At 39.1% G+C, this 144179-nt stretch overlaps 3 protein-coding genes, 1 non-coding gene and 6 pseudogenes across 4 annotated transcripts; 5 read left to right on the top strand and 5 right to left on the bottom strand.

The window, feature by feature from the left end:
• Positions 1 to 3117: 3117 nt before the first annotated feature.
• On the bottom strand, positions 3118 to 60717 carry LOC133046204 (olfactory receptor 4C45-like; annotated as a pseudogene).
• Positions 21509 to 22449, top strand: LOC133046040 (olfactory receptor 4C13-like; annotated as a pseudogene).
• Positions 36762 to 37759, top strand: LOC133046159 (olfactory receptor 4C5-like). Its single transcript, XM_061129099.1, has one exon. It carries the CDS (start codon positions 36812 to 36814, stop codon positions 37757 to 37759), a length of 948 nt encoding a protein of 315 aa, XP_060985082.1. The 5' UTR covers positions 36762 to 36811.
• LOC133045746 (olfactory receptor 4C45-like) lies at positions 47879 to 48834 on the top strand (annotated as a pseudogene).
• LOC133046134 (olfactory receptor 4C3) lies at positions 54880 to 55788 on the top strand. The gene has a single exon (XM_061129078.1). The coding sequence runs from the start codon at positions 54880 to 54882 to the stop codon at positions 55786 to 55788; it is 909 nt and encodes a 302-aa protein (XP_060985061.1).
• A 5439-nt stretch (positions 60718 to 66156) lies between the features above and the next one.
• Positions 66157 to 67135, bottom strand: LOC133046205 (olfactory receptor 4C3D-like; annotated as a pseudogene).
• Positions 67136 to 72879: 5744 nt separating this feature from the next.
• Positions 72880 to 72986, top strand: LOC133046363 (U6 spliceosomal RNA). The gene has a single exon (XR_009690493.1). It is a non-coding gene; the product is annotated as a U6 spliceosomal RNA (small nuclear RNA).
• A 13716-nt stretch (positions 72987 to 86702) lies between these two features.
• Positions 86703 to 87632, bottom strand: LOC133046135 (olfactory receptor 4X2-like). Its single transcript, XM_061129079.1, has one exon. It carries the CDS (start codon positions 87630 to 87632, stop codon positions 86703 to 86705), a length of 930 nt encoding a protein of 309 aa, XP_060985062.1.
• A 6384-nt stretch (positions 87633 to 94016) lies between these two features.
• LOC133046136 (olfactory receptor 4X2-like) lies at positions 94017 to 94926 on the bottom strand (annotated as a pseudogene).
• A 14105-nt stretch (positions 94927 to 109031) lies between these two features.
• On the bottom strand, positions 109032 to 115325 carry LOC133046206 (olfactory receptor 4B1-like; annotated as a pseudogene).
• Between the last annotated feature and the right edge of the window lie 28854 nt (positions 115326 to 144179).

The raw sequence follows: 144179 nt of genomic DNA on the forward strand, positions 1-144179 counted from the left end.
AGTTCAAAGAGATGCATATTAAAAAGCAGAGACATTATTTTGCCAATAAAGGTCCATCTACTCAAGGCTATGGTTTTTTCCAGTAGTCATGAACAGATGTGAGAGTTGGACTACAAGGAAGGCTAAGAGCAGAAGAATTGATGTTTTTGAATTATGGTGTTGGATAAGACTCTTGAGAGTCCATTGGACTGCAAGGAGATCCAGCTAGTCCCATTCTAAAGGAAATCTGTCCTGAATATTCACTGGAAGGACAGATGCTGAAGTTGAAACTCCAGTACTTTGGCCACCTAATGCAAAGAAGTGACTCACTGGAAAAGATCCTGATGCTGGGAAAGATTGAAGGCAGGAGGAGAAGGGTACGACAGAAGATGAGATGGCTGGACGGCATCACCGACTCTATGGACATGAGTTTGAGTTAAGCCCTGGGAGTTGGTGATAGACAGGGAAGCCTAGTGTGCTGCAGTCCATGGGATCGCAGAGTCGGACATGACTGAGCGACTGAACAGAACTGAACTGAAACAGATGCATGTATGAGGGGAGTGGAGGCGTTGATATTGGGCAGAGCCTGATAGAACAAGACCAATTACTTATAGTGTAAATTTGATTAAACGGAAAACTTTCTTTCTACCGAGCAGTTTAGCTCAGCTCTTCTAAACGAATGCTTCTACATGGCAGAAATTGCAGAAATTAAAAGAAGCCTCAAAGAGGCAATGTGGAAATCTATGCGGCCGACTACACTAAAGAGTCCATCAAAGAGAACCCCTGCCGAGACATGAACACAAGTTCTGGGGAAGGAGGTTGCTTGAGTACATATGTTTTGTTTCACTTCCTCCTGATTTGAGTAGAATTTAATTAATCATAACATTAAGACTGCTTGGTGATCTTTGAGTTAGAAAGAAGTTAATGATACTCATCTAGGTCAGATAAAACTTTCCTTCCCATATGAACAAATTCCTCTCGGGTGGTTTTAATCATGACCTTCACCTCAGTGTCTCTCATCCTGGACGTTGTTAGACAAGTGCTATAAATTTTTGCTCTTGGGTCTTCCTTGAACACACAATCTAAGGTGGTCCCTGCCATCTGAGTCACTATCACATCAGTTATTTCAATTTTTTATGCACTTTGCACTCTGAATGCAATTTTTAATAGGTTTCTTACTTACTGCCTATCTCCCTCCACTAGAAAGTGTTATGAGCTGTGCGGTGTGTGTAATTAGCATGGTATAGAGTGTAGTCTTTAAGAGTGCAAGTTCTGAAGCCAAATTAAATAGGTTCAAGTCCAACCACAGATGTTTTCTAATTGTGATCTCTGGTAAATTATTTAAATTTTCCATGCTTCAGTTAATTCTTCTGGAAAGCAGGAATAGCATTATCTATTTTCATAAGGTTTTTATGGAGATTAAATAAAAACTTGCTTTTGCAGCACCAGCCAAATCATAGTAAATAACAATAGCTTTTACTGCAATCACTATTTATTGCACTACAGATTTCTAATTTGTCATACAAAGTTTATCAGATGTTGGGATCTTCCTGAACCTGATTTTAACTTTGGAAATATTCACATTTTAAGGTGAATTGTTTATAAAATGAATCCCATGTTTCTTGCATTAATTTAGGGGGTTTTACTCTTAGAATTTTGAAAGTTCCTCATGACCTCCTAATATAATAACTGCGTAGAGTTGAAAAATAAATGTAAATCATACAGTGTTTGTTTGTTTTTTGTTTTTTAAGTCAGACATAAATGGGAAACTGAGAAGGATATGAAGGAAGTGGCAAAGATAGTGACATTTGTTAAGCACCCACTGAGCGAAAAGCACTGTCATGGATATTTTGCATACAATGTCTTCATCTATTGCTTGAAATAGACCTAGGAAATGAACTACCATTTCATCGCACATATGAACTGAGACTAAAACAAAATCCCATGAGTTTATGAAATACATGTTCTGTTATGTAAACTAATGAGGTAGAATCCAGTACAAGCTCTGTTAGTTCAAGGGGAAAAGTTATCTACACAGTATTGCTCATATAAGGAAGCATCTTTTTCACCTAAGGAACCAATGTAAGATCCATGGAGGTCCTGATCTGGAAGGAATGATGCTCTTGCTAGTTCAAGAAGAGACACAAGCCCAAATCTGGCCTTGCTAGAAGGCGGGTCAGCACCAGTCAATAAATTTTTCCTTTTAAAAACATTTTTTATCACATTTACCATGAGCTAGAAACCTCTTCAAGCACTTAATATCTGTAAACCCACTTAACTGGCCCCATATCACTATGAGATAGGCATTATAGCTACTGTTGCTGCTACTGCTAAGTCACTTCAGTCGTGTCCGACTCTGTGCGACCCCATAGACGGCAGCCCACCAGGCTCCCCCGTCCCTGGGATTCTCCAGGCAAGAACACTGGAGTGGGTTGCCATTTCCTTCTCCAATGCATGAAAGTGAAAAGTGAAAGTGAATTCATTCAGTCGTGTCCGACTCTTCATGACCCCATGGACTGCAGCCTACCAGGCTCCTCCATCCATGGGATTTTCCAGGCAAGAGTACTGGAGTGGGTTGCCATTGTTTCCTCCCAATAGCTACTGTAGTTAACAGATAAATAAAGTATGAGGCAGAAAGATTAAATAACTTTCCCAAGTAACATGAAAACTCAGAAAATCTGACTTGAGTCAACTCTTATCACTGCACTGTACTACCTTCTCTTCACAGATATCTGGTTATTTTCTGGTTGCCTGTTGATCTCAAGTTAATAAAATGACCTTTTGGTCCTACAATCAGGGAGGTTTAGGAGAAATCCTACCTATAAATGGATCAGCCCCAAAGCCTAAGGGACATGAGGCCAATGGAAATCAGAAAGCAGGAGACAGTAGTCAGTAATGGCCGAGAATGTTGGGAATCACTCCAGCCCTCAAGAAATACTACAAGGCCACTCAGCTCAGAGCCTTACTCTTCACAGCAGATGGAGAGAAATCATGCATTATCTCTCCTAATGCTCAGAAACATTAGATTAATGAGTGATTCTATATAGTTACAGAGACTCCAGTAATGATATTATAAATGAAAAAAAAAAAAAAAAGACAAAGTCATTTTATGCTGCTGTGATTATTTCTCAGTTGAAATCACCTTTTGATCCAGAGCTTCTTCATAGCATTTTTTCACCTCTGCATTTCTGAGGGTGTAGACTAAAGGATTTAGCATAGGTGTTATCACAATATAAAACACAGCCACAGCTTTATCAGTGGAAAAGGTGATCACTGGATGCATATATACAAATATGCAGGGCGCAAAAAAAAAAAAAAAAACAAACAAACAAACAAAAAAAACAGTGATGTGGGAGACACAGATGGAGAAGGCTTTGCGTCTTCCCCATGAACTATAGATCCTTAGGGAGCACAAGATGACCACATAGGAGATCATCAAAAGGAGGAAGTTCAACAGGCAGATGAACCCACTGTTGGCAGTAACGAAGAGACCAAGGGTATGAGTGTCCATGCAGACCAGTTTCAACAAAGGGTTCAAGTCGCACATGGAATGATCTATGACATTAGGGCCACAGAAGGGCAGCCAGACTGTAAACAGGATCTGAATGGCTGCGTGGACAAAGGCTCCAGCCCAGGCCCCTCCCACAAGAAGGCTACACATCTGCTGGCTCATGACGGTCATGTAGTTCAGGAGTCTACAGATGGCCACATAACGATCATAAGGCCATCGCATGAGAAGCATAATCTCAGCAGCACCAAAAAGATGCTCGGCAAAGACTTGAGTCATACACCCCCTAAAAGAGATGGTTTTTCTCACTGTAAGGGAGTCAACTAACATCTTAGGGGTCATGGAGGAAGAACAGCAGCTGTCTATAAAGGATAAAGGAGACAAGAAGTACACAGGGGACCCTAGGGTCGTGCTGGCACTGATGGTGATCATGATGAGCAGGTTGCCTGCCAAGGTGACCAAGTAGACAATTAAAAACACAGCAAAGGAAAATTTCTGAAGCTTCACATTTTGAGTCCAAGTGAAACTATAGGTGGTATTTATTTTGTTCTTTATAATTTACTAATTTGTTTTTAATTTTCAGTGACCAAAAAAAAAAAAAAAAAAGTGTAACTTTTAAAATCAGAAAAGAAAAAAACACATCAAGCTTTAAGAGCCAATCCATGATGTGGCCACATAGGTGGCACGTTCACAAATACCCAAAGATGTATGAATTCTGTTCCTGGAAAGGCTGGGCATGTCTACCAGTGAGAAACAAAAAGACTCAAAAGATAAGATCCTCATGAGCCATATCTTTTCCTACTTTGCCTGTCTGATAGCTTCTCCACTTCCTCAAGACTGAGAAACGTGCTTCTTCCGGATCTCAGAGGCTGCAGTCAACATCCATTATAGCCCTGGCCACACTGTTTCACACTCGTATCTCTTTTTCTCAACAGCTGTGCCATTGAAGGCAAAAATATGCATTGTTACAATTGCAGTCCTATTCATAAACTGTTTCTCCTCCTCTGGTCAAAAAGTAAACATTTACTGAGACAGAGAAAGAAAAAAATAAAAAAGAGGAAAAGAGAAAGTGGGAGAGAACAAAGAAAAAAAGGTTAAGTTATAAATACATTAAAGAGCGAAGAAAGAGGAACTTAAAAATCCAAAGCCTTAGTTTAAATCTGGGACTTACACCTTATTAACTATATAACATTGATTCACTTAATCCCTCTTTTCCTCAATTTTTTCACCTGTTAGAGGAGGGTTATATATGACTGTATTTAGGGTTACTATAAAGATTACAACATTTTAAACATTATTATTTTTGTTGTTGTATGATTTAACTCCTTTCATGAATTTATCACTAAAGAAAACTTCAAAATTCTCTCTAAACATCTCCAAAAGGCAAAGATTCTGAAAATGCAAACGAACCAGTTAAGGAGAACACGGATAAATGTCAAAAACAAAGAGTCTCAGATTTAAAAAATTGAAGCAAGCTACTACTAGAATCTTTAAAGATTTAATTATTGCTTATTTGTTTTACTTTTTGTGGGTTTTCCTTTCATTATTTGTTTCATTAACTCATTTGCTAAAGCCATATTCCAATACATAAGAAATTTTAATCCTTCCAGTTTCAACTTATGACTGGGTGTGGAGTTTTCTGGGAAAAGAACTTTAAATTTAACTCACTATTCAAATAAACACTTCGTATATGGGAGGACACATGTACACCTGTGACTGATTCACATCAATGTATAGCAAAAATCACCACAATATTGTAAAGTAATTAGCCTCCAATTAAAATGAATGAATTAATTTTTTTAAAAGGGAAAGAAAATATACAGACCAAAGCAAAATAATCATAATAATAATAAATATAAAGTGGAATATAACTTTTAAAAAACAAACAAAAGACTTCATAGAATGTAGTCTTATGACGTATTTATTTTTTCCCAATATTTGGTATTATAAAGCATTTGGTGAGGGAGACAGGAAATGTGGAGAGAAACAGACAGGAGAGGTGAGGAAAAAGGTGAAAGGGTAAAACACAGAAAGGAAAAGATAAAAAGGGAAGAGGAAAAAGAGAAGAAAAAGGACATGCTGTAGAGTGATCTGAGAAAGACATTTTGAAGCAGATGCTTTGTAATATAGCCAACAAATGCTGCACTTGAATTCCAAACTCTTTAACATCTTTATCATAGCCACTAAGATCAGCAACACACAAAAGATAATGACAAATAATTCATAAGTTGTTCTTACAGGCAAAATGATCAGAAAAAAGTTATTTTTGCTCAGTTCAGTACTGAGGGTTATAAACTACCGACCTATCAACAATCGGTCCTTTGAAGTCTCAATAATATTTAAAATAAATTCCATCAGGGTTTTCTTTAACCAAAGGTGTATGTAATCAGAGTCATGAACATGTTAATTTACTGCAAAAAAATTAAAACAAAAAAACAAAAAAACACAAAGTGTTTCCAGAAAAGAAAACCCTGAAGTAAAATTTCTAAAAAGAGAACTGTACTTCTCTTATACATCAATTCGCATTAGACCCTGTCTAAGACTTCTCATCCTGGCCTGACTTGTTCAAATAATAAACTAGCCCGGACAGAAGACACATGCACTTTGTATTTAAAAGGAATTTGGATTTTAGAGAGAGAGGAAAGATTTCAGCAGCTGTAGCACATTTCTATTTCTTTGGGACTCATAGATGTTTATAATATTTTAAGTTTTGGCTCAGACAGTAAAAGCATCTGCCTAATGCAATGCGGGGAAAGTGGGTTCAATCCCTGGGCTGGGAAGATACCCTGAAGAAGGAAACGGCAACCCACTCCAGTACTCTTGTCTGGAAAAATCCCATGGATGGAGGAGCCAGGAGTCAGACATGACTGAGCAACTTCACTTTGGTCTGCTAGGCCCTAAGAACATAATAGCCGTATCTAACACTAAAAAAAGTAAATCCAATTATAAAAACTAACAGAGGACTAAAAGTACTTTTGGTTAGAAACTTCTAGAAGCCATTTCTTCCAACTTTTTTCAGAGCATCTACACTCAATGAAAAGTCAGGTATTTTGGTCCTTGGGACTCAACCTGCCATCTCTCGTCATTTCACTAAACACCATGGCTAGCCACAAAGAAGATCATTGTCTTTGTGGTTCACTCACCAAAAAACCTTTGCAGTTCTTCTCAAATCCTTCAATTCTTACCATATAGAGACATTAGTTTTATTCAAGTGGGTGACTCACCTCTGTATTATTTTCTCGAGGGAAGAGTAATTAATTTGGGGAGACTTTGCCAAAATGACAATCAAATGCCTTTCCCTCCCCCCATGGTTCCTCTGACCAGAGAATGATATTTCTAGCAAGGGATAAAATTCATCTGTAGGAATGGGATCACCAGGCTACAGTCAGAACTTGGAATCTTCATTTCATTTTTTTTTTCAATAACTGTTTATGGAATATCTAAAATGACCCAGGCAGTTTTATTCAATAATAAAAATAACAGCAACAAACTATCTATATTAAACACACTATGTGAGGTACACATTGTGATGGGTCCTATTATTATCCCACTTTACAAATGAGCTGTATGAGTTTAGATAATTTACCCAAGATCAGAAGTGAGTAGTGGCAGAACTGAAATGTATATACAAATCTGCCTTCAAAGCCTCAATAGTATTTCCTGCCATCATGATGCAAGAATTCAACCATTAAAAAAAAGAGAGAGAGTAGAAAAGTGTGTGTGTGTGTGTGTGTGTGTGTGTGTGTGTGTGTGTGTGTATCTGTGTGTGTCAAGAGTGTATCTGTGTGTCAAGTAGGATGGAAGTGAAATGCTCAGGTAAGGTTTTCTTTAAAAAAAATGATATTGAAGTTGAAGCCAAAAAATATTATCCAAGGCCTAGATTAAATAAATAGAGAGATTAGGAATATTGACAGGCTTAAGAATTGAGCCAGCATGTATTATTGCTGGATAGTGAAGAGAGTATCTCTGTGAGTCCACCCGGTACATTGGTAATTCCATCCTGTTATGAGCCAATTCCAATCCACTGTACTTTTTGAAACACTCTTTAAGCATAACATGAGCTTTCATTATCATTACTAATTAGCTGGAAATTACATAAGCAGAAGAGTGAAAATGCATTGAGCAACTGAAAAACCAGTTATAGGTGATTCACTGAAATATGAATAGAGACAGCTTAGTTAAAGCCACGTGGCTGTTAGGTAAGCACGGACTCAATCTCTAACCTAAGCTGTGCTGTCAGCTTTACTCAAGCTTCCTCAGCCTGTTTTCCTCATCTTCATTGATTCAAGGATTAAACAGACAAACAGTAAAAAAAAAATAAAAAATAAAAAATCAATAAATGGGAGCCATATTTTTACTAACTTAAAAAAACAGGATCCAAACTCTAGATAAATTTCCATTAAAAGTTTGAGACTTTGTTTTCAAGTGACTAAAAAAAGGTACCTTCTCTGACATTCCTCATAAATTATTTCCAGTTACACAACAAATATGGTCACCCTTTCTCCCTGGAGCTTTTTGTTCTGCAGGTAACCAGTGCTGAATTCTGCAGTATTTTGGGGGAAACCTGTGTTTTCAGGCAGTGTTCATGGTAGTACTTCAGAGCTGATGTTGGTTCACAGATTTCCGGGTGGTTCCACATTTTGTATGCTATTGACAATCTACTCTAAGGACTAGTACACAATTCCAATTGTACAGGTGTCAACTATTTCTTGGGTACACCTCTAAGAGGTGAACCTAACAATTGAGGTTATGTTAATGTTTAGATAAAACTTATTTCTGAAGTATTTGTATCAATATATACTTCCAAAAGCAATAGAAAAGACACCAGTTGGTACATACACTCCACATTAGACTGCCTCAAACAACTCAATATCAAAAAACAAACAACCTAACTAAATAATGGGCAGACAACCTGAAAAGACATTTTTAGGGAAGAAGACCTGAGAAGACATATAGATGGCCAACTGCCACATGAAAAAAATGCTCAACCTCACTAATCATCAGGAAAATGTATATCAAACCCACAATGAGGTAGCACTTCACTCACACCTATCAGAATGGCTCCCTTCAAAAGACCACAAATAACAAAACTTGACAAGAATGTAGAGAAAACAAAAACTTAGTACATCATTTGTAGGGTTTTTGTTTTGTTTTGTTTTGTTTCTTTCTTTCTTTCTTTTTTTTTTTTTTTTTTTTTGGTAGCTTGGTGCAGACACTATGGAAAACAATATGGATGTTCCTGAAAAAACTAAATATAGACCTACCATAGGATTTAGCAGTTCTACTGAATATCTCCAGTATTTTTGCCTGGAGAATTCCATGGATAGAGGAATGTGGCAGGCTACAGTCCACAGGATATCAAGAGTTGTACACAACTACATGAGTAAAACACCACCACCACTCCTGAGTATCAGTTCAGCTCAGTTCAGTTCAGTCACTCAGTCGTGTCTGACTCTTTGTGACCCCATGAACCGCAGCACGCCAGGCCACCCTATCCATCACCAGCTCCCGGAGTCCACCCAAACCTATGTCCACTGAGTCAGTGATGCCATCCATCCATCCAACTCCTTCTCCTCCTACCCTCAATCTTTCCCAGCATCAGGGTCTTTTCAAATGAGTCACCTCTCCGCATCAGGTGGCCAAAGTATTGGAGTTTCAGCTTCAATATCAGTCCTTCCAATGAACACCCAGGACTGACCTCCTTTAGGATGAACTGGTTGGATCTCCTTGCAGTCCAAGGGACTCTCAAGAGTCTTCTCCATCACCACAGTTCAAAAGCACCAGTTCTTTGACACTCAGCTTTCTTTCTAGTCCAACTCTCACATCCCTACATGACCACTGGAAAAGCCATAGCCTTGACTAGATGGACCTTTGTTGACAAAGTAATGTCTCTGCTTTTTAATATGCTATCTAGGTTGGTCATAACTTTCCTTCCAAGGAGTAAGCCTCTTTTAATTTCATGGCAGCAGTCACCATTCGCAGTGATTTTGGAGCCCAAAATATAAAGTCACCCATTGTTTCCACTGTTTCCCCATCTATTTGCCATGAAGTGATGGGACTGGATGCCATAATCTTAGTTTTCTGAATGCTGAGCTTTAAGCCAACTTTTTCACTCTCCTCTTTCACTTTCATCAAGAGTCTCTTTAGTTCTTCTTCACTTTCTGCCATAAGGGTGGTGTCATCTGTATATCTGAGTTTATCGATATTTCTCGCAGCAATCTTGATTCCAGCTTGTGCTTCATCCAGCCCAGCATTTCTCATGATGTACTCTGCATATAAGCTAAATAAGCAGGGTGACAACATACAGCCTTGACATGCTCCTTTTCCTATTTGGAACCAGTCTGTTTTTCCATGTCTAGTTCTAACTGTTGCTTCCTGACCTGCATACAGGTTTCTCAAGAGGCAGGTCAGGTGGTGTGGTATTCCTATCTATTTCAGAATTTTCCACAGTATATATCCCCCTAAAATGAAAACACTAATTCAAAAAAGTATATGCATCCCAGTGTTCATTGCAGCATTACTTACAGTAGCCAACATATGAAAGCAGCCTAAGGACCCATCAACAGATTAGTGGATAAAGAAAATGTGAAATGTGCATACATACACACACACATAGTGGAGTACTACTGAGCCATTAAAAATAAAATTGCACCATTTGCAAAAACATGGATGGATTCAATGGATACTATGCTTAGTGAATTAAGTCAGACAGCAAAAGACTTATATTGTATGTTTTTATTCATCTGGGAAGCATGAAAAATCTTTAGGGAGAAATTAGAACCATAAAATACCTGTATTAGAAAGTCAATAGTATCTAGAAACAATTATCAAAGGTTTTGCTTCAGAGAGGTAGAAAAATAAGAGGAAATTAAGCAGAAAGTAAGTTAAAAATAGGAAATAATAAAATTAAGAACAAAAATTGTCTCAAAAATATACAAGCAACTCCTGCAGCTCAATTCCAGAAAAATAAATGACCCAATCAAAAAATGGGCCAAAGAACTAAACAGACATTTCTCCAAAAAAGACATACAGATGGCTAACAAACACATGAAAACATGCTCAACATCACTCATTATTAGAGAAATGCAAATCAAAACCACAATGAGGTACCATTACACGCCAGTCAGGATGGCTGCTATCCAAAAGTCTACAAGCAATAAATGCTGGAGAGGGTGTGGAGAAAAGGGAACCCTCTTACACTGTTGGTGGGAATGCAAACTAGTACAGCCACTATGGAAAACAGTGTGGAGATTCCTTTAAAAACTGGAAATAGAACTGCCATATGACCCAGCAATCCCACTTCTGGGCATACACACTGAGGAAACCAGATCTGAGAGAGACACGTGCACCCCAATGTTCATCGCAGCACTGTTTATAATAGCCAGGACATGGAAACAACCTAGATGCCCATCAGCAGATGAATGGATAAGGAAGCTGTGGTACATATACACCATGGAATATTACTCAGCCGTTAAAAAGAATTCATTTGAATCAGTCCTAATGAGATGGATGAAACTGGAGCCCATTATACAGAGTGAAGTAAGCCAGAAAGATAAAGAACATTACAGCATACTAACACATATATATGGAATTTAGAAAGATGGTAACGATAACCCTATATGCAAAATAGAAAAAGAGACACAGAAGTACAGAACAGAGTTTTGAACTCTGTGGGAGAAGGTGAGGGTGGGATGTTTTGAAAGAACAGCATGTATACTATCTATGGTGAAACAGATCGCCAGCCCAGGTGGGATGCATGAGACAAGTGCTCGGGCCTGGTGCACTGGGAAGACCCAGAGGAATCGGGTGGAGAGGGAGGTGGGAGGGGGGATTGGGATGGGGAATACGTGTAAATCTATGGCTGATTCATATCAATGTATGACAAAACCCACTGAAATGTTGTGAAGTAATTAGCCTCCAACTAATAAAAAAATTTAAAAAAATAAAAAAAAAAAGAACAAAAATTGTTGAAACAAAAGGTGGAAAAACAATAGAAAAATCAATGAAGCAAAAAACTGGTTCTTTGGATATCTTCAATAGAATTGACAAAGCATTAGCTAGAATAATAAGGAACAGAGGAGGTAGAGATGAAGGACAAGAAAGTATGATCGTGAAGAGACAAATTATTCATATGAAGATGAAATAAAATACAAGTATGACTTAAATGGGATTTTCCTGGTAGCTCAGCTGGTAAAGACTCTGCCTGCAATGCAGGAGACCCCAGTTCAATTCTTGGGTTGGGAAAATCTGCTGGAGAAGGGAGAGGCTACCCACTTCAGTATTTTTGGGCTTCCTTGGTGGTTCAACTGGTAAAGAATTTGCCTGCAAGACCTGGGTTCAGTTCCTTGGTTGGGAAGATCCCCTGGAGAAGGGAACAATTACCCACTTCCGTATTCTTGTCTGGAGAATCCATGGACTATATAATCCATAGGGTCACAAAGAGTCAGACATGACTGAGTGACTTTCACTCACTCATGACTTAAAGTGGTTTCTCAGGTGGCTCAGTGGTAAAGAATCTGCCTGCCCATGCAGGAAACACAGGAGACATGGGTTCAGTCTCTGGGTTGGAAAGATCCCCTGGAGAAGGAAATGGCAATCTGCTCCAGTAGTCTCACCTGGAAAATTCTGTGGGCAAAAGAGCCTGGTGGGCTATAGGCCATGGGGTTACAGAGTGTTGGACACCACTAAGCAACTGAGCATGCACACAAGTCCAAAAACATAATAGAACATCCAGAAAAAAACTCAAACACATTAACTTTTTAAAAAGATGTCAAGATAATTCAATGGTTAAAGAACAGACTTTAAACGAATTATGCTGTTTCAATGGGATATCTATGAGGGGGGGGAAAAAAAAAAAGCTACTACCAACACAAGACGAACAAAACACCCCAAAATTAACATGAAATGATTCACAGACCTACAAGTTAAAGCTTACTCTAAAAATATAATAATAATACCTACTTCTAAATGTTTGAGTAGGCCAATATTCATTAGATATGATCCAATAAGCATAAAATAAGAAAAAAATGAAAAGAAGGACTTTATCAAGATTGTAAACCTTTCAGTTTCTGATGCCTGTATTTCATCCTGTATGGGTCATACTTTTTTGACACATTTCCTAATTTTTTATTGAAAGCCAGACATTCTATTATTTTATTAATTTATTTTTAGCTATGCCAGGTCTTCATTGCTGCACACAGACTTTCTCTAGCTGTGGTGAGCTAGCTGCGGTGTGGAGGCTTCTTGTCGCTGTGGTTTCTCTTGTTGCACAGCACCAGCTCTAGGGCAAGCAGACTCCAATAGTTGCAGAACGCTGGCTCTAGAGTGCTTGGACTTCAGTAGTGGTGGCACATGGGCTTAACTGCCTTGCAGCATGTGGGATCTTCATGGACCAGAGAGGAATCTGCATCCCTTGCATTGGCAGGCAGATTCTTAACCACTGGACTACAAGGGAAGTCCTGAAAACCAGATATTTTAGATAATATATTGTAGCAACTTGGGACATCAAGCACCCACCTACCTCCATCCAGGTGACTCAGTAGGTAAAGATTACGCCTGTGACACAGGAGATTTAAGTTCAACACTGGGATGCGAAGATTCCCTGGAGGAGGGCATGGCAACCCCACTCCAGTATTCTTGCCTGGAGAATCCCATGGACAGAGGAGTATGGCAGGCCACAATCCATGGGGTCGCAAAGAGTCAGATACGACTGAGCATGTTCCATCTGATGTCACCATATTAAAAAATAAAAGGGCAATTCATGAGCAAGGACAAAATTTTATATATATATATATATATATATATATACAATTATACATATACATATATATATACATATATATACATATACACATATATATATACAATTATATGTGTAAAATTATATATATTAAATATGTATTATATGCTTTTAAAACTCTGCTTTTAAATGTGCAAAATTATATATACATATATACAATTATACATATATATACATACATATGTATATATATACATATATATGCAATATACTATATATATATACAATTATATGTGTAAAATTATATATATTAAATATGTATTATATGCTTTTAAAACTCTGCTTTTAAATGTGCAAAGGACGTGAACAAACAGCAATATCACAAAAGACGATATGTAAATGGTCAATAAGAGCAGGAAAAACAGTGTTCAATAAAATTAGCAACTGGGAAGCAAGAAATTAAAATCACAATAAAGTACCAAAACATACTTTTTGGAATGACTGAAAGGAAAATAACAATTTCAAATGAAAAGGATGTGAAACAATTAGAACTCTTGTGTTTAGATATATGTTCTCATTTTTACTGCTAATAGTTCACACTTACAAACGCATAGGTACAGAGAAAGAAAAGTACTGTAAGATGGAGCCTTCTGTGTTTTGTGGCTACTTAAACAGCCCTCTGAGAAAAGTGAAAAACAGCTCTTGTACAAAAACTCATACAGATCAATTATAATAATAATTCTAATAATATCCCAAGTTACCTTGAGCAAAAAAAGTAGAACTGTAGACCATCCAATTCCTGATTTCCAAGTCAGGAATAAGCTACCCACATACATACAGTCAACTGAACTTTCACAAGGGTGTCAAGAAAAAGGACAGTTTCTTCAGTAATGGCTGTGTACTCTGGAGAATCACATGCAGAAGAAAAAATCAGATCCTTATCTCACAGTATAAAAACAATAAAACTCAAAATGGATTAGACTTAAATATGAGACCTGAAACAAACAAACAAACAAAACTACTCCAAGAAAACACAGAGAAAAATCTTGACATTGGTCTTGGTAATGATTTTTTAAGCATGACACCTAAAGCAAAAGTAAGTGGGGTTGCATTAAAAACAAACAAACAAACAACAACAACAATAAAAAAAAACTTACACAACTAAGGAACCAATCAAGAATGAAAAGGCAACCAATGAATTGAGAAAATATTTGCAGCCACATGTCTGATAAGGGGTTAATATCCCATATACATAATGGAACTTGCATAAATCAATAGTGGAAAAAAATAACCTAATTTTTAAATGGGCAAAGGAAATTTCTCAAAACAATACAGCAATAGCCAAAAGGTAAATGAAAAAGTGTTAAACGTCACTAGTTATCAGGAAAATGCAAATCAAAACAGCAGTGAGATATCAGAGTTATATGGTAATTATCAAAAACACAAAAATAACAAGTGTTGATAAAGATGAGGAAAAAAGGAAAGTCTTGTAAACTGACGAAGCAATTATAGAAAATAGAATGGAGATTTCTCAAAAAATTAAAACTAGAACTACTTTTGATTCATTGCTTTCACTTCTAGGTATATACCCAAAGGAATTAAAATCAATTATGCTGAAGAGATATCTGCATTCATGTTCATTCACAATAACTAAAATATGGAAATAACATATATGTCAGATATATGGATGAATCAGATGGGGAGTGTGTGTGTGTGTGTGTGTGTGTGTGTGTGTTTAGTCACTATGTCCTGTCAACTCTTTTGTGACTCATGGACTGTGGCCCGCTAGGCTCTTCTATCCGTAGGATTTCCCAGGCAAGAATACTGGAGTGAGTTGCCATTTCCTTCTCCAGGATATGTAGCACATATATATAATAGAATATTATACAGTTTTTTTCTTAAAAGGAAATTTCATTCAGAAGAACATGAAATGAACCTGGGGAACATTATGGTAAGTACAATAGGCTATATAGACAAGAAAACTGCTACAGGATATTGCCAAAGCCTTTAACTGTGTGGATCACAATAAGCTGTAGAAAATTCTGAAAGAGATGGGAATACCAGACCACCTGACCTGCGTCTTGAGAAACCTGTATGCAGGTCAGGAAGCAACAGTTAGAACTGGACATGGAACAACGGACTGGTTCCAAATAGGAAAAGGAGTACGTCAAGGCTGTATATTGTCACCCTGCTCATTTAACTTATATGCAGAGTACATTGTGAGAAATGCTGGGCTGGAAGAAGCACAAGCTGGAATCAAGATTGCCGGGAGAAATATCAATAACCTCAGATACACAGATGACACCACCCTTATGGCAGAAAGTGAAGAAGAACTAAAGAAACTCTTGATGAAAGTGAAAGAGGAGAGTGAAAAGTTGACTTAAAGCTCAACATTCAGAAAACTAAGATCATGGCCTCTGGTCCCATCACGTCATGGCAAATAGATGGGGAAACAGTGGAAACAGTAGCTGACTTTATATTTTGGGCTCCAAAATCACTGCAGATAGTGTTGCAGCCATGAAATTAAAAGATGCTTACTCCTTGGAAGGAAAGTTATGACCAACCTAGATAGCATATTAAAAAGCAGAGACATTACTTTGTCACCAAAGTTCCGTCTAGTCAAGGTTATGGTTTTGCCAGTAGTCATGTATGGATGTGAGAGTTGGACTATAAAGAAAGCTGAGTGCCAAAGAATTGATGCTTTTGAGCTGTAGTGATGGAGAAGGATTTTGAGAGTCCCTTGGACTGCAAGGAGATCCAACCAGTCCATCCTACAGGAGATTGGTCCTGGGTATTCACTGGAAGGACTGATGTTGAAGCTGAAGCTGCAATACTTTGGCCACCTGATGCGAAAAGCTGACTTTTTTTTTTTTTTTTTGCATTCCTGTTTTTTCTTTCTTTTTTTTTTTTCATTTATTTTTATTAGTTGGAGGCTAATTACTTTACAATATTGTAGTGGTTTTTGTCATACATTGACATGAATCCGCTGACTCGTTTGAAAAGACCCTGATGCTGGGAAAGTTTGAGGGCAGGAGGAGAAGGGGATAACAGAGGATGAGATGGTTGGGTGGTATCACCGACTCAATGGACATGGGTTTGGGTAGACTCTGGGAATTGTTGTTGGACAGGGAGGCCTGGCGTGCTGCAGTTCATGGGGTTGCAGAGTCAGACATGACTGAGTGGCTGAACTGACTGATTATTTATATGTGTGTGTGCATGCTAAGTCACTTCAGTTGTGTTCGATTCTTTGCAATCTTACGGAATGTAGTCTTCCAGGCTCCTCTGTCCATGGGATTCTCCAAGCAAGGATCCTGGAGTAGGTTGCCCTGACCTCCTTCAAGGCATCTTCCCTACCCAGGGATCAAACCCCTTTTTCTCACATCTATCTGCATTGGCAGGTGGCTTCTTTATTATTAGCACCATGTAGGAAGTTCCATTACTCATATGTGGAATCTAAAATAGTCAAACCTATAGGAGCAAAGAGCAAAATGCCAGGGAGGGAGAAATGAGCAGAGATTGATAAAGGGGAACCAAGTTTCAGTTATGTAAGGATAAATAATTTCTGAAAGTATGCTATACAGCAATGTGATCATTGTTAACAATATTGCATTGTACACTCAGAATTTGCTATGAGGGTGGATCATGTTATCACCAGAAAAAAATGGTAACAACATGATTGATAAACATGAATAGTTTGATTGTGGCAATTATTTCACAATGCATACTTATATCTAAATGCCTTTATACACCTTAAAAGCAAATTTTTATTTATCCGTGATACAATAATAAATCTGGAGGAGGAGGTGGAAGAGAGAAAGAAAAACAGCTTTTAGATTCAAGAACTTTCAAAAGGCTGTCATTAATTGTAGGTCCTCAGTGATCTAGCTCTCAAGCAATCAATAATGGTTTCCAATAAAGTTTTAATAATTGATAAGAAAATACAAACTCTCCTATGACAGCAGTCAATGGGGATTCCACAACACAAGTCACACACAGGAACTATGCCCTTTGCTATTGACAAGACATTCAGTTTTCTTAGCAATCCAGGTGCTGATAGAAAAGAGGGAATCTCACGGATTTAGGTTCCAGGTGAAGGAAGACTGAGCTTCTCCAGGGGCTCAGCTCATAAAGAACCTGTGTGCCAATGCAGGAGACACAAGAGACATAGGTTTGATCCCTGGGTCAGGAAGACCCCCTGGAGAAGGAAATGGCAACCCACTTATGTAATCTCGTCCAGAAAATTGCATAGACAGAGGAGCCTGGCAGGCTCCATGGGGTCACAAACAGTCGAACACAACTGAACTCCCATGCACACATACGAAGGGAAAACTATTCTCCACTTCATAGTGAGTGTTTCTCCACACTGTCTCTCCAGAATACTTGCTTCTGGACAAAGTCTTTTCATCAAAGGAAATAATTTATTCCTATGAGAAAGCAGCAGCTATAAGACAAGGTCTCTGACCTTATTGAAGCCTCTTTGGATGTCTATGAATATACAAGAGCAAGGTGGAAGTGATTTGCGTTGCTGTTCACCTCTCTAGAACACGATTCATCATGGGCAGAATGAACCATTTGAATATACATCCTCCACACTGTCTGATTCGTGTGCTACAGAACAACAGACACTTATTCAAAATCAGTTCTCCATAGTATTTCCAATGAACCCATTCTAAATTCAAAATCAGAAAGCAAGTTTTCTGTGAAGAAATTTGAGGCTTTAGAAGCTAGATGGAAAGATTTAGACTTATAAGAACACTTTTTTCTTTTAAAACAGGTTTCATGAGATAAATTGACATACTAAGAACTTGTACATGTTCAATGCATACAAGTTCTTAACAACTGTTCATTTCAGAGTTAGCAAGCTCTTACGTGTTACACCTTTTATACTGAAAGCTACTTGTTATAAGAAGTTAGTTTGAATATGGAACTGCTTCTGAACACATTCCAACATCACTAAAGTCATGTGAAGAGCTAAGGTAAGGTTTTCAAAAGTGGTGATGCTTATTTTAGTTTGCTGCTTCGTATGTATAACCCATTATTTTTCAATACTTTTCAATATAGTAAAAGACTATTTTATCTGCATTTCAACTTTTCAAAAGATATTCATAAATATTAACTTAATTTGACACTTGAACATTTTGAGACTCAAAGAGGTTAAGCAATTTGAGGAACCCAGCTCTGTGACACCAGGAACCATGCTTGGCCACGAAACATCCTTTTTAGTAATCAGGACTAATAATGAGGATGAAAACAAAATTTAATTATACTTCACACAAATAAAATAGGAAATTACACATGTCAGTAGCATAAATCACAAGTTGTTTCATCAAGTACAAATATGGAGACCCTTCCTGGGGAAACCTGCTGTGGATAATATCAGCCTCTGCTGTTTCCTTGAGAGTAAAATTAGCAGAAGTTCTTCTGGAGCTTGAAGCATGGTTAAACATTTCTCTGTATCACTGCTCCAATTGTTAATTCTTCCTATCCCTCAGGTGTATACACAGTGACAAAAGTAACTAAAAGTTCTTTTTGTGTCCACAGCAGGTGAGTGTGTTCATATACATAATCACTCAACTATTGATCTACGGAGTGGATGTTATTATTCTAACTTTATAGCTGAGAAAACAAGAATGTAAGTTGCCAAAGAAATGCACTTCAGATGAAAGAAGCTGCAACTGGAAGAACCAGGATTCAAATTGGGTCTTTCCGATTCTCAAACCAAGCCATTTAACCAGTGGCATAGACTTTCTCAACATTTTGCAGAGAAATCTGGGGCCCCATTCTTTGGAGTGGTATCAGTGAAGGGAAAGTTAGGTCTGAGGAAGATGTCAAGATGAAAGGGTCATTCAGTAAATTCAGTACTGCAGTTAACTTACTACTTGAGAGTTCAAAGATATCAATGTGTGTGTTTCTGTGTGTTTGTGTGTGACAGAGAGAGAATGGATAAGATTTCTCAATATAAACTTGCCTCTCAAGTATTAATAAAGTAGTCAAAAGTGTAATAATCATGGTCACTTCAAAAGGAGGTTATTAGTTATCCATTGTTTGCTATAACATGACAATATAGAGCATGTATTAAGAATTTGGAGCAAAAAATAAAGATCTGTAATCTGAACTAATCTTACCTCTGTCTAAAATTTTAGCTGTTTGACCTTGAACAGAATCCTTAATTTCTCTATGCTTCTATTTCCTAATGTGTAAAATAGGCATAAAAATGATGGTAGTAACCATCTTGCAGGTTTGTACCAAGGATTAAAACTAAATGTCTGCGTAACACTTAATGCACACTAACTGTGCTATTTTAGTTAATATTAGCACTTTTATTGAACTATTCACATTAGTCTATGAGATTGTTTCCTCATCTGTAAAATGGATGATACAATACCAACCATACAAGTTGTTATCACTTGGAAAAGAAAGTATGTGCTTGTATACTATGAACATTGGAATAAATCATTGGAATGTACATGTACCTATTGCAAAGTAATTAGGTTTAGTCAACATGCATTATGAATACTAACTAGTTCTTGCACCCATTCTTTGGGCTTTCTTGGTGAGTCAGTGGTAAAAATCCGCCTGCCAATGCAGGAGACACGGGTTTGATCCCTAGGTCAGGAAGAGCCCCATGGAGAAAGAAATAGAAACCTGCTCCAGTATTCTTGCCTGAAAAATCCCATGAACAGAAGAGTGTGGAGCAGCTACAGTCCACTGGGGTCACAAAAGAGTCAGACATGACTTAGCGACTGAGCAGCGGCAACAACCTGTTGGGAAGATGGCAACCTGCGGGCATGGCAACCTACTCCAGTGTTCTTGCCTGGAGAATCCCATGGAGGAAGGAGCCTGGTGGGCTAGAGGCCATGGTGTCAGAAAAAAGATGGACGTGACTGAAGCAACTTAGCACATGCATGTTGTAGTGTTACTCCTGTTTCAACTATTCTAACTACTTTGCTACTGTGGTTTCTATCTGGGAGACATCTTCCATCCATTTACTGAAACCCTGCTAACTTCATCCTAGACACACAAAATCTTTACTAGAACAACATCTAAGATTCCACCTTCATCAGATTTATTTCATCCTTCCAACTACCTTCCATGGTCCCCATTTCTTAGTAAAAGGACAATTCCTAAGCTTTTACATCCATCCTCTACCTCTTTTCACACTTAGTCACCATTATCTGGGAAATGCACTACTTGAAGTTAGAAGTTAGACTCTGAACCATTTCAGATGATTAAGTTCTCTCACCCATAGGTTTACAAAAGGTCCTCACATCTATATTATTAAAAGAATTTTTTCCTGGAGGTAATTAGATTAATCTTAGGAACTCAGAATCTTTTCTTCATTAAAAAAAAAAAAAACAAGAAACAATTTATATTCAGTAAAGTCTGGGTATTCTTCACTTGTTAAAGTGAAGTTTAGTAAGCTTAAGAATGCATAAATTAAAACTATGTTTTCTTTTGGTAGCTTTGGGTAGTAAATGATGAAATTGTGATCTCCTGGAGAAGGAAATGGCAACCCACTCTGGTACTCTTGCCTAGAAAATCCGATGGATGTAGAACCTGGTGCAGGCTACAGTCCATGGGGTTGCAAAGAGTCGGACATGACTGAGCGACTTCTCTTTCTTTCTTTCTTTCTTTCTTTCTTTCTTTCTTTCAAGAAGAGGATTTAGGCTTCAGAATCAGGGACAAGTCTTGAACACTCAGAGCCTTTGTGTGGCAGAAGTTTCATTATGGTGAAAAAGGGCAGACAAAGCTTTTGACATAGACATCAGAAGGGAGACTGAGACTGCCTCTTATCAAGTCTTATCAAGGCCTTATATACTTTTTACCACACCCATTTCCACAATATACACCTTAAATTCACAAGATTAGAACTCACAATAGAAAGGCCTTACCAGACCCACTCCCACAACATAGATAACAAGATTAGTTAGGTTCATGTTATGAAGGAGAAACATCCTTGAGCAAGATATATTGTTGTTATGTAATCAGTAGTATAGAGCTTAAGAAAAAGCATACCCTTTAGCAAGATGAGTTGTTTCCTTGTGTAATCATTAGCTCTGGGCTTAAAGAAAGTTAATTTTAAAGATTATTGTCAAAAAAACTCAGTTTAAGAAAAAAAATTATGTGACTAAGACAAAGCAATGTAGAAAAACATGTTTGTCCCTTTCTCCTCCTCGAGGGTCCTGGACCCTTTCTCTTTGAGGGCCCCAGACTCCTTATCAACCTACCTAAGAATTAACTCTCTCACTTTTAGGTCGTGAATAAACCATTTCATGAAACACATGGAGAACAGGAACAACGTGACAGAGTTTGTTCTACAGGGGCTCACAGAGAATCCAAAGATGCAGAAAATTGTATTTGCCATGTTCTTTGTTATCTACATCACCACTGTGGTAGGAAATGTGCTTATTATGGTCACCATCACTGCAAGCCCATCTTTGAGGTCCCCCATGTACTTTTTCCTGACTTTTCTCTCCTTTATTGATGCCTGTTACTCCTCTGTATGTGCCCCTAAGATGATTGTAGATTCACTCCATGAGAAGAAAACCATCTTATTTAATGGATGTATGACCCAAATCTTTGAGGAACACTTCTTTGGAGGTGCTGAAGTCATCCTTCTTACTGTGATGGCCTGTGACCGCTATGTGGCCATCTGCAAGCCCTTGCACTACACAACCATCATGACCTGGCAGGTGTGTTGGTTGCTAGTGGGAGTGGCATGGGTGGGAGGCTTTCTTCATGGATTTATACAGATCCTCTTCATCTTCCGCTTACCCTTCTGTGGCCCTAATGTCATAGATCACTTTCTGTGTGACTGAACCCTTTGCTCAGTCTTGCCTGCACTGATACCCACACTCTCGGGCTCTTCATTGCTGCCAACAGTGGCTTCATCTGTCTGTTAAACTTCCTTCTTCTGCTGGTCTCCTATGTGGTCATCTTGCATTCCCTAAGGGCCTACAGCTTGGAAGCAAGACGAAAAGCCCTCTCCACCTGCATCTCCCACAACACAGCGGTCATTTTATACTTTGTGCCCTGCATATTTGTTTACCTGAGACCTGCAGCTACCTTACCTATTGATAAAGCAGTTGCTGTATTTTATACTATGATAACTTCCATGTTAAATCCTTTAATCTATACCTTGAGAAATGCCCAGATGGAAAATGCCATTAGAAATTTGTGTAGTAGAAAATCTTTTTTCAGGGAGCAAATAAATGTGCCTTAGAGTCAAACACTGGTCAACTAATACATAGGTCAAAGGACATTTTGGATTATCTTAACCAGGAATGTGTAAAGAATAAAGAAGTAAATTAACCACAACAAATTATGTATTCTGCACTTAGGTGAACAGAAAGAAGAAACCACCCCCCCAAAAAAGAAAAGAAAAACATATCCCAGAACCACTCTTTCCATATTTAGAAAATTCTACAAAATTGGGGTTTAGTTTTACTAGCAGAACCATGTATGCGGATTCACAGATTTTTTCATCTAATAAAATGAAAGAAATACTAAATAGATTAGTATTAACCAGTAATCTCTACAACAACCAAAAAGACTGGTGGATAGCTGCTATTATCCCAGTTTTACAAGTGGTGAAATTGTAAGAAAATGGATGGTATCAAAGCATATATATTGAAAAGACATTAATCAGAATCATACCCATTTCCCTGACCATAACCCTAACTGCCTTGATACACTGTCAAGAAAAGATAGAAAAGGAAGATAAAATTAATTCCCTTTCATTGAGACAAGGACTATGCTGGAAAGATTGTAAATAGTAGTTTGCTACTGTAACTAAAAATCCAACTATTCATTGATAACTCTTCATTTTATGCATCATAGTTGATGGTGATCTGTAATCTGTAACATCATGGTATGTAACTATTTTATTGTTATAAAACCCAACACAATATGCAGAGAAATTATTCTTCAATTAAAATAGATACATTTAATTAAAAATTGTCCATTGAACATTTGTAATAGTTGAATGGAAATTGTATGACATTTTGAAATTTCCTTATAGGATTCATAGCACTTAGTATTGTTCATGTCACCATCTTAAGCTGAAAAACCGTCTGAAAGAGTGATGACTCAAATAGAAGAAACTCTTGATGTCAGATAGGAATTTCTATCTATTAAACATATTCCATAAAGAACTTTACTGGTAAATAATAATAGTTACTTCAAGGTAGCACAATTTATGGTTAATGATAAATACAGAATTAATAAATAAAAGTTTAAATAAAAATAAAATTTCAACAAAATATAGAAGAAAAAAGGCACTGTAGTTGAGAGGATTTTTTCCTGCCTTTATTTAATTCAGATCCTGAGAATTCTAGTTGAACTGTTTAAGGAAATCACAATTTCTTTGTACTGTTTCTTTTGAGAGACAGAAAGAAAGGAAAACTGAGATTATCAGCAATATGAGCAAATAGTTTACCTTGATGTTTTTCCTGTCTCAGAAAGGCTTCATTATCTTATATATATGAGCTATTCATATTATATTTCTGTTAATCTTTACCTTTTGGCAACATTTCACTATTAAAAACTGTTTTTGTTTTTATTTTGTGCCTACATCTACATACAAAACAATTTAATAATATTTCCATTATTCCTCTGTCCTTCATTCATTTATCAGTAAATATTTTTGATCTCGAGTAGTGAATTGGACACATGGGTAGTTGTTGGGTCTTCAGTGATTAAGAAAAACAGATTTGGTCCTGCCTTCTCAGAGTGTAGGATCCATAAAATTGTACTGTAGAGCTCTCATGACTACAGGCTGAATCCAGAATTGAGTTTAGACTACACCCTTTCTTCTCCTACCATAGTCACTTCACTCTACCCCTTCTCCTTATAAATCACTTCTGTAAAAATCCTATCCCAGGATCTGCATCTAGGGAACCCCATCTAACATGGAGAGATAGAGTTCAGGAAATATTTGCAAATTATAGGCAAAAGAACTTAATAGAAAGTTGGTGAATGAAATTGTGAAATAGACTTTTGAAAGCAATTACATGACCAGATAGGGGACAATTCATAGTATGGCTGAGACAAAGTGCTCCAGAAGTCTGACATGCTCTAAATCAGCAACAAATATATCACTTTCTCCCATAACCAAGACTTATACTTAATGATAAAGGCTGAAAGCTTACCTCATAAAATCAGAATACGCTCCTTTTCATCACTTCTGTTTAATATTTTCTTGAAGACTAATGTCAGAAAAATCAGACTAGAAATAAAAGGCATACAAATTGGAAAGGAAGAAGTAAAACTATACTAACAAATGACATGCTCTTACGTAGAAAAAAAATCTAAGGAATCCACACACACATGAAGAAGTTCTCAGAATTAATACAAAATCAGTTATATTTCAATATACTAGGAATTAATAGTCTAAAAACAAAATTAAGAAAATAAGTACATTGACAATACCATCAAAAACCATAAAATACTTTGGAATAAATTTACCAAAATGGTGGATGAATTCTACACTAAAAACTAAAAAAAAAAAAAAAAAAAGTCACTAAAATAAATTAAAGAAAACATAGGGTGGCTCAGTGGGTAAAGAATCCTTTTGCAATGCATGAGACACAGGAGATACAGATTCGATACCTGGGTCAGGAAAATTCCCTGGAGGAGGAAATGGCAACCCACTCCAGTATTTTTGCTGGAGAATCCCTTGGACAGAGGAGCCTGGTGTGCTACAGTCTATGGAGTTGCATAGAGTCAGACATGAATGAAGTGACTGAGCACAGGTAAATATAAATGTAACCATATTCATAGACTTGTAAACTTAATATAATTAAGATAACAATATCCCCCAGAGTGCATATATAACACAATCTTTATAAAAATCCATTTTACGCAGAAATGGAAACACTAACACTAACATTTGTGTGAAATTGTAGAGAAGTTTCATATGGAATTGCAAGAAATCCCAAATAATCCAAAGGTAAAAACAGCAACAACAAATAAGAAATCTGAAACGTGAAGAATAAAGTTGGAGGATTCATACTTTCAATCTCAAAACTTAATGCAAAGATATAGTTCTTATGAGAACTATAAAGACTTGTAAAAACGTGTGCCCCTAAGTGAGGTTAATGAAGAAATAAAATATAATGCATGTATCTTCACATATGAAAATTTATTTTCATTTAAAAATGTTAGAAGAAAATTATGATATAATTGTTATATAATGTTTATATTTAGAGTACCAGTGTTTGTGATTTTTATCTGTGTAAATCCAAACTGTTCATAAAAATCATAAACATGAGTGACATTATCTCTGACTGTTGATGGCAATGATTAGCAATATGACACAGTACAAAAAGTCCATCCATCCAGGGTGGATGACAAAAATGTCAGCCAGGATGACACATCCATCCTGATGGAAACAGGATGATCTGAGGAACATGCATGCTTAGATGCAAAGAGAGATGAGATATATCTGATAAAATAACAGCTCTTTATATTTTAATGAGAATTAAAATTACCCTGTGATATAAGAAACAGAATTGCAAGGAAAATATGCTTAACAAAAGCAATGAAGTGTAATGTGATTGTTATTATTATTGTTGTTCAGCCACTAAGTTGTGTCCAACTCTTTGCCATCCCGTGGACTGTAGCACACCAGTCTCCTCCGTCCTCCTCTACCTCCTGTAGCTTGCTCAAATTCGTGCCCATTGAGTCAGCTGAGTAGAGACACCATTTATTAAGCCTGCCTAACTAATCTCTGTGACCACCTTATCATGCTCAGTGGGAATCTACATGAAGGTTTATAACCAATAAATCAGTTTCACTGACCTTGTTCCTGTACAAACTGGACATTTTTATTAATTTCCTTACAATTATAGAATGAGTAGGAAAGCACCACAGAGCTGTGCCCTGTAAATTCTCCAAGTTCTACTTTTTTCCTACAGCTCTGAAGTGGCTTGGTGGCTTGGTGTCTGTTATCCATCTTGTTGACTCATCTGCCTTGTTGCCTTTCTGCCATGTTGAAATTTCATTCACCTTTGGATATCATTTCCGGTTTTGTCCCTGGATGCTAGCTACTTTAAATATTTCCAGGGCTTCGCCTTCTCTAGATATTCCTGCCCCCATCCTAGTGCCAAACTCTGACTCTATAAACTCTTTTGACAATGGAGAGAAGACTAGACTCCTCATTTACACTTTGAAGAGTGCTAGACTTCTTCCCAGGTAGCACTACTGATAAATAACCCATCCGCCAATGCAGGAGATGTAAGAGATGTGGGTTTGATACCTGTGTCAGAAAGATCCACTAGAGAAGGAAATGGCAATCCTCTTCATTATTCTTGCCTGGAAAATCTGATGGACAGAAGAGCCTTGTGGGCCCATAGGGTCGCAAAGAGTTGGACATCACTGAAGCAACTTACCACACATTGTTCTTATAATAATCTTTAAATGTTGTTGAGTTTTTGCTATGTGTTATCACTATACTAAAGCTTTACATGCACTATGCCATTTAACAACACCTTCACAACAATCCTATGAGCTTGGTACACTATTATCTATAGTCTAAAGAAAAGTAAATGTGGTTAGAAGGTAAACAATTTGTCCAAGTCAAAATGATTAAAAAATAAAATAAAGCCTATTAAAACCCAGGATGTCTGGCTCTAGCTCTTTGGAATTTAGCTCTCCAGTGTAGATCCAGTTTACTTCTGGGAATCAGCAATGTCAGAGTTTGGACAAAGCTACCACCTGTGACCATATGTAACCCATAGCAGTTATTTGGCTAAACCATGAAATGTACAGTTAGATGTTAATGAGTTCAGGATCTATTTAACAATTTCAGAATTTTTGTGCCCTAAAATTCTTCAAGTACCAATGAATAGTTAGGGAGTTTTGGATGGACATGTACACATTGCTAGATTTAAAATGGATAACCAACAAAGACCTACTGTAGGGCGCATGAAACTCTGATCAGTTATGTGGCACTCAGGAGAGGAAGGGAGTTTGGGGGAGAATAGATACACATATTATGTGTATGGCTGAGTCATTGTTAATTGGCTATACCTCAATACAAAATTAGAAGTTTAAAACTTTTTTTTTTTCCAGGACTTGCATTTTATCAACTCATATTCTCTTTAAAGATGAGGCAGCTGAGGTCCAGAGAGGAAACACAGCTGATTAGTAGCAGACAAGAATCCAAGTTTTCTAATGCCCGACACAGTGATTTTTTTTTTTCCCACCACCACACCTTATGTTCCTTAAGATGACTTAAATCCAGTGTATACAAGCGCAAAAAACCCCCAAAAGAACAAAAAACAAAAAAAAAAACCACCTTAATGTGACAAAGAAAATTAACTTTCATCTTTTATCTTCAGCAATATGCATCTTGACTCTCTAAGATAAAGGTCTAAGTCTGAGGTCAGGGATGCAGAAATTCAGTCATTTTGCAGAAACCACATCCATTCCAGCAGAAATAAGATCTTACCTGCTTAGAAGATCCAAGAATGTTTAAATATAATCATAAGAAAAAGTTCCCCAGAGCTTGGGATTTAATGTATATTCCCAACTACAGTAAAGGGTACATTCTTTATAGCATTCTTGTAGATGCCGTATATTAACAGATTTTCCACTTGGAATTCAATATTTGAGCTGAAGATTTCCTTCAAAGAACAGAATCTAAATGCTGACCTTCCCTTTAGTCCCAGGCTGACTTAAAAATTGACTTCAGAATCCACAAATTGTAATCCTATTCTGGATAAATTACAGATAAATCCATATACATGGAGGAGTACAAATATTTCTCCAAAAGATCCCAGGGTATCTAAAAGTAATCCATAAAATATTAGGAAGTAAACCTTTAAAGATTTTCATTGTAAAAAATCCCTTGGAAGAAAACAGAATTGTAAAAACTCGAGAAGAAAAACAAAACAAAACAAAAAAACAGCAATTCTAGTTCACTTACCACGGTTGCCCCTGTAGTTAAGGAGAATGCCCAAGGCATTTATTAATAAGAAATAACCATTACTTGTAATGTCAAATCATGCATATTTCTCAAGTCCCCACTGCCTGGATAATTCTATAGGAAGCAGAGATGTAAAGATGACACAAATTTATTTAAAAGGATTCAGCATCCTCCAATGTCTTGGAAAATCAAGTCAAAATAAAAAAAAAATGGTATGTTGAATTTGAAACCCAAAGTGTTAGGTACTAAGAGGAATCTTCTGATCTTCAGAACCTAGTCTATGGCTAATAGAACAAGAGACAAAAATATTTCTGTTACCTAATAAGCTTTTTTTAGTCTCCTCTTAAAATGAGGAAACATCTTCTCCATGAAGCTTAGTGTCTAGAGAGGGTACTGAGAGCATCAAAGAACCAATCTTTCTATCTAAGGCTTTATCCTCCCTAGAATTAATTACCTCTGTTTTTTAACATTTTGCCAGAAGCAGATATTTGGGAGAATTCATCCATGAACAACACATTATCACCTGATTGGTTCTTTTCCTGCACTTCAACAGCCTGCATTCTTGGCCTGGAAAATTATGTGATAAAGCTGAGGCATTAAGGACTCTAAATGATGGAACCATGGGGTTTCATCTAGGTGGAATATCCCTAAGAAAATATACTCACTGACTGAGGTTACCAGAGGAGGTTGAGATACATATAGGTTCATGATTATTATATCTTGAGTAACTGACTATTTAATCATTATAAAATATCTTTCTTGGTCTATAGCAACAATTTATGGCCTAAAGTTTATTTTGTCCTGTATTTGAATTGTCTATTCTTTCACCTCTCTATTTGTTGCTATTTCCATAATATTTATTTCTTGACATTTTCACTTTCTACTATCTGTGTCTTTGAATTATGGACCTTGTAGATAAAATATATATAAATCATGTTTTTTGTCCATTCTGCCAATCTCTGCCTATTAATTTGACTGCAAGGAGATCCAGCCAGTCCATCCTAAAGGAGATCAGTCCTGGGTGTTCATTGGAAGGACTGAGGCTGAAGCTGAAACACCAGTACTTTGGCCACCTCATGCAAAGAGCTGACTCATTGGAAAAGACCCTGATGCTGGGAGGGACTGGGGGCAGGAGGAGAAGGGGACGACAGAGGATGAGATGGCTGGATGGCATCACTGACTCGATGGACATGAGTTTGAGTAAACTCCGGGAGTTGGTGATGGACAGGGAGGCCTGGCGTGCTGCGATTCATGGGATCACAAAGAGTTGGACACGACTGAGCGACTGAACTGAACTGAAACCATTTATATTTTATATAATTATTGGTAAGATAGGATTTACATCTTACATCCACTCCTGCTAGCCCTTTCCCCTTTCCACTTCATCTTTTCCCCTGTGCAGGTCTATAAAATTATGGAGACCTTTTATTCAGGGCTCCCTCAACAATGAGACGACTCCCGTAGCTGGGCTAATCCACCTGACTCTTGACTTGCATTGTTTCATGAGGGATAATGGAACAGGGGGAAGCTGATACTTACTCTACTTTTAACCTGTCACTTATACTATGTCAGCAAATGATTAAGGCTGCTGCTTTCATTTGTGGCTTATTAATTTATTCATTCCTCTGTCATCTGACAACTGTTCTCTCTTCCGCTCAGCTGAACCTTTGAGTCTATATATAAAATTATGATATCTGTGAATAACAACGGTCTTATATTTTATTTTCTGATCTTGATACCTTTCATTTTATTTTCCTGTTGCATTGTATTGGATATGCTTCCCAGATCATGCTAGAGAACCCACCCTCCAATGCAGGAGACATAACAGACACAGGTTTGATTCCTGGGTCAAGAAGATCACCTGGAGGAGGGCATGGCAAGCCACTCCAGTATTCCTGCCCGGAGAATCCCATGGAAAGAGGAGCATGGTGGGCTACAGTTCATAGGGTCGCAAAGAGTAGGACATGACTGAAGTGACTTAACACATTATATTGGATAAGATCTCCAATGTTATATTAAATATAATATTTGATATATCCAATGCTATACTAAATTTCTGAGACTTCTCAGAAAACCATGCCCCAGAAATCCATAGATTCTATCCCTTGACTCCTGGTCAAGCCATTAAATTAAAATCACTCATAATTATTTATCTCCTGCATATATCATTTACAGAGCATAAAAGAACAGATTGACATCTGTCAAACTGCTAATGCCTTGTATCATCAAATGAGGTGTGGGCATTTTTAAAAGAAGCATTTCAGTTAACCAAGTATTTCACCACAAACTTGTTCATAAGGATGCACGAGTTTGATAACTGTTTTATCTCTTCTGACCACTAAAATTTAAACTTAATGAAAGGTATCAGTATATTGATTATATAACAATTCATCAATTGTTAACTAACTCTAGTTCCTCCTCTAACAAATCAGCTTTCATCAGATGAATATCATGGGGAGATTTTAATTCAATTTCCTAATATGTTTGATCATCAATATCAGTATTATCACAGATTTCATTAAAATCAAATTAATCCTACTAGTTGTACCTGTATTAACCCCCAAAAAAGGTGCATTATGATTTATTTATTGGCTCCCTCTTTAGCAACAATTATTTCTTTCTATTATTTGAATTAATTTTCACTTAGATCCCCCCATTTGATATAATCCAGGGTTCCCTTTATCTTCCAGTTATCTAAGGCCCATTTTGCAGACTCTATTACAAATCCATTGGATAATTAATAAGAATCAGTACAGTACATCTGATGCCACTACCATTATAATCCACTTCTTGTTCCACAAGGAACACCACTCTTCATTCTACTCATTGAGTGGATTTACATTTTCCTCTTCAGTGAATTAGTTTCTATGCTGCTACTTACCAGATTGTAAATAATAGTGATTTTAGGCATCCTCCAATAACTGATCATAGGGAGGGACTCCCTCAGCCATGAGGTTTAGACAGTCTTCAGGAGGATCTAACATAGGGCTTGAAGGCAAAGCAGCCGTTGTTCATACATGCAGTGATTACCACATTCACATATTCTTAAATTTTATTTCCTATTTGATAAAATAACTCTTCTGTACGTTTCCCTACATACTAGAATGACTATCTGACATAATTTGGGGTGTTTTAGATCTCAATAATGTATGTCCTTTAGTAATAAAAAGCAGTTTCAGGTAAAGTTCAATTACCAGCTAGCAAATCATCTTTCAATGTGTTCTTTTTAAGTGTTTCAGGTAACTTCTTAGTCCAAAATCCCACTGATTAACAATAATTGGCAGTTCTGGCATCCCCTTGCAGAAAAGCATTATTCAGAAAAGAAAAAAAAAATTGCTGTTATGACTCTTTTTAGGAACAGAGAAGCATCACTCAGAAGTGCACCCACATGTGGAGAAAAGGAAATGCTCCTACATAGTTAGTGGCAATGTAAATTGGTGCAGCTGCTATGGAAAATAGGATGGAGGTTCCTCAAAAAATAAACAAAACTAGAGTTGCCATATGACCCAGCAATTCCACTTCTGAGCATATACTCAGACAAAACTAGTTTGAAAAGATACAGACACTCCTACATTCATAGCAACACTATTTACAATAGCCAATACAAGGAAACAGCCTAAATGTCCATAACAGAGGAATGGATAAAGAAAGATGTGGTGCATATATATATAGTGGAATATTATTCAGCCATCAAAAAGAATGAAACAATGCATTTGCAGCAACATGAATGGACCTAGCGATTATAATACTAAGGAAAGTAAATCAGAAAGAGAAACATAAATACCATATGATATCATTTATATGTGGAATCTAAAATATGACACCAAAAAATGCAGGGGTATATGTATATGTATAATTGCTTCACTTTGCTATACACCTGAAACTAACCCAACATTGTAAATCAACTATATGCCAATAAAAATTTTAATAAATAAATAAAATATGACACAAATGAACACATTTACAAAACAGAAACAGACTCACAGACATAGAGAACAGAGTTGTCGTTGCCAAGGAGGAGGTTGGATAGGGGAGGGAAGGAATGGAATGGGAGTTTAGGATTAGCAGATGCCAACTGTTATATACAAAATGGATAAACAAGGCCATACTATTTAGCAGCAGGAACCATATTCAATATCTTGTGACAAATCATAATGGAAAAGAATACATACATATGCATATATATATATATATATATGTATGTATTTCTGAGTCACTTTGTTGTACAGAAGAAATTAACACAATATTGTAAATCAACTATAATTCAATCAAAAATTTTTTCAAGTAATACCCATAGTAGTAGTAGTTGTTGTTGTTTTCTTTCTTTGCTAGAATTGTGTCACATGCCTATCCCTAAGTTTATCACTAGAAAGGAGAAAAACGTAGTCCTATTTACTTAAACTAATTCAGATTCACACTATGGCCTGGAGATGGACCACATATGCCCCCAAACACGTGGCCAAAAGGCAGCAGAACAAATGGAGCTTTGGTTGAAAGAAAGAAGATGAGAAATAGCTACTCTGTGGACACCACTGTCTCCCATACCTAATAAGACTCTACTGATTACTCCCTTCTCACTCCTCTATCTATAACTTTATCACTACTTCCCTGCCACCTCTCATTTCCCTTCCCCTCCTCCTTCCTCTACCTCCTGCCTTCTTTCCCTTCCTCTACCTTCCTCTACCTCCTACCTCCTTTTCCTCTCTCCCAAATTCTCACCCTCCCTCATCCCCTCTCTTTTTAAGCTCTTCCCACTGGTATTTAGACCCGACCAACTTCCTCCCATTTTGAAAAACAATCAACTTCAATCCCATATCTCAAGACAGTACCTAAGTACCTAATTTGATTCTAATCAACCTATGAGGTACTGTTATTATCTCTCTATATAAGATAGAGGAAACTGAGCCACAGAGAAGTTGAATAACTTACCCAAGATTACACAGCTTAGCCAGGATTCAATAAATGATGATCAACAGTATTATAGTAGTGGAGAAATGCAAATTTTTCTCAACTTATTTCAGGAAATATTTTTATGCATAAAGAACCAATGGGTAATTTTATATGCTATTTTTTAGTGTTCTTCCCAATAACCCCTATTTATTTAAGATGTATTTAAGCTGTTTAACAGGTTTTGGTAAGTTCAATGACAAGCATAAAATCTACAGTAAATAGAACTGATCATCAATACCCAGGTTCATGTCTTTGGTATATTATTTCTCTAGGACTCCACCATGCCCCATTCATATAGAGAGTATCTCTGGTCCTAGGTCTGAACATCTGCTCAGTCTTCCCTTCTACTCTGAAAACATCAGGAAATTTCCAGAATGAAAACTCCCAAGAGAGTGCTTAGGAAGCTTTCCCAGATGGGGGCCAAATGTGGAAAGGAAGATGAGAAATATTCTCTTTTCTCAATGGTCCTTTCTGGTCAGTGCTACACAGGGGGTCTGTCTGAGGAATATGTCCTCCCTGCCACTGGTGATAGAAGCAAAGCCTCTAAATAATGCACAGTTCGTCTGAATCAGCACCTCCTCCCCCACCAACCCAGTGCAAAAAGCACATCACGGAATCAATGTCCAGTGCCCTACGATAACAAAATTTTTAGAGCTCAAGCTTAGAAATTAAATCAGCTTGTATTTCAATCCAAGGTCTCCTTATTATCAGCTTTTTGATCTCAAAAGATGCTCACAGTAAACATCAATTTTCATTTATATAAAGTAGGATTAATATATCCCACATGGAGATTATGTGAGAATTAGATGAAATACCTCATGTAGAACAGTGATGTAAATACAGAGTGCTCATTATCTGTTAGTTCTCATTGCATCCACATTTCCTGTATTTCCTACAACCTTTCTAGGATGAACTACACTGGCAGATTTTTTAGTGAGAGAAGGCTGAACATCCATAGATTTCTGAACTATAGTGACTTATGAATCAATATTCAGTGCTTTAAAACTTAACCTTCCTTCTCTCTTAATTTCTGTATTTGCCCAGATTTTACCAACCATAAGAATAAAGAAGTCATGTATGTGAGTTGAGACAATTCTTTCCAGAAACTTGAATCAATCAAGCCTCTGCTTTCCTCTGTGCTTCCTGATTTCCTCTGATTTCCTGATGTGTTCTGGTTTCCTATACAGAAAGTGACAACAGACAACAGTGAGCTTTTGAATTATGCCAAGCACCGTTGTAAGCACTTTACATGTGCTAACTCGTAGAAACCTCACAATATCCTGTGACAGGTACGCCTATCGCCCTCTTCTTACAAGTGTTAGAACTCAGGTATAAATAAAGAGGCTGAGGAACTTGCCCAAGATCATTATAGTTAGCAAACAGAAGAGACAGCAAAACTCTTACAGTTAATCATGGTTCACTATTCTATTACTAAAAACAGTTTCTCTAGCCTGGCAGTTGCTCAGTCATGTCTGACTCTTTGCAATCCCAAGGACTGCAGCCCCCTAGGCTCCTTTGTCCATGGAATTCTCCAGGAGAGAACACTGGATTGGGTTGCCATTCCCATCTCCAGGGCACCTTCTCAACCCAAGGACTGAACCCAGATCCCCTGAACTACAGGCAAATTCTTTACCGTCTGAGCCACTCTATCCTACATGCCTTTATCTACAGGGCATTAGCAGTAGAATAGCAGTTCTGCAGGGACTTAGATATTTCCACATGTTCTCTTCCTCAATCCCCCCTATAACTCTGTGAGACAGGTATGAATAAGGCTGTTTTATGAACACTAGGGAGCTCATGCATCCATTATCCCATGACTAGAACCTTCTGTGCCTTGGGTCCCAGAGTCCAAGGTCATTTTCTAAACACAGTCATAGAGGGGCTGCAAACCCAGTCCAGATGCCCCTCCCTCGTCTCCTTGATCACAGGTGCCACGGCCACAAGAGAGAATGGATAAACTGGTTTGGCTGCCATCTTGGTTGAAGCTGCTAGTTCTAATCCTCTGGGAGTTGAGAGATCAGAGACTCCCTAACTCCTTGCACTTGAGTAATACGTATTTAAATATTTCCCTGTAACCACACTGGAAAGTGTTGATAAAGATGAACCCCGGAAGACCATATAAGCATAACCATCTCCGGATCACAGAAACTGTATGGTTTTGAGTCTCCAACACATTTGGATCCAGACTCCCAGGAACCAAAGAATATATCTAAAGGCTGAGCACAAGTTTAGTAAGAAAAATATTTGAAAGAGCTAACTTCAAATCAACTTTTATTTGTTGCTGATTTTATGGTGCTTGCAACTTCTAATTTTTCTACTTTAAGAGTTTTCTATTTCCAGGGCTTTAAGTCAGGATAGATCTCAGACCAAGTGGCTGTTTTTAATATAGTTTGGGCACAAGAAAGACTGACAAATATATAATAAGATAGCATAATTTAAAATGTCCTCCATTGGTTAGGTTTTGTTTTCTTTTTTTTTTTCCATCACTTTCTTTAAAGCCTAAGGCTTTGGAAGGTGTCTGACTAAAGAAATTTGTTATCTGAGCTGAGATGTGTGTGCCTTACTCACATGATGGTATGAGCCAATGAAACAAACCTAAAACCCAGTCCATGAACTCAGCATTATTTAGGAATTCTTTTTCAGCAATCATTTTCAAATAATTAAGTAAAGAAAAGGAAATTTACACTTAAGATAAAAAATGAATAAACCTTTAAAGCAGCAGTTATTGATAGGTCAATGATCACTACCTCCAAGCAAATTATGCTCTACAAGTAATACCTTGTTATGAAATGAGCATGTTACTTATTTCCCAAATGCATCCAGAGAGGTAAGCACAATCTGTGATTTCTTTATCACGTTTTCTGAAGGTGATACTTTGTTGTTGTTGTTCAGTCGCCATGTCCAACTTTTGCGACCCCATGGGCTGCAGCACACCAGTATTCTCTGTCCTTCATCATCTCCCAGAGACTGCCCAAGTTCATGTCCATTGAATTGGTGATGACAGCCATCTCATACTAGGGTGTTCAATTTACAGGTGAGTTAGGTTTAAACATCCGTTTCTACTGTCACAGTTTTGTATGAATAATGACCAACATACTGAGAAAAGGAGTCACACAGAATATTATCTATTTTATTAAATTATTTTTCTTATTATAAAGATAATATATTCTCTCTGTAGAAAATTCAGATCAGAAAATTTTAAAAAGAATACAAAATTTATCTTAAATCCATAATCCAAATAAGCATTACTAGTCTTTAGAGCATTTCTTTCAGGTGTTTTTCTATGTTTATATGTCATTTTGAACCATTTAGATCATAATAAAGAAGCTGTTTAATATCTTGTGTTTTCCACTCAATATATTGTTGGAAGAATTTTTTCACACCATTAATTTTTATTGTAAATAACCTAATGTTCACCTGATATTTCATAACCATAATTTGCTTGATTATTCCTCTTTATGTACATATTTGGATTGTTTTCACTTTATCATACAAAATATGAAATATAGTCTCTATGCACAATTTTTGTCCATAATCTTTATAAAGAATAGATTCCCAAGCATAAGGAGTCCTAGATCAAGGGACATGATCAGTTATAAAGCCCTTTCTGAGAAAACTTACTGAGATTGGTTGAAATTGATCCTCACCGTTGTGATCCCTGTGTTATTCTCAGAGAAAACAGTTATCTGAAAGCCAGTCTGGATTCATGGAGAAAATGAACAATGTGACGGAATTCCTCCTGCTTGGCCTGACACAGAATCCAGCTATACAGAAACTCTTGTTTGCTCTGTTTACCCTCATCTACTTTCTCACTGTGGCAGGCAACCTACTCATCATTGTGACAGTCGCCACTAGCAGAGCCTTAGGTTCCCCCATGTATTTTTTCCTGTCTTTCTTGTCCTTCATAGACTGCTGCTGCTCTTCTACCATGGCCCCCAAAATGATATTTGACTTACTTGCTCAAAAGAAAACCATCTCCTTCAGTGGATGTATGACTCAGCTCTTTGCAGAGCATTTCTTTGGAGGAGTTGAGATCCTCTTGCTCACAGTGATGGCCTATGACCGCTTTGTGGCCATCTGCAAGCCCCTGCAATACGCCATCACAATGAATAGGCACGTGTGTGGCCTCCTGGTGGCCATGGCCTGGGCCGGAGGATTTCTTCATGCTCTGATTCAAAGTCTTTTTATAGTCTGGTTGCCCTTCTGTGGCCCCAATGTCATTGACCATTTCATCTGTGACCTTTTCCCTCTGCTGAAACTCTCCTGCACTGACACTCACGTCTTTGGTCTTTTTGTTGCTGCCAACAGTGGGCTGATGTGTATGCTCATCTTTTCTATTCTTATCATCTCCTATGTGCTTATCCTTTGCTCTCTAAGAACACACAGCTCTGCAGAACAGCAGAAAGCTCTCTCCACTGGTGCCTCCCATGTTACTGCAGTGGTCCTGTTATTTGTACCCTGTATATTCGTGTACCTTCGGCCCACGATCACCTTCCCTATGGATAAAGCAGAGGCTGTGTTTTATACCATGGTAACACCCATGTTAAACCCCTTAATCTACACCCTCAGAAACTCAGAGGTGAAAAATGCCATGAAGAAGCTCTGGAGCCAAAGAGTAACCTTGGGTAACAATTTTTGTGAGCAGAGAAGATAAAATAAAATCTATTCATATCTTAAGGACAAAAGTGACTAATAAAAAGGATAATGATTTTGAAGTTAAAATATGTGACTTTAGGTATATTATTCACCCCCTTGCTTTCTGGAATCTTTAATGGTTCATCTTTCATAAAATATCAAGATTTGATTAAATGATGACTAAAGCTTTTCAAATAGAAATATCTTTTCTTCTATAAATTACTTCTATAAATTACTAATCAAGGGGAGGTTGTTTAAAAAATAATTACTTTTAAATTTTATTTTTTGAGTTTTTTTTCTTTTTTTTTTGCTACACTGAGTCTTCATTGCTGCACGCGGCTTTCTCTGGTAGCAGTGAGTGAGGTGCTCAGGCTTATCGCAGCTGCTTCTCTAATTTCAGAGCACGGGCTCTAAGTGTCAGGGCTTCAGTAGTCATGGTGTATGGGCTTTTGTAGTTGTGGCACACAGGTTTAGTTGCTTCTCAGCATGTGGGATCTTCCTGGATCAGAGATTTAAGCCATATCCGCTACAATGGCAGGTGGATTCTTAACCGCTGGACCATCAAAGGAGCCCTCAAAGGGGCATTATTAATCAACTTAAAGAATCACAGAGGCTGGAAAAACTTTGACTTACTGTTTCCAGTAGAACAATTCTCTGTAAAGCTTCAGATATAGAGTATATAACCAATAGGCCAAATAATTAAAATAAGTCCTAACAACCACAATATTTAAATAAACAAAAAGTCCTAACAACCACATATTTTTTTAAATGAATAGTTTTAGTACTGTAGGCAATGTAGAGTTATTTTTGTGAGAGATAATGACCAAGGAGAAATGAATGAGTTTGAGAAATGAGAGTGACATAAAGGCAGGACTCATTCCAAAATTAGTGCCAAGTTCTGCACAGTTCCAGTGGCACCCTTTACAGTGTAATCTGGGCTCTTATCAAAATGAATTATTTTTTATGTGTAAAGCCAAGAAGGGCTATAAAATTCTTCCAGGCACAACTGTAGACCTATCTTGCACACAATTTCCCAGGCAGAGTTTTGTGGAGCACTGTTTTTGTAAAAGATACCCAAATAGTTTTGGGGGGACTGATTTGTGCTTTAGCTAATGGATAGAAAAGTATCCGGTACAAACAAAAATTAAGTTGGTGATAGGTAAGTAATCAAGTCAGAAAGCATGCACATTCAAATTTGAATGTAAAATTTTAGACCAACTGTAAACCAATGAGATGGAAAATCATTTGCGATATAGACACAGTGCAAGTTTAAAGGAAATAACCCCAATAAAAGAAAGGGATCCAAATTGGGGCCAGAACTTGAGTCTTGCTAATCCATCAAAGTTACTTATACCTTTAGAAGGACTTGAATTAACCCAAATGACTCCATAGGCATACCTAAGTTGTTCATTGCATATATATTAACCTTCAGTGGTTTAGTAAGTAATTTTTTCTAAATGAGAGACACTGTCATGTCTGACTCTGTGACTCCATGGACTGTAGTCCACCAGACTCCTCTGTCCATGGGATTTTCCAGTCTAGAATACTGGAGTGGGTAGCCATTCCCTTCTCCAGGGGATATTCCAGACCTAGTGATTGAACCCACGTCCCTTGTGTCTCTTGCGTTGGCAGGTGGACTCTTTACCACAGCACCACCTGGGAAACCCCTAAAAGTGGAGAGTGTGGTTTTTTTTTTTTTCAACCGTTACCAATCCATTTGCTGATCACTAAGAGTTTATATGTTACTACCATACTTTCCAGCCCCTTTGTTTTTAAACAGGAAGTGATGTATGTCACAGTTAGGCTGAAACATTAAACATTGAGAAGTCAGTATGTTCCTCGCCAGGACTATTTCAGTTTCTTTTTTCCTGCTCAGCAAACCTGGAAGACACATACTGAGATGGCGGGGCCACACAGTGAAGCAAGCTGTGTCAAGCAGTAGCTATCTGGAAGAGGACTGTCCTAGAGGAGCAACTATCTCTCAGTGAATTAGGCCTGAACAGGACATGAAAGTTAAAGTGCTAAGCCACTGAGAATTCAGAATTCATTTGTTGCTACAGCAAAATGATCCTATCCTGACTAGTTACATTGACTCATTTCATCTTTTAAAGGCTTATAAATATCAAAGAGAGAAAAGGTTTCCATCACTTTTGCAGTTATCTTTGTTCTCAAAACGCAGAATGAATAAATGGCAATCTTGACAAAACCAAGTCCAAACAGAACATTTTTGCTTCAGTGTAATGCACTACAGTAACTGAAGTATCTAAACCACAAATTCATACACAACCATGTCTTTCCCTCTACCTGAGATACAAGGCAATCTTGAAGAAAATTATTAACTAGCTGTTGCTGCTCAGTTGGTCAGTCATGTCTGTCCATTTGTGACCCCATAGGCTGACTGTAGCCCTCCAGGCTCCTCTGTCAGTGGGATTTTCCAGTCTAGAATACTTAAGTGGATGGCCATTTCTTCCTCCAGGGATCTTCCCAACCCAGGCATCTAACCTGAGTCTCCTGCAGCTCCTGCATTGGCAGGCAGATTCTTTACCACTGAGCCACCTGGGGGGCCCATTATTAACTAGGAGTGACAACAAAAATCTCAACTCTAATGTGAACTACATCTTCAAAACTTCTTGGGCAAATGTTCTGCCTCTTCCAAACAGTTACTTCTTCCTACACATTCTTTTTAGTATATGTTCTAAATTTTCACTGATTTCCGATAAACTTTATCTCCACAAAATTTCCGTGTATCTCAGGAGGATGCTATGCTCCCTACTTCTCAGGAAAAACCAGGACCAAAACAGAATCTTTATCTCAATCTCAAGCCTCCTTATCAATAATTATGTCTGTATCCCCTTTTGCCCTCTCTTGCAAACTATTAATATATATGCAAGGCTTCCTACTTAGTTTTAATGTAGATTTGTGTGTTCTGCATGCAACTGCTTTCTCTCATCTTAGAAATCTTAGTTAACTATCAAAATTTTAACATTTGGTCATTAGAGCATAACATCTGTATGCTCTAACTGAACCACCATTCACACACAATCTGGGGTCAAAACAAGGAAACAGTACCTTTGGTTCCAATCTATGTGATAACTTAAATCCCTGCTCAGTTATTTCTAAACTCACCCCTACTCTTCTCTCTCCCAACAAATTCTCATTATTAGCTTATTTCCTTTTCCAGTATATCCTTCCTTCTATAAATTAGGAGACCAGCTCTTCCTATTGAATGCACCATTTTTTTGCATGATTTCACCATTCTATCAACTATCAGATCACACTCAAAGTGTCCTTGTTCAGTCACCAAGTCATGTCCCCCTCTTTGAGACCCCATGGACTGACTTGAAGTAAGCCTGGCCTCCCTGTCCCTCACTATCTCTCAGAGTGTCTCTGGGTCTTGATAAATCTAAGGGATTGTGTCCCAGAAGAAAAAAAAAAAAAAAAGAATGATTACAAAAGCAGTTTCCTTCTTGTCTTCTTGAAATCAACGATCAATCAGAATTATAATTATTCTGTGCCATTGCTAGGAAGTTCCCACTATGGGTCAGTCATCCTGTGTCTGCTGGCATCCTCCTCCCAGGACAAAACCCCAACCAACCAGTCAAGCTGATGGAATCCATGTTCTACTGATGTGAATAAGTGTTTCTCTAAATTCCCAAGGACTCTGGCATTTTCCTCAAAGACAGCCTCTCAATAGGGCATTGTTCTGTGGGTAGGGAGCATAACCATTCCTACTCCCGATCAATTCCTCAGGTAGAGGAACAACCTGAATCCAAAATGCCCAGTGAATTGCATCGCTCCAGATGACTCCTGGCAATGTTGCAATCAACTCCACATCAGAGTCAGAAAAAGAGAAAGCAGAAGCAAAGCTTTCCTACTTACAGTGTTTTTCTTCATTTTTGTACAGGTGTATTCTACAAAGTAGTTTGGCTGAGTGTGATTTTCTCAGTCACTTCTGCACATAAGCATAATTATCTACTCTATGTCCTCAAGATTCCCCATCATAGAGTAAGAAGCAAACCTTTATTCTCCTAAACATATTATGATATATTGACACCTAGACCCTCATGGAAAAAAAAAAGTTATATAATGATGGCTAGTACCTGGGGGGAGGGAGGAATGATAAATAATTATGTAACGAATATGGAGTTTCAGTCTGAGAAGGTGAAAAATTATGAAGATGGTTGGTGAGGTGTTTGCACAACATTGTGAATGTATTTAATGCCACTCAAGTGTGTGCTTAAAATGGTAAGCTTCATTTTATATGTATTTTATGACAATTAAAAAAAAGCAGGGGAATGGGACAGATTGAGAGTGAGGGTGGCTGTTAACAGAAGCAACATCGTTAACTGCTGAGAACAGAACTGAAAGCATTGCTTCCTTCTCTGTTCTGAATTCCAGTAATGCATCAGTTTAGTTTAAAGTTAAAAGTAGATGAGAAAGAAAGATGATTCTGTGCAGAATTCCAGTCAGCTCTTCATCACCTTGAAGCTAAGGGAGAGAAGACTATAGTGGAGCATTATTTCTGTAGTGTTTCTGTTCTTTCCCTCTCGATGTCTTTATACACGAGTGCTTGGCTGAGCGTGATTTTTTTCAAAGGCTACCCTGAGAAAGCCTGCTGCTGCTGCTGCTAAGTCGCTTCAGTCGAGTCCAACTCTGTGCGACCCCATAGACGGCAGCCCACCAGGCTCCCCCGTCCCTGGGATTCTCCAGGCAAGAACACTGGAGTGGGTTGCCATTTCCTTCTCCAGTGCATGAAAGTGAAAAGTGAAAGAGAAGTCGCTCAGTCGTGTCAGACTCTTCGCGACCCCATGGACTGCAGCCTACCAGGCTCCTCCGTCCATGGGATTTTCCAGGCAAGAGTACTGGAGTGGGTTGCCATTGCCTTCTCCATGAGAAAGCATAGGGTACAGTAAAATCGCTATATATTCCTATGGTTTTCTCTGTGTGTTGCAGAGCTACAAGCTCTATAATACATCATGAGGCTCTGTTACCTAGGTCCTCATCCCAGAGATAGTTTATATGTTTATGACTTTTAAATTACTCTATGTCTGGGAGCTGGGAACCTGCTATTTAAGTCTCCTCGGTCAGTCACTAATAAACATGTCACGATGTCCGAGGGTAATTATGGCCCATAATTTTAAAGACGGGCATTTCTACTCTCAGGGTAACCATATTGTACCAAACACTCATGTTTTCAGAGAGAAATCCATTCTCTGAACTCTACCCTATGTCTAAAACCACCCCATATATCCTTTGGCAAGGTAACCAACATCAAAATGAGCAACAAAATCCTAATATCAGGATTTGCACTTGAAGAAGGAAACGGCAACCCACTCCAGTACTCTTGTCTGGAAAATCCCATGGACAGAGGAGCCTGGTAGGCTACAGTCCATGGGGTCGCAAAGAGTCGGACACGACTGAGCAACTTTACTTACTTACTTACCTAAGTTGCACCCTAAACTATAGCCAGAAGTGTGTGTGTGTGTGTTGGTTATGTCCAACTCTGTGACCTCATAGACTGTTGTCCACAAGTCCATGGGATTTTCCAGGCAAGAATACTGGAGTGGGTGGCCATTCCCTTCTCCAGGGGTTCTTCCAAACCCAGAGATCAAACTAGGTCTCCTGCATTGCAGGCAGGTTCCTTACCGCCTGAGCCACCAAGAGAAGCCCATAGCCAGAAGCATATGTTTAACCAAAGCTCAACTGCATTTCAAAAGCTGGTCTCTAATGTTTGTGGGAGTCAAACAGGAGCAAAAAACCATCCTTGGCTGATGCTTCAGAAAAGATTCCTACAGAGTCAATAATCCTCTGAGGACTTGAGAGGTCAATGTGCTACCAAGCCCTGAACTTTTTTGAAAGTATATTTAAACATTTCTCTAGAGTCAATGAAGAAAGAATTACAAACAAGGACCTTGAAGTAAATAACAGCCACAGAGCCATACATGAACAAGTTGAAAGTCTGTTTGGAGGACACTGCTCCCATGGTCAGTATGAGTTAGAAGAAGGGCTTAAATCAGGAATAAAAGAAGTTCGATCCCTGGATCGGGAAGACCCCCTGGAGAAGGAAATGGCATGGGGTCGAAAAGAATCGAACACGACTAAGCAACTAACACTTTCACATACATTCTACAATTTCATATACAAGATTTTCTTAATTGGAAGAATCAAATTTGAATAATTTGATGCATATATTTGAATAATATATGTTTTGAAGATGCATTTATAATCTCATAAAAAGCCCAGAAAGTGAGTTAAAATTAAATCTGAAAGTTACCAAAATTTCCTGACTAAAACAGCTTGTTTTCTGAGTAAATCCAGAAAATGGGAGAGTTGTCTAGAGACATAAGCATTCCACTGTCTTCCTTCTTAGTTTACAGTCTATTTGCAGCTTCGAGGCAAATGCCTGTTGGGAAGAAAGTGATGTCTGGGTTTAATCTAAAAACTGAAGAATCCACAACCAACTGATCCAAGTTAGTGATAGCTAATTCTTTTCCCCAAAATTTAAGAAGGTTAACTTAGCCAATTTCATTTTCACTGAAATAATATTTGTAGTTAGATTCTGTAAATTAAAACTTAATCTTTCTCTCTAAAAATGACTTTGGACACAATGATGTGAAAATGTCAATAGAAAATACTGTCTGGAATGTTCCCAGGCAAGATGCTGTTGAGAACCACTAAAGTCACTTTTACAAGATTGGGATTAACATTTATGTCTCACTAAGTAGACTGATTCTGAAGATCTCTGTAATTATTAAAAATTATTTCCCCTTTTCATGACTTCCATGTCACCACACTGAAGTCAGGATGTGTGAGTTAAGTCTTTGAAGAATGATTGGCCATAGTCACCGTCGTTGGAGTCATGGAGAGAGGAAAACAGCTCAGGCATAAGCTTTCCTGAAAACTCTAAGCTATCTTTCCTCATCTTTATTGAAACTGAGAGATCATGATGCTGACTTCTGTGCCCAGAAATTTTTGTGTAAAAAAAAATGTGATTATGTTTTTGGCAAGGGTTAGGGAAAGAAGAGAAAAAGAAAGATAATGAATAAAATAGCTAATGATCTTGGTTACAACAATGTATAATAAATCTTGAAAACATATATACAGGCTCACTCCCCAAGAAAAGAATGTTTTCTTATATACATTCAATATTTTTACCAGTTAGTAATGAAAATTTCAAGCTTATCTTAATTGATAAAACTTATTCCAAAGGGGAAAATTGTATCATCTCAGGTGGTCCTAACATTTCTGTCCATAGGAAACTAAGGAAAACTTCATGACTCACATCATTTTATAGCAAAATATGAATAGGGTAATATAGCTAGTCCAAGCATTATTCTATATGTGATGAAGGAACAATTGCACAGAAAGCTCATTTCAGAAATATTGAGAACTTTTCAGGGAGCTTTGCACCACTTACATGTTCACATTCAAAGATGTGGAAAGAGTGAGCATAACTATCTTGTTGAGCCAGATACAACATCGGGGGCTGTCGAGTGAATGCTGCTCAAAGAGCTGTTATAAAGCGAGTTTCTTGGCATTTTGAGGTACAAAAACTCCATCTGCAGTTCTGTCTCTGCATGTGCATTAACTTGAAAGAAAGGAATAACGGGCCACAGAACGCAGCTGGTATAGAGTAAGGTTTGAATGGTATTTTTCATGTCTGATACAACGTTGATTTTTATTTATTTATTTATTTTTTAATTTATTTTTTTTTCCAGTGGGTTTTGTCATACATTGATATGAATCAGCCATGGATTTACATGTATTCCCAATCCCGGTCCCCCCTCCCACCTCCCTCTCCCCCCGATTCCTCTGGGTCTTCCCAGTGCACCAGGCCGGAGCACTTGTCTCATGCATCCCACCTGGGCTGGTGATCTGTTTCACCATAGATAATATACATGCTGTTCTTTTGAAATATCCCACCCTCACATTCTCCCACAAAGTTCAAAAGTCTGTTCTGTATTTCTGTGTCTCTTTTTCTGTTCTGCATATAGGGTTATCGTTATCACCTTTCTAAATTCCATATACATGTGTCAGTATGCTGTAATGTTCTTTATCTTTCTGGCTTACTTCACTCTGTATAAGGGGCTCCAGCTTCATCATCTCATTAGGACTGGTTCAAATGAATTCTTTTTAATGGCTGAGTAATATTCCATGGTGTATATGTACCACAGCTTCCTTATCCATTCATCTGCTGATGGGCATCTAGGTTGCTTCCATGTCCTGGCTATTATAAACAGTGCTGCGATGAACATTGGGGTGCACGTGTCTCTTTCAGATCTGGTTTCCTCAGTGTGTATGCCCAGAAGTGGGATTGCTGGGTCATATGGCAGTTCTATTTCCAGTTTTTTAAGAAATCTCCACACTGTTTTCCATAGCGGCTGTACTAGTTTGCATTCCCACCAGCAGTGTAAGAGGGTTCCCTTTTCTCCACACCCTTTCCAGCATTTATTGCTTGTAGACTTTTGGATAGCAGCCAACCTGACTGGCGTGTAATGGTACCTCATTGTGGTTTTGATTTGCATTTCTCTAATAATGAGTGATGTTGAGCATCTTTTCATGTGTTTGTTAGCCATCTGTATGTCTTCTTTGGAGAAACGTCTGTTTAGTTCTTTGGCCCATTTTTTGATTGGGTCATTTATTTTTCTGGAATTGAGCTGCAGGAGTTGCTTGTATATTTTTGAGATTAATCCTTTGTCTGTTTCTTCATTTGCTATTATTTTCTCCCAATCTGAGGGCTGTCTTTTCACCTTACTTATAGTTTCCTTATTACTAGAGCTAATCAATGAATATAGTAAAGTTGCAGGATATAAAATTAACACACAGAAATCCCTTGCATTCCTATATACTAACAATGAAAAAACAGAAAGAGAAATTAAGGAAACAATACCATTCACCATTGCAACAAAAAGAATAAAATACTTAGGAGTATATCTACCTAAAGAAACAAAGGACCTATACATAGAAAACTATAAAACACTGATGAAAGAAATCAAAGAGGACACAAACAGATGGAGAAACATGCCGTGTTCATGGATTGGAAGAATCAATATTGTCAAAATGGCTATTCTACCCAAAGCTGTCTATAGATTCAATGCAATCCCTATCAAGCTACCAACGGTATTTTTCACAGAACTAGACCAAAGAATTTCACAATTTGTATGGAAATACAAAAAACCTCGAATAGCCAAAGTAATCTTGAGAAAGAAGAATGGAACTGGAGGAATCAACCTGCCTGACTTCAGACTCTACTACAAAGCCACAGTCATCAAGACAGTATGGTACTTGCACAAAGACAGAAATATAGATCAATGGAACAGAATAGAAAGCCCAGAGATAAATCCACGAACCTATGGACACCTTATCTTTGACAAAGGAGGCAAGGATATACAATGGAAAAAAGACAACCTCTTTAACAAGTGGTGCTGGGAAAACTGGTCAACCACTTGTAAAAGAATGAAACTAGAACACTTTCTAACACCATACACAAAAATAAACTCAAAATGGATTAAAGATCTAAATGTAAGACCAGAAACTATAAAACTCCTAGAGGAGAACATAGGCAGAACACTCTCCGACATAAATCACAGCAAGATCCTCTATGACCCACCTCCCAGAATATTGGAAATAAAAGCAAAACTAAACAAATGGGACCTAATGAAACTTAAAAGCTTTTGCACTACAAAGTTGATTTTTAAAATATTGTGTCCATATACCTATGAATATTCATTCTGATAGACAAGCATTAATATAACTTTATAAAGAATTGTCAGTGAAATTTGTTCCCCAAACTAAAAGAAAGCTATCTGTGAGATCTTCAGAGTTAAAAGGAAAGTTTAGAAGCTAACTGCAGGACAATATTCATTAAAAAAATCTCCCTTTTATTGTGGTATTTGTAAGGTATTGTCATGATAAATTTAAATCAATATGAATCAGGAGAGATTTAAACTCCTCCCATTCTTCTTTACAACTATCTGTAAAATATAAGAGGTAAGTGAAAGGAATAGCTCTACCAGTCCCAGGGACCTGGGCTAAAGAGACGGTGAGATATTTTCTATCAAATTTAAGATATCATCACTCAGAAATATTGTGATTTTTCCAGATCAACCATGTGCTAATAACAGCTCAAGATGAGCTGATGGAAAGGATGAGCAGCATAACAGAATTCATCCTGCTGGGCCTGACCCAGGATCCAGGGATGCCTCCTACAGGAGTGCCTACTACAGGAGTGTTACTCTTATTTGCAGTGCTTTTAGTCACCTACTTGATCACATTGGCAGGTAACCAGCTCATCTCAGTCACCATCTTCACCAGCCCAGCCCTCGGTTCTCCCATGTACATTTTTCTGTCTTATTTGTCCATGATAGATGGTTTCTACTCTTCCTCCATAGCACCCAAGTTGATCTTTGACTTGATCTCTGGAAAGAACACCATTTCCTTCAGTGGCTGCATCACTCAGGTTTTGCTGAACATTTCTTTGCTGGAGCCGAGATTGTCTTGTTGATTGGCATGGCCTATGACCGCTATGTAGCCATCTGTAAGCCCCAGCACTACACGACTGTCATGAACCGACCTGAGCGTGCTTTCCTGGTTGGAATGGCTGGGGCTTTAGGGTTTCTCCATGGAGGGATCCAGATTTTGTTCATAGTTCAGTTACCATTCTGTGGCCACAATGTCATTGACCATCTTATGTGTGATTTAATACCTCTCCTGGAGCTAGCCTGCAGGGACATGCACACTCTGGGGCCCCTGATTTCTGCCAACAGTGGGTCACTGTGTTGGCTAATTTTTTCAGTGCTGGTTGCTTCCTACGTTGTCATCCTGCGCTCCCTGAGGACTCATAGCTCTGAAGGGCGTCGCAAAGCCCTGTCCACCTGTGCCTCTCACGTCACAGTTGTCATCTCATTCTTTGTACCTTGTTCGTTTCTCTGCCTAAGACCCACAACCGCCTTCCCCATTGATAAAGATGTGACTGTGTTTTGCACCATAGTAACTCCTATGTTGAATCCCTTAATGCACACCCTGAGAAATGCAGAAGTGAAAAATATCATGAAGAAGCTCTGGGTACAAATAATGAAAACTGATGATGAATAAACCTTGTGTGGAGTATTCAGGCCAAAAAAGAAAAAATCTGGTGATTACAGAAATTTTCTCCCCTTCTTAATTGATTGAACTGGGATGATTCGCCTGTCTGGATCAATTTTCTTTAGGGGCTCATACATTATAAGCCAGGGTTGATAGTCAGAAGGCATAGTAGACCCAGTGCCAAGAGCCCATGATAGTCTTAGGAGGGCATGAAATGTTTTAATTTCATTTACAACAGAAAGAAAGAGATTAATATAATCTAAATGCAGCTTACACTATAGTCATCTATATAGCAATGCAGTCAGAAAAGATAATTTTTAACATTTTGATGGAGGAGAGGGCCCAAGAGGATGAAAGTACCATGGATCCACAAAAGTCATAATGTTGCCCTGACTGTGGATATGAAAGAGATCAACAGCAATATTCTTAAACACTCGTTATACCCAGCACCATTGCTAGAATGAAATTTTATTTTAAAAGAGGGAAAATAACTACACATGAAAAAAGGACAGAACAGTAGGAAATAAGTTTTCAAAAAGCACATTTATACACTTTTTCTGATCTTTCTTGGTTTGAGAGGTTTATAAATAAAATAAACACAGCAATAAAAAGACATTTTTGCTTATCACAATCCCAAAAAGATAACATTTGTGCACAAAAGTACTTTTTGAAAATTACATTTCATCATTCCCTGTAGTATACAAGAGTTTACAAAAAGAATTAGAAACAGATTGGATGGCATAAAATAAACATAATTGATAAAGTTAATAGAGCTCAGGAAGAAAATATCTATACATTAAAGTCTGGTTTTAGACACAGACAATGGAAAAGAAGATTCTGAAGACAAAATAGTGGTTATAGGAAATTTCCAGTGATTTAAGAACAAGTCATGGAGCTGTCATGGAACAGCACAAAATCACAAATCTGAGCTAAAGTAAAGAATCCATACAATGTACACAATGAAATTCTAAGAGATTCAAAAATAGAGATTAACTGCTTTGGACCAAATAGGCTTAATTTCTCTTATCAAATCCAACATTAATTATTCCAGTAAATGTTAGCAGATTGTTTCACCTCTCTATTTTTTCATCTTTAATAGGAAAAAAAAAAAAAAAAGAATTTCCCAGGTGGCTAAGTAGTAAAGAATCTGCCTGCCAAGCAGGAGACACAGGTTCGATCCCTGGGTTGGGAAGATCCCCTGGAGAAGGAGGACTTGGTAACTCACTCCAGTGTTCTTGCCTGGGAAATCCCATGGACAGAGGAGCTTGGTGGGCTACAGTCCGTGGGGCCGCAAAGAGGTAGACACAACATCACAACTAACAACAACAAATAGGAAAATAACATTACATGCTTCCTTAAATTGTGCAGATTAAATGACTTCAAGCAGAAAACTGAGTCAGCTAAAAATTAACAAAAATTGCCCAGACTTCGTTTCAACTTTCAGAGATTCCACAAGAGCATAAACTATTCTGGGGACAGTGGTTCTTAACAGAGGAGCCCAAGAGCACTGCTACTGTTATTCACTAACCAGGATGGCAGGGAGACCAAACGTCCATCCCAACCTCACTTCACTACAAAATGTGTCATCACAACCAACAGGCAGTTCTCTGAATACTGAGAGCTAGGCCCTCACCAGCTCCCTATTCTGGGATTAAACCACACTTAAACATCTCTATAGTGACAAAAGGGAGAGCTGGTGGGATCAGCTATAGATGCTTGAAAGTGAAAGTCACTCAGTCATGCATGACTCTTTGTGAACCCATGGAACTATACAGTTCATGGAATTCTCCAGACCAGAATATTGGAGTAGGTAGCCAGTTCCCTCCTCTAGGGGATCTTCCCAACCCAGGGATCGAACCCATGTCTCCCACATTGCAGGTGGATTCTTTATCGGCTGAACCACCAAGGAAGCCCAAGAATACTGGAGTGGGTAGCCTATCCCTTCTCCAGTGGATCTTTCCAACCCAGGAATTGAACTGGAGTCTCCTGCGAATTGCAGGTGGATTCTTAACCAGCTGAGCTACCAGGGAAGTTTGAGTAACATTTATTTCAGAAGCTCTCACTGATAATGAATCCTTTTATTCCATTCCCATCCTCTGGAAGAAAGAGAAAAAGGCAGAGCTCAGTTGGAGAGACCAAGAGGTCAATCTCTATATAGAATTTGTGATTTTTGGGGAAGACTTCAGAGACTTGTTTTCAGGCGAGTTCTCAACCAGGAATTTGAACCTAAGGTGATGCCAGCATTGCATTTCTAATGTTATTCTTTAAGATTTTATTATCAGGTTAGCTCTCACTGTAATTATAAAGGCTTTAGACAATAGATATTTTGCCATAATCTCCTATGAGTGATTATTTTGTAAACATATATATAAGCAACTGTGTGTTTAAAAAATCAAAATTATCTTTTAAACATCTAGTTGTAGTTCCCAAGAAACATGGAATGCCACAGGATAATGTAGAAATAAAGGTGATGATGGTGATGATGACACTGGTAACATTTATGCCACTAGCTATTTACTGAGCCCTTTCTTTGAGTGAAGTCTTGACCTGAGGACTCATTCTATGTGTTTGGGAGGCAACAAATTTCTGATTTTAATTTGTGTCTTTCTTTAAGCCTCAAGCCATGGAACTTAACTCTGTTTAAAATATTTCTTTATTTGAATATAATGGCGAATCTATGCTTAGGATGGGGTAAACATAAAAAACTCAATGATAGTGTAAAAAAATAATTATGACACCTTTTCTTATTTGTGTGTTTACCCTGTGCAAGAGTTTAATAATTCTTTTGCTATTTAATTCTTATTAGAGCCCAGTGAGTACAGTAATACGGATATTTACTTAACATTGTTGTAAGTAATATATGGCTTCCCACTGGCTCAACGGTAAAGAATCACCTGCAATGCAGGAGACCTGTGTTCAATCCCTGGGTTGGGAAGATCCCCTGGAGGAGGGCATGGCTACCCACTCCAGTATTCTTGCCTGGAGAATCCGCATAGAGAGAGGAGCCTGTGGTCTACAGTCCACGGAGTCACAAAGAGTCAGACACAACTTAGGGAGTAAACAACAATAAAGGATATTATATGTGAAAGCATCTAGGACGGGTGCTTGGAACACAGAAGATGATCAATAAATGCTACTAATTTTTGTCTTTGTTGTCCAGTCAGCAACTTCCCTAAAGATGTTTACCCTACAATATCTTTTCCTGAAATAACCTAACTCCTTTTTCCTCCTAACAATTTGCGGACTCTCTCTCTAGACACTAGAAGGACACTGGGCACTTTTAGGAAAAAAGGTGAAAGTCTCCTCCTTGTGAGACCAAAACTGCATTCAAGGAAACTAATTAATGATGGCACCACATTGCGTTCTAACCTGTGTGAGGCAAAAACCAAGCCCCAGAACTGTCTCAGCAAGTGATCCTGCGAGGAGAGAATTAGTCTCCTTCAGAGAAACCTAGGAGTGGTAATCACCATTGTCATCATGCCCACCATATAATTCACCCTTTGCAGAGGCAAGAGAAAGATTTTCTCTGAGACTGTGTTGATGAGTATTGTTAGTGGAAAGCAGAGCCGACAAACCAGCTATTTCTTTTTGAGGGTTTTCTCCCTAATGTGAGCCACAGTTTTTTTTGTTTGTTTGTTTGTTTTTTTTTTTTTTTTTTGGCTCCTCAACGACAGAGAAAGTAGATATCAGATTATCTACTATTATCTATTATCTACTGTTATTGGTGGTGGTGACATCAGAAAGCCTGGAATGTCGAGTGACCTGGGTTCCAGCTGCACCTCCACCACAAAGATTCAGTTCAGCTTTGGACAGTCTGCACCTCACCTTTCTGAGTCTTAATTCCACCACCTTTAAAACAGAGACAACTGGAAAGGATGGTTTTAAATGCCATAGGGTTCTTCAGGAAATAAGAGAGAAATGGATAATGGAACAAATTCTCAGCTGCTTGTGAATGAATGATGCCCTTTTGGGTTTTCACCTAGTACTAGTCTAAGAAACTTTCAGCTCAGATACATTCCTGCAATCAATAGCACTTCCCCAATCTGAGATTTGCCTAAATGAGAAAAACAATTCTAATCTCATGCAGGAGTTTAAGTACATGGAACAGTGATGTTTGGATTGATATGCTTGGAGCTGGTCTAGGTGACTCTTTAACAACTCACCCATGTCCACCATTTCATGATGTTAGGATGTAAAATAACAAAAACAAAGACAAAATACCAGACGACGTGCTTGTGTCCTCAGATCCAATAAATGTAAGTTGTTGTCCATGGCATTGGTGATGGTGACTTCAGCGATACCATTGTTTGAGTGGTTATCATATCCAGGCTCTGTACAGACACTTACATGCACTGTTTTCATTGACTGCTCTTTGCAGACCCAGGGTGTAGCAGAACTCTTATTTTCATTTTATAGGTAAGAACATTGAGGCTTTGAGAAATTGTATGCAATTACACAGAAAATAAATGGTACTGGAAATATTCAAACTTAAGTGACTTTATGTGACAGGATAGTATGGTGAAGCCCACAGACTCTATAGCAGAAATTCTTGGGTGTGTCCTAACTCCGCAACTTATTAGCTGATTATGCTTCGGTAAGTTTCTAAATGTGTCTCTCACTTTCTTCCTCTGAAGTAATGAGGAGAAAAATAATAATCTACATTGCGGGGATGTTATGAGGATTAAATGGGCTTATATATTTAAAGCAGTTAGAACAGTGCTTGCAAAGACTGAGTGTTACTCAAGTGACATTTATTACCGCCATTGTGCTCTTGGCCATAATGTTCTCCTCTGAAAAGGTAATGATTTATTTCCTGCAGAAACTGTATTTGCCTTTGTAACCATGCTTGGAAAGAAATTGTGCAGCTTCCTGATCAATACAAGAATCTTCTCTCCAGCACTTCTTATATTTGTGTATCTCTTCCTTTGACACTCAATGATTCTCCTTTCATTCATATCATGCTGAGCATCAAATCCTCAGCAAGGTAGAAGATTTAGTTACTTTAAGAAGATTTATGTCTCCAGAAAATAATAAACTGCCGGTGGGTGGGATGAGTGACAGTTTTTTGTTTATTTGCTTGTTTAATCAAAACTCAGACAAGCACAGCCATTTCCTTAATATAATTAGGAGAATAAACCATGAGTAGGAATATTTTGTTGGATAAGATTCTAATTTACAAGGACATTGGTTAATACAGGCCATCCCTTCTTCCTCATCCTGTAGCTTCCTTTATATAGTGAATAGGCAGATAATCATTTAACAAAATTTTTCACTGCTGGTCACTTTTTTTTTTTTTTTTAACTTTGACTCATCCCTGTAGACTGTAGAAGGACTGGAAGCCTTTAACTAGAAGGATTTCACCAGGTCCAGGGAAAGTAAAGCCCAGACATACATATAATGTGTAAAGCAAGGGGGAAGAGTAATTTAACTTCTTATACATGATACTGCCCGCAGCACAGGCAGAAGTAGGAGTAAATGAACAAAGAGAGAAACAGACCCCTTGGGCAAGTCTCCAGCTGCACCCAAGTCAATGTCTCCCTACTCTACTTCAGTTTGCTTTGCATCAATTTGTGTTACCACTGGAAACACAACAGAAAATGTAGCAAACCTCATTGCAAAGAAGAAGAAAGGGTTAATCCAAAGGGTATGAACTATGCATGCAGAGATTTCAGAAGATCCTAATTCACGGATTTCTTGAGAGCCTTTGTATCTATGTGGAACCCTGCTGAAAATTGTCAGAGATATTCTTTGGTTGAATTAGAAAATTAATGTCTGCCAAATGCTCCATTTCAGTAGAAACAAAGTAAATTCTAGATAATTAAATAATTATTTTCAAGTAAAAACTTAGACATCTGTTACCCAGTGATGCTAAAGTTAACAGACTTGTTTACAATTTGTGGTTAACAGGATGAATTGGTACACAAATTTTGGAACAGAAAGGGTTAAGAAAAATAAAGAGAAGTGGGTTTGGCTGCAGGAAATCTTGTAACATTTTGTTTCTCTCTTGACTTTATAGGTAATACTGGACTTGCATCCTCAGTGTCCTTGGACTCTATGGAAATACCACACAATATCACAGAATTTTTCATGCTGGGACTCTCACAGAACTCAGCAGTACAAAGAGTTCTCTTTGTGGCCTTTTTGACCATATATGGGATCACAGTTTGTGGCAATATTCTCATCGTGATCACCATCACCTATAGTCCCACGTTGGTTTCCCCTATGTATTTTTTCCTGGCCAACCTGTCCTTTATTGATACCTGTTATTCTTCTTCTATGGCCCCTAGACTCATAGCTGACTCCTTGCATGAGGGGAGAGCCATCTCCTATGAGGGTTGCATGGCTCAGCTCTTTGGAGCTCATTTTTTTGGAGGTGCTGAGATCATCCTGCTCACAGTGATGGCCTATGACCGCTATGTGGCCATCTGCAAGCCCCTGCATTACACAACTGTCATGACCAGGCATCTCTGTGCCCTGCTGGTGGGGCTGGCTTGGCTGGGGGGCTTCCTGCATTCCCTGGTTCAGCTCCTGCTGGTCCTGCAGTTGCCCTTCTGTGGGCCTAACGTGATCAATCATTTTGTCTGTGACTTGTACCCCTTGCTGCAACTTGCCTGCACCAACACCTATGTCATTGGCCTGCTGGTGGTGGCCAACAGTGGCATGATCTGCCTGCTGAACTTCCTCCTGCTGGCTGCCTCCTACCTCGTCATCCTGCGCTCCTTGAGGTCCCACAGTGCAGAGGGGAGGCGCAGAGCCCTCTCCACCTGTGGGGCCCACTTCACGGTTGTTGCCTTGTTCTTCATGCCCTGTATGTTTACTTACATGCGCCCATCATCTACTTTATCTATAGACAAAAACATGGCAGTGTTTTATGGTATCCTGACTCCTATGTTGAATCCACTCATTTACACTCTGAGAAATGAAGAGGTAAAGAATGCCTTGACAAAGTTATTCACACAGTAAGAACTTGCGGATAGCTAATAAGTTGGAAAGTAGGAAATAAAAATGACTTTATTTTGGAAAGAGGAACGAACCAAAACCTGTTCCTTACTGCCATATACATCTTAATCCATCTTATCGATTCTTTCATCTTCATGGACTTTACTGATTTGCTTAGTCTTTCATATGAATTGCATATTTTGATAATAAAACAACTATATGAAATATATATCATATGAATGATTATTACCCAACTTTAGAAATGAAGAAACCATAACTATTGATGTGGTTGATTGATTCATTAAAATTATCCAGCTTTGAACTGCTTGAAACAAAACTCAGAATCAGTTATTTTTTATCTGTCATACCAAAATAATTTCACACATAGCCACATACAGTAGTCTGTGTGCATAGAAGTCTGGCTTCTCTTCCATCTCATCACAGTTTATGGCATCAGCAGCTACTACAACAATAGAGAAGAGGGTAAGATCTCAGTTCTGGAGACAGATCAACCTGAGTTTGAGTCTTATTTCCCATACTGCTTCGTGGCACAAACTTGAGCAAGTCTCCAAGAACCATTAAGTTCAAGAGATAGTTATTGCTTTACCTGAACTTCTATTCATAACAAAAATAATAGTTGCACAATTCTTAGGCAAAATATTGTCTTTCTTAACTTTGCCACATTTTGATGATGTAGTTAATAATAGCTAAGTATAGCAGATTTTGAGCCTTTAAAAATTCATTTCTACTGTTAGATTAAAAAAAATATAATTGAGCTAATTTTCTAATTAACTACAAAATATGAAATCATTGGGAGGGTTACTAAAAGTAGCCAAGCCATCTTCCCATAGTTAAATCTCAGGAAGCTTTCCAAAAAAGAATACTTACTTTAGTTGAAATTCAAAAAACGCTTTTATTTTTATTAGAGTTAAAATAGCAAATAGCCAAAGGGACTGTTGTTCAAGTTATGATTAACAGCATCTCAATCATCTTATGAGTACTGCTCATTTTTGAAAAATTTCAACATGCTGGAATAAACACATGAGTAAACACCACCAGAAGTTTTCTAGATGATTTATTAATTATTGCTAATCTGTTTACAGAGGAAGTGTTATCTTCCAGATAATGTAAAATATCTTTCCTCCTAAACACATATCTCTTTCAGAATTTAGAAAATAAGACTGGCAACACACACACACACACGTGTGTGTGTGTGTGTGTGTGTGTGTGTGTGTAAATCCACTTATAAGCCCACTACCTAGAGGTAATTACCATCAACAATTTGGTAAATAGCCTTCTAATCATCATCTTTTTCTTCTCTTACACTTATTCCTTCAGCTACTTCTACACGCTTGGTTGAGCTTCCATCATTCTAAAAGTTATCTGGGACTAAATTATTTCTTTGTTTAGTTTACAAGGCATCTTAGGCAAACAAATATTTCTGATTCTCAGTTTGCGAATCCAATAATGGGCAGTTTAGGGACATCCCTGGGGGTCCAGCAGCTAAGACTCCATGTTCCTAATGCAGGGGGCCCAGATTCAATCCCTGGTCAGGAAACTAAGATCCCACGTACCACAACAAAGCCCACAAACCATGACTACTGAGCCGTAGGGCTCTAGTGCCCACAGGCCAGGACTAGAGAAGACCATGTGCAAGAAGCAAGACCCAGTTCAGTTTGGCTCAGTCCCTCAGTCGTGTACAACTCTTTGTGACTCCATGGATTGCAGCACACCAAGCTTCCTTGCCCATCACCAACTCCCGGCGCTTACACAAATTCATGTCCATCGTGTCGGTGATGCCATCCAACAGTCTCATCCTCTGTTGTACCCTTCTCCTCCTGCCTTCAATCTTTCCCAGCATCAGGGTCTTTTCCAATGAGTCAGCTCTTCCCATCAGGTGGCCAAAGTATTGGAGCTTCAGCTTCAGCATCAGTCCTTCCAATGAACACCCAGGGATGATCTCCTTTAGGATGGACTGGTTGGATCTCCTTGCACTCCAAGGGACCCTCAAGGGTCTTCTCCAACACCACAGTTCAAAAGCATCAATTCTTTGGTGCTGAGCTTTTTTTGCAGCCCAACTCTCACATCCATACATGACTACTAGAAAACCATAGTTTTGACTAGACGGCCCTTTGTTGGCAAAGTAATGTCTCTGCTTTGAAAAATTGCTGTCTAGGTTGGGCATAGCTTTTCTCCCAAGGAGCAAGTGTCTTTTAATTTCATGGCTACACTCACCATCTGCAGTGAATTTGGAGCCCCCCAAAATAAAGTCTGTCACTGTTTCCATTGTTTCCCCATCTATTTGCCATGAAGTGATGGGACCATATGCCATGATCTTAGTTTTCTGAATGTTGAGTTTTAAGCCAAGTTTTTCGCTCTCCTCTTTTGCCAAAATAAATATTTTTTAAATTTTAATTTTTAATTACATTTAACTTTTAATTTTTTTTTAATTAATTAAAATTTTTAATTAAAAAAATTGAAAAGCAGGGCAATTAATCCTTATGACCTTATGAAAGGAGATTGACTATGAAGAGCATTGTATCTGACAGGTGATAGGAGTCTAGTGAATTGTCAAAAATATACTTGTGGAATAAAAATAAAAAAACAAAAACTATATCTGGCATTATTATTCCACTGGTCATGGTTACATGGCTATTGCTCAGCTACTTAATAAAAAGTTTACCATCTCTCTTGAACTCCCCTACCTCAAGCAGAGTATTATTTTATTTATTTGTATATATTTTAATGGACAACAGCAGAATGAATACATATTCATATCAAATCTATTTGCTAATTAAAAAATATTAACAATGGAAAGTATTGAAATATAAGCCAATTGTTATGTATAAACTAATGCAGATGGATAATAAAATAATTTCAAAGGAATTTCCTATTACATGGGAATCAAACATTTTTGTAATTGCCACCCAGTCCCTAGCTGGTTCTTCTCAGACTCATGCATTTCAGGTCTGTGAGAGAAAGCCCACTTTACAATCGGTTAACACACGAAGGCCAAAATGTTTCGAGAAGAGAATTCTAAAGATTCAAGGGAAACATGAGAAATTTAGTTTATTGGCTGTTTATATTAGGGGGATACAAAATGGTTTTGGTAAAGCACTAAGGCTGTGGGTCACATAGGCTTAGATTTAAATTCTTGTTCAGCCAAACTTTAGATAACTTATCTCTAGCAATATAATTAACCTCTCTGACACTTTGTTTCCTAATTTATGAAATGGAAATATTAATATGACTGTAATTATTGGGCTATAGTGAAAATTAAATAAAATGAATATAAAACACTTTGCACAGGGTGAAAACACAAGTAAGAAAAGCTGTCATAATTTTTTGCACTAACATTGACTTATTTATATTCATACCATTCTTAACATAGGTTCACAATTATGTTCAAATGAAGAAATGTAAGTTCCACAGTTTGAGATAAATTAAAGAAGGACATAACTTAAGGTCACAAATTTGTTTTCTCCAAAACATATAAAATGAGTGAGTGTTTAGATGAAGACTTTATTCACAGAAAGGGCTCAGTAAACAGCTATCATTATCATCACTGTTATCTTTGCTTTTACATCATCCTATTTCATCCCAGCTTTCTTGGGGACTACAACTAGATGTTTAAAAGATAAATGTGATTTTTTTTTAAACACACAGTTGCTTACATATATTTACAAAATGATCACTCATAGGAGGTTATGGTGAAGTAAAATATCTATTTTTTAAAACCTTTATATATACAGTGAGATCTAACTTGATAATAAAGCCCTAAGAACATGAGAAATGCAAAGCCAGCATCACCTGATATTCAAATCCTTGGTTGAGAAATCTCATGAAAACAAGTTTCTGAGCTCTTCCTCAGAAATCACAAGCTCTGGCCTTTTGGTCTCTGGAACTGAGTTGTCCCTTCTCCTCTTTCTTCCAGAGGACAGGGTCAGGACAGAATACACCATCAGTGAGAATTTCTGAAATAAGTGCTGCTCAAGCATCTCACAACTGATCCCACCAGCTCTCCCACATGTCACTGTAGAGATATTTAAGGGCATTTTAATCCCAGAATAGAGAGTCAGTGAGGGACTAGCTCTCAATATTCAGAGACCGGCACACTGGCTGACATGACACATTTTGCAGTGAAGTGAGGCTGGGATGGACGTTTGGTCTCCCTGTGGTTGTGGTTAGTGAATAACAGTAGTGTTTTCTGGGCTCCTCCATCAGGAACCACTATCCCCAGCATCCCTTATGCTCTGGTGGCATCTCTGAAGGCTACAATGTCTGAGCAATTTTAGATTTTCAGCAGACTCATTTTACCAATTAAGTCACTTAATCCTCACAATTTAAGCAAGTGCATAATGTTAGTTCCCTTTTACAGATGAAAAATATAGAGAGGTGAAACAACTTGCTAACATTGACAAGGCTGATTAATGCTATAGACAAGAAGAGAAATTAAGACTTTTTGAGTCAAAGCTCTTAATCTGGATCCCTCCATGGAGAAACCCTAAAGCCCCAGCCATTCCAACCAGGAAAGCACGCTCAGGTTGGTTTTTGACAGTCATGTAGTGCCGGGGCTTACAGATGGCTATATAGCGGTCATAGGCCATGCCAATCAACAAGACAATCTCGGCTCCAGCAAAGAAATGTTCAGCAAAGACCTGAGTGATGCAGTCACTGAAGGAAATGGTGTTCTTTCCAGAGATCAAGTCAAAGATGAACTTGGGTGCTATGGAGGAAGAGTAGAAACCATCTATCATGGACAAATAAGACAGAAAAATGTACATGGGAGAATCGAGGGCTGGGCTGGTAAAGATGGTGACTGAGATGAGCTGGTTACCTGCCAATGTGATCAAGTAGGTGATCAGAAACAAACAAACAAAAAGAAATTAAGAGCTCTTGCACTCCTGGATTCTGGGTCAGACCCAGTAGGATGAATTCTGTTATGTTGCTCATCCTTTCCATCAATTCACCTTGGTCCTTCTGAAAAGATCACAGCTTTTCTGAATGACTGTCTCAAATTTAACATAAAATATTTCATCATATATACAGAATCAACCTACTTAGTGATACATAAGTGCTAACTACAGCTTTGTAAAGCAAATTGTACTTTTCAACAACATCTTTTAAGGAACATTGTTGTTGTTTAGTCTGTAAGCCATGTCCAACTGTTTTGTGACCCCATTATCTATAGCCTGCCAGATTCCTCTGTCCATGGGATTTTCCAGGCCAGAATAGTGCAATGTGTTGTCATTTTCTTCTACCAGGGATCTTCCCAAATCTGGGATCGAATCCATGTCTCCTGCATTGGCAGGTGGATTCTTTTACCACTGAGTCACCAGGGAAGCCCTTTAGGAACATTATAGTGTTTATTAATATCTTCTTATCATTATGTCCAAATTCATTCTTAGAAAGTTTAACCTTCAATTCACAGAATCTAACTACAAAAATTATCTCAGTGAAATGAAATTGACTAAATTAAGTTAACCTTCTTAAGTCTCAGAAAAAGAACTAGCTGTCACTAACCAGGATTAGTTAATTGTAGATTCCTCCGTTTTTAAATTAAGCAGCCATTGCTTTCTTCCCACCAGCATTTGCCCCACAGCTGCAGATAAACTATGTAAACTATCAAGAGGAACATTGAAGTTCTTCTGTCTCTAGACAGCTCTCTCATTTTTTTGATTTACTCAGAAAATGAACTGCTAGTTAAGAAAGTGGTAGTTCTAGGATTTAATTTTGACTAGACTCATTTTCTTGGCTTCTTGTGAGGTTATAAATCCATCTTCAAAAATGTATTATGAAAAATTCTTCAAGTCAGGAAGAACTAGTACATGGAATTATAGAATGTATAAGGAAATCAAATCTATTTGATTGGACATGGTTTTCTCAAATCAATTCTGCCAAAGAGTCTTTGGGAGCAGTGAGTCTCAAACAGATCTTCGGCTTGCTAACGCATGGCTCTGTGGCTATTATTTACTTCAGGGTCCTTCTTTACAACTCTTTCTTCATTGACTCTAGAGAAGTGCTTAAATAGATTTTCACAAAGTGCAGGGTTTGGTAGTGCGTTGACCTGTCAAGTCCTCAGAGGATTAGTACTTGGCCCTGTTGGAATCCTTACTGACTTTCCTTTGCTCCTATCTGGATTCCACAAACAACAATTAGAGGCCAGAAATGCAGTTGAGCTTAGGTTAAACACATGCCTTTGGCTATAGTTAAGGCTGAGACTTGGTAAGGTAAGTGCAAAGTTTGGTGACAGGGCTTTGTTCCTCATTTTGGCATTGGTGACCCTGGCAGAAGATATAGGGGGTGATTTTAGGCATAGGTCAGAGTTCAGAGAATAAATTTCTCTCTGAAAATATGAATGTTCAAAAGGCTATGGTTGCTCTGAGAATGCAAATGACAGTCTTCAAAGTTATGTGCCAGCTTATCCTGCGATATTGTGATGTTTTTATGAGTGACTCATTGAGGAGACTTAGATGATAGGATTCCCAGTTCCTAAACACTGAGCAATTTAAAAGTCATAAGCATATAAACTTCCTCTGGGATGAGTACCTAGGTGACAGATTCTCATGGTTTCTGCGGTATTCTCCCTACAAAGAGAGAGAATCATGGGAATTTACAGTAAGTCCTAGGCCTTCACAGAGTAGCCAGTGAGAAAATCACACCCAGCTAGTCACTCATGTATGAAGAAATACAGAGGTAGAGAATAGAAACACTACAGAAAGGAGGCTCCGCTACTGTCATCTGTCCCACAGCATCTGAGGTGATGAAGATCCCGCTGGGACCCTGCACAGAATCACCTTTCTTTGTTATCAACCTTCACCTTTAAACCAAATGAATGCATTCCTGAAGTTCAGAACAGAGAGGAAGCCATGCACTCAGCTCTCTCCACAACAGTTAACAACTTTGCTCCTGTTTGCTGCCAACCTCACTCAAAATCTGTCCCTTCCCCTTGATTCTTTTATTGTCATACAATACACATAACATGAAATTTAGCATTTTAAGTGCACAGTTCAGTGGCATTTAAGACATTTATTAATATATTGTCATGTAAACATCTTCATAACTTTTACATCTTCTCAGATTGAAACTCCACATCCATTAAATAATTGTTTCTCATTCCTGCCTTCCCCCAGCCCCTAGACACCATAATTTTGTTCTCTTTGCCTCTAAGAGTTTTATTATTTTATACAATTAAATAAGTGGAATTATGCAGTATTTGTCCTTCTATCAGTGACTTATTTTACTTAAAATAATGACATAAGTATTCATCCATGTTGTTACAAATGGCAGGATTTCCTTCTTTTTAAAGCCTGAATGATTTTCCACGTAAGTATACACCACATTAGAAAATCCATTCATCTACTGATGGACATCTAGGTTGTTTCCACGTCCTGGCTGTAGTGAATAATGCTGATAGAGAAAAGTGAAAGTTGTTCAGTCATGTCTGACTCTTTGTGACCCCATGGACTGTATAGTAAATGGAATTCTCCAGGTCAGAATACTGGAGTGGGCAGCCTTTCCCTTCTCCAGGGGATCTTCCCAACCCTGGGATCAAACCCAGGTTTCCCTCATTGCAGGCAGATTCTTTACCAGCTGAGTCACCAGGGAAGCCCAAGAATACTGGAGTGAGTAGCTGATCCCTTCACTAGCAGATCTTCCTGACCCAGGAATCGAACTGGGGTCTCCTGCATTGCAGGTGGATTCTTTACCAACTGATCTATCAGGGAAGCTCAAAAGTGAAAGTGAAATTTGCTCAGTTGTGTCCAACTCTTTGCGACCCCATGGACTATACAGTCCATGCAATTTTCCAGGCCAGATTACTGGAGTGGGCAGCTTTTCCTTTCTCCAGGGGATCTTTCCAGCCCAGGGATTGAACAATGCTGAAATAAACTTAATAGTGCAAATACTTCCTTGAGATCCTAATTTAAATTGTTTTGAATAAATACCCAAAAGTGGGATTACAAGACATATGGTACTTCTAACTTTGATTTTTTGAGGAAACCCCCTCCTACTTTCCAAAGGGTCTGTACCAATTTATATTCCCATTGACAGTAAGACAAAAGTCCCCATTTCTCCACATCTTTGCCAACCCTTTTGTTTTATATAATGGACATTCTAACAGTGAGGGGATATCTCACTGTGGTTTTGATTTGCATTTCCCTGATGGTTAATGTTGTTAAACATCTTTTCATATACTTGTTATTCATATGTATGTCTCTTTTGTAGAAATAAATATTCAAGGCCTTTGCCCATTTAAAAAAAATTAAGCTATTGTGAGCATGTGAACACTAGGTTAAAGTGAAAGTGAAATCATACAGTCGTGTCCGGCTCTTTGCAACCCCATGGACTGTAACCTACCAGGCTCCTCCATTCATGGGATTTTCCAGGTAAGAATACTGGAGTAGGTCGCCATTTCCTTCTCCAGGGGATCTTCCCAACCCAGGGATTGAACCTGGATCTCCTGCATGGCAGACAGATTCTGTACCCTCTGAGCCACCAGGGAAACCCTTTAGGTACTAGATACCCAAGTTATTACATGAAAATAATAATTTAATTACCTAAAATTTAATTTATTTTGTTTCTATTGAATTGGAACATTTAGCAGACATTGATTTTTCTAGTTCAACCTGAGTACATCTCTGACAATTTTCAGCAGGGTCCCACATAGATACAATGGCCCTTGTGTAACCCATGAATAGGATTTCCTGAAATCTCTGTATGTATAGTCCATACTTGAGTCCATATTTGAGTTAAATCTTCTGCTATGCAATGAGGTTTTCTACATTTTCTCTTGTGTTTCCAATAGTAACACAAATTAATGGAAAGTAAGCTGAAGTAGAATGGGGAGACATTGACTTGGCTGTAGCTGGAGACTTGCCCAACTTCTCTTTTACCCCCACTTGCTCGTTTACCCCCACTCCTGCCTGTGCTGTAGACAGTATCATGCGTAAGAAGTTAAATTACTCATTCCCCTTGCTTTACACATTATATATACTTCTGGGTTTTGCTTTCCTTCAATTTGGAGAAATCTTTCTAGTTAAAGACTACCCATCCTTCTGCAGTCTAAAGGGATGAATCAATGTTAAAAAAAAAAAAAAAAAGAAAAGAAGAAAGAAAAAAGTTTTGTGAGTGTCAGTGAAAGATTCTATTAAATGACTTTGTACCTATTCACTTGAGGGAAGGAGGAAGAACCGATGCCCTGTCTTAAGCAATGTCCTTGTAAATTAAAATCTCATCTGGTAAAATATTCCTGCCTACCCTTTATTCCCCTATACTCAGGAAATGCCTGTGTTTATCTAAGTTTTGATCAAATAAAAATGATCCCACTCACCAGCAGTCTACTATTTTCCTGGAAACATGAGTCTTCTTAAAGTAGCTAAATATCTCAACCTGCTGAGAATCAGTATGCTGAAATCAGTATGAGATAGTTGGATGGCATCGCCAACTCGGACCCTAATTTGAGCAAACTCTGGGAGTTGGTATGGGAACTCCCAGGGAAGCCTGGCATGCTGCAGTCTATGGGGTCACAAAGAGTTGAACAGGACTGAAAAATTGAACTAAACTGAATGATAAGAATTGGGGTCTCTCTGGTGGCTCAGTGATAAAGAACCTGCCTGCCAATGCTGGAGATGTAAGAGACGCCAGTTCAATCCCTGGGTGGGGAAGATCCCCTGAAGGAGAAAATGGCACCCCACTCCAATATTCTCACCTGGATAATCCCATGAAAGAGGATATTGGCTGGCTATAGTTCACAGGGTTGCAAGTGTCAGACACGACTGAGTGTCTGAGCAGTGGAGCAGTGTGTGCTAATACCAGATTGATGCTTGATAAACCATACACCACGTTGGAGTGTATGTGTATGTGGGTGCAAGTGTGTGTGGTCACATGTGCACACTGGACATTTGTTTCAGAATTTCACACCACATTACAGTTAGTATACAATCATGCTTATACATTTCCATGACTTTAGTTCAATCAATCTTAATTGTATTCCCTGTCTTCTAAAAGTATCATCAAATTATAGATTCTTTCTGATATCACTGTCAGTATACATCAGGTGCAGGTGAATCATCAATAACTGTTGTGATCAGTACTCTGATGTGGAGAGTTGGAGGACCAGGTTAGTAATATTTCAATAAGGAGATTTTGCTCATGATAAACTCGAAGTACCCCAGACTGAGGAAGGCTCCATCTCAAACACAAGTTGGGAAGAGAAATGTGGTGCTTCCATGCTCTGCGGTTTAGGACAAACTTAATAATTAAAAACATGAATTGGCATATACTCACTTGCATGGTCAACAACACAGAATATGGATATATTAGGCATAATTTCAAACATTCAAATCAGCTTTATTCTGAAATTTTTTGATGATTTCTCAACTTTCACAATGACTAAGAATTCTTCTCTGAGAGTGACTGATCATTTCTTTCCCTAGGTTCCTGTATCCTCCATCCACAATTGCTCATTTTTTTCCAGAGATTTTTCAGGGCATTTTTCACCTCTGCATTTCTCAGGGTATAAATCAGGGGGTTGAACATGGGTGTCAAAATACAATAAAACACGGCCACCATTTTGTCAATGGACAAAGTAGATGATGGCCACATGAAATAAATATACAGGGCACGAAGAACAAGGCAACAACCGTGAAGTGGGCCCCACAGGTGGAGAGGGCTCTGTGCCTCCCCTCTGCACTGTAGGACCTCAAGGAGCGCAGGATGACAAGGTAGGAGGCAGCCAGCAAGAGGAAGATCAACAGGCAGATCACGCCACTGTTGGTCACCACCAACAGGCCAATGACATAGATGTCGGTGCAGGCAAGTTCCAGTGAGGGGTACAAGTCACAGACAAAATGATTGATCACGTTAGGCCTGCAGAAGGGCAACTGCAGGACCAGCAGGAGCTGAACCAGGGAATGCAGGAAGCCCCCCAACCAAGCCAGCCCCACCAGCAGGGCACAGAGATGCCTGGTCATGACGGCCGTGTAGTGCAGGGGCTTGCAGATGGCCACGTAGTGGTCATAGGCCATCACCATGAGTAGGATGATCTCAGTTCCTCCCAGTAAATGGGCAACAAAGAATTGAGCCAGGAAGCCCTTAAAAGGGATGGCTCTCCCTTCATACAAGGAGTCAGGGATGAGTTTGGGATTCATACACGAGGAATAGCAAGTATCAATAAAGGACAAACACGAGAGGGAAATGTACATAGGTGAGCCCAAGGTGGGGCTGAAGACAATGGTGATCATGATAAGCAGGTTGCCCCCAACAGAGACCAGGCAGACAATCAAAAAGAACACAAACAAAACCCTCTGCACCTTGGGGTTTTGTGAGAGTCCCAGCATGAAAACTCTGTGACATTTCTTGGACTAACCATGAATCGTGAGCTGCCACAAGAACTTAGATGGAAAGAGGTTTACCAAGAAAAATGTGTTACTACCTCTTATAAGACATTTCAAAAAAAAAAAAAAAAATATTGGGGGAATTCAATGTGCAATACAATTAAACCAAATCCCGAATCCCAAAGCAAAGACATACAGATTATTTTCTGTGCTTTAAATTAGTAATTTTGCCAAAGTATGAAGTTAAATTACAGATAAAATAAACAACTCCCTAAAATATTACATCTCTTGTTTTGTAACCATTAAGAATAAATTCTCATTCTTTTTAGATTGAAATCTTCATGGAACTTTTTGTAATAAAAATTTTATATATATATATGTGTGTGTATGTGTGTGTGTGTACATACACACACACACACACACACACACAAGTTCATTAGAGATACCCAGTTATGGGAAAACAATTTTCCTAAATATTTTTCACAGCCACACTTCCAACTCCCATTGCACTGTTGCACCTGGCTATCTTCTATATTTCTTCCATCATCTACTATAACCATGGAAATCATCCTTGACTTTTCCCTTTACTAGTCCAATACTATACTATACTAGCATATACTAGTCCTATACTGTCTTATAATACCAAAAAGAACCACTGCAACTTTTCAAATCTTATTCCTTAACTTTCATCCATTCACTGATTCATTTATTCATTCATTTATTTATTCCATAAACATTTTTGAGTACCTACCACACTGCAGGCTTCCCTGGTGGTTCAGGTAGTGAAGAATCTGCCTGCAATGTGGGAGACCCAGGTTCAATCCCTGGGTTGGGAAGATTCCCTGGAGAAGGGAATGGCTACCCACTCCAGTATTCTTGTCTGGAGAATCCATGGATATAAGAGCCTGGCGGGCTACAGTCCATGGGTTTGCAAAGGGTCAAACACAACTGCATGATTAACACTTTCACTTCACTTTCACCACACCCAACCATAGTTCTCAGCACTGCTGCTGCTGCTAAGTCGCTTCAGTGGTGTCTGACTCCACGCGACCCCATAGACAGCAGCCCACCAGGCTCCTCTGTCCCGGGGATTCTCCAGGCAAAAATACTGGAGTGGGTTGCCATTTCCTTCTCCAATGCATGCATGCATGCTAAGTCGCTTCAGTGGTGTCTGACTCCGTGTGACCCCATAGATAGCAACCCACCAGTCTCCTCCATCCACAGGATTCTCCAGGCAAGAACACTAGATTTAGACTAATTAGCAAAATAACTTGATGGCTGCTACGATAACATCATAGCTGGTGTCTCTGTCATCTTCCTCACCCAGACACCTGCACAGTGGTCCACACTTCAATCACAATGATATTTATTAAACTTAATCATTCAGTCATGTCATTACCCAGTTTAAAAGTCTTCAAAGACTCTTCTTTATATTCAAGATAACATCTAAGCATTTAGTCCCTGGACCCTGAAAACCCATCCATGTTATTCTTCAGCTCCCCTCCTTATTCACTACTGTGGACTACCCTAAATTTCTGACCAAGTCATGCTCATTCACACCTCATTGCGGTCCTCGTGTTATTCCATCACCCCACCTACTGTCCCATCCTATATACCCATTCCCAATTCTACTGATTGACTCTTAAACATCCTTTAAATTTTCCACAAGGAAAATGATCTCTCCCCTCACCTTAGTGTAGATTATAAGAAGTTCCACTGTACACCTACATCATCTCCATTCTGGACTTTTGCATACTATGTTCTACTGGTCTTCCTCCAGCCTCCCACCCTACATTAGGAGTAGCTCGAAAGCAGGAATTTTTTGTGCTAGGTATCCTCACTGCCACACCTGGAGCAGTGTTCAGTGAATATCTGTTAAATGACAAAATCTAAAACCAAAAATTATAGGAAACTTACAATACCTGGATATAAGAAAGTTGATAGCTTCCTATTAGAATTTTTATTATATTCTAAAATGGCAGGGTGACAGAACCAATATAATTCTTAACAGGTCATCTGGTCCATATTTCTGCATCATCTGGTCTTTCTTCCCCCCGCTTTGATGATATGTGTGTTAAATGCTTAAATAGGGTTTTCAAAAGTTCCTGCTGAGAGAAAAAAAATGCAGTGATAAATTATTTATGATTTCATAATCTCTTCTTTGACTTGGAAATCTCCCACAATTCCGAGTGACCCAGGTTCAAAAACTGGATGAGGTATTTCATCTATTTATGGGCTACAGTGGACTTCTTAAATCATCACTTCCTATTTTTTCTGCTTAAAATCCTATCAAGAGTGTTTGTGACAATTTGACACACACATCTTTGGTTTTGACCTAGACATATGAAGTAAGCAGTCCAAGTCACAGAAGCTAGGTTGCGGGATACTGAACAGAGACCCCATATGTTCTTACCCTCAGCCTATACCCCCTCCTACACCATAAAGGGTCCTCCAGAACCCAGAATACAAAGCCCATGGAAGGACAGAGGAACAGAAGAAAGACAAAGCTGCTCACTCTGGTTTGTGCCAAGGTTGTATATCAGCAAATCCTCTAAGGAAAAGGTGGGGGGTGTAATTACAAAAATAAATCAGGATGACTAGACAAAGTTTTGAAAACATTTAAAGTAGATTAAATATAACTCCTAGTACTGACATCAAAAAGGAAAATTCTTAATTTTCTAGTGCATTTTACTTTCACTCTTTCTTCCATATATGGGTTTTTGTTCACTTCTCACTTATACTTTGGAAATTATACCACAAATTTAACATATAATTTTAATTAATATTATAATTTAGACATTTCCCATATCATTGCAAACTCTTTAAACATTATTTTTAACAATAGCATATTATGCTTTCAAGTGGATGCATCAAATAATAGTCATTGTTTCTAATACCATGAAAATCTCAACATGCATTAATTTATTTCTGGATACCTAGGATAATTTCTCAAATGAATATACGATGTGAAAGCATGAATGTGTTAGTCACTCAGTCATGTTCAACTCTTTGCAACCCCATGGACTGTTTCAGGCTCCTCTGTCCATGGAATTCTTGCCTGGAATTCTCCTGGCAAGAGTGTGTTGCCATTTCCTTCTCCAGAGGATCGTCCCAGCCCAGGGATAGAACCTGCATTTTCTACACTGCAGGAGGATTCTTTGCTGTCTGAGCTATTAGGGAAGCCCCAAATATACAATAGAGAATTATAGATATTATAAAGACTTTTGATATCTCTAACCAAAAGGGTACTACTCCCAATTTACACAGTTATCACCAGAATCTATTAGATTATTTCTTTCTTTCACCCAGGCCAGTAACGAATATCACAATTTATTTATTTATTTATTTTTGCTAAATTTTATCTTTCTTTATTTCTTTTTGCTAGACCACTGCTGATGGTAAACAACTTCCTGTGTTTTTCCATCCAATGTATTCTCTCTTTGGAAATTGTTAAAGCTATAAAGAGCAATCTGGAGTGAACTGAGAAGTAACTTATTAGATGATTGAATTTCCCAATCTTATCCTCTTAGGTGAAAACTCTTTTTTTTTTTTTTTTCCCCACCTCTCCCCCCTCCCTGTGTCTAGGTGAAAACTCTTAAAATATCCTGCCAAGCTAGTTTTGGAATTGGTTGAGAAAATTTTATGTCCATATAATTGGCCTATATGAACATATAACTCATCATTTTGTTATGTACGATATCGTTTCATCATTACAATCAAACTGAAAAGCAAATTTTATTTTCTGCTTCATAGATGATGAACTTAAATATCAGTGAAATCTCTTCTCATACTTAATATCCCACGGCTAGCAAGTGGTAAAACAGAATTTGATCACAGCTGTATCTAATTGTCAAATTCACACACTTTTTTCATTGCATCATTGTATTAGGTTAGAAAACTGCCCAAGTTTCATAATTCTTTCTTTCCTAATCAGCACCATTTGATGTTAACAGTGTCTGACCAAGTCAGGAGGACTGAGTTCTCGTCTTAAGTCAGCCAAGAGGTAATTGTGAGACCCGCGGAAACTGACTTCACCTTCCTGAGACATAATATTCTCACTTGTAAAGTGACAGAAACTTAAGGTAAAGAAAAGTGTTGTCAAGACATAGAGAACAAACATATGAACATGAAGGGGGTAGAGGGGGGATGGGATAAGTTGGGAGATTGGAATTGACATATATACCCTACTATGTGTAAAATATAAAACTAATGAGAACCTACAGTATAGCATGGGGCGGGGGGTACAATTAGTTTGTAGGACATATATTAAGTTAATGTTAAAAATGCTTTCCAATATACACTGAGTGCAGACAAATACTGTTTGATTCCACCTATATGAGATACCTATGCTTCCTTAGTGACTCAGATGGTAAAGAATCTGCCTGCAATGTGGGAGACCCAAGTTAGATCTTGGGTTGGGAAGATCCCCTGGGGAAGTGAATAGAAACCCACTCCAGTATTCTTGCCTGGGAAATCCCATGGACAGAGGAAGGAGTCTGGCAGGCTACAGTCCATGGGGTGCAAAGAGTTGAACACAACTGAGTGGCTAACAGACACACATATGAGATACCTAAAACAGTCAGGTGTATAGAGTCAGAAAGTACATTGGTAGATGCCAGGGGTTGGGGGACAGGAGGAGGAGGAAAGGGGAATTGGTGTTTAACAGAGACAGAGTTTCAGTGTAGGAAGGGGAAAAATTCAGGAAATGGACGATGGTGAGAGCTGCACAACACTGCAAATGTTCTTAGTGCCACTGAACCGTGCAGTTAAATATGGTTAAAATCGTACGTTTTATATTATGTAACTTTTACCACAAATAAAAAAAAAATAAAGTGTTATCAGCTATAGCTAACTGTGGTGGTGTTTGGTGTTTAGTCACTCGGTCCTGTCTGACTCTTTGCCACCCCCTGAACTGTGGCCCTTTAGGCTCCTCAGTTCATGGGATTTCTCAGGCAATAGCTAACTGAGCCTGTTAGTAAACTGACATTTTTCCTTGTGTTTGTGGCCATTGTTTTCATTTTATAATCTCAGCACAATCTGAGACCTGGGTTCGAATCCCAGTGCTGGTACTTACTAATGGTATGACTTTGAGCAGATTTTTAACCTCTTTATGCCTTGATTTCCTCTTCCTTGTATCTAAAGGGATAAAAATCTGCTTTCATTTTTTTTCCCCTACTTATTATCACAGAAATGAACCTCGAGGATCTCTCTAGTGCAGTTCACTCCTTCAAGACCCTGAATACAAAACCACTGATTTTGGACTGTGCAACTCTAAAGTTAGTTACTTCAGCAATTACAAGTCTGAAAGAAGGGCTTGAAATATTCTACATGCACCTTGAAAGATGAGCTATAGGAAATTATAAGGGAAATGTTATATTCAAATTATTTGTAAGCCATGTAAAGCAGGAGTTCATTCACAGCTCCCGAGATTCACAGTAGGTTTGAAAGGCCCACCCACAATTACTAAACCCAAAAATACATTCTCTTGGTAGCCAGGAAGAAATCCATCTAGCTACAATTTAGCGATGAGAGAATCTATATTCCAAGTTCCACTTTCCTTGCAGACATAGCAGTCTAAGGCACAGGGAGAAACTAACAGACTGGGACCAGCACTCCAAACACGTGTTGTAGTCTTCTGGTTATACTGCAGGTCATGAAGAGACACATTATAGGGAACCCATCAACTCAGGAAAACTATAACCTGTGATTGAGGTTTCAAGAAAATTTTGCCTAAATAGAAAGCCTCACTCACCCAGCCTAAGTTTAGTATCAAAGAACAGTGCTCGCTTCGGCAGCACATATACTAAGGTTGGAACGATACAGAGAAGATTAGCATGGCCCCTGCGCAAGGATGACACGCAAATTCGTGAAGCGTTCCATATTTTTGAAAAGAAAAAAAAAAAAAAGAACAGTCTGCTGCTGTAAAAAAAAACAAAAAAACAAAAACAGAAACAGTTCATATTTACACACAAGAGGGAGAAGTCTTAGTAAAAGGATAGAGAGAAGAGAGGCATTTTCTACAGACTAGTGCTTCTGGGAAGGGGGAGTCAGAGAAAGAATCAAAGAATAGAGATCATTTTTGGCTTTTTTGTTTGTTTACAGAGACTAAAAACAAGCATGTATTGATATTTAATTGGCACAGGTTAGAAGGAAATGTCAACCCACTCCAGTAATCTTGCCTGGAGAGTTCCATGAACAGAGGAGCCTGGCAGGCTACAGTCCATGGTGTTGCAAAGAATCAGGCATGACTGAGCAACTATCACTCACTCTGCAGTAAACTCTTTACACACATCATCTCAGTCAATCTTCACAATAATCCTTAAGATACATGTGCCATCTTTATAATGAAGAATCCATGTCAAAGACAATTGGCATGCTCAAGCTTACTTCTCATGACCAGTAAGTAGCCCAGTCTGGATTTTAATTGAAGCTATCTATTTGAATACACATCAAGGGTTTGAAACGGAATGACCCTGAAGTATTAAACGGTCAATTGTGATCAACTGGAAATAGCAATAGATTCTGCCAAAATGAGCAGATGCTCACTCTGGGTAAAAAGATTTACAGGCTAAAACATCATTAAACCAGAAGATTCATAGCTGGGGCCCAGAACTTAAAAATGTATTACATTGAGGAATTCAACCAGGTCAAAGACCAGCCTGTTCTCTTTTAAAAACTGGGAGAGAGAAGTATCAGCCTTTTTTAAGCTTTATTATAAAAAAGACTGAGACATAGAGTCAAAAAGAACAGAATTTTAAAAGCTCAAAATTTAAAATTCAGAGCTTCCCTGGTGGCTTCAGTTGGTTCGATCCCCAACCCAGGAAGATCCCATGTGCTGCAGAGTGCTACACCCGTGCACCCCAACTATTGGGCCTGTGCTCTGGAGCCCAGGAGCTGCAGCCACTGAGCCTGCACCCTGGAACCTGTGCTCCAATACTGAAGAGGCCCCCGCAATGGGAGGCCTGCTCACAGCAGCTAGGGATTAGCCTGTGCAGCAACAAAGACCCAACACAGACAAAAATAAAAAAATATTTTAAAAAACCTTAATACCTTAAAAAAGAAAACTCTGACATTCTAATGGACATGACTGAGCCAATGAATATTTTTATTCAAAATAGAAAAAAAAATACAGTATTAAGTCAGCAAAGGATGAGTTTAGTGTATTCTAAAATCCCTGACAGTGATTGTAGCAACCCCAGTCCCTTTTGGATCAGCTTTCGTACCGACAGTGTTCCACACCTTAGTGGATGAACACTAACACTTCTTAGAATTCATCAAATCAAATTAAAATAGAGCTGAGACATGGGAAGAACCTTAGATTCTCTATTTACTTACTCATTCATTCTTCATTCAACAGGTATTATTTTAGGTATTGGGCTAATTGATCGGGAAGCAGCGTGGTATTCTCACAGAGAGCGTGGTATTCAGTGCTGTGACAGACATTTGCCCAAGAATTGTATGAGCACAAGGATGAGTCCCATCCCAACCTGGAGGCAAAGAGTGGGAAAACTAAATTCCTCACAAGTGCTAAACTTAGTTCCCTCAGCTCTAAGCACTCTCAGCTTCTCACTGCCCAGATTATACTCACCTCTCACCTGGGAACCTTGCCACTGCCACCCTATGGCCCCTGGATGACACCCCCACAAGTCTCCCACCCATTTCTCTATGCTCCACAGTTCCCCCACCCATCCAGCTCTCCTGGTCATGGGACCTCTTTATTTCAAGTTCTGCATTGCCCTCCTCTATAACTAAGCTCCAATCTCTGACATCCAAGCTATTGATTAGGGCCCATAAATTTCAACAAGTCATCACATTGTACACCTTAAACTTACATATGTTATATGTCAATAATATCTTGATGAAGCTGGAAAAAAATACGCCTACCTCATAAGGCCTTTATGAGGATAAAATGAGAGTTTATATAAAATGCTTAGAACAACCTCTGGCACGTAGTAATTGCTATGTAAGTATTTGCTATCATGGCTACTATTATTAACACCATCATCATTACTATCTTCAATGTTGCTATTCCCTAACCACCTGCACAGGCTTCCCTGGTGACTCAGCAGTAAAGAATCTCCCTGCCAGTGCAGGAGATGCAGGTTTGATCCCTGGTTCAGGAAGATCGCCTGGAGAAGGAAATGGCAACCCACTCCACTCTTTTTGCCTGGGAAATCCCAGGGACAAAGGACCCTAGTGGGCTACAGTCCATGGGGTCGCAAAGAGTTGGACACAACTGAGCAACTAAACATTAATAACAACAACCATGTGCATCTAACCACTTCTGTGCCACTACAGCAACTTTAGCATATGGATACTTGATTGAATTATGTGACCCAAAGATAGCATAAAGAAAGTTTAGTAATATAAAGAAAATCCTGATGACCTAGAGGGGGTGAAACGGGGGCAGCGGAGGGGACGTTCAAGAGGGAGGGATCTATACTTATGGCTGATTCACGTTGTTGTATGGCAGAGACCAACAGAACATTGTAAAGCAATTATCCTCCAATTAAAAATAAATATAACAAAATAAAAGAAATCCTGAGTGTTAATATCAGGCACCAGTGCTCTCAGCGGCCACCAACCACACCACATTCGTCCTAGGGAGTCTCTAGATCAGGTCGCCCCCATCTCTTGAGGCTGCTTCTTTAGGCCCCATCACATCTGCTGATCTTCTCTTCCCTCTACTCAGAGCCCCACATGTCTACCTCCAGATCTTTGGAGAGAGAAAAAAAATCAGTTAGCATCCTTACAACTTCTTCACTCAAAATAATCACCCTTTTATTTTATTATTTAATACTTTATTCTGTTACTAATATGTTTTATTAGGTATGAATAAACTAAACAGTGCAGCTTAAATCTTTTCTGCTTCAACTTCTCTTTAGAGATTCAGGGACCTTGACTTTATAAAAGTCAAATGATAATTGAAATCTTTTTCTTAAGAAAGCAGTAGTACTCACTCCATATGTGAATTTTGCCATCATCTTTAGTATGTTGAAAGACTTAAGGCTCAATTTTTATAGTGTGAAACTGAAAATCTAAAATGTTCCCTTCACCTCCCCTAGTGGCCATAGACCACCTAGAGGCCCTCTTCCTTCTGTGACTTTTTCAGCATCTCCACTCTCAAACAATGGCCTTTAAGCTTGGCTGTAAACCTCAGCATGCTATCACACTGCGCCACCCACTTCACACATTCGTCTCTTTCCTCCTCCTGTTGGCCATTTTTTACCCAGAGGGTACATTACAGAACTGTAAAAATGAAACTACAAGCAATCCATTATTTTTTCTCGAAATAATGGGATATAAAATCTGGTAGGGACATTTGAAAGTTTATAAATCTAACTTCTCATTTTAAAGAAAAGAGACATGAAGCTCAGAAAAGGTAATGAAAGTGTGAGGAAATGGTGGAAATTTAGAGCTAGGATCCATCTTGGAAAATCTACAGCCTTGTCAAAGTCACCACACCACTCTGACCTTCATCCCATCTGCTCATCCTTCCATCCAAGAGGAACTGACACATTTGAGCTGGACATTGTACACAATGGGGTTTCAGGTTAAGGAGGATCAGATAGAAAAAAAAAAAAAAATACACATGGCTTCTGCCCCCATGGCATGGTCAATGTAGTAGGCATAATGGCTCATTTGGGGGGATATAATTTGGGATCAGGAAGATTTTTCAGGACTGCAACAATATAAGCCAGGGATACCCTGGAGTTAGACACTGTTAATAGTAAAAATTGTGCTTTCTCTTATTTGTGCATTGAACTTCGGAAAGGATTTGCTCATCCATTAGCACGTTTGTTGATCAGAATGTTGTGTATTAATAGAAGGCAGGGCAGATGTGATTATCAGCATTCATTTATTCTGTAACACACTGCTGTAATGCACTGTAATACACTGCTGCCTTAGCAACCACTAATTCAGCTCAGAGGTCTGAGGTTCCTCGTTTCAGAAACTCCCCCAACTAAGGTTGTTCCTCCACCACTAATGCAGTAGTTGGGCAGCGTTTACACTCTGGGCACCAAATAGCTGGGGGCATTGTGGGGAGGCATACAGAGGGTTAGAGAGATGGTGATCAGTGCCACACTGAGGGACGGCACAGCAAGACTTCTATCGAGGACAGCTCCTGGTCCCATGAACAGCGCTCCTCGAAATGGTCCATTCATCCAGTCCTTCCTAGGTGCCCCATCTCTAGATCTCCCATTCCTTACTTTATCAAATGAATTCATTAGTAACTTTATTATCTGTATTAATTGTCATGGACTAGAAATGCTCTTATAGTACAAAACAGCCCAAAACTCAGTGGCCTGATTCCAGTAAAAGTTTATTTCTCATTCACACTAAGTCCAGCACAGATTTGCAGATTTTAGGGACAGCTCTCCACCAAGCTGTGACTCCTAGAAACAGACTCATAGCAATCTGTGATGCCTCTGGTCTGCTGGGGCTTCAGGACCATCTTCTGGATAATCTTCTCCCAGCTAGCCAGTCATCAAAGATAAACTGAGGATCACTGGGGACATTTTAAAGACAAAGCCTAAAAGGGTATATTTCCACCTGTTAGTAACATGACCCCATGTGGATGTAAGGGGGCCAGAAAGTCAGCTTGTGTGCCCAGAAGAAAAAGATGAAGTAATTTGGTAAACATATTCCATTATTCAGGCCACAATTCCTCATTTGCTGGACTCTATCCCTTCCTTCAGAAAACTAAGATCATGGCATCTGGTCCCATCACTTTATGGCAAATAGATGGGGAAACAATGGAAACAGTGACAGATTTTATTTTCTTGGGCTCCAGAATCACTGTAGATGGTGACTGCAGCCATGAAATTAAAAGATGCTTGCTCCTTGGAAGAAATGATGTGACCAACCTAGACAGCATATTAAAAAGCAGAGATATTACTTTAACAACAACAGTATAGTCAAAGCTATGGTTTCTGCAGTAGTCATATATGGATGTGAGAGTTGAACTATAAAGAAAGCTGAGTGCCGAAGAATTGATGCTTTTGAACTGTGGTGTTGGAAAAGACTCTTGAGAGTCCCTTGGACTGCAGGGAGATCAAACCTGTCAATCCTAAAGGAAATCAGTCCTGACTATTCATCGGAAGGAATGATGCTGAAACTTTGGCCACCTGATGTGAAGAACTGACTCCTTGGAAAAGACAATGATGCTGGGAAAGGTTGAAGACAGGAGAAGTGGACGACAGAGGATGAGATGGTTGGATGGCATCACTGACTCAATGGACATGAGTTTGAGCAAGCTCTGGGAGCTGGTGATGGACAGGTAAGCCTGGCATGCTGTAGTCCATGGGATCGCAAAGAGTCGGACACGACTGAGTGACTGATCTGAATTGAACTGATTCCTCCTCTTTTCCCATCAAAGTTTATTTATTAGTATATTCAAGAAACTTTTGACACTCAATAGATCTTGATAATCTAATTAAAACAAGAGTCCAAATCATTGTAACACACACAAAAAATGTTTTAACTTTTATATTAGCTGCTTTCTATGCCATGAATATTTGTCAAGTATAAATTGTTGTCAATATAGTAGATTCCATGCTCGAGACCCGGGATCCACTGTTTATGGTTCTATGATCTTGGGCCAATGACCTAACCTCTCTGTGCCTCAGTCACTCATCTTTGAAATTGAGATTTTTTTAAAAATTCTTATTGGAATATAGGTGATTTACAATGTTGCATTAGCTTCAGGTACCACAAAAGTGAATCAGTTATACATAGACATATATCCATTCTTTTCTTAGATTCTTTTCCCATATAGGTTATTACAAAGTATTGGGTAGCATTCCCTTTTCTATAGAGTAGGTCCATATTAGTTTAAAATAAGATTTTTTTTTTTAAAGAGAGAGAGGGAGATTGACATTAGAAAGCTGGACTTTAAAACTTCTCTTCGGATACAGCCATCAATAAACCTGGAAAGATTTGGTAGTTCTTCCATGAGCCCATCAGCAACAACGGGAGGATGCTGGTGGTTATCACTGGTTCATTGTCAGAGGCAGTATGGTAGACAGTGGGAACAAAGTCAGTAAAATTCCACAGTACTTCGCTTGAGCCTTTCTTTTATCAACAATTTTTTTTTTCAATAACCAAAAAAAAAAAAAAAGTCAAATGATATTTGTTAACAGCAGAACAGGACTTCCTCGATAGTACAGTGGTTAAGAATCCAGCTGCCAATGCAGGGACATGGGTTCAATCCCTGGTCCAGGAAGATCCCACATGCCACAGAGCAATTAAACCCATTCACCACAACTATTGAAGCCCATGCCACCTAGAGCCTGTGCTCTGCAACAAGAAGCCACAGCAATGAGAAGCTTGCTCATCCCAACTAGAGAAAGCCTGCACATAGCAGCAAAGACCCAACACAGTCATTTTTTTTTAATGGCAGAACAGTAAAGAGGATCCTCCTTTATGTGTTATAAGGATTTAGATAAGCTTCAGTTTCCACCTCTCCCAGAGATATGAGATTCTGATAAAGGGTTGACTGAAGACTGGTAGGAAGAATTGAAATGCCTTTGGCATGTACTCACTGAGGTTGGCACAAAGGGGTTATACTTAGCTGAGCCCAATTCAGATAGAGCTGAAAGAACAGTAAGTAATAATAATGCCAGAGCCAGGAATGAGGAAATAATTTTCCTCTCCTGGGACATTCTACCCAGGCTTCTTGAATACCTTCACCTCCAAGAAATTCCCAGCAGAAAATATACACATTTATTTTGCAGAAAAAATATTATTCTACCCCTTGCTAAAATTCTGAAAGTTGTTTGACCAGATGATTACATTTAACCACAGAACAGGAAAAATAACCCTGGAAATATCGAGTCATATCCTTTCATTGAAAGAGAATGCTAGAACCAAAAATAATATAATCATTGGGTATAACCTCCAAAAAAGGCTGTAATAGCAGATAACCTAAGCATCATTTCACACACACACACACACACACACACACACACACACACACACATTAAAAATAAAAAATTTTAAAAAAAAACTACCATATTTTCTTTTTACTTAGTTTGATGATTGGTGTAAAGCATGCTTCTTGTTTCTGTCTGGTGTTTTGTAATACTCAAAAAAAAAAAATAATAATCTCGACAAAGACATTCTGATGTTCTGATGTAAGATGCTTAAAATTGCATAGTTGGGTTGGTATTTAGGCCATCAAATGAAAACTTCTCTGGGAGGCAGCATTATCTTAAGAAAACCTTGGTACTGGAGACGTATTTTGTGAAACTGATTTTCAGTTCTTACATTCTTTAGCTAAACGACATTGGGCGAGTTATTTGGCCTTCAGAAACTCAGTTTCTTTGTATTTCAGATGGAGAAAATAACACATGTTATGCAGGGTAGGCAAGTAAAACAATGTGCAAGTATTTAGCCCAATTCTTGTCATAAATATCAAGTATTATTAGATTTCAACACTTACATGTTAGGGTCAAGTAGGAGATTAATTTATAAGGCCACTGCTATAGGATTAATTTCCCAGGTTCTCTTTTACTTCTATTTATTTCAAAACATTTTTTAAATTAAATTTCAGCTACAAAGAATCATAAAACAGGATACCTAATGGGCAAGTTGGTCTAGTTCTATACAGTTCACAAGGTGAAAAAAATAATAATGATAAAGGATTATGAAGATGACTGAATGCTACAAGTCCCATGACACAGTCTGTAGTCATAATGGAAAGACTCAATAGTAACATGATCCTAAGAGATGAGGCAATTTCAGAGCAGTCTGAGTCAAAACCATGTTCAGAAGAGTTCACCCTGATTTGGCACGCTACGTTTTCTGAGGCATGCCTTCACTCTCATTGAGGAAGTCCTTGCCCTGATTCTCTGGACTTGGACTTTAGAAGGAACAAGGACTTACTATAGAGCACAGAGATGCTCAGTGTTATGGGGCAGCCTGGATAGGAGGGGAGTTTGGGGGAGAATGGAAACATGTATATGTATGGCTGCCTCCCTTTGGTGCCCACCTGAAACTATCACAACAGTGTTAAGTCAGCTATACTCCAGTATAAAATAAAGTGCTTTAAAAATCCTTAAAAAAAAGACCTAGTTTTAAAAAAGAAATCTTGGCTCTGCTCCCCCTGCTCAGTATGGAGGTCATTTCCTAAAGCCTGCCACTCCATAACCAAGCTGTAGAACCTGGCTATGAACAAATCAAGAAAGACATGTAGACATAATATTTTAGAGTGTTTTTTAAAGTTTCTTAAAGGATTTGGCTATCTTTTTATAAGCATCAATCTTACATGTAAAGCTTATTTTTCAAAAAGAAATAAGGTAGATAATCAGTTACTTTAATTGAAGTCCCACAAGTACCTGTTTGACTGCATCTTTTCCCCTCCTGCTCTGCTTCTCCACCAAGGTGGTGGAGGTGCTTGAAGAACTCTGGGTTCTAGCTCATGGTTCACAAAGAGCTGGTTCAGAAAAAACAACCGGGGCCTTGGAAGAGTCCTTGACCTGCAGTTTCCTCAACTGCAAAGTGAGCGTTGTCCCACCTGGGGCAGTGCCCTTCAGGTCTGCTGCTGCTGCTGCTAAGTCGCTTCAGTCATGTCTGACTCTGTGCGACCCCATGGACTGCAGCCTACCAGGCTCCTCCATCTATGGGATTTTCCAGGCAAGAGTACTGGAGTGGGGTGCTATTGTCTTCTCGCCCTTCAGATCTAATTTTAGGAAATTGATTAGGGGATACTCAACTCATATTAGTCTTTGACTTCTATTTCCCATTTTCTGAAATGTGTGTCAGTCTCAAGAATGCTGCCTTTTTCAGCATTTGAAAAATTCTTCTTGGGCAACATAAGGCATTTTGATCCTATATATTAACCAACTCTTGCAACTCAGTGATCAGCTTTTACTTTCATGAGAACTAGAAGCTGAGCTGAGAGGAGCACCATGTTTCCCTGGTGTTTCAGCTCACCATTTCCAGATCTGGCATCTCAGGCCCTGGTTTTCTGTGGGCCCAGGAATACATGTGAACACCATAAGGCAGTTCAGGCTGTATTTTTAAGAAACACTTTTCATTTACATTGAAGTGATTCCATAGAAAAACACCTGACAATAACAGAGATTATGAAACCTCAGTTTTGGAATTCAGAGACTTAGATGTGTTTGTGTTCTGTGATCGTTAAAGAGAAGCAGAGGGATACACAGAGAGAACAAGAACTTAGAAATCAGACAGAGCTGGGTTTGAATTCAGCCTTTGGATGATGTAGCTCTATGACCTGAACCAAGGCACTCATCTCCCAAAGCCTCAGCCTCTTTATCCATAAAGCAGGAGACTCACACCTACATCACCAGAGCATTTTAGGATGAAATGGAAATAAAATACATGAAATGTCTTGGATAATAGTAAAATATATACTTAATACATGCTCTTTTCCTATACATGTGTAATGTGTGTATGTGCTAAGCGACTTCAGTCATGTCTGACTCTGTGACCCTATGGACTGTAGCCTTCCAGGATCCTCTGTCCTTTGGATTCTCCAGCCAGTGTATGTTATTAAGCAGTGATTATTCATTTGTCTCAAGCAGTATAGTATTGGTTTATTAATTAGATAGTTGAGGTGAAAATACAGATATAACAACCACTGTTCACTTACAATCTGAAGCACTACTGACTTCTGGAAATTTAATAGACCATATATTTATGAAGTTTTATGATATATCATTAAGAGCAAGAGATAAAAATGAGTAAGATTCATGCTGTATACCCAAGAGTTAAAGTCTAGGGGAGAGTCAGGTCTGGAGGGGGAAGAAAAATAAACACTGAAATTTAGGTAGCAAATGCTTGAAAAGATTCTAGCCAAGTGCTGTGGGAATTCAAAGTATTGAATACATTTTTCTCTCTCTTTTATCCTTCTGGGACTCCTAAAATGTGAATGTTGGTATGCTTGATGTTGCCAGAGTTCCAAAAATTATTCTCATTTTTCTACATTTGTCTTTCTTTTTGCTGTTCTGATTGTTTTCCATTATTTTATCTACCAGATAGCTTATGCATTCTTCTGAATCATCTAATCTGCTGTTAATTCCCTTTAGTGTAGTTTTCATTTCCTTTATTATATTTTTCAGCTCTACTGGTTCTTTTTTATACTTCTGAGAAATACCAATAACCTCAGATATGCAGATGACACCACCCTTATGGCAGAAAGTGAAGAGGAACTAAAAAGCCTCTTGATGAAAGTGAAGGAGGACAGTGAAAAAGTTGGCTTAAAGCTCAGCATTCAGAAAACTAAAATCATGGCATCTGGTCCCATGACTTCGTGGGAAACAGATGGGGAAACAGTGGAAACTGTGTCAGACTTTATATTTTGGGGTGCTCCAAAATCACTGCATATGGTGATTACAGCCATGAAATTAAAAGACACTTACTGCTTGGAAGGAAAGTTATGACCAACCTAGATAGCATGTTAAAAAGCAGAGACATTACTTTACCAACAAAGGTCTGTCTAGTCAAGGCTATGGTTTTTCCAGTAGTCATGTATGGATGTGAGAGTTGGACTGTGACGAAGGCTGAGCACCAAAGTATTGATGCTTTTGAACTGTGGTGTTGAAGAAGATTCTTGAGAGTCCCTTTGAGTGCAAGGAGATCCATCCAGTCCATCCTGAAGGAGATAAGTCCTGGGTGTTCATTGGAAGGACTGATGCTGAAGCTGAAACTCCAATACTTTGGCCACCTCATGCGAAGAGCTGACTCATTGGAAAAGACCCTGATGCTGGGAAAGATTGAGGGCAGGAGGAGAAGGGGATGACAGAGGATGAGATGGTTGGATGGCATCACCAACTCAATGGACATGAGTTTGAGTAAACTTTGGGAGTTGGTGATGGACAGGGAGGCCTGGCATGCTGCGATTCATGGGGTCGCAAAGAGTCAGACACAACTGAGCAACTGAACTGAACTGAATCTTTGTTAAAATTCTCACTGTGTTCAACTGTTCTTTTCCCAAGTTCAGTTACAATTGATTCAAACTCTTTATCAGGTAAATTATTTCTCTGTTTTGCTCAAATTTTTTAATGGATTATTTTCTTATTCTTTCACTTGAAACCTATCCCTTTGTCTTCTCATTTTGTTTAACTTTGTGTATGAAATTAAGTGAAGCTGTCACCTATGCCGGTCATGAAGGCATGTCCTTTTGAGGAACCAGCCCTGTGCAGTCTGTGTGTGCCCTGTGGCTTGGGGAGAGCTTTCCCTATGTGCAGTGGCCGTCACCACCTTGTTGGAGGTGGACTCTGGACCAAGGAGGTGAAGCAGGAACCCTGAGAGCATTAGGTTCCTCCCAGGTTTGATGGCAGTCTCCACCTCGTTTGGGACCTGGTTGGGGTGTGAAGTCTTGCAGTTGCACTTCCCAGGTGGTGCTAGTGGTAAAGAACCCACCTGTCAATGCAACAGATAAGAGACATGGACGGTTTCATTCCCTGGGTCAGGAAGATCCCCTGGAGAAGGGCATGACAACCCACTCTAGTATTCTTGCTTGGAGAATCCCATGGACAGAGAAGCCAATGGGCTACAGTCCATGGGATCACAAAGAGTTGAACACAACTGGAGTGACTCAGCATGCACACACATGTGTACCTTAGTTATAGGATGGGCTGGGGCCTGAACAGTGGGTGCCACACCACTGGGCTTGTCCCACTCCCCCCCCCCAGGTGTGAACAGGGGATGCACACCCCAGGGGTGGAGGTCTCTATCCTACAGCTTCCCTCTCTCCCTTCAGAGAGTGTGCACAATGACAGATGCTCTGGCAGTGGCTATCTCCACTCGGGAGCTAGTCTTGCTCCCTTTCGAGTATGCGTGTACTGGCAATGGCTGCTTCCACCCCAGTCAGAAGTGGGACCAGGGTCCAAGCTGACTTTGTTCCCTCGAAGTGTACACCCCTTCATTGGCAATGGCAGCCCCTGCCTTAGTGGGGAGAAGCACCAGAGCAAGAGGGGCTGGAATAGGAGCCCAGTGTGGATCTGGGGACACTGGGTTGGCCCTGGTAAGCCAGCAGAAGCAACAGGCAGCTTTTAATCCACTGCCTTTGTGCTGTGACTGGAAGTAAGCAAATATATGTGTGTGATGTTTTCAAGAGCAGAGTCTCTCACAGTCCTCCAGTAACCCTCACCGGTTTTCCAGTTAAGAGGCTTGTCTTACCAGTATCAGAGCCAAAGGGCTGGAGTACCTAGGTGTAGGTCTAAATTCTCAGTCCCCAGGTAGGATTCCTGACCCTGTAACACTCCCTCCTCTCCTGTGTGCCCCCTTGGAAGTGTGGGTCCTGACCAGACTGCTTCTCCTCCCTTACTAACAGTCTCCACGTGGCTCTTTCTTCACAGCTTTGGTTGTAGAAGAATTCCGCTAGTACCCAGGTTGACTGCAGTGAGAGTCACTATATATGTAGTTGTAGTTTTCATATGTTCATGAAGGGAAGTGAGTCAGCATTCTTCTACCCTACCATCTTGATCTCTTTCCTGGCAAACTATTCTTCAGTGGAGGCTTAAGTGATATTTTATGATTAAAGTGAGGTTATATATTTTTGATAGGAATACTACAGTAATTATGCTGGTGTGCCTCTTAGTCTAAATATCATAAATGCATCTAATTACTAAAAAGAGTGCCTTCAGGATTCTTGATTGTAAAGTCATATTTATCCTTTTGCAATTAATAAATATCTTGTGGGGAGATGAGTTGAGACTGTACAAAATCCTATTTATCATCAAGAAAAAATTTAATGACCATTGAGTTACAAACATTCTGAGAATTTATTTAGCAACATGCATCAAAAGTTATTACACTTTTTAACAAAGTAAGGTTTCTATAGCAAATAACTGTTTAAAAATCAGTATCATTAGAGATTTCTGTTCAGGAAATTAGAACATTGTTCTTTATAAAACTTCAGAAACAATTTAAGCATCTAACAGAAAAGTGGCCAATTAAGTAACAGTAAGAGAAAATATTAAAAAGCAGAGACATGACTTTGCCAACAAAGGTCTGTCTGGTCAAGGCTATAGTTTTTCCAGTGGTCATGTATGGATGTAAGAGTTGGACTGTGAAGAAAGTTGAGCACCGAAAAATTGATGCTTTTGAACTGTGGTGTTGGAGAAGACTCTAGAGAGTCCCTTGGACTGCAAGGAGATCCATCCAGTCCATCCTAAAGGAGATCAGTCCTGGGGGTTCGTTGGACGGACTGATGCTGAAGCTGAAACTCCAATACTTTGGCCACCTCATGCGAAGAGCTGACTCATTGGAAAGACCCTGATGCTGGGAGGGATTGGGGGCAGGAGGAGAAGGGGACGACAGAGGATGAGATGGCTGGATGGCATCACCGACTCGATGGGCATGAGTTTGAGTAAACTTTGGGAGTTGGTGATGGACAGGGAGGCCTGGCATGCTGCAATTCATGGGGTCACAAAGAGTCAGAAACGACTGAGCGACTGAACTGAATTGAACTGAACTGAAGAGAAAATATATGGTATGTGATTATAGTGAAGTTGATGAAGAGGAACTTTAAAATTAGCAAGTCCTGAGAACTGTACTTCATCTCATTCTGCCCCTTCAGTTTGTACAGAGCATCACTTAAACACAAGGATCAAGACCAAGACTCAGCCTCTATCTCTCTTCTACTTTTATTGTTCTGATCCACAGCATCTTCATGGCCTTCTTCACTTCAGCATTTCTCAGAGAATAGATGACAGGGTTGAGGAGTGGGGTGATCACTGTGTAGAACACAGCTACCATCTTGTCCACTGGCAAGGTGGTAGAAGGTCTCAGATAGATGAAGATGCAGGGTGCAAAGAATAAGGTGACCACAGTGATGTGGGACCCACAGGTGGACAGGGCCTTGAGCCGACCCTCGGGGGTTTGAGTCCTCACATGGAGCAAAATGGCCACATAGGATGCTAAGAGGATGATGAAGCTGATCACAGACAGGGTCCCCCCATTGGCAATGATCAGAAGACCAATGAGGAAGGTGTCAGAGCAAGCAAGATTGAGCAGAGGAAACACGTCACAGAAATAGTGGTCTATCACATTGGGGCCACAGAAGGGCAAGCGGAAGATGAGAAGGATTTGGGATAAGGAATGCACAAAAGCCCCCACCCATGCAATTCCCACCAGGAAGGCACACGCCTGCCGGTTCATGATGGTGGTGTAGCTGAGGGGCTTGAATATAGCCACATAGCGGTCATAGGCCATCACAGAGAGCAGGAAAATCTCAGTGCCAGCAAAGAAGTGGATAAAGAAAACTTGTGACATGCAGCCCCAGAGAGATATGGCTTTCCTTTCAGCCAGCAGGCCTAAGATGAGCTTGGGTGTTGTAGTAGAAGCGTAGCAGATCTCCACAAAGGACAGGTAGCTCAGGAAGAAGTACATGGGGGAGCCAAGGCTTCTGCTGGTCATGACAATGAAGACAATGAGGAAATTCCCTAGCACAATGGCTATATACAGGAGCAGAAATATCACAAAGCAGACTTTCTGCACCTTCTGATTGGGAGAAAGTCCCAAGAAGATAAATTCTGTCACATTGTGTATGCTAGCCATGAAGTCACCAACAGGAAGCAATATTTTTGGTAAGGTGATCTGGAATGATACAATAAAAAAGACTCATACATAAGTGGGAAATTAACATAACAATCCCTCACATATCTGAGAAGCTTGTGAGATAGATATTGAAAGATGAGTAGGACTCAGTCAGGTACAAGAGAAGAGCACTGCAAGAAAACAGAAGAGGAAGTGCAAACTAAAAATTCACCCGAGCCTGGACTAAAGTGGAGAATGGCAGCCAAAGAGCTGGAGATAGAACCTAGTACCAGTTCATAAAATGCTATTATGGACATTAGGGTTTCACTCAACAGAAAATGGGGAATCATCAGGAATGTTAGTCAGCTGGAAAGTAAAATCACTTTGTGGGTAGAGGTTGGACCAGGGGACTAGAGGTTGTACTGGGAGAAACCTATTAGGACACTGATTGCCTCACTGGATGATGTAGGGCAGCAAACATACTGTTGCTGTCTCCATGATAACTGCCTCTCTGTTGCCCCTGATGCTTTTGACTTTTGCCTGTAGACTTCCTTCATCTTACTTCCTTTTGATCTGTTTCCTTTTTGGTTTGCAGAATAGGATTCTCACTTTCCCACATACCCCTCACAGCCTTCTGAAGATATTTCCCTTGACACTCAGCACCCCCTCTTATTTCTGCTTCTCCTCTTAATTATATCCATCTACACCTGCTCCCTAGGTGACCTAGTTCCTTTCAAAAGGTCCAGTTCAAATCCACTCACAATTCTTCTCTTTGTAAGTGCCTTCACCTCCCCCAATCATATGTCCCTCAGTGGCAATAAAAGTACAAACCACATCTCTGCACTCAAACTGCCCCCTCATCCTACGACACATTCTTATCAGATGTCCAACCTTAAAATACCTCAAACTGTCACCAAGATTGTGTTCACTGGCTGATTAGCAGACTGTCTTCACCCTTGTTAAATCTGTCCAAGGTGACAGAGATCAGTGTGTTCCAATACAGTCCCTCCTACAGTTAAAGACTCCAGAACATCTGAGACTAAGATTCATATGACATCCATTCTTGTCACAAAGCTTCCTTCCTTGAGCAACGGGGACAGGCTCAGGTAATTAAGGACTGCCATGAGTCACCACCATGAAGAAATTGCAGATAGAGTTTCTGACTGCAGAGACCAACAGAAGGCAGAGACCGGTACTAAACTCTCAGATTGGCTTGGGAATTTTACCAAGGCACTTGTGGAAAAAAGCACTGCTGGCAGTCTTGACTCCTGAGTTTACATCCTAGTTTCCACAGGTGATGTCTTAGTGATATCTAGAAAGTTATTTAACCTCTCAGAGACTCAATATCCAAACTGTATCATGGAGATGAAACCTACCTCACAGAAGACGCTTATATAAATTGCCATGTGCATCTTGCAATATCCCCTTTGCTTTCAAAGTGGAATTGTAATCAACACATTGTCCAAAAACAAAACTTACCACACGGTTTCTGTGGCTTTGCTGTTTCACCACAATTCTTTTTTCTGTTCTGACCACAGAGGGCAAATAAAGCCCTGAGAACATCTACCAGATCACGCAGGTTTTCCAATTATTCAATCTGAAAACATTAAAGCCAAGCGCTCAACCAAAGCTCACATATCTCAGGAGTCACCAGATGGAGAATCTGCTTCCCTGGCAGTGTTAGGCTTGGGAATGCTGAAACTAAGTCTGTAGGTCTATTCAACCTGATTAAAAACAAGAGCACACTAGACTTGCCTCCCACATGTTCCATAAAGAAATAAGACTTCTGGCCACTGAGCCTGAGTTCATGTTGCTGAGACACACCAGGGGGGAAGGCATGGTGATCAAGTGAGAGAAGATTGGTCCCCAGAGATCCACACTTTTCCCCTTCCTCATCAGGTGCCTGCCTCAAGGGAAACAGGACCTGGGTACTAACATCTGAAACTTCTTTGTAGGTAACAGAACTTCAGAAATCAATAGGAAATGGTAAATTAATTTCACCCAGCATTTACAGACCACTTAGGCTATAGGGCTGTATGCTGTTGAGAGATCAGTTAGATCCAGCTCTTGCTTATCATGAACTCAGTCATGTGGCTTTACATGAAATGAAACCATTTCAAGGATGGATCCAAGGAATTATGGACCGAAAGTGTTTCAGAAAACTGAGCTAGCTCTTCTCCTGGCCTTTGGTGTGCATGAGGGTATAGAACAGTGGTTCTCAACTATGGGTAGTTTTGCCTCTAAGAGGATATCTGGCAACATCTGAAGACATTTTTTTTTTTTTTTGTCCCAATCTGGGTGTGAAGGACATGCTACTGGCATCTATTGGGCAGAGGACAGAGATGTTAAGAAATATCCTACAATGCACAGGACAGGCCCCCACAGTAAAAAAATATCTGAGCCAAAATGAACAATACTACTGCTATTGAGATAACCTGCCCAAGAGGAAGCAAAATGTGTCCAAATCAATATTTATTAAAACTGGATTTTGGTTACATGTGATTATATTAATCTGCTTTTGCCACATCTGAATATGTACTAAGCTTTCTGTAGTGAAAGGTTTTGCAAATGCCATAATGGCACTTTGTAAGATCAATGTGCTCTACACCAGTGCTACTCATTAATGTCGTTAATCTAGCCTTGAAGAAAGTTGAAACAAGAGGCCATGTTTTAACTGATGATTAAAGGGAAAATTATACTGAGATACTAAACATTGTTTCTAAAATTTTAATGTAATTGCTTTTGAGAGTACAAACCCTGAACTAACCATTGCCCTTTATATTGAAAAAGATATGAGGCAGAAGATTAGCAAATAATTACATAAAAGCTCTGAATATTTAAATAATAGTAATAGTAAATGTGCATACATTTTGACAAATTTTAACTGTTTATATTGGATTTATGCATATTTTATTGTAGTAAATAATATACTACACTAGACTAATACATACATGTATTGTATGCATTCATGACATACTTATTCTTAAAGTTTTCAATATTTGTATGCTACATGGTTCATCTGCAAGGTTTTTCAAATCCTCACAAATCTGTGAATTTTTTTCAATATATGTATTAAAATAATCTTCATAAAAGTGACCCTTCACAGTTCAATCCATGTTGCTCTTGTCAACCACATAAGTGTATTTAGTATAAAAAGTAATAGAGGTGCTGTCAGATAAAATATTCATTGAGAAGCTACATTTTGACAAGTACTGTGCCTGAACAGCAAAACTGTAAGCAACAGAGGCCAAAGAAGAAACCACAAAACAGAATGGCTGAATCGTTTCAAATATCTGAAAATGGATAGTGACTGCAGTATCATGGTGGGATAAGCCACCTTCACTTTCATTCCCCCATTTTGCAGTAAATATTCATCATCCACCCATGAATAGAAGCACATCTATGAAGATGTGGGATCCAGCTCCATATACCAAGGAACTCACCAAGATTCTCATACACAGGTGTATGGGGCAAGAGGCAAACAGATGTCAAGACCAGCTGTGGGACCTACAGGAGACTGCAAAGGAGTTCTGGCCCCTCTTGGCCTTGTTTTGGGGAGGACCTGTGGAACACTGACTGGGAATGTCACCGACATACAAGAGAATCTTTGTGGAAGTAAGCTTTCTCAAGAAGTTCCACACTCCATTGAAACAATATATATGTGTGTCTATGTGTGTTTATATATATATATATATATATTTATATATATATAAAATGTTTTATATATATATACATGATATATATATATCATGTATATATATATGATTTTGAATGCATTAGGGTGTGAAGAATGAACATCTTGACTTTGCCAGCATCTTACCTCCCCCAAGGTGGCACACCGTAAGGGTAACCTAAGTTGCCATAATTTCCCATGAGGGAAAGGAGACCTGGTGAGTGAACATGTGGCTTCCCCAGCTCTGCAGGACACTACTCAAGAGGCTTGTTTCTCTCTCACAACTTCCAGAGTGTTAATCTGGGAATTTCATGACTAATGGGGAACCAGATAGGTACAGAGAAATTTTGGATTCCTAGATTTATTAAAGAGATTATGTTCCTACTCATTGAATTATAGACTCCCTCAGTAAGAATCCAAAATCCATTTTAAGGAAATTCAATGAGCTACAAAAAGAAGTAGCCAGACAGTTCAAAGAGAAAATTGACTAACATTATAGATCATACAAAAGAAGCAAATTCTGGAGCTAAATTTCTGAAGAAGTCAATGGATAGAAAATACTATAGAGAGCATCATCAACAGATCAAATTGAAGAAAATAATCAATAGACAGAGAAGAGAAACATTGAAATAACAATATTGAATAGAAAATTATTAATAAAAAAGAATGAAGAAATCCTATGTGATCTATGGGAAACCATCTAAAGGATATCAAAATCATTGTCATTCCAGAGGAGAAGAGACAGAGAAGGGGTCAGACAGTTTATTGAAAAAAAAAAAAAATACAGCGGACTCTCCAAACACAGGGAGAGATCTGGGCAATCAAGTCATGAAGGTAAAAGAGTACTCATTATATTAATTAAAAATGATCTTCTCAAGACACATTATAATAAAATTTTAAAAGTCAAACACGAAGAGAAAATCTTTAAGGCAGAAGAGGGAATAAGTTTGAAGCCTGCAAAGAAAGCTCCACTAGATTAAAAGCAGATTTCTCAGCAGAAACCTTAGAGACTTGGAAAGACTGAAACGATATTCACAAATTATTGAAAGAAATAAATTGCTGACACAAAATACTCTATCAAGAAAAGCTGTCATTCAGAATTAAAGCAGAAAAAAAAAAAGTTCAGAGAAACTGTTAAGGAACTTCAATACCATTAGACCTACATTGAGGTTTCTCAGGTGGCTCAGTGGTAAAGAAACCACCTGCCCAGGAGGAGATGCAAGTTCAATCCCTGATTCAGGAAGATCCCCTGAAGAAGGAAATGGCAATCCACTTCAGTATTCTTGCCTGGGAAATCCTATGGACAGAGGAGCCTGGTGTACTACAGTCCTTGGGGTCACAACTTAATGTCTAAACAACAGACCTACCTTACAAGGAGTGCTGAAATTTCTTGAAGCTAAAATAAATAAACATTGACTAGTAACATGAAAATAAATGGAAATTACTGTTGTTCAGTCACTAATCTTGTCTGACTCTAAGTGACACCATGGACTGCAGCAGGCCAAGCTTCATCATCCTTCAGTAACTCCCAGAATTTGCTCAAACTTATGCTCATTGAATTGTTAATGCCATCCAACCATCTCATCTTCTGTCACCCACTTTTCCCTCCTTCCCTCAATCTTTCCCAGCATCAAGGTCTTTTCCAATGAGGCAGTTCTTCACATCATGTGGCCAAAGTATTGGAGCTCCAGTTTCAGCATCAGTCCTTCCAATGAATATTCAAGATTGATTTCCTTTAGGGTTGACTGGTTTGACCTCTTTGCAGTACAAGGGACTCTCAAGAGCCTTCCCCAGCAAAATTCAAAAGCATCAGTTTTTTGGTGCTCGGCCTTCTTTATAGTCCAACTCTCACATCCATACATGACTACTGGAAAAACCATAGCTTTGACTATACGGACCTCTGTGGGCAAAGTTATGTCTCCATTTTTTAATATGCTGTCTAGGTTTGTCATAGGTTTTCTTCCAAGGAGCAAGCATCTTGTAATTTCATGGTAGCAGTCACTGTCTGCAGTGATTTTAGAGCTCAAGAATATAAAATCTGCCATTGTTTCCTATACCACACACTGAATAAAGAAAATGTATAGTCAAATTCTGAAAATGTAATACTATGTTAGATGGTGTGCTAACTACTTAACTATAGTATAAAAGTTAAAAAAAAAAAGAGTATCAAAATAGCCATAACAACTATAATTTATGAAAGAATATACAACTTAAGGAGAGGCATATTATAACATTAAAAACATATAGGGGATATAAGGGAATAGAATGTATGCAATTGAATTAAGTTGCTGTCAGTATCAGTATAAAGTAGATTGTGTCACTATGTTTTAGGTAAGCCTCATGGTCTCCTAAACCACAAGCCCAACCAACAGTAGATTCACAAAAGATAAAGACAAGGAAATCATAGCATAACACCATGCAAGGTCACCAATTCAAAAGGGTAGGCAGCAAAAAGGATCAACTATCAATACAAAACCAACAGAAAACAGTCAAATAAGAATAGCAAGTCTTTACATTTCAATGATTACTATAAGGGTAAATGAATGGAATTCTCCAATCAAAAGGCACAGAGTTGCTGGCTGTAATTTAACAAAATAAGAGGAATGTCCTGGCTGTCCTATAGTTAGGGCTTCTTGTGTTCCTTCCAAGGATGTGAGTTCAGTCCCTGGTCCAGGAACGAATATCCCACAAGCCATGTGTCGGTGATGGATATTAATTCCAAGACTCAATCTCTATTTCTCTTCTAGTTTCATTGTCCTGATCCACAACCTCTTCATGGCCTTCTTCACTTCAGTGTTTCTCAGAGGGTAGATGACAGGGTTGAAGAGTGGGGTGATCACTGTGTAGAACACAGCCACCATCTTGTCCACAGATAGATGAAGATGCAGGGGCCAAAGAACAAGGTGACCACAGTGATGTGGGACCCACAGGTGGATAGGGCCTTACGCCAACCCTCAGATAGCTTTGAGTCCTCATGTGGAGCAAGATGACCACATAGGAGGCTAAGAGGACAATGAAGCTGATCAGAGACAGGGTCTCTCCATTGGCAACAATCAGAAGACCAATGAGGAAGGTGTCAGAGCAGGTAAGTTTCATGAGGGGAAGCACATCACAGAAATAGTGGTCAATCATATTGGGGCCACAGAAGGGCAAATGAAAGATGAGAAGGATTTGGGCCAAGGAATGCACTAATCCCCATATCCATGCTGCTCCCACCAGGAAGGCACACACCTGCCGGTTCATGATGGTGGTGTAGTTGAGGGACTTGCAGATGGCCACGTAGTGGTCACAGGCCATCACAGTGAGCAGGAAAATCTCAGTGCCAGCAAAGAAGTGGAGAAAGGAAATCTGTGTCATTCAGCCCCACAGAGATATGGCTTTCCTTTCAGCCAGCTGACCTGAGATGAATTTGGGCATTGTAGTCGAGGCGTAGCAGATCTCCACAAAGTACAGGTAGCTCAGGAAGAAGTACATGGGGGAACCAAGGCTTCTGCTGGTTATGACAGTGAGGACAGTGAGGAAATTCCCCAGGACAATGGCTATATACAGGAGCAGAAATACCACAAAGCAAACTTTATGCACCTCTGGATTGGAAGAAAGTCCCAAGGAAATAAATTCTGTCACATTGTGTGTTTTAGCCATGACATAACCACCAGGAGGCAGTAATTTGTGTGTGTGATCTGAAATAACACTTCCTTTAGCAGCTGAATTATATAATAGTCACTTGCATATCTGAAATGCTACCATTCAGACTCTGCAACCTAAAAGTGTTCTCAGAAGTAGGAAATCCATCTCTTCAATCCATAGGCCATTACAGTCAGTGACCCTCTTCTCCTAGGACATTTTGGAAACACGGCACTTTACACATTGAATTGCATTTGTTCTATGTGACCATCTGGCCCACCAAACTGAACTTTCTAGATCAGAGATTATTTCTTGCCACCACCCTATCTCCAGTGCTAACTGAAGTACTCCTAGCCTTCTTAGCACAGTACTTGGTACATCACAGAAGTTCAGCAAATACTGAAAGAACAAAGGTCACCAAGAACCAAGACCACATCTTTCCACCCCTGAATCCCATGTCTAGCACAGTGCTTATTTCAGGCAAAAACTAGACCAATGTGAGAGCACTTTGTGAAATACCACAGGCTTTCTGGCACCATTCCCTTTACTTTCAAAGTGAAATTATAATCATCACATGTTCACAGAACAAAACTCACCCTACTGTTTCTGTGCCTTTGCTGTCTCACTATTGTTCCTTTTATCTGTTCTGATCGCAGAGAGGTCACTAGTGCTCTGAGCACATCCAGTTTTCAATCTCCAAGCATTAAAACCAAGTTATGTGCCAGAGCTCATACATTTTAGGCATTGCCAGATGGAGGACCTGCTCTCCATGCAACCTTAGGAATGCTGAGACTAAGCCAGTGAGTCTATTCCACCTGATTAAAAACAAGAACACAGTAGACTTGCCTCTCAGATGTTCCACAGAGAAATAAGAATTCTATCAGCTAAACTTTGAGTTCACTCTGCTGAGAGATACTGGAGGTGGAAGGTGTATATGATGATCAAATGAGAGGAGATTGGTCCCCAGAGAGCCATGTCTTTCCCCTTCCTAACCAGGCACCTATCTAATGGGAAGAAGAACCTGGATACCAACCTCTCAAACTTTTGTATAGGTAACATAACTTTAGAAATCAATAGGGAATATATTAAATTAATTTCATCCTGTGGTCACAGAGCACTTAGGCTATGGGGCTCTATGCTGTTCTGAGGGCAATTAGATCCAGCTCTTGCTTATCATGAACTCAGTCATGGTTCTACATGAAATGACACCATCCCAAGGATCAGTTCAGTTCAATCTTTAAGTTATGCCTGACACTTTGTGACCCCATGGACTGCAGCATGCCAGGCTTCCCTGTCCATCACTAACTGCTGGAGCTTACTCAAATTCATGTCCATTGTGTCAGTAATGCCATCCAACAGTCTAATCCTCTGTTGTCCCCTTCTCCTCCTTCCTTCAATCTTTCCCAGCATCAGGGTCTTTTCCAATGAGTTGGTTTTTCACATCAGGTAGCCAAAGTATTGGAGTTTCAGCTTCAACATCAGTCCTTCCAATGAATATTCAGGACTGATTTCCTTTAGGTTGACTGGTTGGATCTTCTTGCTGTCCAAGAGACTCTCAAGAGTCTTCTCCAACACCACAGTTCAAAAGCATCAATTCTCTGGCACTTAGCCTTCTTTACGGTCCAACTTTCACATCCATACATATGGAAAAACCATAGCTTTGACTAGACAGACCTTTGTTGATAAAGTAATGTCTCTGCTGTCTAGGTTGGCCATAGCTTTCCTTCCAAGGAGCAAGCATCTTTTAAATTCATGGCTGCAGTCACCATCTGTAGTGATTTTGTAGTCCCCCAAAATAAAACCTGTAACTGTTTCCATTATTCCCCCATCTATTTGCCATAAAGTGATGCAACTAGATGCCATGATATTACCTTTATGAATGTTGAGTTTTAAGCCAACCTTTTCACTGTCCTCTTTCACTTTCATCAAGAGACTCTTTAGTTCTTCTTTGCTTTCTGCCATAAGGGTGGCATCATCTGCATACCTGAGGTTGTGTATATTTCTCCCAACAGTCTTGATTCCAGCTCGTGCTTCATCCAGCCCAGCGTTTCTCATGATGTACTCTGCATAGAAGTTAAATAAGCAGAGTCACAAGAGACAGCCTTGATGTACTCATTTCCCAATTTGAAATCAGTCTGTTGTTCCATGTCCAGTTCTAACTGTTGCTTCTTTACCTGCATACAGATTTCTCAGGAAGCAAGTCAGGTGGTCTGGTAGTCCCATCTCTTTCAGAATTTACTACAGTTTGCTGTGATCCACAGAGTCAAAGGCTGGGCTCAAGTAATTATGGGCCACAAATGTCATAAACTGAGACATCACTTCTCCTGGCTTTTGGGGTGGATGAGGGTGAGGCTACAGGACAGTGGTTCTCAACCATGGGAGATTTTGCCCCCAAGAGGATATTTGGTAACATCTGGAGACTTTTTTTTTTTTTTTTTCATTCCCTACCTGTGTGGGAAGGAGGTGTTCCTGGCATTTAGTGGGCAGAGGCCAGAGATGCTAAGAAACATCCTACAATGGAGAAGACATCCCCTTACCACCACAACAAAGGATATCTGAGCCAAAAAGCACAATACGACTGCTATTGAGACACTCTTCTCAGAAGGAAACAAAATTTTTCCAAATTGATATTTATCAGTATTAAACTGGATGTTGGTTTGAAAACACTACATGTGAGTTTATTACTCTGCTTGACCTCATCTGTATTAAATTTTCTGCCATGAATAGTTTTCCAATGGCATAATTACACTTTGTAAGCTCAATGTGCTCTCTGTCAGTTCTAAACATAATTGTCATTAATTTAGCCTGATCACATTTAAATTGATCAGGCTAAATTGATCAATTTACTTTGATCAGGCTAAATTCAATTTACATTGAAGCAAAAATGCCAAGTTTCAACTAGTGATTAAGAGACTATTATGATCATATATTTTTAATTATTTTATAGGTTTTAACATAAGATGTCATGTAAAAAACCCAAACAAATGTTTTGGCCAGCCCAATAATTGCTTTTGAGAGTGTCAAAGTCTGAGTTAACCATTATCTTTTGTTTTCCCACTATCCATTATATTTTAAAAAATACTAGGAAGAAGATTAGCAAATAATTAAATAAAAGCTCCAAATATTTAAGAAAATCTGCATTTATTCTGTACATGTCATCACTGAGTTTCTATGGAAGGCTGTAAGTCAAAATATTTTCTCTGCTGAAGGATTCAATTTAATAGATCTAAGGAAGATGAGGTTTTAAAGCTAGTCTATGAGTGTGCATTACAGGAAAATACATTTGTTAAAATATTTGTGATATGAGACTATTTGCTCACTGAAAGTTAAAAATTTTCAGAAGAGGTTGATGCTATTTTCTTTTCTTTCTTTTTTTTTTTTCCACTTTACAATATTGTATTGGTTTTGCCATACATTGACATGAATCTGCCACAGGTGTACATGTATTCTCCATCCTGAACCCCCTTCCCACCTCCCTCCCCATCCCATCCCTCTGGGCCATCCCAGTGCACAAGCCCCGAGCACCCTGTGTCATGCATTGAACCTGGACTGCCGATTTGTTTCACATATAATAATATACATGTTTCAATGCCATTCTCCCAAATCATCCCACCCTCACCCTCTCCCACAGAGTACAAAAGACTGTTCTATACATCTGTGTCTCTTTTGCTGTCTCGCATATAGGGTCATCATTATCATCTTTCTAAATTCCATATATATGCGTTAGTATACTGTATTGGTGTTTTTCTTTCTGGCTTACTTCACTCTGTACAATAGGCTCCAGTTTCATCCACCTCATTAGAACCGATTCAGAGGTACTCTTTTTAACAGCTGAGTAATATTCCATTGTGTATATGTACCATGGCTTTCTTATTCATTTGTCTGCTGATGGACATCCAGGTTGCTTCCATGTCCTGGCTATTATAAACAGTGCTGCAACGAACATTGGGGTACACGTGCCTCTTTCAATTCTGGTTTCCTCAGTGTGTATGCCCAGCAGTGGGATTGCTGGGTCATATGGCAGATCTATTTCCAGTTTTTTAAGGAATCTCCACGCTGTTCTCCATAGTGGCTGTGCTAGTTTGTATTCCCACCAACAGTGTAAGAAGGTTCCCTTTTCTCCACACCCTCTCCAGCATTTATTGCTTGTAGATTTTTGGATAGCAGCCATTCTGAGTGGTGTGAAATGGAACCTCATTGTGGCTTTGATATGCATTTCTCTGATAATGAGTGATATTTAACATCTTTTCATGTGTTTGTTAGCCATCTGTATGTCTTCTTAGGAGAAATGGCTTTTTAGTCCATTGGCCCGTGTTTTGATTGGGTCGTTTATTCTTCTGGAATTGAGATGCAGGCGTTGCTTGTATATTTTTGAGATTAATTCTTTCTCAGTTGCTTCCTTTGCTATTATTTTTTCCCACTCTGAAGGCTGTCTTTTCACCTTGCTTATAGTTTCCTTTGTTGTGCAAAAGCCTTTAATTTTAATTAGGTTGCATTTGTTTATTTTTGCTCTTATTTGCATTACTCAGGGAGGCGGGTCATAGAGGATCCTGCTGTGGTTTATGTCAGAGAGTGTTGTGCCTGTTTTCCTCTAGGAGTTTTATAGTTTCTGGTCTTACGTTTAGATCTTTAATCCATTTTGAGTCTATTTTTGTGTATGGTGTTAGAAAGTGTCCTAGTTTCATTCTTTTACAAGTAGTTGAACAGTTTTCCCAGCACCACTTGTTAAAGAGATTGTCTTTTCTCCATTGTATATTCTTGCCTACTTTGTCGAAGATAAGGTGTCCATAGGTGCATGGATTTATCTCTGGGCTTTCTATTTTGTTCCACTGATCTATATTTCTGTCTTTCTGCCAATACCATACTGTCTTGATGACTGTGGCTTTGTAATAGAGCCTGAAGTCAGGCAGGTTGATTCCTCCAGTTCCATTCTTCTTTCTCAAGATTGCTTTGGCTATTCGAGGTTTTTTGTATTTCCATACAAATTATGAAATTATTTGTTCTAGTTCCGTGAAAAATACTGTTGGTAGCTTGATAGGGATTACATTGGATCTATAGATTGCTTTGGGTAGTATATTCATTTTCACTATATTGATTCTTCCAATCCATGGACATGGTATATTTCTCCAACTGTTTGTGTCCTCTTTGATTTCTTTCACTAGTGTTTTATAGTTTTCTATATATGTCTTTTGTTTATTTGGGTAGATATATTCCTAAGTATTTTATTCTTTTCGTTTCAATGGTGAATGGAATTGTTTCCTTGATTTCTCTTTCTGTTTTCTCATTGTTAGTGTACAAGAATGCAAGGAATTTTTGTGTGTTGATTTTATATCCTGTGACTTTACTATAGTCCTTGATTAGCTTTAGTAATTTTCTGTTGGAGTCTTTAGGGGTCTCTTTGTAGTGGATCATGTCATCTGCAAACAGTGAGAGTTTTAATTCTTTTCCAATCTGGATTCATTTTATTTCTTCTTCTGCTCTGATTGCTGTGGCCAAAACTTCCAAGACTATGTTGAATAGTAGTGGTGAGAGTGGGCACCCTTGTCTTGTTCCTGACTTTAAGGGAAATGCTTTCAATTTTTCACCATTGAGGATAATGTTTGCTGTGGGTTTGTCATAAATAGCTTTTATTATGTTGAGATATGTTCCTTCTATTCCTGCTTTCTGGAGGGTTTTTATCATAAATGGATGTTGAATTTTGTCAAAGGCTTTCTCTGCATCTATTGAGATAATCATAGGACTTTTATTTTTCAATATTTTAATGTGGTGTATTAAGTTGATTGATTTGTGGATATTGAAGAATCCTTGCATCCCTGGGATAAAGCCCACTTTGTCATGATGTATGATCTTTTTAATGTGAAGTTGGAGTCTGTTTGCTATAACTTTGTTAAGGTTTTTTGCATCTTTGTTCATCAGTGATATTGGCCTGTAGTTTTCTTTTTTTGTGGCATTTTTGTCAGGTTTTGGTATTAGGGTGATGGTGGCCTCATAGAATGAGTTTGAAAGTTTACCTTCCTATGAAATTTTCTGGACTAGTTTGAGTAGGATAGGTGTTAGCTCTTCTCTAAATTTTTGGTAGAATTTAGCTGTGAAGCCGTCTGGTCCTGGGCTTTTGTTTGCTGGAAGACTTCTGATTACAGCTTCAATTTCCATGCTTGTGATGGGACTGTTAAGATTTTCTATTTCTTCCTGGTTCAGTTTTGGAAAGCTGTACTTTTCTAAGAATTTGTCCATTTCTTCCAAGTTGTCTATTTTATTGGCATAAAGTTGCTGATAGTGGTCTCTTATGATCCTTGTATTTCTATGTTGTCTGTTGTGTTCTCTCCATTTTCATTTCTAATTTTGTTAATTTGATTTTTCTACCTTTGTTTCTTGATGAGTCTGGCTAATGTTTGTCAACTTTATTTATCTTCTCAAAGAACCAGCTTTTGGCTGTGTTTATTTTTGTTGTGGTCTCTTTTGCTTCTTTTGCATTTATATCTGCCCTAATTTTTAAGATTCTTTTTTCCTTCTACTAACCCAGGGGTTCTTCATTTCTTCATTTTCTAGTTTCTTTAGGTGTAAGGTTAGATTATTTATTTGACTTTTCTCTTGTTTCTTGAGGTCAGCCTGTATTGCTATGAACCTTCCCCTTAGCACTGCTTTTACAGTGTCCCATAGGTTTTGGGTTGTTGTGTTTTCATTTTCATTTGTTTCTATGCATATTTTTATTTCTTCTGTGATTTGTTGGATATTCAGCAGCGTGTTTTTCAGCCTGCATATGTTGGAATTTTAGTAGTTTTTCTCCTGTAATTGACATCTAATCTTACTGCATTATGGTCAGAAAAGATGCTTGGAATGATTTCATTTTTTTTTTTTTTAAATTTACCAAGGCTAGATTTATGGCCCAGTATGTGATCTATCCTGGAGAAGGTTCCACGTGCACTTGAAAAAAGATGAAATTCATTGTTTGGTATGAAATGTCCTATAGATATCAATTAGGTCTAGTTGGTCTATTGTATCATTTAAAGTTTGTGTTTCCTTGCTAATTTTCTGTTTAGTTGATCTATCCATAGGTGTGAGTGGGTTAGTCTCCAACTATTATTGTGTTATTGTTAATTTCCCCTTTCACACTTGTTAGCATTTGTCTTATATATTGCAGTGTTCCTATGTTGGGTGCATATATGTTTATAATTGTTATATCTTCTTCTTGGATTGATCCTTTGATTGTTATGTAGTGGCCATCTTTGTTTCTTTTCACAGCCTTTGTTTTAAAGTCTATTTTATCTGATATGAATATTGCTACTCCTGCTTTCTTTTGGTCTCTATTTGCATGGAATATCTTTTTCCAGCCCTTCACTTTCAGTCTGTATGTGTCCCTTGTTTCCAGGTGGGGCTCTTGTAGACCACATATATAGGGATCTTACTTTTGTATCCAGTCAGCCAGTCTTTGTCTTTTGGTTGGGGCATTCAACCCATTTACATTTAAGGTTATTATTGATAAGTATGATCTCATTGCCATTTATTTTATTGTTTTGGGTTCAAGTTTATACACCCTTTCTGCATTTCCTGTCTAGAGAAGATCCTTTAGCCTTTGTTGGAGAGCTGGTTTGGTGGTGCTGAATTCTCTCAGCTTTTGCTTCTCTGTAAGGTTTTTGAATTCTCCTTCATATCTGAATGAGATCCTTGCTGGGTACAGTAATCTGGGCTGTAGGTTATTTTCTTTCATCACTTTAAGTATGTCCTGCTATTCCCTTCTGGCCTGAAGAGTTTCTATTGAAAGATCAGCTGTTATCCTTATGGGAATCCCCTTGTGTGTTATTTGTTGTTTTTCCTTTGTTGCTTTTAATATTTGTTATTTGTGTTTGATCTTTGTTAATTTGATTAATACGTGTCTTGAGGTGTTTCTCCTTGGGTTTATCCTGTTTGGGACTCTCTGGGTTTCTTGGACTTGGGTGACTACTTCCTTTCCCATTTTAGGGTTAGGGTTAGTTCTCATGGTCTTTCTTTTTGTCTTCTTCTTTTGGTACTCTTATGATTTGAATGTTGGAGTGTTTAACATTGTCCCAGAGGTCTCTGAGGTTGTGCTCATTTCCTTTCATTTTTTTCTTTTCTCCTCTCTGTTTCATTTATTTCTACCATTCTATCTTCTACCTCACTTATCCTATCTTCTGCCTCCCTTATTCTACTGTTAATTCCCTCCAGAGTGTTTTTGATCTCATTTATTGCATTATTCATTATATATTGACTCTTTTTTATTTCTTCTAGGTCCTTGTTAAACATTTCTTGCATCTTCTCAATCCTTGTCTCCAGGCTATTTATCTGTAACTCCATTTTGTTTTCAAGATCTTGAATCATTTTCACTATCATTATTCAGAATTCTTTATCAGGTACATTCCCTATCTCTTCCTTTTCTTTTTTTTTTTTTTTTGGCTTAGTGGGCATTTATCCTGTTCCTTTACCTGCTGGGTATTTCTCTGCCTTTTCATTTTGTTTATACCACTGTGTTTAGTCGTGGCCTTTCCATATTCTGGCAGTTTGTGGTTCCTCTTTATTGTGGAGGTTCCTCACTGTGGGTGGGGTTGGATGGGTGGCCTTTCAAGGTTTCCTGGTTAGGGAAGCTTGTGTCCGTGTTCTGGTGGGTGGAGCTGGATTTCTTCTCTATGGAGTGCAATGAAGTGTCCAGTAGTGAGTTTTGAGATGTCAGTGGGTTTGGTGTGACTTTGGGCAGCTTGTATATTGAAGCTCAGGGTTATGATCCTGTGTTGCTGGAGAATTTGCATGGTATGTCTTTCTCTGGAACTTGTTGGCTCTTGGGTGGTGCTTGATTTCAGTGTAGGTACAGATGCACTTGATAAGCTCCTATCAATTAATGTTTCCTGGAGTCAGGAGTTCTCTGGTGTTCTCAGGTTTTGGACTTAAGCCTCCTGCCTCTGGTTTTCAGTCTTATTCTTACAGTAGCCTCAAGACTTCTCCATCTATACAGCACCGATGATAAAACATCTGGGTTAGTGATGAAAAGTTTCTCCACAGTGAGGGACACCCAGAGAAGTACACAGAGTTACATGGAGAAGAGAAGAGGGAGGAGGGAGATAGAGGTGACCAGGAGGAGAAGAGGGGGGATCAAAAGGGGAGAGAGCAAGCCAGCCAGTAATCACTTCCCTATGTGCTCTCCACAGTCTGGATCCCTCAGAGATGATCACGGAGTTACACAGAGAAGAGAAGAGGGAAAAAGGAGACAGAGGTGGCCAGGAGGATAAAAGGGGGAATCTAAAGGAGAGAGACAGATCCAGTCAGTAATCAGTTCCCTAAGTGTTCTCCACAACCTGGAACACACAAAGAGAGTCACAGAGTTGGGTAGAGAAGAGAAGGGGGAGGGAGAAGATAGAGGTGACCTGGTGGAGAAAAAGGAGAGTCCAAAGTGGGAGAGAGCTATCCAGCCAGTAATCTTGCTCCCAAGTAAAAATGGATACTGAAGGTTGGGTTCTTAAAGGTACAATATTGATAACAAATACCAAAAAGCAAAGATTAAAAATCTAGAGTAGAGGTTAGATTCTCAAAAACACAATATTAAAGAAAAAAACAAATTCATAGAAATTATGAAATATATATATATGAAGTTTGCTTGAAAAATAAGGTCTTTTTTTTCAAAGTAATAGTAGGTTATAAAATGAAAATTAAAGGAGTAATAGAGGACTTAAAATTTTAAAAAATAAAAACTTATAAAATGATAATAGTAAAAATATATCTAGGACTTTCTCTGGTGTTGTGGACAGTGTGGGGTCAGTCCAGTTTCAGACAGTTCCTTGATCTGGCTTAGACTTCTCAAGATCTATAGACCCCTTCCTATGTAGTCGGTGCTAACGCAGGGTTTTCTTCTGTTGCACCTGTCACTTCCAAAGCGGTTCCCTCTGTTTATTTTAGCTTCTCTGTTCGCTGGTCTCCTCAGTGTCTAATTTCCGCCCTGACACAGGGGGGCGGTGGTGGTCACTGTTTTAGGCTCACGTGTTCAGTCCTGCTGTGGGGAGGGAGGAACACGGCAAAGAAGCATCACTGGCGTGTGTGGGGAGCGCTCGCAGTGTCCCGGCCACGCTGGGTTTGCCCCCGCTCACGGCGTGTGTGCTTTCCCGGTCTACACTGCTCAGGCTCCAGGTTGCTCTGCCGGGAACTGTCAGGCGGGCCCTGGGTTGCCTGCACTTCCCATGTCTACGCCACTCAGGTTCAGGTACTCGGGTACTCCACAAAGGCGCAAACTTGGCTGGGCCTGCATTTTGTGCCCTTCCCAGGTCCGAGCAGCTCAGGTGACCAGGTGCTTGGCGAGCGCAGTCGCCCCTAGTTGGAGGCTGCGGCTTATTGCCTCCCACGTCCCAGTCGCTCGGTTTTCTGGGCGCACAACCGGCGAGCCTTCTCAGGTGTGCCGTGTGTCTCTTCTGGGGAGCTGATCTCTGGCTGCAAACCTCTTGGCGGATGTCGACCATCCAGAATCCCAAGAAGTCTTGCTGAGCTACGAAGCCTGCTTGCAGTTTGGTTATCGGATGCCTCTCAGGAGCCGGGATTGCCCTCTTCCGGCTCTGGCTGCCCTCGCCTGCCTGTCTCCAGAGGGGAATGGACTGGTCCACAGCAAGCTAGCTCTGCTCAGTCCTTTGTTCTCTGAGCAGGCCTGGCGGTGTCTTAGGTTAGGGCTTTTCACGGGATAGCTATCTCACAGTCTTGGTTGCCATCTCAAGTTAGTTCCCTCAGATTGCCCTCGGGGCATTCATGCCTGGTCCTTACCCTAAGCAAGGAAGCCTCACTGTCCAGCCCCTGCTTGCTAGTGGTGGATGCGAGCGTCTGGGCTGCTTCTCCACTGAGAGTTGCCATTAGGCGCATAATCTCTGGGGTTTAATTATTTATTTTCCTCCTGGTTATGTTGCCATCTGAGGTTCCAAGGCTCACCACAGACCCGCCGGTGAGAGTGTTTCCTGGTGTTTGGAAACTTCTCTCTTTTTTAAGACTCCCTTCCTGGGATGGATCTCCATCCCTACCTCTTTTGTCTCTCTTTTTATCTTTTATTTTTCCCTACCTCCTTTTGAAGACAATGGGCTGCCTTTCTGGGTGCCTGAAGTCCTCTGCCAGCATTCAGAAGTTGTCTTGTGGAATTTGCTCAGCGTTCAGATGTCCTTTGGATGAATTTGTGGGGGAGAAAGTGGTATCCCTGTCCTATTCCTCCACCATCTTAGGACCGCCCCTGCTATTTTCTAACCTGGTGAAGATTAACCCATTGACTATGGCCACACTTGCCTAGTTCTTTCTTATTTTAAATTTATTTATTTATTTTAATTGGAGGCTAATTACAATATTATAGTGGGTTTTGCCATACATTGACATGTTAAACTCCACCATTACAAAAAAAAAAGTACAGATTCCTTAAAAATTAGGGGTAGTACTACACAATTTTCACCTTAAGAAAAGTTGTTTTGCAAGTTAAAATGAAGATGTGAATTGGTCAGCTTACCCTTCTTACGTTGATGCCACCACTTACTATTCCAGGCTTCTTTGTATCAAGGTATAGACCTATGACCTAGTTCTGCTTAATAAAAGCAAAATAAGAATTGTTCTGGAGAAGTCCTTGGAACTGTTTTCCAAAATAAAATGAAAGCCTCTCCCTTCTTACATGCGAGCATGTAATAGCGACAGCTGCTATAGACATCTTGAAGTCATGAGGTGTTAGCCAAGAGAACCGAGGGGGCACCAACCAGATGCTTGGGCATCATAAGAATAACAAAACAACCCTGGGACCACTGACCTTCCAACTTCTTGTTGAGTAAGCAATAAACATTACTATGGCTTAAGCTAGGGGCTGGTAAACTTTTTCAGTAAAGTGCTACACAGAAAATATATAAGCTTTGCAAGCAGAGTCTTGAATGTAGAGAACAAACTTACAGTGACTAAGAGACAACGAGGGGTAGGACAGGTTGGGAGATTGGGATTAACATATACACACTGCTCTGTATGAAATTTCAACTTGTGAGAACCTACTGTTTAGCATGGGAAACCCTACTTGGTGATCTGCGGTGACCTAAATGAGAAGGAAATCTTAAAAAGAGGGCACATATGTACACATATGACTGATTCCTTTTGCTGCACAACAGAAACTGACAACGTTGCAAGGCAATTATTTCAATAAAATTAATTTCTAAATAAATAAATATAAAAAGATTTTCATACATAAAAAAAGAAAATATATAAGCTTTGCAGATGACACAGTCTCTGTCATAACTACTCAACCATACCACTCCAAGACAAAAACTGCCATAGATAGAAAAAGAGTAAAATAATGGGGCATAACTGCAATCCAATAAAACTTATTTATGGGCAATAAAGCTTAAATTTCATTTGGCTTTTATGTATCACAAAATATTATTCCACTTTAATTTTTTCAACCATTTGAAAATGTAAAATCCTTTCTTGGCTCACAGGTCATACAAAAGCAGGCAACAGTTTGGCTTAAGCTATAAACGACTGAGTGACTAACACACACACATGCACATAACTCAGTGGGCAGATAACAACTGTCTAGAAAGGAAAGGGTCTTGTAAAATTATTCAGATGAAGATATGAATGGTTGTATATATATGGCTGAGTCTCTTTTCTGTTCACCTGAAACTATCACAGCATTGTTAATCTGCTATACTCCTACATAAAATTAAAAGTTTGAAAGCAAAAAGATATGAATGGTTGCATGCCTGCTCAGTTGCTGTCATGTCCGACTCTGCAACTCCATTAACTGTAGCCGACCAGGTTCCTCTGTCCATGGGATTATTCAGGCAAAAAAACAGAAGCAGATTGCCATTTCCTCCGCCAGGGGATCTTCCCGACCAAGGGATCAAACCCTCCTCTTCTGTGTCTCCTGCATTGGCAGGCAGATTCTTTACCACTGAGCCACCTGGGAAGCCCATGTGAATGATTAAACATAGCTTTATTATATTTCACTTTCCACAGACCTTTCCGTTCTAACAATGTCCTACTTCCATGAAACAAAGCTCCTACTATGGAATTTGAGGCATTGGATTCAGATTAATGAAGGGGGGGGAACTAAATTAAGTATTTCTTTAAGGAAATATACAACTTTAAAAGGGTTGATATTTGAGAAGATAACATTCCTAAAAATTGCCTTCATATTTTTTTCCATTTAAAACATATCAGAGAGGAAAGTTCACTGCTATGATAGATTTATATATACAGTTGTCAAGAGCTGATAAGATGATTCCTGCTAAGTGAACATTGACAAACTTAACTGATCAAGACTATACCTACTAGTTTGAAAAGCCATCTATAACAATATATGAAAGGATGAAAGAGATGTGCTGAGTGCAGATGCCACAGAGTTGGGAAATATTTAAATAATATTTTCACTTACTAGAAAAGATGAAATAGTTATATTCTTAGCAACGGTTTTTAAGTTTTTAACATTATTAAAATTTTTATTTTGTATTGGGGTATAGGTGATTAACAAATCATGTTGTAATAATTTCCAGTAAGCAGTGAAGGGACTCAGCCACACGTATACATGTATCCATTCTTCCCCAAATGCCCCTTCAATCCAGGCTGCCACATAACATTGAGCAGAGTTCCATGTGTTATACAGTAATACCTTGTTGATTATCCATTTTAAATATTGCAGTGGGTACATGCCCATCTCAAATTCCCTGTGCACGCTAAGTCACGTCAGTTGTGTCTGACTCTTTGGGACACTATGGACCACAGCCCACCAGGCTCCTCTATCCATTGGATTCTCCAAGCAAGAATACTGAAGTGGGTTGCCATTTCCTTCTCCCCTAAACTCCCTAACTATACCTAAAATGAAGTATTGATAGAAAAGCCTTCTAGGGATCCCACAAAAGCACATTGATAGAGGGAAAGAACAAAATATAAACTTTTTTCTCCCAGTACCACAATCTTTCCACACACCACAGCATGTTAACACTGAGAAGTAAAGCAAATAAACCCAGGGTTCACAGGTAGAAGGTGACAGAGTGGGAATTCAATCCAGGTGATCTCTCCCCAAAGTCTATGCCCTGTATACTACCAAACATGAAGAAAAACAGCAATGCAGCTCAATTTTCAACTTTCTCCAGAATAGAGGGCTATGAAAAGCATCCGATTTATTTTATGGAATATAAAGCCCTCACCTAAAATACAACAACACAACAAAAAGCCTGAATAGGTGAACTTTTGCTCTGTTCCTCATAGTTCACTAAAATCAAACTTTTATCTAGTCACCATATGCATGCTCAGTTTTTTTAAAGTTTTCATTGTTATTCTTACCACTGAGTTAATCTTCTTGCCCCACAGCCTCTTCAAGGAGATTTTCACCTCTGCATTTCTTAGTGTGTAGATGATGTATAACATATGGCCACCAGTTTGTCCTCAGTGAAGGTGGAGGGGGGGCGCATGTAGAGGAAGATGGCAGGTCCAAAGAACACGATGACCACCGTGATGTGAGAGGCACAGGTGGAAAGGGCTTTGCGTCTTCCCTCCACTGATTGGTTCCTCAAGTTGACCAGGATGACAACATAGGAGGAAACCAAGATAAGGAGGGAAAATATAGACAATAATCCACTATTGGCGAGCACAATAACCCCCTCCACAGGGTGTCAGTGCAGGCAAGCTTGAATAAGGGATGGAGGTCACAGAAGTAGTGGTCAATCACGTTGGGGCCACAGAAGGGCAACTGGACAGTGACGAGGATCTGCACCACGGGGTGAATTATGCCCCCCAGCCTGGAACCGGCCACCAGTAGGTGGCACACAGTCCGACTCATGATGGTTGTGTAATGAAGGGGCTTGCAGATGGCCACATAGTGGTCATAGGCCATTACCATGAGCAGGAAGGTCTCAGCAACTCCAAACAAGTGAAAGAAGAATATCTGAGCCACACAGCCCTCCAGGGAGATGGTTTTAATCTTGGAAAGTAAGTCTGGGAGGAAGTTAGGGGCAACAGTGGAGGAGTAACTGATCTCCACCAGGGACAGGTGACTAAGGAAGAAGTCCATGGGGAATGCAGGTTCTTACTGACTTTGACTGTCAGAAATGTGAGGCCATTGCCCACCATTGTGGCCAAGCACATGGGAAGAAACACCACAAAGCATGCTCTCTGCACCTCTGGGTCCCGGAAAAGACCGGTGATAACTAACTCAGTCACATTATTTGTACTCACCGGGAATCCATTCAGCTGTGCTGGATAAGAGCTACTGAGAGTCCTGTAATAAAAGAAACACTGATCATAATGAATTCTCTCTATATATAGCACGTTGGGCAGTGCAAACAATGTTATAATACACTTATTATGATATCATTCATTTAGCCAGTATGAACTTATTTAGCATTAAATTTGACCAATCTAACAACTGTTTATATATCAGAAAATTAAGGCTCAGAGAATTGGTTCTTTACTCAAAATCACACAGAAAGTAGTGAATTCTGGAACTCAGAACCAGACTTTCTGACTTTAACCACAATTCATTTTAGTCCATTATAAGATATTCTGAATTTAGGGAATAATTTAAGTTCAGAGCTTATAGTTTTATTATCCTTGTTGCAGTTTTTAGTGTTCTTCACTTCATTGCATTTTGAATGGTCTCTCTTATTGGGGAATTTTAATGAGCCATTTCTGTTCCTAACTTCCTTTTTTTCCTTATCTCTGCCTCAGGGAATCATCTTCCCACTGATATTTCTGCCCTTTTCTAAAAGGTCTTCTGTCCTGATTTCTTCACCCCTTTCTACCAGTCCTCAGACTATTCAGGTCAGATTCCTTCACTAGTCTTGCATCTTCAATAACTATGTTCCTATGACAAATGCTCAAACACATTGGAGATAACTCAATTCACTAGCTTGTCACCATCATTATCCTATTACTTTCAAAACACTTGCCCCTCTGCTCAAACTACTAACAGATCATGAACTCACAGAGCTTGTCCTTAGTATTGTTATGGGTGTCCAATATGCTTGTTCTTTTTCCAGGTTGGTAGCCAGCAGCAAAGTATATAACAAGAGTGAGATTTCTCTATGAGTTACATCCCTTGAACATACTTAATGACACTCCTTACACATCTATACAACCCCAGACTAGAGAGAAGAAATATAGATCATGATACCACCTCAAGCTAACAATGTCATGTAATTCAAAAAAAATATCCTCCAGATTAAGCTAACCAACTAGGACTTTTTTCACCACACATAGTCCATGAGAAATAAGAATGAAATAGTATTAATACTTTGGATTTCTAAGTTTGATCCCATTATCTTTCCCCTTATCTCCAGGAGTTGGTGATGTACAGGAAGGGCTGGCATGCCACAGTCCATGGGGTTGCAAAGAATCAGACATGACTGAGCGATTATACTGAATTGAGCTATCTCTGATTTTATACTAAAACTTTTAATATATATATATTTATATATATATATATATATATATATAGAGAGAGAGAGAGAGAGAGAGAGAGCTTTGGACATGATATAAATGAACTTATTTACAAAATAGAAAAAGAAATAAAAACGGGGGGGGGGGAGAATAAAAGATGGAAAGGCTTCAACCCTAGTGATCCAAGTGATCATGGAAATGTTTCCGTTCATCATGATTCCAAGCTTTTCTCATACTGGACTTTGTTTCTTAGGCTGCCGTGTTAGGTTTGAACAGCTTTTCCATTTCCTGAGATCTGTTCATTTAGATAGCAAATCAATACTGTTGTGTCTACTCTAGTGTTGGGGGTGTGGGGAATATTATTTTTGTAAAGGGTTTAGGAACATATGGTTCTGTTTCCTCAACAACTTAAGGACCATGCCCCTAAACAGCAGGAAGTAGTTACGGAAAAAAAGTGACACCCCTTTCCCTTGGCAACATCATTTTCCTAAAAGAAAAGGGGGGAATGAGAGAGTCAATTTCTAGGCAGGTTGATAAGAAGTCTGGGGATCCCCAAGGAGAGAGAGATTTGGAATTCTCAAGGATGAGGAAAGGACAAACTTTTTATCCTCTACATTTCTTTGGATTATATAACAATAATGTATCCTGCTTGAGGACAGTTTCTGTAAAAACCTTCTGACTAATCCTGTTATCTTAAAATGTAAATTATGGGAGTGGGTCTACTAAGGTCTTTACAACCTCCAGACATTCTTCTGATCCACTGTAATAAATAATTAAAAAGTATATAGCTTCATTGCTAACACTAGTGAGGGTGTACTCTTTCTGCCCCTTTCTGATGTCTCTGTCAGAAGATTTCTCTATCTTTTACACTTTAATAAAACTCTATTAAGCAAAAGCTCTGAGCGATCAAGCCTCGTCTCTGGCCCCAGATTGAATTCTTCTCCTCTGGAGGCCAAGAATCCTGGCATCTTTCATGGTTCATCAACAACCTTTCATCTTGGTGGCTCATCTGAGATTCTTCAGGACAAGGTAAGAATGCTTGGAGCTCTAGTTCTTTGTTCTCCTAGCAAACACATTTTCTGCTGTACTTTACCAACTCTACAGTGTGATTATGTGAGTAAATGACACGCCCTGCATGAAGGAAGTGAGGAGTCCTGCTCTGCAGTTCCATGGTAACCTCATATGGCTTATGGCAGAAACCTGTTGGGGGTTTATACTGACCTGCCAATGCCAAGAGGCACCCAATGTCTCCTTTGGGGACCAACCAGAAATGGGCTAAGCATGTGGACCAAACTCTCCTTTCTTGGTCAAGCTTTCTAGTCTCTTTGACCATTTCATAACTTCTTGGGAATTAGAACTACTAACCTATCTGTCGGATCATAGGCTTTCAAGGGATTTGTGATCTATGCTGTTACTGTGTACTGTGACTTAGGTCCCAAACTTGGATGTGTAATAAGGAAGTGCCTAGCCTCACTAGGAGTCAAAAGTTTGGAAGCCAGATGGAGCTCAAGTTCCAAGAGCATCTCTGAGGTTAAAGGTTACTCATATTGGAAGTACAATGAGTTTCTCCCTTTGGTAATGCTAGCTCTTGGTGGACCAGAGGAGGCTTTCCAGTGGCTTTTGTTCCAACTCCTTAGATATTCTTTCTGTGGAATCTGTGGGAATGAAATGTAAGGACTGTTCTTAATAACTCGAGGACAAAAATCACTTTTTCCTCACTGACCAGCCCTTCGCCATCTCTTTTGCTATCGCTTATACTGGTGTGGTGACGCTTGGAAGGGCACATCTCAGCACCAGTTCATGCTGTTCTTATTGTGGTCAGGAATATACTCAGAGTCATGCACAGGCACTCAGGTGACAAATGTTTCCCCCAGAAGTCTTAACTTGGGAGGCATTCCGAAAGCTTACTCTAATTGCATTCTGGGTGACATCAGAGGCAAGCAAGGTTTTAATGTTGAGGAACTGGACATTGGTCTGGGATGCCATCAGGTCTACCCCAGTGCATCTCCACCCCATCTTGGTGGTAGAACAGGCAGGGACAAGTACAGCGCCTGCATCAGTAAGGGACAGACTAAGTCTGACCAGGGAAGGAAAACTTCAGTGTAAAGTCTGTCTACACCCCCATCTAGAGTAGGGAGGGATGCCTCCAGTAGAAAGATGGCACTGGTCGCTTTTTCTCTCTCTTACAGATGGGCGCTAACAATTCCAGCTTCACTCCTTTGACTGTATCCTGAAAAACTGGGATAGATTTGATCCCCAAACCTTAAAGAAGGCACTCCTGATCTTCTTCTGTGATACTGAATGACCACAGTATCCTTTAGAAGATGGGGAATGCTGACCTGTTGAAGGATCTCAATTATTACTGTTTTACAATTAGGCTGGTTCTGTAGAAAACAAGGGAAATGGGTAGAAGTAGCATATGTGTTGCCCTTTTTCTCTCTGCAAGGTATGCCAGACTTATGTCCTAACAGTATAGGTATGGGTGTGAAACCTTCAGCTCCCTCCTGTCCTCCTATTTTGCCCCGGTACCCGGGGCTCCAAGCTGAGCAAACTGAAAGTCAGGGAACCCCCATCAGAAGGGTTGCCTTGGTCTCAGGAAAGATCCAAACTGAGATTCAAACTGCCCAAGGGTAGGTCCAAACAACCCCTGTCTCAGTACAACCTCAGACTACTCTGGCTTCAATAGAAACTCAGACAATCAAAGTAAGAGAAGCTCAGACAGTAAAAACTAAGGGTGAAATACAGAATGAGATAGAGAACACAAAACAAAGAGACAAAGAAAAACAGGTTTCTCCAATCTGTCCCTGGGATTATATGCACAGAGCAGCCAGAGAGGCTGAGGAACAGCCACAGAAGCTGTTGTTGCCTCTTCATGAAGCACCCACCAGGAGAAATAATCAGTCTATGAAAGTTAATAAGCCCTTTTCTTATCAAGAAGTACAAAGAATCAAGGAGGATATGTGAGACTATTTAGAGAACCCAGAAAAATATATTAGAGCTTTTAAAGGTGTTACCCTGTTTTATGACCTTACTTGGAAGGATGTGATATTTATCTTGGGACAAAAGCTGACTCCCGACTCAAAAACTCGAGTTTGGGGGGAAGCTGTTGCTTATGGAGATGAATGGTTTGGTAGAGAAGAGGGAGGATGAGATAACCGCCCTCCTCACTGGAAATCCGGCGGTCCCAACTATAGAACTAGACTGGGACTACAACATGACTAAAGGAAGATGGGATCAGAATCATTTTGTCAGATGTATTCTTGCAGGATCAGGCAAGCATGTGCTAAGACTTTAACCTCTGCCAAATTTACATAGAACAGGAGGAGAAGGAAGCTCCTGATAAATTCCTAGATAGACTGAGAGAAGCCCTTCACAGATTCACTGAGATTGATCCTGAAAGTGAAGAGGGGGGAGTGATCTTAAAATATAGATTTCTCACTCAGTTGGCTCCAGATATCTGTCATAAGCTATTAAAACAGGCGTCTGGACCAAATCAGTCTTTAGATAATCTGTTGCAACTGGCTCAAGCAGTCTATTATGGTAGGGAACATGAGGAAAAGAAAGAAAGGCAGAAAAAGACAAAGAAACAGGCGGAAGCCCTTGTGATGGCTGTCAGAACTGCTCTTAAACAGCCTGAGAAAAATGCCCAGAGGAACCCAGGTGAAAAAGGATGGGCTTGCTATTACTGTGGAAAGGAGGGGCACCTCAAGTGGGATCACCCTCAGGCATCTAAGCCTCCCCTGGCTCCATGTCTGGTCTTCAAGGGACCACAATGGAAGAGAGACTGCCCCCAGAGGCATAGGTTTCAGGGGTCGGACTCTCAAGACAATCAGGACTGAAGGTACTTGGGGTTCTCCACACAAGCTCCCGTCCTAATTACACCTGAGAAATCCTGGGCATTAATAACTGTGTGTGTGTGGCGGGGGTGGGGGCGGGGTGCGGGGGTGGCAATCCGTCGATTTCCTTTTAGATACTGGGGCAACTTACTCTGTGCTTACTGAAGACCCTGGTCCACTTCCTTCCCCATCCACTTCCATAGCGGGACTGTCTGGATGGGCCAAAAGGTATAACTTAAGTTGTTCTTTAAGCTGTAACAGGCTCTGTGCTATCTTCACACAAGTCTCTAATCGTGCCAGAGCCTCCCTCACCCCTTTTGGGAAGGGATATACTGAGCAAGGCCTGTGCCTCTGTTTTCATGAATATGGAACACTTCCTTTCTTTCCCTTTAATTGAACAAAATGTGAATCCTAGAGTATGGGCTGATGGAAAATCTGTGGGTCGAGCACAAAATGCTATTCCTGTAGTTGTCAAGTTCAAAGACCCGCACTTATCTCCACATAAGACAGTATCCACTGAAACCTGAGGTTAAGGAAGGGTTAAAACCCATCATTGAGAATTTAAAAGAACAGGGGCTATTAATTCCCTGTAACAGTCCATGCAACACTCCTATTTTGGGTATAAAGAAATCAAAAGGTAAATGGAGACTAGTTCAAGATTTATGAATAATAAACGAGGCTGTAGTTCCTTTACACCCCGTGGTGCCTAATCCTTATACTCTATTGTCTGAAATTCCTGAACGAGCCAAATATTTCTCAGTAATTGATTTAAAAGATGCCTTCTATTCAGTGTCTTTGGTGGAGGAATGTCAATTTCTATTTGCCTTTGAAGACCTTGTGCAGCCAGCCTTTCAGCTAACCTGGACAGTTTTGCCCCAGGGATTTCATGACAGTCCTCACTTATTTGGACAAAGATTGTCACGGGATCTACAAAACTTTAATAGCTCTGAAGTAATAGTGTTACAATATGTAGATGATATTCTGCTCTGTACTGAGACAGAGGAAACTTGTTCACAAGCCTTGGAAGATTTTTAAAACTTTCTGCCAGGCTGTGGTTACAAGGCATCAAGAGAAAAAGCTCAGCTTTATCAACAATCTGTTAGATATCTGGGCCTAATAATATCAGAAGGGACTAGAGCCATACACCCATAGAGAATTGAACCTATACTAAATCAACCCCTACCCATGCTCAGTAAATTTTTAATCCAATTTCCTGTTGATGGGTGTAGCTGTGCTTCCTCCTTGCTATTTACCTGTGGCCAGAATATGTATGCAGGTCAGGAAGCAACAGCTAGAAATGGACATGGAACAACAGACTGGTTCTAAATAGGAAAAAAAAAAAAATGTCAAGGCTGTATATTGTCATCCTGCTTATTTAACTTATATGCAGAGTACATCATGAGAAATGCTGGGCTGGAAGAAGCAAAGCTGGAATAAAAATTGTGGAAAATTAGTTTTTGTTTTCATTTATTTTTATTAGTTGGAGGTTAATTACTTTACAATATTGTAGTGGTTTTTGTTTAAAGAGATGGGAATACCAGACCACTTTACCTGCCCCCTGAGAAATCTGTACACATGTCAAGAGGCAACAGTTAAAACTGGACATGGAACAACAGACTTGTTCCAAATTGGGAAAGGAGTATGTCAAGGCAGGACGTTGTCACCCTATTTATTTAACTTATGTACAGAGTACATCATGCAAAATGTCAAGCTAGATGAAGCACAAGCTGATATCAAGATTGCCGGAATAAATATCAATAAACTCAGATATGCATATGACACCACCCTTATAGCAGAAAGTAAAGAACTAAAGAGATTCTTGATGAGAGTGAAAGAGGAGAGTGAAAAAGTTGGCTTAAAACTCAGCATTCAGAAAACTAAGATCATGGCATCCAGTCCCAACACTTCAAGGCAAATAGATGGGGAAATAATGGAAACAGTGAGAGATTTTATTTTGGGGGGGGGGGTTCAAAAATCACTGCAGATGGTTACTGCAACCATGAAATTAAAAGACGCTTACTTCTCCGAAGAAAAGCTATGACCAACCTAGACAGCATATTAAAAACCAGAGACATTACTTTGCCAACAAAGGTCCATTTAGTCAAGGCTATGGTTTTTCCAGTAGTTGTGTATGGATGTGAGAGTTGGAGTATAAAGAAAGCTGAGTGCTGAAGAATTGATGCTTTTGAACTGTGGTGTTGGAGAAGACTCTTGAGAGTCCCTTGGACTGCAAAGAGATACAACCTGTCCATCCTAAAGGAGACCAGTCCTGGGTGTTCATTGGAAGGACTGATGTTGAAGCTGAAACTCCAGTATTTTGTCCACCTGATGCAGAGAGCTGACTCATTTGAAAAGACCCTGATGCTGGAAAAGACTGAAGGCAGGAGGAGAAGGGGTTGACAGAGCATGAGATGGTTGAATGGCATCACTGACTCAATGGACATGAGTTTGAGTAAACCTCGGGAGTTGGTGATAAACTGGGATGCCCGGCGTGCTGCAGTCCATGGGGTCGCAAAGAGTCAGACATGACTGAGTGACTGAACTGAATTGAAGTGTAGCTTGCCATTAGTTCTTCACTTTGCTTTTATTGCTATATCCTGGGCATATTTCCAACTTAATATAGAAAGTGTCTTCACTCATTTTTTATTGCAATATAGTCCATTAGTCCCACGCTGATGGACACTTGGGTAATTTTCTCCTACAAACAGTACTTCAGTAAATAACAAGTAATATCAGTTGATACACTTGCAGGAATATCTATCAGATAAAGTCCCAGAAGTAGAGTACCAGAGTAAAAAACTAAGTGTATTTACAATTTTAATAGATATTACAAAACTGCACCCCTTAGATATTAAAACATTTTACATCCTTACCAACAGTGTAATCTCAGTGAGTGGCTATTTCTTCACAGCTTCCGAAGAAGCTGATATAGTGTTAAATTTTTGAATTTTTGCCAGTCAAATAGGTGAGAAGTGTCATTTCAACATAGTCTTAATTTGCATTTTTCATTTTATGAGAGGGATGAGAAACTTTCATATGTTTTGGGATGCATTCATATTTCATTTTCTGAAAACTTTCTGTTCTCTACTTTTCATCTGAGATTTGGTTCTTTTGCATATTAACAATTGTACAAATATATGACTAAAGTGATCTATAAAGTTACTAAGATAAATATTATTAAAATTTATTCTATGTGGCTGTATCCAAGCTTCTTTTTCTTTTCCTTTCTTTCCCTTTTATTTTCCGTTCTTTCCTTTTTTATAGCCAACATGCCTGCAGTAAGTTCTTATTATTCTTCAGTGCTGGGGAGCTTTCTTGATGGTAGGACTGCTGCTGCTGCTCAGTCACTTCAGTTGTGTCTGACTCTGTGCGACTCCATAGACGGCAGCCCACCAGGCTCCTCCATCCCTGGGATTCTCTAGGCAAGAACACTGGGGTGGGTTACCATGTCCTTCTCCAATGCTTGCATGCATGCATGCTATGTCACATCAGTCGTGTCTGCTCTATGTGACCCTATGGACAGCAGCCCACCAAGGCTCCTCTGTTCACAGGATTCTCTAGGCAAGAATACTGGAGTGGGTTGCCATTTCCTTCTCCAGATGCTGGGACAAATCCAGCTTAATAATAAAGACTGTAGCATCGCCGTCCAAAACTGAGTTAGTCAGCTCTAACTTGCTAACCTCACGAGCTCATTTTTCCTTGGATATCTTTGTGTGCCAAAGCATTTTCATCTAATACAAGTATATTGTGTCTGTGTTGAGCATATACTCTTGTCCACATATTTTCCACAATGAGCTTTTTCAGCTTTTCAATTTAGGAAAAAATAAAATAAAAATAATGTTCCTTCTTAGATTGAATTTGCATTAAGCAAGCAAAAACAAATCTTAAAATTTTTTCACTAAACTTTACTCAGTGGTAAAGTTCATTTCAGCAGATGTGTTAGTATCTTTACCATTTATAGTTTAAGAATGAGTATTTACATGTTTCTGAATTTGACCTGAAGTACATTCCTACTGAGAGGCATTTGTTTCCTGTTATTTATCTTCTCATGACAAGTCAACCACCTTTTCAACTTCCACTACAATTATTTCTCTCACTTGATGAGTAATTTTTTTCCCTGGTGACAACACTTACTGAAACAGCTCTGTTAAATTCTTGTATTTCTGTCTAGAGACTACTTGGACTCAAATATTCACCTTGGAGGTAAAGACTATTACTATATTTGATATTCTGCTTTCACATTCAAGCAAGCCTTTTGCTTTCAGTTTGTGAACTCTTGTTTTTTCAGATTCTTCACTTCCATCTCCAATACTAGAAGCTGCCTTTATTTCTCTCTCTCTCCTTTTTTTTTTTTTTTTCTTTTTTTTTTTTTTTTTTTTTTTTGTTAGTCTCTCAGTCCTGTCCTATTCTTTGTGACCCCATGGACTGTAGCCCACCAGGCTCCTCTGTCCATGGGATTCTCAGGCAAGAATACTGGCATGGGCTGCCATTCCCTCCTCCAGGGGATCTTCCCAACCCAGGGATCAAAGCCAGGTCTCCTGCATTGCAACCGATTCTTTACCATTTGAGCTATCACATCTACTTCTCCCTGAAAGGAGGTTTATCACGGCTAGACTGTCTCATGAGAACCCTCTTACAGTGTGATAAAAATTTGTGACATAAGATAATAAACATGGCTGCATAGAGTAGGGCTGGCCATAAATCTCTAAATATGATGTATTCATCCTCACAAACCCCCAAATAGCAACAGGTCTTTTATTTCTATAATTAAACTTCCATCATTCTAGTACTGATACAAAGATGAGCTTCATGTTAATCATTTAGGGGCTACACTTGTACCAGGAGCATCCCTTCCAGGACGTTTCTAATCAGGAGTTTAGAAGCTGAAAATGAACCACAAATTCACACAGCAGAAAATTTTAGTTGAAGTAACCAACCTCTTAGGGCTGAGGTGCACAGGGGTGGCTGCTTCATGAGATTCTTACTGCAGTTTGCCATTTCCATAGGTCAGTGATGACTTTTTATTTTAATGCAGTTTTACTTTAATGCATTTTTCATGTATTAAGAGGTATTCATACCTCTTCTGTGAACAGCTTGCTTTTTCTTTTTTTTAAAGAAATCTTTAGCTCTTCAAAGGAAGGACCTATGGTTTTCACATTTACCGAAGGCCTATCAAATTTAAATTCAAGATCAATATTTTCCTCCATCATCTCTCTCATTTTCTAGCACTTACAACTTCCAGGAGTCACTGAATTGTCCATTTAGAGAAAAATTATCATTTTCCTTTAAAAAAAATTTTTTTATGTGGATTTTTTAACGTCTTTTTAAATTTGTTATAGTATTATTTTTGTTTTATGTTTTGGTTTTTTTTTTTTTGGCTGTGAGGCATGTAGGATAACTACCTAGTCAGGGATGCAACCCAAACTCCCTGCATTGGAAGATGAAGTCCCAACCACTGGACCACCAGAGAAGTCCCTGAATTTTCCTTTTCATTCATGCCACCCCATCTCTCTTCTCTTTTCTCCTTCTGTTCTCCCATCAGATTCCTGCCTTCTTCATGATGACCCACTCACAGGTCATATTATCTTTGGTCCCAGCTCCCTGGAAAGGGTGATTCATTCCCCAATGTCCTCCCCCACACCCTCCCCCCACCCCAGGATCTACTTACGGCACTCCTGATCTTTCTTTTATATTTGCAAATAGGCTATGACTAAATGCTCTGTCTGGGCTGGGGAGTTGAGGAGAAAAGGTTGCAAACCTACATACAACGGGTTTTTGTCTGTATGACTCTTACCTGTTTTTGTCTATCTGACTGTTTTTATCTGTCCAACTGTCACCCTGATCCATCTTTATACTTTCCTGTGGAGCAATGTCTAATAACTAGCTCACTTCTCTAGCTTTTTATCAAAGTATCAATTCATCTTCGATGATCTGAAGTTGCTGCTCAGGGGAGCTTGGCTGAAGAAAGTCCCTCATGGGAAAGCCTTGAGGCTGGGAATAATTTTGTCCAGGAGCAAATTCATCAGAATTAGAATTCAGTCTCCCTTTCCAAGACCAGGCTTTCTGCTGTGAATAGGAAAGGGGTCTAGGAGGAAAGCAGACACTAGACAGCCATCTTCATCTCTAATGTATTGAGATCAGGACCACATCCTCTGGGTTCACAATTAGTCAGAGGCTGAGTGTCAGTCAGTGTGATTCTGACTGTTCCCCATATGACCTCTTGTGTTACACAGACAGGGAGCCAGGGACATGCAGACTTCAGCCTTCACCTAGGCTGGCTGTGGGGTGGGGATGATGTTTACTCGTCTCCACTCTCTTGGGCCCTCCTTAAATTTCATCCCTCCATTCTCCAACCTATTGTGCATGAGATTTGCTCCCCTGTGTTCCCACATCTTGATCCAATTAGTAGTTGGCTGTTGACAAGACGATGGCTATAGTTAACATTGCTCTATGATATATAGGAAAAATGTTAACAGAATACATCCTAAAAGTTCTCATCATAGGAAGATTTTTTTTTCTTTTTCCCTGTCTTCTTTCTTTTAATTCTCTTGCATCTATATGAGATGATGGCTATTAGTTGAAACAATTGTGATCATTGTTTCACAATATGTGGAAATCAAATCATCATGCTGTACATCTTGAACTTATACAATGATTTAAGCCAACTGTTTCTCAATTAACATGGAAAAAACAATTTGTTCTTGGTATAGGAATAATTCTTGGCTTTGCTTAGTTAATCCTGACAGTATATTGCTCAATCAAAAAGCCAGGTTGCTTGCTTATGAGCTTCTAAGTGTTATTCTATTGTGGTTTGGGGAAGGGCTTACTACAGCAGTTTTTCAAGTCAGGACCTGAATATCTAACTTGTCCTTTGAATCCTACTTACTGTCCACCCTGATAAACACTGTCTCAAAGTCAGAGAGAAGTCAATCTTTTAGAGAAGCAGCAGTGTTAATGGATTTGAGTTTATCAGCAGCAGCATAGGAGAAGACCTTGCAGGCAAACCTTCACAGAGACATTATAGGCACTGCTTGCTTTATGTTCTAACTTGACTCAAAATCTGTTTCATTTCAGCTGCTGGCAAGTTCACCAAGTGAAGTCCTTTAATCTGCATAGAGAACAATTTACAACAGTGTGCCAGAGCTTATATGTGGCCAGTCCCACATTAGCAGCCAAGGTCCAGAGTATCCAGCCTTAACTTAAATGGTGGGAAGAAAGCAGTGATTCTCCCCTTTGTGTCTGAGAGCATCATCATTGAGGCTGGAAAGAGAATCATCTATTTCCAGCAACAGAGACAAGAGTAGTCAACCATCAATTGGATGTATTAATACTGTTTGGATGTACTTAGTGGCAACCAAGTCTGGCCCCAGGAAGAAAAGCAGGTCCCAGGCTCAGTTGCAGCCAGTGGCCAAGAAGATTTTAAGGATCTTCTGAATGCTAGCCAGGGCTGAAAGGGAAATATTTGAATAGGGAGAGGTAGGGATGAGTTATAGGGATGGAGCTAAAAGACATTTCCTATCATTGTTTTAGCACTTCATTTTTAATTGTCCCCTTGTGGCCTGAGGAAATGCAGAATACATATGTGAATACAGAATTAATCTCAGCTGACCTGTTAGAATTCTGTGCTTATTTCAGGGACACCTGGAGCCAAGGTGCTGATCCTGGCTAACCAGAATGAAGTCAACTAGCTAGTGATAAATACTCCTGTGCCAGGGTCTGAGAGAGATATGGTGGGCAGTCTGTGCTAGTTTATTAATGTTGGTCCTAAGAACAAACAAGCAAAAAAAACCATTGGCTCCCCTGGGGGCTCAGCGGTTAAGAATTCAGCTGCCAATGCAGGACACATGGGTTCAATCCCAGGTTCGGGAAGATACCACATCCCATGGAGCAACTAAGCCCATGAACTTCAACATTTGAGCCTCTGCTCTAGAGCCTGGGAGCCACAAAAAGAAGCCACCACAGTGAGAAGCCCACTCACCACAACTAGAGAGCAGCTCCCACTTGCTGCAACTAGAGAAAAACCCACATAGCAATGAAGACTCACAGCCAAAAATAAGTAAAATTATTTTTAAAAAAATGATATTGATAGATGATTTGCACCCAGTGTCTATAATTGTACACAAACAAGATTCTATGTGCCCTTCAAGGGATCAGCCTTCCTCCATATTACGTGCTTCGGCATCTCTCCAAAAGTGTCAGTTATTTAGATAACAGGATCGGATGGGCTTTTCCTGACTTGTTTTATAGATGGGAAAGTGAAGTGAAGTCGTTCAGTTGTGTTGCGTCCCCGTGGACTGTAGCCTACCAGGCTCCTCCAACGATAGGATTCTCCAGGCAAGAATACTGGAGTGGGTTGCCATTTCCTTCTCCAACAGTTGGGAAAACCCCCTACCAAATAGAAGATGTTAACTACCTGATAAGCACAGAGCCCCAGGCCTCCTGGAGCCTAAGAAGTGATAAAGTTAACCTCTGGGACATCACCCTACTCCCTTCCATCAGCCAGTTGTAGAATAGTGCATGAGCTGGTAAGCACAACCTACCCTGGGACCTGCCCCTCCCACACCTGACTTTTAAAAAAATGCTTTGCCAAACCCCTGGTGGCTCAGATGGTAAAGCGTCTGCCTACAACGCGGGAGACCCAGGTTCAATCCCTGGGTTGGGAAGATCCTCTGGAGAAGGAAATGACAACCTACTCCAGTACTCTTACCTGGAAAATCCCATGGATGGAGGATCGTGGTAGAGGATCATGGTAGGCTACAGTTCATGGGGTCGCAAAGAGTCGGACACGACTGAGCAACATCAGTTTCAGTTTCAGTTTTTCAGATAATTTGGGGCTACTTAGGTCATGAGCCACCTGTCTCCTTGAGTGACTCTGCAATAAACATTTCTCTGTTCCAAAACCCAATGTTTTGGTTTGCTTGGCTTCTCCCTGCATCAGACACATGAACTTGATCTCACATTAGGTTTTCTTGGTTTCTTCATTTGTTCTTGGTCAGGCAGCCTAATTTTGGCCACCCAGCCTTCCCTGGACATTAACGTGGCTCTCCTAAGTTCAGGTCTTGTGTGCCTCTTGGTAATTTATGATTCAAAATGAAAAGAGCATCCTATGAACCCGAGGAAGGATCTTGGGAGCTGGTCTCAAAGTCTTGGACCTCACTGCTGTTTATCTGTGCTGTTTCTTTCCTCATTTATTGGAGTCTCATTTCAATGATTCAGTTCAGTTCAGTTTAGCTCAGTCGGTCAGTCGTGTCTGACTCTTTGTGACCCTATGGACTGCAGCACTCCAGGCCAACCTATCCATCACCAATCCCCAGAGTGTACTCAAACTCATGTCCATTGAGTCAGTGATGCCATCCAACCATCTCATCCTCTGTCATCCCCTTCTCCTCCTGCCCTCAATCTTTCCCAGCATCAGGGTCTTTTCAAACGAGTCAGCTCTCTGCATCAGGTGGCCAAAGTACTGGAGATTCAGCTTCAACATCAGTCCTTCCAATGAACACTCAGGACTGATCTCCTTTAGGATGGACAGGTTGGATCTCCTTGCAGTCCAAGGGACTCTCAGGAGTTTTCTTCAACATCACAGTTCAAACACATGAATCATTCAGTGCTCAGCTTTCTTTATAGTCCAACTCTCACATCCACACATGACTTCTGGAAAAAGCATAGCCTTGACTAGATAGACCTTTGTTGGCAAAGTATTGTCTCTGGTTTTTAATATGCTATCTAGGCTGGTCATAACTTTCCTTCCAAGGAGTAAGTGTCTTTTAATTTCATGGCTGCGGCCACCACCTGCAGTGATTTTGGAGACCCAAAAAATAAAGTCTGCCACTGTTTCCACTGTTTCCCATCTATTTGCCATGAAGTGATGGGGTCAGAGGACATGATCTTAGTTTTTTGAATGTTGAGTTTTAAGCTAACTTTTTCACTCTCCTCTTTCCCTTTCATCAAGAGACTCTTTAGTTCTTCTTCATTTTCTGCCATAAGGGTAGTGTCATCTGCATACCTGAGGTTATTGATTTTCTCCCGGCAATCTTGATTCCAGCTTGTGCTTCATCCAACCCAGTATTTATCATGATATACTCTGCATATAAGTTAAATAACTCAGCACTGTGTAATTGATGCTTTATGCTAGTTTTATATTCACTCTGGAATATGATACAGTGAAAATTCTATACACATTGTCAGCTCCTGTCTCAAACAAATCTTACGTCTAGATGGATGAGGTCAGATGAGCAGCTGATAGCCTTGAATACATGATTTTCAGCCTTCCACTTCCTCCTTTCTCCTCATCCCCCTCAGAGTAGAATTCCCTCATATTTTCCCCTCATGTTCTCTCTTCAAAACCTTCTGTGGATTGTTCCTAGTTGTTTTTTTTTTTTTTCAGTCACTTGGTCATGTCCAACTCTTTGCCACCCCATGGATTGCAGCATCCCAGGCTTCCCTGTCCTTCAACAACTCCAAGAATTTGCTCAAACTCATGTCTGCCAAGTTGGTGATGCTACTCAACAGTCTCATCCTCTGCCATCAGCTTCTTCTCCTGCCTCTGAACTTTCCTAGCATCAGGGTCTTTTCCAATGAGCTGGCTCTTCACATCATTTGGCCAAAGTATTGGAGCTTCATCTGCAGCATCAGTCCTTCCAATGAATACTCAGGACTGATTTCCTTTAGGACTAACTGATTTGATTTCCTTGCAGTCCAAGGGACTCTCAAGAGTCTTCTTCAACACCACAATTCAAAGGCATCAATTCTTGAGCACTCAGCCTTCCTTATGGCCTAACTCTCACATCCACATGTGACTACTGGAAAAACCATGGCTTTGGCTAGATGAACCTTCATCTGCAATGTATTGTCTCTGCTTTCTAATATGCTGTCTACAATTGTCATGGCTTTTCTACCAAGGAGCAGGTGTTTTTTAATTTCATGGTTGTAGTCACCATCTTCAGTGATTTCAGAGCCCAAATAAAGAAAGCCTGTCACTGTGTCCATTGTTTCCCCATCTATTTGCCATGAAGTGATGGGAATGGATGCCATGATCTTAGTTTTCTGAATGTTGAGTTTTAAGCCAACTTTTTCACTCTCCTCTTTCACTTTCATCAAGAGGCTCTTTAGTTCTTCACTTTCTGCCATAAGGGTTGTGTCATCTGCATATCTGAGGTTATTGATATTTCTCCCAGCAGTCTTGATTCTAGCTTGGGCTTCATCCAGCCCAACATTTCACATGATGTGCTCTGCATAGAAGTTAAATAAGCAGGGTGACAACTTATAGCCTTGACATACTCTCATCCCAATCTTAAGGTAGTCAGTTGTTCCATGTCCAATTCTGGCTGTTCCTGAAAATCTTCCTAATTCTTCCCTACCCTGTCCCTACTAAGTAAAACTCATTTCCAATCATCTGCATAGCAAAAGCATGTCTTCACAAAACTGTTATGAGACATCACATCCTATTATATAATTTTTTCTCCTGATAGACTAAAATTTGTGAAGACAGCAATTCTTTTTATTCATTTGCATGATTCCACCAACTTTTAGCAAGTCTCTTATAGAAGTGTGTATTCATTAAATGCATGATAAAAGAAACTAATGAATTAAGAAATAGCTCTTTTGAGAGAAAAGAGTTCCTTTACTTTGAAGAGTTACTGAGTGTTTACTGACTGGTAAGAATCTCCCAGGTGTATTTGTATTTCAACTGTGGTAGTCAAATAAAACCTTAAGCTAAAGCCATGGTATTTAAGTCATGCCTTATCAGATATTTCCAGTGTGTAGGTGAGTCAAGTGATCAAGTGTTTGCATATATTTTTAAGCTGGGGCCTCTTGAGAAATTTGTATGCAGGTCAGGAAGCAACAATTACAACTGGACATGGAACAACAGACTGGTTCCAAATAGGTAGAGAAGTATGTCAAGGCTGTATATTGTCACCCTGCTTATTTAACTTACATGCAGAGTACATCATGAGAAACACTGGGCTGGAGGAAGCACAAGCTGGAATCAAGATTGCCAGGAGAAATATAAATAACCTCAAGTATGCAAATGACACCACCCTTATGGCAGAAAGTGAAGAAGAACTAAACAGTCTCTTGATGAAAGGGAAAGAGGAGAGTGAAAAAGTTGACTGAAAGCTCAACTTTCAGAAAACTAAAATCATGGCATCCGGTCCCATCACTTCATGGCAAATAGATGGGGAAACAGTGGCTGACTTTATTTTTCTGGGCTCCAAAATCACTGCAGATGGTGATTGCAGCCATGAAATTAAAAGATGCTTACTCCTTAGAAGAAAAGTTATGACCAACCTAGACAGCATATTAAAAAGCAGAGACATTACTTTCTCAACAAAGGTCCATCTAGTCAAGGCTATGGTTTTTCCAGTAGTCATGTGTGGATGTGAGAGTTGGACTATAAAGAAAGCTGAGTGCCAAAGAATTGATGCTTCTGAACTGTGGTGTTGGAGAAGACTCTTGAGAGTCGCTTGGACTGCAAGGAGATCCAACCAGTCCATCCTAAAGGATATCAGTCCTGGGTGTTCATTGGAAGGACTGATGTTGAAGCTGAGTCTCCAATACTTTGGCCACCTGATGCAAAGAGCTGACTCATTTGACAAGACCCTAACACTGGGAAAGATTGAGGGCAGAAGGAGAAGGGGATGACAGAAGATGAGATGATTGGATGGCATCACTGACTCAATGGACATAGGTTTGGGTGGATTCCAGGAGCTGGTGATGGACAGGTAGGCCTGGCATACTGTGGTTCATGGGGTTGTAATAAGTTGGACATGACTGAGCAACTGAACTGAATTGAACTTAATCTGGGGCACCAGGAACTTTCACAGAGACATCAAATAATTCCATGTGGGTGATTGTGACTGAATACACGTTGGAACCTGGAGAGATCAGTGACTATTAATCTTGCTTAAATTGGAGTCTCTTCTGCCCCTGATAGAATCTCAGTCTCATTTCTCTTGAGTAATTCAGCAGGGAGCTAATATGCCCTTGGTCAGCCTACAACTTTGCCACCAAATGGTCACAAAACCACATGTCATAGGACTTTTGTGAGACGTTCATTTCCTTATTTGTAAAATAAAGTTTTCTATAATCTCTGGAGTGCCCTTTCGCTATGTATTTTATCTGACCATGGCTAAATTAATTACCCATATTCACTTGACTAGAAAGGCAAGTATTTTGTGTGAAATCAGTGAGATAATAATCTTTCACTCTCTTGATAAATGAAAGAAAGTAGCCCTGGCATGGAGCATGAACCTTTGACGGGAAAAAAAAAAAAAAAGAAAGAAAGAAAAAAAAAAAAAGAACATGTGATTATAACAGATTTTTGGTTTTCAACTTATTTAGCATAAACTATATTATACCCAATTTGTTTCTCTTTGGAATCAACTTTACTAATTGAAACCATCCAACTGTCTGATTGCTCATATGGCTGGGAAAGAGACTACCTGGCAAATTAATAGCCATCGCTAAGTCTATGATGTACTCAGGTGACCATTTATTTCCACCTCTGCAGAGGATGAAAATAAGAGTATATGTGTAAGTCAGCTGAATATTCACCCAGGCAGACTCACTAATGTTTGAAAGTTTAGTCCATGGACATAGAGTGTCATGAGAAAAAGCTGAGGAATTGCCCAAAATTCTTCCAAAAATATTTATTTCAGACATTTCTAGTCTGGATCTAGCTATGTTGTCAAGTACAGAATCATGGTGTTAGGGACAATTGGATTGATGGTTTTGACTTGAACCAAAGAATATTACAGGACAATGATGTCTAAAAGCCTCCCAAAACTCACCAAAGGATAATACATGAAAGAGTTTATGATTTTATTACTCACTTATGATTTTATCACTAGATGTATCCTTTGGCCACCTGATGCAAGGAGCCAACTAATTGGAAAATATAGAGGCAGGAGGATAAGGAGATGACAGAGGATAAGATGACTGGATGGCAACACTGACTCAACAGGCATGAATCTGAGCAAACTAGGAGACAGTGAAGAACACGGGAAGCCTGGCATGTTGCAGTCCTTGGAATTGCAAGAGTCAGACATGACTGAATGACTAAACAACAAATGTAGTTTCTGTAGATAATGAAACACATATGATCTCATTCATTCAGGCACCCTGAAGAATATCTACATTTCTGTGTCTGGGCATATGCTAGCTTTGAGCTTGCTTGATGGATATGGAAATGGGTAAGGGAGGGGCAGCTAAAATTGGAATATTTAGTGGCATCTGGTTAAGCTGCCTTAAGAATGATAATCCATAGTTCCTTACTCCATATAACACATTTGAATAGGGACTTTCACTTATAGCCTGATTTTAAAGAGCTAAGCGTGTGTGTGTGTGTGTGTGTGTGTGTGTGTGTGGTGGTGGTGGTATTACTGGTCAACTCCTCTTCAAATGAATGTACTCTCTCTTTAGATAAAGCAATAATTTAATCGTATATCTGTACAATGTAACAGGTTAAATTTTTCAAAAGTGACTGGATATTTTCTTGTCCTCATATTTTCCATTCACTTATAGTTTTACTCTCAGAATGGGCAACCCTAATTTCTTTCTATTGCAAATTTATTAATTCTTGGAGGAGAGGATTTCTAGAGGTGCAGATGAGGAGCCTTAATGATATCCCTAAGGGCTTTCCAGGTGGCAAAAAAAATCCATCTGCCTTTGCAAGAGATGCAAGACACGGGAGTTCTATTCATGGGTAGGGAAGTACCCTGAAGTAGGAAATGGCAATCCAGTCAGTATTCTTGCCAGGAAAATTCTGTCTACTAAAAAATATGGTCACAACCTGAAAGTAGAGAGTTATTTTATTTGATGGGAATGTTTAGGACTCTGAGCCTGGGAGACAGCACGTCAGTACCTCTGAGAAAACTGCTCCAAGGAGGCAGGAGAGGAAGTCAGGCTACACAGAAGTTTGCAACAAATGGAGCAGGCAGTCTGAACATCAAAGATCAGGTATCAAGTTAAAAAATTTAGCATTCTGCGTATGGGAAGATGCAAGCTTTCTAGACTCACCAAATTAATTCCTTTCATATGCACCTCAAAATTCTCCAAGTCAGGCTTCAACAGTACGTGAACTGTGAGCTTCAGGATGTTCAAGCTGGATTTAGAAAACACAGAGGAACCAGAGATCAATCTCTAAATATCCACTGAATAATACAAAAAGCAAGAAAGTTAAAGAAAAACATCTATTCTTGCTTTACTGACTATGCCAAAGCCTTGGACTGTGTGGATCACAACAAACTGTGCAAAATTCTTCAAGAAATTGAAATACCAGACCACTTTACCTGCCTCCTGAGAAATCTGTATGCAGGTCAAGAAGCAAAAGTTAGAACTCGACATGGAACAACAGACTGCTTCCAAATGGGGAAAGGAATACATCAAGGTTGTGGGATCACTGCTGTTTTCTCCTGGGTCCTGTGCACGCAAGGTTTTGTTTGTTCCCACCAAGAGTCTGTTTCTCCAGTCCTGTGTAAGTTCTGTAATCCAGTCCCACTGTCCTCCAAAGTCAAATTTGGAACAGTATGAAAAGGCAAAAAGATATGACACTGAATGATGAACTCCCCAGGTTGGTAGGTGCCCAGTATACTACTGGAGAAGAGTGGAGAAATAACTCCAGAAAGAATGAAGAAATGGAGACAAAACAAAAAGAACACCCAGTTGTGGATGTGAGTGGTGATGGAAGTAAAGTCCAGTGCTGTAAGAACAATACTGCAAAGGAGCCTGGAATATTAGGTTCATGAATCAAGGCAAATTGGAAGTGGTCAAACAGGAGATGGCAAGAATGAACATTGACATTTTAGGAATCAGTGAACTAAAATGGACTGGAATGGGCGAATTTAATTCAGATGACCATTATAACTACTACTATGGGCAAGAACTCCTTAGAAGAAATGGAGTAGCCCTCACAGTCAACAAAACAGTCCGAAATGCAGTAGTTGGGTGCAATCACAAAAATGGCAGAATGATCTCTGTTCATTTCCAAGGTAAATCATTCAGTATCACAGTAATCCAAGTCTATACCCCAACCACTAATGCCAAAGAAGCTGAATGGGTCTATGAATACATACAAGACCTTCTAGACCTAACACCAAAAAAAAAAAGATGATCTTTTCAGTATAGGGGACTAGAATGAAAAGTAAGAAGTCAAGAGATACCTGGAGTAACAGGCAAATTTGGACTTGGAGTACAGAATGAAGCAGGCAAAGGCCAATAGAGTTTTCACAAGAGAAAACACTGGTCATAACAAGCCCCTTTTCAAACAACACAAGAGAAGACTCTACACATTGACATCACCAGATAGTCAACCCCGGAATCATATTGATTATACTCTTTGCAGACAAAAGTAGGGAAGCCCTATACAGTCAGCAAAAATAAGACAGGGAGCTGACTGTAGCTCAGATCATGAAAACCTCATTGCAAAATTCAGACTTAAAAGGAAGAAAGTAGGGGAAACCACTAAACCATTCAAGTATGACCTAAACCAAATCCCTAACGATAATACAGTGGAAGTGAGAAATAGATTTAAGGGACTAGATCTGATAGAGAGAGTGCCTGAAGAACTATGGGCAGAGGTTCATGACAATGTACAAGAGACAGGGAGCAAGAACATCCTCAAGAAAAAGAAGTGCAAAAAAAGCAAAATGGCTGTCTGAGGAGGCCTTACAAATAGCTGTGAAAAGACAGGAAGCAAAAAGCAAAGGAGAAAAGGAAGGATATACCCATTTGAATGCAGAGTTCCAAACAATAGCAAGGAGAGATAAGAAAGCCTTCCTCAGTGATCAGTTCAAAGAAACAGAGGAAAACAATAGAATGGGAAAGACTAGAGATCTCTTCAAGAAAATTAGAGATACCAAGGGAATATTTCATGCAAAGATGGGCTCAATAAAGGACAGAAATGGCATGGACCTAACAAAAGTGGAAAATATTAAGAAGAGGTGGCAAGAATACAGAGAAGAACTGTACAAAAAAGATCTTCATGACCCAGATAATCATGATGGTGTGATCACTCACCTAGAGCCAGACATCCTGGAATGTGAAGTCAAGTGAGCCTTAGAAAGCATCACTATGAAGAAAGCTAGTGGAGGTGATGGAATTCCAGTTGAGTTATTTCAAATCCTAAAATGTGATAACTGTGAAAGTGCTGCACTCACTCCATATGTCAGCAAATTTGGAAAACTCAGCAGTGGCCACAGGACTGGAAAAGGTCAGTTTTCATTCCAATCCCAAAGAAAGGCAATGGCAAAGAACGCTCAAACTACCACAAGATTGCACTCATCTCACACACTAGTAAAGTAATGCTCAAAATTCTCCAAGCCAGGCTTCAACACTATGTAAATGATGAACTTGCAGATGTTCAAGCTGGTTTTAGAAAAGGCAGAGAAACCAGATATCAAATTGCCAACATCTGCTGGATCATCAAAAAAGCAAGAAAGTTCCAGAAAAAAAATCTATTTCTGCTTTATTGACTATGCCAAAGCCTTTGACTGTGTGGATCACAATAAACTGTGGAAAATTCTTCAAGAGATGGGAATGCCAGGCCACCTGCCCTGCCTCCTGAGAAATCTATATGCAGGTCAAGAAGCAACAATTAGAACTGGACATGGAACAACAGACTGGTTCCAAGTAGAAAAAGGAGTATGTCAAGGCTGTATATTGTCACCCTGCTTATTCAACTTACATGCAGAGTACATCATGAAAAACACTGGGCTGGCTGAAGCACAAGCTGGAATCAAGATTTCTGGGGGAAATATCAATAACCTCAGATATGCAGATGACCCCACCCTTATGCAGAAAATGAAGAAGAACGAAAGAGCCTCTTGATGAAAGTGAAAGAGGAGAGTGAAAAAGTTGGCTTAAAGCTCAACACTCAAAAAACAAAGATAAAGGGATCTTCATGGTAAAGAGATGGAGAAACAGTGGCAGACTTTATTTTTGGGGGCTCCAAAATCACTGCAGATATTGACTCCAGCCATGAAATTAAAAGACGCTTACTCTTTGGAAGAAAAGCTATGGCCAACCTAGACAGCATATTAAAAGACAGACGTTACTTTGCCAACAAATGTCCTTCTCTTCAAGGTTATGGTTTTTCCAGTTGTCATGTGTGGATGCGAAAGTTGAACTATAAAGAAAGCTGAGCACCAAAGAATTGATGCTTTTGAACTATGGTGTTGGAAAAGAATTTTGAGAGTCCCTTGGACTACGAGGAGATCCAACCTGTCCATCCTAAATGAAATCAGTCCTGAATATTCACTGGAAGGACTGATGTTGATGCTGAAACTCTAATACTTTGGCCACCTGAATCGAAGAGCTGACTCATTTGAAAAGACCCTGATGCTGGGAAAGCTTGAGGGCAGGAGGAGAAGGGGACAATGGAGGATGAGATGGTTGGATGGCATCACTGACTCAGGGACATGAGTTTGGGTAAACTCCGGGAGTTGGTGATGGACAGGGAGGCCTGGCAACAGTTCTACAGTGCTACAGTTCATGGGGTCGCAAAGAGTCAGACACAACTGAACAACTGAACTGAACTGAATTGCCCATAAATAGATGAATGCATAAGGATGATGTGGTACGTATAGTTAATGGATATTTTGTTGGGGGTTGGTTTAAAAATCATGATGGGTAAATATAAGCATAACATAATACCAGTAAAGATACATGTGGGTAGTGGTGAATTTTTTAAGCTTAAAATAACTGTAGAAAAAAAAAAAAAACTGATAGATTTCACCATATATTGTGAAATTTCATTCCTGCTTTATTCTATACTATTCCTTTAAAAAATTGTATTCTATTCTGTTCTACCAAACTGACTTTATTAATATTCCCATTGTTGTTGTTCTGTCACCAACTTGTGTCCGACTCTTTGCGACCACATGGACTGCAGCATGACAAGCTTCCCTGTCCTTCACTATCTCCTGGAGTTGAATCAAACTCATGTCCATTGAGTCAGTAATGCCATCCAACCATCTCATCATCTGTCACCTCCTCATCCCCCTGCCCTCAATCTTTCCCAGCATCAGGGTATTTTCCAATAAGTCAGTTCTTCACATCTGGTGGCCAAAGTATTGGAGCTTCAGCTTCAGTATCAATCCTTCCAATGAATATTTGGGGTTGATTTCCTTTAGGATTGACTGGTTTAATCTCTTTGCAGTCCGAGGGACTCTCAAGAGTCTTCTCCAGCATTACAGTTCAAAAGCATTAATTCTTCAGTGCTCAGCCTTCTTTATGGTCCAACTCTCACATCTGTACATGGCTACTGGAAGAACTGTAGCTTTGACTCTTTGAACATTTGTAGGCAAAGTGATGTTTCTGTTTTTTAATATACTATCTAGGTTTGTCATAGCTTTTCTTCCAAGAAGCAAGCCTATTTTAATTTGATGGCTGCAGTCTCCATCCACAGTGATTTTACTCCCATTAATAGAGCTTAAATTGCAGTTTGAAAAATGCTGTTCTTAGTCAGATATAGAGAAGAAGTATATTATTAGTACATATTAATTAAGATAGTATACATTAAAACAGAACTTGGGTTTATATTCTTACTTTTATACTTAATAGCTGTATGAACCTGGGCAAGTTACTTAATATCTCTGAACTTCTGTAACCGCATATATAAAGTGAAAATAATCATAATAGTTGCATAGTTAATTTTTGTGAAGTGACTGGAATTGTGTCTTGTTACATAAGGAGCACTAGTTGTTTGCTATTATCATTTGTGTTTGTCTTAGTCAGGGTCCTCTGGAGAAACAGAACCAACAGGATGTGTGTGTATAAGTAGAATGGCATTTATTTTAAGTAATCAACTCATGATACTATGGAGGCTGGCAAGTACAAATTCTGTAGGGTGGAGATTCAGGAAAGAGCTGATGTTATAGTTCAAGTCCAACCATCAGGCTGAAGACACAGGAAAAACCAATGTTGAAATGTCAAGTCTGAAAGGAGTCTGCCACCGGATTCTCTCTTGTTCAGGAAAGAGCAGTGTTTTGTGCTATTCAGGCCTTCAACTGATTAGATGAGGCCCACCCACATGCTGGAGGGCAATCTGATTAAAAATTCACTGATTTGAATGTTATTCTTATCCCAAAACACCTGCACAGAATCATCTAGAATAATGTTTAGCCACAGATGGGCATTGTGACCCAGCAAAATTTGCATATATAATTATCCATCATAGAGCTGAATAGATTTCATGTCATGGTAAAATAAAGAAACATGTTAATTGTTCAGCACACTGAAGACATTGGGAAAAGACTGGGGTATCTAAGTGAGATATATCATTTTCAAATATCATATTTTAATGAAACAAATACAATTCAAAATAATAAGAAAGGTGATTTGAATTTGTATAAAAATTATGAATATTTTTTCCAAATTTTTTAATGGAAAACTTAAGTTTGTTTCCAATAGTTTACCCCAGCTTTTCCAGTTGAAATGACAATGAAAAATTTCTGAAGAATAATTTTTAAATTAAAAAAATTATTTAATTTTTTATTAGAGTATAGTTGTTTACACTGTTGTGCTAGTTTTTGCTATACAGCAGAGTCAATCAGCGCTACATATGCATATTATCTCCTCTTTTTTGATTTTCTTCCCATTTATTTCACCACAGAGCATGGAGTAGCGTTTCCTGGGCTATGTAGTCACTTCTTATCAGTTATCTATCTTATTTGTTGCTGTTGTCATGTCAGACTCTTTGTGATCCCATGGACTATAGCCTGCCAGGCTCCTCTGTTCCTGGGATTTCCCAGGCAAGAATATTGGAGTGGGTTGCCATTTCCTTCTCCAGGGTATCTTCCTGACCCAAGCTTCGAACCAAGTTCTCTTGCATTGCAGGCAAATTCTTTACCATCTGAGCCACCAGGGAAGCCCTATCAATTTTATAATAATAATTTGAAATTTAATTTTTGCCTCATTCAGATACTTAAAGGGCCTGACATCAAATTTAAAGAAATAATGCTAAAACTTCATTTTCTTCATTTTCCTTTTTTTCTTCCTTCATTTTCTCCTTTTGAGAAACACAGTGTTGAGATTTCTTGTTACAATGCAAATGAATTTCAAATCCAATATCATGTTCACATGTATTCCAAAAGCTAATGAATCTCTAAACTGCGGAATGTTCACATGGTGTTAGATAGTCATGTTGCAGCCTAGATGTCAGTAAAATGACAAGTCAGCTAAAAGTGCACAGGTTTCTGATGAATGTGAAGACAGATTTGGGAGCCCAGGTGGAGCTGTATCTGCCAGGAAACTTCACCAGACACAATATTCACCCCTTCCTGCCCGACTGCCTCTCCACAGCCCTATCCCGCTGTACCATGGCCCTTATCCACAATGGGGCCTGGAGACACTTGTTCAGGTGCCTGGATTAACCAGATTAGCATATGATCACAAAACAGAGAACCGAGCAGAGGACGTCGGGGTTAGTCTCCCTGGGGTCCCGGGGGGCCAGGCCATCAGAGCACCTCTGCAAACTGCCTTCCGTATTGTACCTGAGGAGACTGCCAGGTCTGTGTGGCCAGCTCCCCGTCTTTGTCCCCATATTTCTAGGCACTCTTGTACTTTGTTTAATCGAAAAGCTTTTCATTCAGCACTGTGCCCATAGCAGAATGCCTGCTACAGAGTAGATGCTTAGTAATATTTGTTAAATGAATGTTTATAAACTAGCTTATATTTTATATTATCATATGCATCCTAATTTCAGTAGAAAATCTTTGCTTTGTCGTTGCATGGCTAGAAAGGTTACTGACAATAGCTGGACTATTCATCATAGTCAAAAATGTGGAAAAAGAAAAAGCCAAATATCCATTGACACATAATGGATAATCAAAGTGATATATCCATATAGTGAAAGTGAAAGTGAAATTTGCTCACTCGTATCCCACTCTTTGCGACCCCATGGACTATACAGTCCATGGAATTTTCCAGGCCAGAATACTGGAGTGGGTAGCCTTTCCTTCTTCAAGGGATCTTCCCAACTCAGGGATTGAACCCAGGTCTTCCACATTGCAGGCGGATTCTTTACCAGCTGAGAAACAAGGGAAGCCCCAAATACTGGAGTGGGTAGCCTTTCCCTTCTCCAGGGAATTTTCTGACCCAGGAATAAAACCAGGGTCTCCTGCATTGCAGGTGGATATCCATATTGTGGAATATTATTCAGCCTTATAAAGGAATGGAATTCTGATACATGCTACAACATGAATGAAATTTAAAATATTCAGCTAAGTGAAATAAGCCAATCACAAAAGGACACATATTGTATGAGTCCACTTAGGTGAAGTACTTGTGCAAAGTCGCTTCAGTTGTGTCTGACTCTGTGCGACCCTATGGACTGTCGCCCACCAGGCTCCTCTGTCTATGGGATCCTCCAGGCAAGAATACTGGAGTGGGATGCCAATTCCTTCTCCAGGGAATCTTCCCAACCCAGGGATCAAACCCACATCTCTTACATCTCCTGCATTGGCAGGCGAGTTCTTTACAACTAGCATCACCTGGGAAGCTAAGAGTAATCAAATTCACAGAGATGGAAAATAGAATAGTGGTCACCAGCAGGTAGGGGAGAGGACAGTAAGGAGTTATTGTTTGATACGTACAGGTTTTAGTTTTGAATGATGAAAAAATAATTCTGGAGTTGGATGGCAGTAATTGTTGTATGGCTGTATTATTTACTTAATGTCACTTATACATTGTCAGTTACGTATAATGTCAATTATACATTGGTTAAAATGACGATTTTATATATGTTTATGTTATTTTACTATGATTTTTTTAAGTTGATAGGATTTGTACAAAATAAGGGTGTATGTTCTGCCTTAAAGAAGTATCCAGGTTTCTACCTTTTCTCTAAAAAAAAAAAAAAAAAAAAAAATTAAAAAATGAGAGCCTCAAAATGATTTATTTTTTTTATGAATGTCATCCTTAAAAGTACAAGCTTTGGGCCCAGATGCACATAGCTACAGATGGAATGATCTGCTACTAAAATAATCATTTTTCTCTGTTGACTAGTAAAGCCCATTGAACTGTAGCATTATGTCCTATATATAAAATTATTTTTAAGCTATTACCAGTCTTAAACAAGTGTTTATAAACCATGAAGACATTATTCTCTGGCTAAATATGTAGTAAAAATAAAATGTTATACAGATGTTTTCAAAACACTAAACAGGGGAGAAAGGTTTAAAACAAGGAAGATCGGAAATGAAACATCTAACTTAATAGCGGTTATATTTGTGTGATCAGATCATTGAAAACAATTTTCTATGTTTCTGTGTTGTTTAAATTTTTTATAATGAGTATGTTTCTATAACATCTACTTTAAAAGGATCCTAGAATACTCTTAAGAATGTCCATTTAATTCTTTATTGTCCTTTTAAGGGTAGTAAGTCTCCTTTTATTTATTTTTAATTGAGATTGGGATCTGAAAATAAGCCTAACATATTTATTATTCAGTACCAGTCAATAACAATGCTTTAAGCATTCCCTTGCCAATTTATAGACTTCCAATTTTTAATTTACTATTTCTTGGTATAAAAGACACATTCACCATTCTAATTTCATACTTTGATTTACCTGGTTTTAAATTTGAGGACCCTGTGGCATGGATTTTTCCCTTGATGAATCACTTCTAAGGACTTTTAGGAGATTCTGGGCTTATGAACCCTTTGTTGGGAAAAAGAAAAAAAACAAACGGGAATAGAAGATGGGACTGGGGAAGTTAAATGACTATAATTTTTCCATAATTTTTCTTGTAAAATTGAGATGAAAGTAATACTCTGGCAAATGTGTAAGTGTTTATGTGGGAAGCCTGAGAGCATACGGACTGTGGACAACATTGACAATATGGGACTGGTGATCTTGTCCAGATAAGTTTAAGAAGATATTGGTCTGGGAAGATTACTGGGTAGGAAGTCAAAGGGGAGAGTACCGGACTGAACTTTAATTCTTTTAATTAATTTTCATTAATTTTTTTTCTTTAACCTCCAGAAGCTACCTTGCTCCTAGATGGGCTTCGTTTTCACATTTATAAATAGAATTACAAGAATTTCTGAGCAACAAAATAGGGATTATTTACAAAAGTTAAAATTCTACAATTTGTTGGCCTTTATTGTTGCTATTAATAAAAATAACCAGGAAAATATAGTCTCTATCCTTAGGAAAGTCCCAAGCAAATAAAGCATGGCTAATATATAATGACTAAAATTTATGACAGAATTGTTAATAGTCATAGGAAGGAAACACAGGGTTTGATGAAGACTCAAAGGAAGAAAGGAAAGAAGGAAGGAATATTCATTGTGTATTAGATAAGGCAGTAAATAATCATTGTGGAGGAAGTGACCTTTGAGACTGGAACTGAAGTTAGGATTTGGATGTCTAGCTATGATGAGAGGACTAGCAGGTGAAGAGAATGACCCAAGGAGGGGCCTGGTGATGTGACAAATAAGGGGTCACATTTAGCTGAGATTATGGGAACGGTAAAGGTGAGTGGTACGGGATAGGAATAGAAAAATAGATGGAGTCATATTATGATCTAATTGGTGTAGTAAGTTGGAACATTATTCTCTAGAAAGGGGCTAATTTTTATCACATTAGGGCTACCCTGTTGGAAAGGTGGCTTTGTGTAGGATGGTCAGAGTGTCTAAAGTGATGCAACCTGGTAGGAGCTAGTGCAATAGCCTGGGTGAGAATAATAGTGATAGTTAAGCAAGCATGAGAATTAATATTTATTGAGCACATATTAGCTTCTAGGCATATTATATACACTGTCTTATTTAATCCATTACCTTGGGTACCACTAACTTGCTGTTACACTTGAAGAAACAGAAACTCGGGGGTTTTAAATAAGTTGCTCAAGATCAAGAGCTGGTGTTCCAACCTAAAAGTGTCCTCCTGCAGTACACACACTCTTTTGTTTTTGTTTTTATTTAAGTTTTTTTTTTTTTTTTAATTTTTTTATTAGTTGGAGGCTAATTACTTCACAACATTTCAGTGGGTTTTGTCATACATTGATATGAATCAGCCATGGATTTATGCAAAACAGAAAAAGACATGTAAATCCAAGTTTTTATTTTGAGATAATTATAGAGACACATGCAACAGTAAGAAATAATACAGAGAAATCCCATGCACTTTTTAATTAATTTTCCTAGTGCAACATCTCCAGTGCTTCACCTACTTTATGTATCTACCCTCCTCCAAACCCCTGACAATCACTGATCTTTTTCTGTCTATATATTTTTGCCTTTTCTATAATGTCATGTGATGGGAATAACAAAATATGTAGCCTTTGAAGACTAGGACCCAAGTTCTTCAACTAGCAAAGAGTTTGAATTACAGCCTTTCCTATAGTTTCTGATTTTTATAAAGCAATTTAATATTCTGGATTTGCCAGTTTTTGCTAAATGGAAATAAATTTTTCTTTTGTTTGTTTTGTAGGGTAAACAATCTAAGAAACCAGGGTAACAATCAATAAACTTACAGTGCTATTTATGCACTTTATGTTAATTTACAAAAGCATTGTGATTCTCCAGGGTCAGTTCTTTGCTGCCTCACGGTATCAGGCCTCAAGAGCTACATTTCAGAGTTGAACAGCAATTATCACCAGGAAGTTTTCTTATTTAAAACTGCCTGCATTAATTAGTTCCTCTGAAACTTGTTTAGGAGTGAGGCACATAATTTCTTTCAAGGTTAGTAATCACCCATCTCTGAATACTCAATCAATCTTAACAATGCCCAAAGCATCTTGTTAGAAAGATCAGTAAAAATGTTGGGTCTTAGAATCTAAGTCTCACACTGGCATGAAAAACTTAAGTTAGTTTTTTGCTGTAATAGCTTCTCTGAAGATTTAACTGCTGATTGCTCAGGATTGAAACTCATTCAGTTTTTTGTTTTTTGTTTTTTTGTTTTTGTTTTTTTTTTTTGAACCCCAGAAATGTTAGAAGTGAAAACTACCTTAACAGTAATCTGGGATGATCCTTCTGTTTGTGAGGTGAAGCAACTAATAAAGGAAGAATCGATTGGCTTAAGGTCATGGAGGTAAAAGTGCAATATTAAGAAACTGGTCCTCCTGATGACTAGGGTGGTTACTCCTTGCAGGGTCCCATGATACTTATAAAACACAGAAGAAAGAAGCAAGGAGGGAAGGGAAGAAAACTCAAATAACTAATCACAGTGAAAGAGAACATCAAACATTTTATGATTAACTCATGACTATTCCCAAAGGACATTCTATTAAAAAAAGACAATCATATTCTTGTGGAATTTTAGAAATCTGTGATAGAGAAGTAAAGGACAATTTTTTAAAAAGAAAGTCAGAACGTCCTGGTACTTTTTGACAGAGGCAGTAAGGGGAAGGAAATAGTCTTGAGCACTCAGGGAAATAATGACACTTGCTCTCAACTAAATCAACTTTGCTTTCTTTTTTGGCCAACTTTTTTATAAAAAAAAAAATTTGAATCTTTTCTCTTAGAGATAGTTGATTGGTATAATCTGCTGAATGGTTATAGGAAATATGTGCAAATATATTTTATATATTTTCAATGCATGTAAACTTTGTATGTGTATATACTGTATACACACATATAAATACACTAATAGCAAATATATGACAGAGCAAGCATTATACTAGCTTAGGGGGAAGTCCTGAATTGATGAAATAAGTTTAAATAGGTATTACAAGGCATAGTAATGCTAAGGTTTAAGATAAAAGTGAGAGGGTTGCAATAAAAAGCCATGAGTAATTATGCAAAAGAGAAATATGGGTGGGACCCTGCTGTTACAGCACATGCAATAGTCAACCCAAAATCGGTTAGAGACTTAAATGTAATACTTTATACTGTAAAAACCAGAAGAAAACATAGAGGGAAATATCCTTGACATTGGGAATGATTTTTTGAATATGGCACCAAAAGCCCAGAAATAAAAAGCAAAAATATACAAGTGTACTATATCAAAATGCTTCTGTACAGCAAAGAGAACTATCATCATAATGAAAAGACAACTTGTGTTTGGAAAAATATTTGCAAATCATCGATCTGATAAGGAGTTAATGTCCAAAGCATGTAAGGATCTCAAACATCCTAGTAGTAAAAAATATCAAAGAAGTTGATTTAAAAAAATGGGCAAAGGACTTGAACAGGCAATTTTTTTTTTCCCAAGGAAGACATACAAATGACCAATAGGTATATAAAAATATACTCCACATCACTAGTCATCAGGAAAGTGCAAATTAAAACCATAATGAGGTATCAACTCATACTTGTTGGAATGGCTATTGTCAAAAAGGCAAAAGATAACAAGTGTAGTCAAAGATGTAGAGAAAAAGGACCCTCATGCATTTGGGGGAAGGAAAATTGTCATAGGCTTTATGGAACAGAGTTTGGAGGTTTCTCTAAAAACAGAACTACCGTATGATTCAGTAATTTCATTTCTGAATATGTATCCAAAGAAAATGAAAGCAGTACATTGGATATTCTAAATGTCCATTGATGAACGAATGGATGAACTTCATGGCAAATAGATGGGGAAACAGTGGCTGACTTTATTTTTCTGGGCTCCAAAATGACTGCAGATGGTGATTGCAGCCATGAAATTCAAAGACACTTGCTCCTTGGAAGGAAAGATGAGCAACCTAGACAGCATATTAAAAAGGAGAGTTACCTTGCCAACAAAGGTCCATCTAGTCAAGGCTATGGTTTTTCCAGTAGTCATATATGGATGGGAGAGTTGGACTATAAAGAAATCTGAGTGCAGAAGAATTGACGCTTTTGAATCGTGGTGTTGGAGAAGACTCTTGAGAGTCCCTTGGACTTCAAGGAGATCCAACCAGTCCATCCTAAAGCAGATCAGTCCTGGGTGTTCATTGGAGGGACTGATGCTGAAGCTGAAACTCCAATGCTTTGGCCACCTGATGCAGAGAGCTGACTCATTTGAAAAGACCCTGGTGCTAGGAAAGATTGAGGGCAGGAGGAGAAGGGGACGACAGAGGATGAGAAAGCTGGATGTCATGACCAACTGAATAGACATGAGTTTGAGTAAACTCCGGGAGTTGGCGATGGACAGCTAGGTCAGGCATGGGGTCGCAAGGAGTTGGACATGACTGAGTGACTGAACTGAAATGAACTGAACTGAACTGAATGAATGGATAAATAAATTGTGATATATCTATACCTATACCTATAATTTAAAAATGAAGGAAATCCTGTGTTTTGCAACAACATGGGTGAATCTGGAGGATATCGTGCTCAATCTGAGCACAATTGTGTCCAACTCATTGAGACCCCATCAACTGTAGCCCACCAGCCTCTTCTGTCCATGGGATTTCCCAGACAAGTATACTGGAGTAGGTTGCCGTTTCCTCCTTCAGGGGATCTTCCTGACCCAGAGATTGAACCGACACCTCTTGTGTCTCCTGTATTGCAAGTGGATTCTTTATCACTAGTGCCACCTGATAAGCCCCCGGAGGACATTATCTGAAGCAAATAAGCCAGGCATAAAAAGACACTGCATAATCCCACTTACATGTGAAATCTAAAAAAGTCAAATTCATGGAAATTGTGAGTAGAGTAGTGGTCATCAGGGACAGCAAGGTATGGGAGACAGCGAGATATTTGTCAAAGTGTGTGAAGTTTCAATTATGTAGGATGAATAAGTCTGAGAAATCCAAAATGCTGCATGGTGATCATAGCTAATAATCATATTATGCTGGAAACTTGCTAAGAGAGTAGATCTCAGGTGATCTCAACACATACACACACACACACACTGATGGTGTGAGAAGATGGATGTGTTATTTAGCTTGGCTGTAGTACTCATTGCACTATATATATATGTGTGTGTGTGTGTGTGTGTGTGTGTGTGTATCAAAACAGTGTGTTTTACTTATTGCATGCATGCTCAGTCATATCTGACTCAGGGCAAAAATTACCCAGTGTTCTTGGGGCTTTGTGGTTTAGAGAAGAGACAGGGAAATATACAACTGCAAATATATATAAATTATTCAGCATAATAAAGGCTACAAAGTTAGGATTCTAGATTATGGACTCTTGGAAGGGTATGGAT

The sequence above is a fragment of the Dama dama genome, chromosome 24 (genome assembly GCF_033118175.1).
Source record: "Dama dama isolate Ldn47 chromosome 24, ASM3311817v1, whole genome shotgun sequence".
Taxonomy (NCBI): Eukaryota; Metazoa; Chordata; class Mammalia; order Artiodactyla; family Cervidae; genus Dama; species Dama dama.

Bases quoted from the DNA above. Each gene is read 5' to 3' on its own strand.
- LOC133046159 (XM_061129099.1), top strand. From the start codon at position 36,812: ATGGAGAAAATGAACAATGTGACGGAATTCCTCCTGCTTGGCCTGACA.
- LOC133046134 (XM_061129078.1), top strand. From the start codon at position 54,880: ATGGAAATACCACACAATATCACAGAATTTTTCATGCTGGGACTCTCA.
- LOC133046135 (XM_061129079.1), bottom strand. From the start codon at position 87,632: ATGGCTAGCATACACAATGTGACAGAATTTATCTTCTTGGGACTTTCT.